The sequence below is a fragment of the Oryctolagus cuniculus genome, chromosome 6 (genome assembly GCF_964237555.1).
Source record: "Oryctolagus cuniculus chromosome 6, mOryCun1.1, whole genome shotgun sequence".
NCBI lineage: Eukaryota > Metazoa > Chordata > Mammalia > Lagomorpha > Leporidae > Oryctolagus > Oryctolagus cuniculus.
The window spans coordinates 167,023,949-167,125,061 of NC_091437.1; the positions used below are offsets into that span (position 1 = coordinate 167,023,949).

At 49.7% G+C, this 101,113-nt stretch overlaps 2 protein-coding genes across 7 annotated transcripts; one reads left to right on the forward strand and one right to left on the reverse strand.

Annotated features, from left to right (window-relative positions):
• Window positions 1–30,960: 30,960 nt before the first annotated feature.
• On the reverse strand, window positions 30,961–83,913 carry LOC100358411 (glycosyl-phosphatidylinositol-anchored molecule-like protein). Of its 3 annotated transcripts, none has more exons than XM_051831012.2 (4): window positions 83,806–83,913; window positions 43,269–43,477; window positions 42,556–42,663; window positions 30,961–31,412 (listed from the first exon to the last, which is right to left on the reverse strand). In XM_051831012.2, the coding sequence occupies exons 2-4, from the start codon at window positions 43,453–43,455 to the stop codon at window positions 31,072–31,074; spliced, it is 636 nt and encodes a 211-aa protein (XP_051686972.2). In that variant the 5' UTR covers window positions 43,456–43,477; window positions 83,806–83,913; the 3' UTR covers window positions 30,961–31,071. The 3 variants fall into 3 exon arrangements, with proteins under 3 accessions (XP_051686972.2, XP_069932004.1, XP_069932003.1); XM_070075903.1 differs by lacking the exon at window positions 83,806–83,913 and adding an exon at window positions 56,550–56,802; XM_070075902.1 differs by lacking the exon at window positions 83,806–83,913 and adding an exon at window positions 56,533–56,801.
• A 6,242-nt stretch (window positions 83,914–90,155) lies between these two features.
• On the forward strand, window positions 90,156–93,643 carry LY6K (lymphocyte antigen 6 family member K). Of its 4 annotated transcripts, none has more exons than XM_070075905.1 (4): window positions 90,156–90,405; window positions 91,267–91,362; window positions 91,845–91,952; window positions 93,265–93,643. In XM_070075905.1, the coding sequence occupies exons 2-4, from the start codon at window positions 91,287–91,289 to the stop codon at window positions 93,549–93,551; spliced, it is 471 nt and encodes a 156-aa protein (XP_069932006.1). In that variant the 5' UTR covers window positions 90,156–90,405; window positions 91,267–91,286; the 3' UTR covers window positions 93,552–93,643. The 4 variants fall into 4 exon arrangements, with proteins under 4 accessions (XP_069932006.1, XP_069932007.1, XP_069932005.1 ...); XM_070075906.1 differs by lacking the exon at window positions 90,156–90,405 and adding an exon at window positions 90,500–90,907; XM_070075904.1 differs by lacking the exon at window positions 90,156–90,405 and adding an exon at window positions 90,950–91,102.
• The last annotated feature ends 7,470 nt before the right edge of the window (window positions 93,644–101,113 follow it).

Consider the following 101,113-nt stretch of genomic DNA (forward strand, 5'->3'; position numbering starts at 1 on the left):
TCCCTATGCTCCAGTCATGAGTTTCCAAGGCTATGGAAGCCTTTTGAGTTCTCCGATTCTTATCTTGTTTAGACAAGGTCATAGTCAAAGTGGAGGTTCTTTCCTCCCTTCAGAGAAAGGTACCTCCTTCTTTGAAGACTTGTTCTTTCCACTGGGATCTCACTCGCAGAGATCTTTCATTTAGGTTTTTCTTTTTATCTTTTTTTTTTTTTTTTTTTTTTTTTGCCAGAGTGTCTTGGCTTTCCATGCCTGAAATACTCTCATGGGCTTTTCAGCTGGATCCGAATGCCTTTAGGGCTGATTCTGAGGCCAGAGTGCTGTTTAGGACATCCGCCATTCTATGAGTCTGCTGTGTATCTCGCTTCCCACGTTGGATCGCTCTCCCCTTTATTTATTCTATCGGTTAGTATTAGCAGACACTACTCTTGTTTATGTGATCCATTTGACTCTTAGTCCTTTCATTATGATCAGTTGTGAACAGAAATTGATCACTGGGACTAGTGAGATGGCATTGGTACATGCCACCTTGATGGGATTGAATTGGAATCCCCTGGTATGTTTTTAACTCTACCATTTGGGGCAAGTCAGCCTGAGCATGTCCCAAATTGTACATCTCCTCCCTCTCTTATTCCCACTTTTAAATTTAACAGGGATCACATTTCAGTTAAATTTCAACACTTAAGAATAACTGTGTATTAATTACAGAATTAAACCAGTAGTATTAAGTAGAACAGACAAAAAAATACTAAGAGGGATAACGTATTAAGTTGTTCGTTAACAGTCAGGGCTATGCTGATCAAGTCACTGTTTCTCATAGTGTCCATTTCACTTCAACAGGTTTTCTTTTGGTGCTCAGTTAGTTGTCACTGATCAGTGAGAACATATGATATTTGTCCCTTTGGGACTGGCTTAATTCCCTCAGCATGATGTTTTCCAGATTCCTCCATTTTGTTGCAAATGACTGGATTTCATTGTTTCTTACTGCAGTATAGTATTCTAAAGAGTACATATCCCATAATTTCTTTATCCAGTCTACTGTTGATGGGCGTTTAGGTTGGTTCCAGGTCTTAGCTATTGTAAATTGAGCTGCAATAAACATTAGGCTGCAGACCGCTTTTTTGTTTGCTAATTTAATTTCCTTTGGGTAAATTCCAAGGAGTGGGATGGCTGGGTTGTATGGTAGGGTTATCTTCAGGTTTCTGAGGAATCTCCAGACTGACTTCCATAGTGGCTTGACCAGTTTGCATTCCCACCAACAGTGGGTTAGTGTCCCTTTTTCCCCACATCCTCGCCAGCATCTGTTGTTGGTAGATTTCTGAATGTGAGCCATTCTAACGGGGGTGAGGTGAAACCTCACTGTGGTTTTGATTTGCATTTCCCTGATTGCTAGTGATCCTGAACATTTTTTCATGTGCCTGTTGGCCATTTGGATTTCCTCTTTTGAAAAATGTCTACTGAGGTCCTTGGCCCATCTCTTTTTTTTCTTTTTTTTTACTTTTATTTAATGAATATAAATTTCCAAAGTACGATTTATGGATTACAATGGCTTCCCCCACATACCGTCCCTCCCACCCACTACCCTCCCCTTTCCCACTCCCTCTCCCCTTCCATTCACATCAAGATTCATTTTTGATTATCTTAATATACAGAAGATCAGCTTAGTATACATTAAGTAAGGATTTCAACAGTTTGCTCCCACACAGAAACATAAAGTGAAAAACAATAGATGATTTTTTTAAATGATGATGAAATCAGATCAGACCTATTGTCATGTTTAATCCCAATGAGAGTCAAGTTGGGAGTTGATAATTTCTTTTTTTTTTTTACAGAGGATCAGTTTAGTATACATTAAGTAAAGATTTCAACAGTTTGCACCCCCATATTTGCAAACTATGCAACAGATAAAAGGGTTAATAACCAGAATCTACAAAGAGATCAAGAAACTCCACAAAAACAAAACCAACAACCCAATTAAGAGATGGGCCAAGGACCTCAATAGACATTTTTCAAAAGAGGAAATCCAAATGGCCAACAGGCACATGAAAAAATGTTCAAGGTCATTAGCAATCAGGGAAATGCAAATCAAAACCACAATGAGGTTTCACCTCACCCCCGTTAGAATGGCTCACATTCAGAAATCTACCAACAACAGATGCTGGCGAGGATGTGGGGGAAAAGGGACACTAACCCACTGTTGGTGGGAATGCAAACTGGTCAAGCCACTATGGAAGTCAGTCTGGAGATTCCTCAGAAACCTGAAGATAACCCTACCATACGACCCAGCCATCCCACTCCTTGGAATTTACCCAAAGGAATTTAAATTGGCAAACAAAAAAGCGGTCTGCAGCCTAATGTTTATTGCAGCTCAATTCACAATAGCTAAGACCTGGAACCAACCTAAATGCCCATCAACAGTAGACTGGATAAAGAAATTATGGGATATGTACTCTTTAGAATACTATACCGCAGTAAGAAACAATGAAATCCAGTCATTTGCAACAAAATGGAGGAATCTGGGACACATCATGCTGAGTGAAATAAGCCAATCCCAAAGGGACAAATACCATATGTTCTCCCTGATCGGTGACAACTGACTGAACACCAAAAAGGAAACCTCCTGAAGTGAAATGGACACTATGGGAAATGGTGACTTGATCAGCATAGCCCTGACTGTTAATGAACAACTTAATACATTATCCCTCTTAGTAGCTTTTTTGTCTGTTCTACTTAATATGACTGGTTTAATTCTGTAATTAATACACAGTTATTCTTAAGTGTTGAAATTTAACTGAAATGTGATCCCTGTTAAACGTAAGAGTGGGAATAAGAGAGGGAAGAGATGTATAATTTGGGACATGCTCAAGCTGACTTGCCCCAAATGGTAGAGTTAAAAACATACCAGGGGATTCCAATTCAATCCCATCAGGGTGGCATGTACCAATGCCATCTCACTATTCCAAGTGATCAATTTCAGTTCACAATTGATCATAATGAAAGGACTAAGAGTCAAAGGGAGCACATAAACAAGTCTAGTACCTGCTAACACTAACCGATGGAATAAATAAAGGGGAGAGTGATCCAACATGGGAAGTGAGATACTCAGCAGACTCATAGAATGGCAGATGTCCTAAATAGCACTCTGGCCTCAGAATCAGCCCTAAAGGCATTCGGATCTGGCTGAAAAGCCCATGAGAGTATTTCAGGCTTGGAAAGCCAAGACACTCTGGCAAAAGATCTCTGCGAGTGAGATCCCAGTGGAAAGAACAGGTCTTCAAAGAGGGAGGTGCCTTTCTCTGAAGGGAGGAGAGAACCTCCACTTTGACTATGACCTTGTCTAAACAAGATAAGAATCGGAGAACTCAGAGGGCTTCCATAGCCTTGGAAACTCATGACTGGAGCATAGGGAGACTACTGATGCCATAGACAGGAGTGTCAATTGGTAAAGTCAACAACAGGAGTCACTGTGCACTTACTCCTCATGTAGGATCTCTGTCCTTAATGTGCTGTGTATTGAGATTTAATGCTATAATGAGTACTCAAACAATATATTTCACTTTGTGTTTCTTGGCCCATCTCTTAAGTGGGTTGTTTGTTTAGTTTTTGTGGAGTTTCTTGATCTCTTTGTAGATTCTGGTTATTAACCCTTTATCTGTTGCATAGTTTGCAAATATTTTTTCCCATTCTGTCGGTTGTCTCTTCACTCTCCTGACTGTTTCTTTTGCAGTACAGAAACTTCTCAATTTGATGCAATCCCAATAGTTGATTTTGGCTTTGACTGCCTGTGCCTCCCGGGTCTTTTCCAGAAACTCTTTGCCTGTGCCAATATCTTGAAGGGTTTCTCCAATGTTCTCTAATAACTTGATGGTGTCAGATTGTAGATTTAGGTCTTTAATCCATGTTGAGTGGATTTTTGTGTAAGGTGTAAGGGATGGGTCTTGCTTCATGATTCTGCACGTGGAAATCGTTTTCCCAGCACCATTTATTGAGTAGATGGTCCTTGCTCCAGGAATTGGTTTTAGATTCTTGATCAAATATAAGTTGGCTGTACATGTTTGGGTTGATTTCTGGTGTTTCTATTCTGTTCCATTGGTCTATCCATCTGTTTCTGTACCAGTACCATGCTGTTTTGATTACAACTGCCCTGTAGTATGTCCTGAAATCTGGTATTGTGATGCCTCCGGCTTTGTTTTTGTTGTACAAGATTGCTTTAGCTATTCGAGGTCTCCTGTGCCTCCATATGGATTTCAGCATCATTTTTTCCAGATCTGAGAAGAATGTCTTTGGTATCTTGATTGGGATTGCATTGAACCTATAAATTGCTTTTGGGAGAATGGACATTTTGATGATGTTGATTCTTCCAATCAATGAGCATGGAAGATTTTTCCATTTTTTGGTATCCTCTTCTATTTCTGTCTTTAAGATTTTGTAATTCTCATCGTAGAGATCTTTAACATCCTTAGTTAAGTTTATTCCAAGGTATTTGATTGTTTTTGTAGCTATTGTGAATGGAATTGATCTTAGCAGTTCTTTCTCAGCCGTGGCATTGCTTGTGTATACAAAGGCTGTTGATTTTTGCGCATTGATTTTATATCCTGCCACTTTGCCAAACTCCTCTATGAGTTCCAATATTCTCTTAGTGGAGTTCTTTGGATCCTCTAAGTAAAGAATCATATCATCTGCAAAGAGGGATAGTTTGACTTCTTCCTTCTCAATTTGTATTCCTTTAATTTCTTTTTCTTGTCTGATGGCTCTGGCTAAAACTTCCAGAACTATGTTAAATAGCAATGGTGAGAGTGGGCATCCCTGTCTGGTGCCAGATCTCAGTGGAAATGCTTCCAACTTTTCCCCATTCAATAGGATTCTGGCCGTGGGTTTTTCATAAATTGCTTTGATTCTATTGAGGAATGTTCCTTCTATACCCAATTTGCTTAGAATTTTCATCATGAAAGGGTGTTGAATTTTATCGAATGCTTTCTCTGCATCAATTGAGATAATCATATGGTTTTTCTTTTGCAGTCTGTTAATGTGGTGAATCACATTGATTGATTTGCGGATGTTGAACCATCCCTGCATACCAGGGATAAATCCCACTTGGTCTGGGTGGATGATTTTTCTGATGTGTTGTTGCATTCTATTGGCAAGAATTTTATTGAGGATTTTTGCGTCTATGTTCATCAGGGATATTGGTCTGTAATTCTCTTTCAGTGCTGCATCTTTCTCTGGCTTAGGGATTAAGGTGATGCTGGCTTCTTAGAAAGAATTTGGGAGGATTCCATCTTTTTTGATTGTTCTGAATAGTTTGAGAAGGAATGGAATTAGTTCTTCTTTAAATGTCTGGTAGAATTCAGTAGTGAATCCATCTGGTCCTGGGCTTTTCTTTGTTGGGAGGGCCTTTATTACTGTTTCAATTTCTGTTTCAGTTATGGGTCTATTTAGGTTTTCTATGTCTTCATGGTTCAATTTAGGTAGATTGCATGTGTCCAGGAATCTATCCATTTCTGATAGATTTTCCTGTTTGCTGGCATACAAGTCCTTATAGTAATTTCTGATGATTCTTTTTATTTCCATGGTGTCTGTTGTTATGTTTCCTTTTTCATCTCTGATTTTATTGATTTGGGTCTTTTCTCTTCTTTTTTTTAGTTAGTTGGGCCAATGGGGTGTCAATTTTGTTTATTTTTTCAAAAAACCAGCTCTTTGCTTGGCTGATTTTTTTTGTAATTTTTTTTTGATTCAATCCTGTTAATTTCTTCTCTGATTTTAATTATTTCTCTTCTCCTACTAGATTTGGGTCTGGTTTACTGCAGTTTTTCTAGGTCCTTGAGATGCACTGAAAGCTCATTTATTTGGCACCTTTCCAATTTCTTGATGTAGGCACCTATTGCTATAAACTTGCCTCTCAATACTGCTTTTGCTGTATCCCATAAGTTCTGATATGTTGTGTTGTTATCCTCATTTATTTCCAGAAAGTTTTTGATTTCTCTTTTAATTTCTTGAATGACCCATTGTTCATTCAGGAGCATGTTGTTCAGTCTCCATGTGTTTGCATACTTTCTAGGGTTTCCTGAGTTGCTAATTTCCAGCTTCATTCTGCTGTGGTCTGAGAAGCTGCATGGTATGATTCTAATTCTTTTAAATTTGCTGAGACTTGCTTTATGGCCTAGTATATGATCAGTCCTAGAGAAGGTTCCATGCACTGCTGAGAAGAATGTAAAGTCTTTAGATGTAGGGTTGAAAGTTCTGTAGATATCTGTTAGATCCATTTGGGCAATAGTGTCGATTAAATCTGCTGTTTCCTTGTTGATCTTCTGTCCGGATGATCTATCTATTTCTGAGAGTAGAGTATTGAAGTCCCCCAGTACTATTGTATTGGAATCTAAGTCTCCCTTTAAGTTCCTTAACATATCTTTTAAATAGACTGGTGCCCTTTAGGTCCATATACATTTATAATAGTTACATCTTCCTGTTGAATTGAACCCTTAATCATTATATAGTGCCCCTCTTTGTCTCTCTTAACAGTTTTTGTATTAAAGTTTATTTTGTCTGATATTAATATGGCTACACCTACTTTTTTTGGTTTCTGTTGGCATGGAATATCTTTTTCCAACCTTTCACTTTCAGTCTGCTTGCATCTTTGTTAGAGAGATGTCTTTCTTGTAGGCAACAAATAGTTGGGTTTTGTTCCTTGAGCCAATCAGCCAATCGGTGTCTTTTAACTGAAGAGTTAAGTCCATTAACGTTTAATGTGACTATTGATACATAGTGACTTTGTCCTGACATTTTCCCAGAGATATTTTCTAGTATATGCTTTGAGCTTCCCATGCTCTTTTACTGGTAGGTGTTCTTCCTTTTCCTTCTTTCATATTGATGGCCGTGTTTCTGTGTTTCTGAGTGTAGCACATTTTTAAGTATCTTTTGCAGGGCCGGACGAGTGGTGGTAAACTCTTTCAATTTCTGTTTGCTATGAAAAGTCTTTATTTCACCTTCATTCACAAATGAGAGCTTAGCAGGATATAATATTCTGGGCTGGCAATTTTTCTCTCTTAGCACCTGTGCTATGTCTCGCCATTCCCTCCTAGCCTGTAGTGTTTCTGATGAGAAGTCTGCTGTGAGTCTAATTGGAGATCCTCTGAGAGTAATCTGACGTTTCTCTCTTGCACATTTTAGGATCTTTTCTTTATGTTTCATTGTAGTGAGTTTAATTACAACGCGTTGTGGTGAGGATCTCTTTTGGTCATGTTTACTAGGGGTTCTATGAGCTTCCTGTACTAGGATGTCTCTGTCCTTCTCCAAACCTGGAAAGTTCTCTGCTAGTATCTCACTAAAAAGGCCTTCTAATCCTTTCTCTCTCCATGCCTTCAGGAACTCCTAGAACTCGAATGTTGGTTTTTTCAATAGTATCCTGTAGATTCCCAACAATATTTTTTAGATTTCTAATTTCCTCTTCTTTTCTTTGGTTTGACTGTATGTTTTCCTGTGCTCTGTCTTCTAAGTCCGATATTCTCTCTTCTGTTTCACTGACTCTGTTTTTTGGACTTTCTAATGTGTTTGTCATTTGATCTATTGAGCTCTTCATTTCATTTTGATTTCTCTTCACTATCACACTTTCCTGTTCTACCAGTTTCTGCATTTCATTTTGATTCTTCCTTAAAATTTCATTTTCACAAGAGAGATTTTCAATCCTGTCCAATAAGGATTTCTGTAGTTCAAGGATTTGCTTTTTAAAACTTCTAAATGTTCTTATCATAAATTTTTTGAAATCCGTATCTTGCATTTCTTCTATCTCATCATCTTCATAATCTTGGCTTGGGGTGTTTTGTTTATTTGGAGGCGTCATAGTGTCATCGTTGATCTTGTTCCCTCAATTTCTGTGTTTGTTGCTTGGCATTGTTAATTCTTCTTCCCTCACTGTGAGTTTTTTTTTTTATACTATGTCTGTGTTAAGTGGACTGTTTGCTGTTGGAGGAGCCTTGGAGGCTTGAGATGGGTGTGGCCTGAGAGCTCTGCTTGGTTCTTCCGGGTTACGGGTGTGCAAAGGTGACACCCTCAGGTTATGCATGGTAAATCTCTCTCTTTTTATTTATTTATTTATTCTATTTTTTTTATTCAAGAGGTAAGTAATACCGCACAGCTGAGCAGAATTGATGGTATTTAGCTTCCGATCTCTGGCTTCTACCCAAAGAGTCTGTGCGGGCTCAGTTTCTCCTGTGGACTGCCACTGGGTTGCCTAGGCTACTGAACTGTAGCGCCTCAGTTCCTTAGCTCTACCCTTTTGTTATGTATATCCAGAGTGTGGCCTGCTCTTTGTCTCTTGCTCGCCTTTGCAAGGTTGGCGGAGAGAGGAACTTGTCTGTATCAGTACCCCCCCACCTTTTTTTTTCCTTCTCTCCTGTAGTCAGTCTGGTGAACTTTCCCACTCCCCTCTAGATTCTGACCGCTGTTTCCCTGCCAATGTCTCGGGTTACTGAGCTCACCTCCCCTTCCAGTGCCGATATGTGGACTTGGAGCCCTGGGCGTCCCTGCTCTCCCTGCTGGTCGTCTGTGTCACATCCACTCCCCTTCCAGCACTGGCGCACAGACCCTGCAGCTCCTGCGGCTCGGCTTCCGCGCGGTGGGCGACCTTGTTCTCCCAGTAGGTCCTCCGAGTCACAGCCACTAGATCCGGAAGAGTTTCCTCTGCAATTTTTTCCTGATCCTTTTTCTGAGGCTACCATAACTCCCTTTTATTAAACTAAATTTTCCTGGACTATTGATGCATGTCCTCACTATTCCACCATCTTGGCTCCGCCCCCACTGATACACTCTTATTAGTAGCAGCAGGATTGCCAGGCCCTTAGAGACAGCAGCCTCAATGATTTTAATAGCCTAAGTCCAATGGAATCTCTGTGGAAAATCCACAGCAGGGACTGAATGGAACACTGCATCTGCCCCCCTCACCCCCACAAGTCTACCATGTATAGAGAGATGGTTATATGGAAATCGATTCTTTTTATTTCTATGGTGTCAGTTGTTACATTGCCTTTTTCATCTCTGTTTCCCTTTAGATCCATTAACTGGTCTTTTAAATAGCCAGGCATCTTGTAATTGGGTGCATAGACATTTGTCATACTCATATCTTCCTGTTTTATTGATCCCTTAAACATTACATACTCTTTTGACTCTTTTAACAGTTATTGTGTTAAAACTGTTTTGTCTGGCATTAGGGTGGCTACATCTGCACTTTTTTTCTGTTTTCATGGAATATCTTTTTCCATTCTTTCACTTTCAGTCTACACATATCTTTGTTGGTGAGATGTGTTTCTTCTAGGCAGCAAATGGATAGATCTTGTTTTTTTAACCCACTTGCTCAGTCTGTATCTTTTAACTGGAGAGTTGAGGCCATTTACATTCAAGCTAATTATTGATAAGTAACTACTTGACTCTGACATTTTTCCATGAATATTTCTATTGTTTCCTTTAGGTTTCTTTTTGCACTTTTACTGGGGAATTTTTCTGTCTTTGGATTCTTTCATGATGGTGTGTCTCTGTGTGTAGCACATCCTTTAGCAACTCTTGTAAGGCTGGCAGCATGGTTACAAATACTTTCAATTTTTGTTTTCTTAAAGATTTATTTATTTATTTAAAAGTCAAAGTTACACAGAGAGAGGAGAAGCAGAGGGAGAGAGAGAGGAAAGATCTTTGATCCAATGGTTCACTCTCCAATTGGCCACAATAGCCAGAGCTGTGCCGATCTGAAGCCAGGAGCCAGGGGCTTCTTCTGGGTCTCCTATGTGGATGAATGGCTGAAGGATTTGGGTCATCTTCTACTGCTTTCCAAGGCCACAGCAGAGAGCTTGATGGGAAGTGCAGCAGCCAGGTCTCAAACCAGTGCCCATATGGTATGCCAGCGCTTCAGGCCAGGGCATTAACTAGCTATGCCATTGCGCCAACCCCTTAATTTCTGTTTTTTTTTTTTTTATGAAAGGTCTTTAATTCACCTTCATTCATAAATGAGAGCTTTTCAGGGTACAGTATTCTGGGTTGGAAATTTTTTTCTCTTAAGATTTGGGCTATATCTTGCCTGTAGAGCTTCTGATGAGAAATCAGCTGTGAATCTAATGGGAGATCCTCTGAAAGTAATCTGGTGTTTCTCTCAAGCACATATTAGAATCTTTTCTTTGTGCTTTACTGTAGAAAGTTTGGCTACAATGTTTCAAAGTGAAGACCTTTTCCAGTTATATCTGTTAGGAGTTCTATATGCTTCCTGTACTTGGACCTTCCTTTCTTCTTCCAAATTAGGGAAGTTTTCTGTAATTATTTCATTAAGTGGGCCTTCTAGTCCCTTTTGTTTTTCCATTCCTTCAGGCACTCCAAAGCTTGTATGTTGGGTCATTTGATAGTATCCCATGTATCTCCAAAACTATTTTAAAGTATTCTAATTTCTTATTTTTGATCTGACTGTAAAATTTCCAGAGATTTGTCTTCAGGCTCAGATATTCTTTCTTTTACCTAACCAACTCTGTTGTTAAGGCTTTCCACTGCATTTTTTTTTGATTATGAATTTTTCATTTTGATTTCTTTTAAAATCTCTATTTCATGGGAAAAATTGTCATTCATACCATATATGATACCATATATGGTTTTATTTAGCTTGAGCATTTGCTTCCAATTTGATTTTGAGTAATTCTAGGATTGATTTTTTGAATTCCTTTTCCCACATTTCCTCAATCTCTTCATCTTCACATTCTCATATTGAAATGTGGTTGTACTTCTTTGTGGAGGTCATAGTGTCTTCCTTATTCTTGTTCTTGAAGTTTTTCATTTATTTTCAGGCATTTGTAGAATGTTTTTATTTCCCTCTGATGCCTTTTTATCTTTGAACTATGCCTCTGTGGTTTAGTGTAATGTCTACACTCTTGATGAATACAAAGATGTGTTTGGTGGATATGGCCAGGGAGTTTTGGTCAGTGCTCCAGGATGGGGCGAGTATCTGGGATAACACACAAGATGGGTGTTTCCTCTGGTTAACTGTATGGAAAGGAATGGTCACGTCTGTTTTTCAGACCACTCCTTCTCCTCCAAGCTGAGGAGTGCCCAGGTGTTAGCCCCCAGTGTGTTCCACACTCAGCCACACCACTGTATGAATGGCACATATGATCAGCAGAGTCCTTCCTGTGAGCATGGGTCCCACTGCTGTGAGCTGCTCTGTGCAGCCGAGCAGCTCTGAGAGTATGCAGTGGCACTCTGCCCCGACCCAGCTACACCCTACTTCTTCTCACACAGTCAGTGTTTTCTCAGTCTCAGCACCCAGGACTCAGGCTCAAGGAGTTCAAGTGGAGCCATTCCATCCCACTAGACTGTCCTGGCTTCTGGGGGACTGAGGCACTCCCAGGGCCATGTTTGTGTCATGTTCGTGTGTGTTCCAGCCTGCTGGATAGAGTCCTGTCCTCCCAACCAGATTCAACACCAGTGGGAATGTGGGTTTTCTCTCTGGTAAGGTCTCAAGGTCACAGGTGTGCACAACACCTGCCGGCCACAGCCCTGCTCACTTGACCATTGTACTGGGCACACAGGAGGGTCCCATAGGTGGTGCTTCCTTTCTGTAGGGATAGCTCCCCTGCCCCTACTATTGCTTGGTGGGTGCAGCTGGTGTGGTGGAGTCTGCCTCCATCAGTTGCTCCTGCACTACTGTGGGTGCCCCCACCAACTTGGTGGAGGGTGACCCCAACAATTGCTGGGTATATGCACACAATCTGGGGTGGCCACTATGTGCCTAGGTCCAAAAATGGCGCCAGCCCTCCCACTGCTGGCTGCAAGTCACTGTTAGAGCAGGGAGGAGGGGAGAGAGAGATGTGCTGCCTGTTTCCCTCTTTTCCCTCCCTCTGGTTGAGCAGTCACCCTACTTTCATGAGGGACCCAGGCTGCATTCAAAAAGGCCATTCACAAGCTTTCCCTCCTGCTGCATGGGCCCATGGAGTCCAAACTCACCTGGTTTGTGGGTGGGCAACCCTTTCCCGGGCCCAAGCTGCTGAGTCTTCTGTTTCCTCCCCGTATCCTGCAGTGCCTCTGCACCTCCCACACAGGACCGGTCATGTCTGCTGCTCTCACAGGACCCCCCACTGCAGTTTCCCTGCAGCTTTGCCCTGAAACTGCACTTTCTCCACTTTCTATGTTAATTCTCCCCACATATATCAGAATGCCCTGTCGCTTTTGTGCCATCTTGGAACCCCTGTATTATTTTCCATGTAAACTTGTGTCTGCTGCTTGTCAAATTTCTTCAGAAACACAACTCTTACCAAAATAATGCTGACCCAGTATTCTGAGGTGATTCTGAGAGAATGTCAAATAGAAGAAAAAAAATGGAACATAAGAATGAACTCCAGATACACCTGTCCTGAGAGTCACTCTTCCCAAACCTCACTACACAAAGGTGGCTAAAAGGATTCTGACACTAACTCCTAGACATCAATCACTTCCCTCTAATAAGGGACCAGATCTGACCATCAACCAAAAGAGGACCAACCTGGCACCCTGGGACGATGGCAAAATAACTACAGATTCCTTGATCTAGAAATCACAGGAATGGAACAGCAATGATTTGGGATAAAGCTCTGTACCAAATGAGGAATGTTAAACTTGTTATAATTCAAAAGGAATCTCCTGTCAAGCGGTGACCAAGTGAATGAATGAATGAAACCATAGGTTGTAAATGAGGGGCCTTATGTATGTTTGTACCAATGCAGTTTGCAGAGGTAGAGCAAGCAACAGCACCAGAACCTGATGTAACGGGGCTGGAATATCAGCTGGGAATTGAAAGCCAGTCTGACAAATATGCTAATGGCTATAATGGAAAAAATAGAAAACATGAAGAACAGGTGGATAATGTATCCAGAGAAATGCAAATTCGAGAATGGATAAAAATAAGAGCTAGAGATCAGAAACATTGCACAGAAAGGCTGAACACATCTGACGGAGTCATCAGCACACTGGACCATCTTTCCGGGAGGAATATGTGAGGTACAGTAAGAGGCTGCGTTGTAGTATCCTCTGTTTATCTATCATGTTTGCAATGATAAATGCCATGATAGCAAGGACAGCGAGGGTTAGGACCCTCTTACTGGTAAAGGTGCTTGCACTGCCCTTAGAGCTCCACAGTGGTGTTTGAAAGTACACTGTCTGGTTGTGAATGCACACCACAAACCCCAGGGGGATCAGCAGAAAGTATTTAATAAGTATAACACAGATGTTAAGAGGGGAGAGAAATGGGAGTATATGAAATATCGAAGTAAAATCCTGAGTGGCAGGGATGGCACTGTGGTCTAATGTGTAAAACCACTGTCTGCACTGCCAGTATCTCATATCGGTACCAGTTTGAGCTCTGGCTGCTCCACTTCTGACCCAGCTCTCTGCTATAGTCTAGAAAAGGAGCAGAGGATGGCCCACATCCTTGGATCCCTATACCCATGTGGGAGACCTGGAAGAAGCTCCTGGCTCCTGATTGGCCCAGCTCCAGCTGTTTCGGCCATTTGGGAAGTGAATCAGCAGATGAAAGACCTCTCTCTCTCTGTCTCTCACCTCTGCCTCTCTGTAACTCTGCCTTTCAAATAAATAAATAAATAAATATTTTTTACAAAAATATAAGAGGCAGAAAGATGCAAAATCAAAATAGAAACCAAAATGAGAATGAATTGAAAACTGTAATGAATGTGGTAGGTATTAATCCAAACCATTTCAATTGTCACTAAAATATGAATCTTATACATATACCAATTAAAATAAATTGTCAGAAAAGATCACAGAACAAGACACATTGTGTGTTTCTACAAGAAGTCTGCTGTGGAATAATAGGCTAAGCCTCTCCTTTTGGCATTATCATCCCATATGGGCACTGGTTCATGTCCTGGCTGCTCCTCTTCAAATCCAGCTCTCTGCTTAAGGCTTGGGAAATCAGTGGAAATGGCCAAGTGCTTAGGCCCCTGCAGCCATGTGGGACACAGAGAAGAAGCTCCTGGCTCCTGGCTCCTGGCTCCTGGCTTTCATTTCGGAACTGCTCAGCTCCAGCCATTGCAGCCATTTGGGGAAGGAACCGGTGGATGGAAGACTTTTCTCTTTTCTCCCTTTCTGTAACTCTACCTCTGAAATACACAAGTAAAATCTTTTTTAAAAAAGGAAATCTACTTGAATGTAAAGGCACACCTAAATTATAAGTAAGTGGGTGGGGACATATATGCAATAACAGCTCTCACTTTAGAAGACCTGAGGTAGCCACACTAATCTTACACAGGGCGGGACAGAGAAAGTAAGATTCTTAGGGACAAAGAGGCCACCACATAGAGACTAAGCAAAAAGACAGAGAAATCCTTAAATGCATGTAGCAACCACATAGCATCAACAGAGAAACCTGATAAAACTGCATATGAAATCAGGCCAATTCACCACCATTGTTGCAGGTATCAATGCAGCCTTATCAGAATGGACACATCCACAAGGTAGAAAATCAGAAACGGTATAGCTAAATTAAATAGTCCATGAATGAAGTTTATAAACTTGACATCTATGGAGTACTTCACTCAACGACAGCAGAATAGACATTCCTCACAAGAACCAAAGAACTCATCCTGGGCCACAGACCCACATCATGAAATTTAAAATAATAGAAATCACACCATGTATGCTCTGAGGACACAGTGGAATCCAACTAGAGACAAAGAACAGAAAGATGGCTAGGAAGTCCAAAACACTAGAAGATAAAGACAAAACTTGTAAATAACATGTAAGTCAGGAGGAATTGAAAAATATTTTGAACTCCTGTAAATTAAAATAGCCTATTAAAAGTTTTGGGATGGAGCACAAGCAGTGCTTTGAGGGAAATTTATGGCATATGATGCATGTGTTAGAACAGAAGGAAGGGCTAAAGTCAGTAACCTAACCTTGCACAGTAGGAGAAGAGGGGATCAAGGGCAAATCAAGCTCAAAGTAGAAGAAAATACATGATACAAACTTGAGCAGAAATCAATGAAACTGAACATAGGAAATCAGTTGGGGAAATTTAAAAAGAAAACCATTTCTTGAAAGGCTTAATAAATTGATAAGGCTCTAACCAACCTTTCTAGAAGCAAAGAAGAAAACACAAATTATTTATATCTGAAAGGAGCTGAGGATGCATTTTTAGATCTCAGAGACATTAAGATTAAGATAAAGGAGCACCAGGAACAACGCTATGGCTACAACTTTGATAGACTAGATGAAATTGTGCAACCAGCCAAAATTTACACATGAAGAAAGCCACAATCTGAATAGGCTGATATCTGTTAAAGAAATTGGATCAATAATTAATAACCTAAAACAAATGCAGCAGGCCAATATGAGACAACTGGTGAATTCTACCAAACAGCTAAGGAAGGAAGTATATGCTCTCCAAAATGTCTTCCAGAAGACAAAGTAGAGAAAGTACTTCCTAAACAATTCAATGAGGCCAGTGTACACCCTTACCAAAACCAAGAAAGAAGTTAGAAGAAAAGAAAACCAAAGTTCATTATCTTTCATGGACAAAGATGCAAAAATCCTAAACAAAATAATAAACTGAATGCAATGATAAGTCAACAGAATGATACATCATGACCCAGTGGGATTCATCAAAGCTGAGAAAAGTTCAATATTTGAAAACCCATTCCTGTAATGCATAAAAGGCATTATAGATACAAAGAGCTATTGATAAAATTCAACACTCATGGATGATAAAACTCAGAAAATAAAAATTCAGGAATAACCTCATTAACTTGATGAAGAACATCTGTAAAACCCTAGGGCTGACACTACACTTAATAGTGAGAAATGGATTTTTTCCAGTTCAGAACAGAAACACAGGGAGGCCCCATCCCACACTGTGTTCAGCATCTTTTTGAAAAAATCCTAGCTTACACAGGAAGAAAAGAAAATGAAATGAAAAGTGTATAGATTTTGAGATTATCATGGGTGACATTATTTTCTATGTAGAAAATCTGAATGAGTAAACAATAAAAACCTTTGAAGATATTAGTCAGTTGTGCTAAGGCTTCAAATTTCAAGATGAATATACAAAAAGCATCTGCTCTTCTACATATTAGCAATGAAAATGGAATTTGAAAAAAAAACACATTACCATAGCATCAGTGTCCACAGAAGTGAAATGCCTAGCATGATCCTAACAAGATATGAGCAACCAGCACTGTGAGCAGTCTCAGCGGGAGACTCCACAAGCTTAAGGGTTCCTGGTTACCTGGTGAGAGACATTTATGGGGAATCTGAACTCACAGTGAAGACTGCACAGATCCTTTGTGTGGTCCTTGGGACAGAGCAGATGAATATTATACCCACTGGGGCTAGTGCTCAGGCTCTGGACTCCACTGAGGAGAGCTCAGCTTGTCGCTCCCCCTCTTCGTGGAGGAACGACACAGGACCCTGCGCTGTTCTTTTGTCTGCTCGGCCCTTCCCGGGTTTGCTGCTGGTTCTTCCCGGGTTGGCTGCTGTCCCTCCACCTCCGTGGAGGGGCGGGCCCCCCTGCCACTTTCCCCACTTCTGCGGGGGAGCAGCACACTGCCAGCCGGCTCTCTCGGGGGCTGCTCAGATGTTCCTCAGGTGTTCCCCTTGGATGTTCCTGGTGCGTAGTGTCTCTCTCTTTATAGTCCTCTTCCACCAATCCCAACTCTGCTACCCACACGCTGAGTACGCTGCTCTCCTCCAATCAGGAGCAGGATCAGCTCCTGCAGGTTATTGGTCGAACTGGAGGCAGCTGCATAGAAGCTGTTTACTCCTCTCCCAGCGCCATATTGTGGGAGAGCAGATGCATAGAATAAGTCTTAATTTCAGTAACTTAGTCTAGTCTGAGTTGCTCTCCACACAGCTGAGCATAATATACCTCCCTTCTGATAGAGAGAGAGAGAGAGAGAGAGAGAGAGAGAGATTTACCATGTCAAACCTGGGTGTGTCACCTTAGGGACACCCTTAACCCTGGAGAACTGAATAAAGCTCTCTGGCCACACCCATTACAAGCCTCTAGAGATTCACTGAAAGCAGACCGTCCACTTTATCATAGTACAATGTACTTTATCATAGTACAATGTACTTTATCATAGTACAATGATAAAAGCTGCCACAGCAAAAGCAGGAGAAAAGAAGAAAGAGGAGGAGGAGGAGAAGAAGGAGGAAGGAGAAGAAGGAGGAGGAGTAGGAGGAAGAAGAAGGAGGAAGAGGAAGAAGAAGGAGGAGGAGGAGAAGGTGGAGGAAAAAGAAGAAAGAAGGGGGAGGAGGAGAAGAAAAAGAAAAAACTAACAGTTATCTCTACAAATGCCGAACAACAAATGCACCAATCCAAGAAACAAGAATAAGGAAGACAACATGTCACCCCAAAAAGAACACAACACTTCAGTACTAGATTGTGAAGATGATGAGATATAAGAAATGCAAGAAATGGAACTCAAAAAAGATTACATAGAAGTAATGAAAAGCAAACACACAAACTCTGAAATCCATACAGCACATGCAAGAAAATTACTCCCATGAAATTGAGATCATAAAGAGGAATCAAAAGGAAATAAAGAATTCAATAGAACAAATAAAAATGCAGTGGAGAGCCTTAAAAACAGAATCAGTAAAGCAGAAGAGAGAATATTGGACTTAGAAGACAAAGCACAGGAAAGTATATGGTCAAAACAAAGACAACAAGAAGAAACTAGAAAACTAAAAAACACTGTTGGGAATCTACAGGATACAATAAAAAAACACAAGTTACAGGAGATTCTGAAGGCATGAAGATAGAGAAAGGATTATAACACCTTTTTGGTGAAATAATAACATAAAAAACTTTCCACCTTCGGAGAAAGGGACATCCAAGTACAGGAAGCATACATAACTCCCAATAGACATAACCGGAAAAGATCTTGCCACGAGACATTGTAATCAAACTCACCATAGTGAAACATAAAGAGAAGATTCTAAAATGTGCATGAGAGAAACACCAGATTACTTTCAGAGGATCTCCAATTAGGCTCACAGTGGACTTCTTATCAGAAACCCTACAGGTTTGGAGAGAATGGTGAGATATATCTTGCTAAGTCTTAAGAGAAAAAAAACTATCATCCTAGAATATTATACCCTACAGAGCTCTCATTTGTGAATGAAGGTGAAATAAAAACCTTCCAAAAACTGTTAATAGAGACAAAGAAGGACGCGATATAATGATTAAGGGATCAGTTCAACAGGAAGATATAACTACTATAAACATATACCTGATTACAGGGCACCTGGCTATTTAAAAGAAATGTTGAGGGATTTAAAGGGAGACTTAGACTCCAATACAATAGTATTGGAGGAATTCAATAGTCCACTTTCAGCAATGGACATATCTAACAGACAGAAAATCAACAAGGAAACAGCAGATTTAATCGACACTATAGACCAAATGGACCTAATAGATATCTACAGAACTTTTCATCCTACAGTTTCAGAACACACATTCTTATCAACAGTGCATGGAACTTTCTCTAGGATTGACCACATAGTAGACCATAAAGCAAGTCTCAGCAAATGCAAAATAAATAAATAAAAATCACACCATGCATCTTCTCAGACCACAATGGAATGAAGCTGGAAATCAACAACCCAGGAATCCCTAGAGCATATGCAAACACATGGAGACTGAACAACACGCTCCTGAAAAAACAGTGGGTTGTAGAAAAAATCAAAAAGTAATCAAAAACTTTCTGGAAACAAATGAAGATGACAAGACAACATATCAAAATTATAGGATACAGCCAAAGCAGTGTTAAGAGGAAAGTATACACCAAGAGGTGCGCACATCAAGAAATTGGAAAGGCACCAAATAAATGAGCTATCAATGTATCTCAAGGATCTAGAAAAACAAAAGCAAACAAAACACAAAACTAGTAGGATTTACCATTCACCTTAAACAAAAATCCACTCAACATGGATTAAAGACCTAAATCTATGACCCAACACCATCAACTTATTAACATTGGAGAAACCCTGCAAGATATAGGTACCGGCAAAGACTTCTTGGAAAAGACCCCAGAAGCACAGGCAGTCAAAGCCAAAATTAACATTTGGGATTGCATCAAATTGAGAAGTTTCTGTACTGCAAAAGAAACAGTCAGGAAAGTGAAGAGACAACCGACAGAATGGGAAAAAATATTTGCAAACTATGCAACAGATAAAGGGTTAATAACCAGAATCTACAAAGAGATCAAGAAACTCCACAAAAACTAAACAAACAACCCAATTAAGAGATGGGCCAAGGACCTCAATAGACATTTTTCAAAAGAGGAAATCCAAATGGCCAACAGGCACATGAAAAAATGTTCAGGATCACTAGCAATCAGGGAAATGCAAATCAAAACCACAGTGAGGTTTCACCTCACCCCCGTTAGAATGGCTCACATACAGAAATCAACTAACAAAAGGTGCTGGTGAGGATGTGGGGAAAAAGGGACATTAACCACTGTTGGTGGGAATGCAAACTGGTCAAGCCACTATGGAAGTCAGTCTGGAGATTCCTCAGAAACCTGAAGATAACCCTACCATTCAACCAAGCCTCCCACTCCTTGGAATTTACCCAAAGGAATTTAAATTGGCAAACAAAAAAGCTGTCTGCACCTTAATGTTTATTGCAGTTCAATTCATAATAGCTAAGACCTGGAATCAACCCAAATGCCCATCAACGGTAGACTGGATAAAGAAATTATGGGATATGTACTCTTTAGAATACTATACTGCAGTAAGAAACAATGAAATCCAGTCATTTGCAACAAAATGGAGGAATCTGGAAAACATCATGCTGAGGGAATTAAGCCAGTCCCAAAGGGACAAATATCATATGTTCTCACTGATCGGTGACAACTAACCGAGCACCAAAAAGGAAACCTGTTGAAGTGAAATGGACACTATGAGAAACAGTGACTTGATCAGCCCTTGTCCTGACTGTTGAAGAACAACTTAATACTTTATCCCTTTTAGTATTTTTTATTCTACTTAATACTATTGGTTGAACTCTGTAATTAACACACAATTATTCTTAGGTGTTTAAATTTAACTGAAAAGTGATCTCTGCTAAATATAAGAGTGGGAATAAGAGAGGGAGGAGATGTACAATTTGGGACATGCTCAGGCTGACTTGCCCCAAATGGTGGAGTTAGAAACATACCAGGGGATTCCAATTCAATCCCATCAAGGTGGCATGTACCAATGGCATCTCACTAGTCCAAGTGATCAATTTCAGTTCACAATTGATCATAATGATAGGTCTAAGAGTCAAAAGGATCACACAAACAAGACTAGTGCCTGCTAATACTAACTGGTAGAATAAAAAAGGGAGAGAATGATCCAACATGGGAAGTAGGATACACAGCAGACTCAGAATGGCAGATGTCCTAAACAGCACTCTGGCCTCAGAATCAGCCCTTAAGGCATTCGGGTCTGGCTGAAGAGCCCATGAGAGTATTTTAGGCATGGAAAGCCTAAAAAAAGAAAAACCCTAAATGAAAGATCTCTGTGAGTGAGATCTCAGTGGAAAGAATGGGCCATCAAAGAAGGAGGTACCTTTCTCTGAAGGGAGGAGAGAACTTCCACTTTGACTATGACCGATCGAAGTCGGTGAACTCAAAAGGCTTCCATAGCCTTGGCAACTCATGACTAGAGCCTAGGGAGATTACTGACATCATAAACAAGAGTGTCAATTCGTTAAGTCAACAATAGGAGTCACTGTGCACTTACTCCTCATGTAGGATCTCTGTCCTTAATGTGTTTTTCAATGTGAATTAATGCTATCACTAGTACTAAAACAGTATTTTACACTTTATGTTCTGTGTGGGTGCAAAATGATGAAATCTTTACTTAATATATACTAAACAGATCTTCTGTATATAAAGATAATTGAAAATGAATCTTTGTGTGAATGGAATGGAGAGGGAGCAGCAGATGGGAGGGTTGCAGGTGGGAGGGAAGTTATGGGGGGGAAAAGCCATTATAATCCATAAACTGTACTTTGGAAATTTATATTTACTAAATAAAAGTTAAAAAAAACTAGTAGGATAAAAGAAATAATTAAAATTAGAGAAGAAATCATTGATTGAATCAAAAATACAAAAGATCAGCAAGACGAAGAGATGGTTTTTTGAAAAAATAAGTAAATTGACTCACCACTGACCCAACTAATCAATAAAAGGAGAGAGAAGAAGAGAATCAATAATATTAGAGATGAAAAAGGTAATGTAACACCAGGCACCACAGAAATAAAAAGAATCATCAGAAATTACTACAGAGTTGTATGCCAAAAAACTGGGAAACCTAGAAGAAATGAATAGATTCCTGGACACTTACAACCTACATACACTGAGCCATGAAGACATAGAAAACCTAAGCAGACACATAACCAAGACAGAAACTGAATCAGTAATACTAAATACACTCCCAACAAAGCAAAGCCTAGGACCAGATGGATTCACTGCTGATCTGTCAGATATTTAAAGAAGAAGAACTAACTCCAATTCTACTCAAGTTATTCAAAGCAATTGAAAGAGAGGGAATCCTCCCAAATTCTTTCTATGAAGCCAGAATCACCTTAATTCCTAAACCTGAAAAAGATGCAACAGAGAAAGAGAATTACAGACCAGTTTCCCTGATGAACATAGACGCAAAAACCCTCAACAAAATTCTAACCAATGCAACAACACATCAGAAATATCATCCACCCAGACCAAGTGGGATTTATCCCTGGTATGCAGGGATGGTTCAATTAATGTGATACATCACATTAACAAACTGCTGAACAAAAACCATATGATTATCTCAATAGAAGCAGAGAAAACATTTGATAAAATACAACTCCCTTTCATGATGAAAATGCTAAACAAATTGGGTATAGCAGGAACATTCCCCAACACAGTCAAGGCAATTTATGACAAACCGACAGCCAGCATCACATTGAATGGGGAAAAGTTGTAAGCATTCCCACTGAGATCTGGTACCAGACAGGGATGCCCACTCTCACCATTGCTATTCAATATAGTCCTGGAAGTTGTAGCCTGAGCCATTAGGCAAGAAATCAAAGGGATACAATGGGAAATGAGGAAGTAAAACTATCCCTATTTGCAGATGACATGATTCTATATATAGGGGATCCAAAGAACTCCACTAAGAGACTATTGGAACTCAGAATTTGGTAAAGTAGCAGGATATAAAGTCAATACACAAAAATCAACAGCCTTTGTATACACAGACAATGCCACAGCTAATAAAGAACTTCTAAGATCAATCCCATTCAAAATAGCTACAAAAAATCAAATATCTTAGAATAATTTAACCAAGAATATCAAAGATCTCAATGATGAAAATTACAATACATTGAAGAAAGAAATAGAAGAAGATACCAAAAAAAAAGGAAAAATCTTCCATGTTCATGGATTGGAAGAATCAAAATTTCCATTCTTCTGAAAGCAATTTATAGATCCAATGTGATACCAATCAAAATTCTTTTCAGATCTAGAAAAAAGATGCTGAAATTCATATGGAGGCACAGGAGACCTTGAATAGCTAAAGCAATCTTATATAACAAAAACAAGGAGGCATCACAATCCTAGATTTCAAGACATACTACAAGGCAGTTATAATCAAAACAGCATGGTACTGGTACAAAAACAGATGAATAGATCAATGGATCAGAATAGAAACACCAGAAATCAATCCAAACATCTACAACCAACATATATTTGATCAAGTAGCTAAAACCAATTCCTGGAGCAAGGTCAATCTCCTTAACAAATGCTGCTGGGAAAACTGTATTTCTACATGCAGAAAAATGAAGCAAGATCCCTACCTTACACAAAAATCCATTCAACAAGGATTAAAGATCTAAGTCTATGACCCAACTTCATCAAATTATTAAAAAACATTGAAGAAACTCTGCAAGATATTGGCACAGGCAAAGACTTATTGGAAATGACACCAGAGGCACAGGCAGTCAAAGCCAAAATTAACAACTGGGATTATATCAAATTGAGAACTTTCTGTATGGTAAAAGAAACAGAAAAGTGAAGAGGCAACCAACAGAATGGGAGAAATTATTTGCAAATTATGCAACCAAGAAAGGATTAATAACCAGAATCTACAAAGAGATAAATAAACTCCACAAAAAAAAAACAAAATAAACAACCCAGTTTAAAGATGGTCAGAGGACTCAAGCAGACATTTTTCAAAAGAGGAAATCCAAATGGCCAACAAACACATGAAAAGGTGTTTAGGATTACTGGTCATCAGGGAAATGCAAATCAAAACCACAGTGAGGTTTCACCTCACCCCAGTTAGAATGGCTTTCATGCATAAATCAACAAACAATAAATGCTGGCAAGGATGTGGGGGAAAAGGGACACTAACCCACTGTTGGTGGGAATGGAAACTGGCAAAGCCACTATGGAAGACAGTTTGGAGATACCTCAGAAATTTGAATATAGCCCTACCATATGATCCAGCCATCCCACTCCTGGGAATTTACCCAAGGGAAATTAAATTGGCAAATAAAAAAGCTATCTGCACTCCATGTTTATTACAGCTCGATCCACAATAGCTAAGACTTGAAATCAACCTAAATGCCATCAACATAAGACTGGATAAAGAAATTATGGGATATGCACTCTATGGAATACTACACAGTAAAAAAGAAAGAAATCCGGTCATTTGGAGGAATCTGGAAAACATCATACTGAGTGAAATAAGCCCGTCCCGAAGGCACAAATATCCTATGTTCTCCCTGATCTGTGGCAACTAACTGAGCACCTAAAAGGAAACCTGCAGAAGTGAAACTGACACTATGAGAAGCAATGACTTGATAGCCCTTGTCCTGACTGTTGAGGAACAGCTTACTATTTTATACATTTTAGTATTTTCCTTTTCTACTTATTACCATTGTTTGAACTCTTTACTTAACACAGAATTATCCTCAGGTGTCTAAATCCAACTGAAGATTTATCCCTGTAAAAAATAAGAGTGGGAATAAGAGAGGGAGGAGATGTACAGTTTGTCACAAATTCCCACGGACTTACCCCTAAGGGTAAAGCTAAAAACTTGCCATGAGACTCCAAATCCCATTTAAGTTGACAGATACTAATTCCATCATACTAGTTAAAGTGATCATTTTAAATGCATAACTGATCATAAAGATAGGAATAAGTGCCAAAAGGATCACATAAATAAGACCAAGTGTCTGCTAATAACAATAGACAGAATTAAAAAGGACAGAAGGATCCAATATGAGAAGCAAGGCAACACAGCAGACTCATAGAATGACAAATGCCCTAAAGAGCACTCTGGCCACAGAATCAGCCCTTGAGGCATTCGGATCTCGCTAAAAAGCCCTTGAGAGCATTTCAGGCATGGAAAGCCAAGACACTGTGGCAAAAAATTATCTACATGAAGGATCTCTGTGAGTGAGACCCCAGTGGAAAGAAGGGACCATCAAAGAAGGAGGTACCTTTCTCTGAAGGGAGGAGAGAATTTACACTTTGCTTATGGCCCTGTCTAAATAATGTCGGAGTCTGTGGATTCAAAAGGCTTCCATAGCTCTGGCAACTCATGTCAAGAGCCTCGGGTGATCATTGATCTTAAATAAGAGTGTCAATTGTTAAATCAACAAGAGTCACTGTGCAGTTGTTCCCCATGTAGGACCTCTGTCCTTAATGAGTTATACTATGAGAATTAATGGTTAAACTTCTCTTCAAACAGTAATTTATACTTTGTGTGTCTGTGTGGATGCAAACTGTTAAAATACTTACTTTTAGTACAGAGTTGATCTTCTGTATATAAAGATAATTAAAAATGAATATTAATGAAGAATGGGGTGGGAAACGGAGTAGGAGGAGGGATGGGAGTGGAGGAGGGAGGGCGGTTATCAGGATAAGAACTGCTATAATCCAAAAGCTATGCCTATGAAATTTATAGTTATTAAATAAAAGCTTTTGAAAATACGAAATATTAGCAACCTATATGAGAAAAAATTAAAATTCTTTATCTGAGAGAGTTACACAGAGAGAGGAGAGGCAGAGAGACAGAGGTCTTCCATCTGCTGGTTCACTCTCCAATTCACTGCAAAGCTGGAGCTGCGACAGTTCGAAGCCAGGAGCCAGAAGCTTCTTCCAGGTCTCCCACACGGGTGCAGGGGCCCAAGGACTTGGGCATTTTCCACTGCTTTCCCAGGCCATAGCAGAGATTGGATCAGAAGTGTAGCAGCCAGGATTCAAACTGGCATCCATATAGGATGCCCACACTGCAGGCAGCAACCTTACCAACTAGGCAACAGTGCTGGCCCTCCAAAAATTTTATGAAAGAATCAAAGATATAATTAAATGGCGAGACATTCCATGGTCATGGATGGGGACACATTATTGCCCATATGTCAGTTCTTCCTAACCTGATGTAGTTTTGAAGACATCTCATTCAATGCTGCATACAAAGAATAGAATCTCACTCTGTCCTAAAAGCAATGATACCTCCACCCATGAAGATCTAGAGGACACTTAAATTCAGGTGAGGAAGGGAAAGAAGCCAGTCTACAAAGTCTACAGACTGCATGATTTCAATTCTAGAACATTCTGGAGAAGGTGAAAGTGTGTGAGAACTGGCTCCAGGTCTGTGTGAGGAATTAATCAGGACCCAGGGGAGATTTTAGCAGTGGAATGGTTCTCTGTGGTCCTACAGTGATGGACACTGGCCATGCAGCATTTGTCAAACCACAGAAGGGATGACCCCAAGAGGAAACCCTAGGTAAACCAAGGACATTGGTGATGATTACATGTCAATCTAGACTCATGACTGTCACAGATGTGCCACTGTCATGCAGGGTGTTGATAGTGGAGGGTTGAGTGGGACATGTGTGGGGCAGGAATACAGGGAAATTCTCTACTCTTTGCTCAGTTTTCAGCAAGCCAAAAATGTAGAAATCGTCTAGAAGTCAGCTTGCCCAACATGGGGGCTCACAGTGCCAGGACTCCTGGCTCCAGAACCTGGACTGGACTTGCACTTGAACCCCTTACAGGCTTGTATGTTCCATTAGTTAATAGCCCCCTGGACACAGACATCTTGTATAATTCCTGCAATGACCTTCCCAAGTCCTCGCATGTACACTGGTCAAGGAGTGCGCTGAATACTTGCTGAATGAATGAATGGCTACTGAGCAGTGAGTTCTCCCTCATCCTGTCTCACTTTAGAAACTCCTGTGTCTGGGCCTGGTGTTTTGTTCTTGCTGGGGATAAAGAAGCAGGTCTTAGCCTTTGAGAAGCTTTGTGAGAGGTTTTAGGAGAGGAAGGCAAAGAGCAGAGTGCAGTGTAACAGACAGTGATTAGACCAATGCCCAACACCTTGAAGATCCAGTCCACAACCAAAGTCACTTCCAGAAGCAGGAAATGGAGGAGGAAGTCACAGCACAGGTTATAACAGTAGTGGAGAAGAGGTCAGTGGAATGCCATGAATATTAATCCTGTTTTCCCTGTATTAATAGTTAAACATTTCCTTCATTCACAATTGAAGGATTTGAGATTTTTAAAGGGAGAATGACAAGGACAGTGATCATTTCTTAGATTTATCTTCATCAAAGTCCGTGAACTATAAATAAAGTCTATCAAAAGCCTGCAAGGTCCCCTCTCATCTCATGATAAGATAAGGGCTTCATCCATCTTCATCCTCTCCCCCATGGGGAGGAACTAGGGGCCCCAACCTCTGCCCTGCAGGTGGTCAGCCCCCTCTCTGGACCCCATGGCTGACCTTTCCCCCCATCCCTACAGCATCTTTGCAGATATGGGGTAGGACGCCCAATCAATTCTGTCTCCAGCTGAGCTTGGGAACCCACAGCCCTGATGACTTCATGAGTTTTCTGCTTGGATTCAGGGACAGTGTCTCCCATGACGTGATCAGTCCCCAAGTGCAGGATCACAGGTGACATAAAAGGACTGGGGCGGAACCAGGCTCGGGGAGCCTCAGGATGACATTCAGGGCAAGGACAGCTGTGTGGACGGCAGGGCCTTGGCTGTCTCTGCGAGACACCAGGACGCTGAGCACCAGGGCGGCTCTGTCTCCCAAGGCTGCGCTGCCCTTTGAAGCCATCCCCCAGTGTCCCAGCTCCCAGTGGATGAGGATGCTGCAGATCTGGAGAGAGAAGGGGTATGAGAACATCCACCTGGAGATGCATCGCACCTTCCAGGAGCTGGGGCCCATTTTCAGGTAAAGGCCTTGCTGGCCTCTGGACAGACGCTCCCCGATCATGTGCCCCAGCCCTGGCCAGGCACACAGCACCACCATTGCCCAGGGCAGCCTGTGCTGTGCGTCCTTAGGAAGGCAGGGAGCAGCATGGGGGAGCTGGGCAGTGTCCTCACTGATGGGGACGGGGGCTCTTCAGGAGGACCAAGCACACTATGGTCACAGCTGAGCAGGCAGAAGTCAGAGGCACGAAGGGTGGAGAGGTTTCTGGTGCACAGCAGGAGGGATGTCCTGTGGAAGCCGTGGGTCTATGGGGAGGAAGAGGTCCCACAGGGGGTGACCTGGAGAGGGCCCGGCCAGCCTCTGTGCTTTGCCCTGCAGGCATGACCTGGGGGGACGACAATTCGTGTCTGTGATGCTGCCGGAGGACGTGGAGAGGCTGCAGCAGGTGGAGAGCCGGCACCCCCAGCGTGTGCACCCAGAGCCCTGGGCGGCCTACAGACAGCATCGTGGACAGAAATGTGGCGTGTTCTTGCTGTGAGGGCCGAGTCGGGATGAGGAGGGGGTGGGAACCAAGGCCAGGACTTGGGGAGAAGGCAGAGCAGAGCTGACAGCAAGTGCACCTGCCTTGTGGTCTGTGTGTGTGGGTGGAGCCAGGCAGATCATCACACACCCAGAGCCATCCCATGGGGGACCCTCTGTCCTGTGGCTGTGGGAGTGGGGTGTGCTGGGGAAATGGCCAGGGCCCCTGCAGGTGAGAGAGGGGAACGATGACCACGTGGCTCCTGGAGCATCCTCTCTGTGTAGCAGGCATTTTCTCTGGCAGGTGGACGGCTCTCCCTCCTATAGGTCAGGAGCACCTGAAGGAAGGGAGTCATTGCCCCGGCCAGGCCGTGCCAGGACCAGTGCCCCCCAGAACTGCAGCCCTGCCCCAAGGTGCCCTTGTCTCCTAGACTTAACACAGTCCTCACATCGGTGGGTACGGTCCTGGGCTGAGAGAGATGGGGATGCACAGGTTGATGGGTCTTCTGGCTCAGAACTCACACACTCGGGGGGGGGGGGTCGCACTGCTGCTGTTTCTCACTTTGCAAAGGGCGGCACACCTGCTCAGGTAGGGAGAGAGATGGGGGACAGATGTGCTGCTGAGGTTTGCATTAGGACAGGCGTAGTTGCTGGTAGAGGGACATCTGACTGTGGACAGCTGCCCACACCACATCAGGAAGAGACTTCTGACTGTGAGATTTAGGGCCATGCCCCTTCCTGTGCCCTTGACTGAGGACTTCAGCCAAGGAGCTAAGATAAAACCTACAGTGCCTTTTAGGCTAAGCACCTTCTGAAAGTGCATCCACCTGTTAAGTCACATACGTGAGAAACTGGAGTCAAACCCTGTTGTGAAACATATAAGCATTCACAATTGGCCATGAGTGTACCTACAGAGGTCTTCCTTCTCGTCACCTGAGATTCTTGTCCTGCACTCATGGCCTTAATTCCTATTCCAGGAGACGTCCCTTCCTGACCTGGCATAGGCAGCTGTCTACAGTCAGATGTCCCTGTGGGGAACCGCAGGCTGGCCACCTGTGGGAACTTCCTCACTTTGCTGTTTGCATGGCCTGTTGTAACAACTTGTGCAGAACAAGTTAAGGAAGTGCTGGCTGCTGAACAAAACAAGTCAAGGAAGTGCTAACCACAGGATGTCCTGAAGACACACAAACAACCCCGATGGAGCAAGATGAACTGTCGACCTGAGGCACTATGTGCCCCTCAACTTGATTGGACTGTGCCTGCATGGACTGCGTGTGAACTGACTTGCCATTGGCTGGGAGCGTCCTGCTAGGGGAACCTTGGGTATATAAGGGGGATAGTATTGTGCAGGGAGGGCTTGGCCTCTTTTCTTTGGCCTTGCATCTGGATGAAAAAAGTTCCACTAGAACCGAGGAAGCAGCGATTGTGTCTTTACTACGCTGGACGCTCGCGGGCGAGCGTCTGGCAGTCCCGGTCAGGTCAGCCTGCAGAAGTTCCAGAGTCACGCTCTGCAGAGCAGCCTAGTGGGCCTGCTCTCCCTCGGCATTCAATCCAGATTTCTCACTTTCTCCTGCCATTTGGAGCATAGCTCTGCTAGAAATAGAATTCTTGATGGGTGGTTTGTCTTGTTTTGTTTTAAGCACTTTGAGTGTATCAGCACACTTCATTCTGGCTCCAAGAAGTTCTCCAGGAGAAATGTTCTGATTAATATGTTAGAGATTTAGTGAAGAACTGATTCTTCGCTGACTGGTAGGCCGATCATGTACACACCTGCCTTAAGAAATGAAGACCCACAGTGAAGCCAACTGATAGGAGGCTGCTAGTAGTCTGACAACACTGGGTTCTAGTTATCTTTGATTTACAGGTAGAATAACATGTTAAAATAATAAAAGGCACAGTCCAGCCAGCTTGTCCACCTGTGACAGTGCTTAGGACCATTATCAACCTGAGCACTGCGCACTGCAAAAGGTTCCATGCACAGCAGAGTTCTCTGCACCAGCATCACCTGAGCCCGTGTGTAACACGTGGCCCTACAGTCGACTACGGCTACGGGCTCACCGGGCCAGAAGAGCTCCTCGGTGGCTTTATAATCTGGACAACCACAGTGGTCTATGCCGACATCAACCAGAAAGTCATTCTGCCGTGCACAACTCTAAGCTTGGATGTTTCGCACACACACTGGGACTCTCTGGAGAAGCCTGTCTGATGCATCCACCACAGACAACCCCACCTTCACAGACGGAGACCTACAGGGGCTGCCAAGGCCTGGGGAGGGTGAACGGGCAGTCACTGTGTATTTGCTGCAGGGTTCTTCTGGGATCTGCACTGTTCTGGAATTAGACAGTGGTGATGGTTACGCATCCCTGTGGATGTCACCTCAATAATACACTCTAATATGATTACAATGGTGAACTTAAGATGTGTGAATTCTTCCCTGTTACTTTCACAAACAGGTTAACTGACTTACGAAGGAAGGAAGAGGAGGAGGTGAGCCCAGGGGGTCTGGAATTTTCTGTTCCCTCCACTTCATTCTCCTGGTACTGACCAGAGATGCGATGAGAGGGGCAGCAGCCCCAACTCTCCTTGCATTCAGGTCAGGTTGCAGATGGCTTCAGGGCCACCTCCAACCTCCCAAGGGGCCATTTCAGTGTACTTCAGTACATTCATGGTGTTGTGCATCCTCACCACTGTCTATCTGCAGAACAGTGTGGACCTCCAAAACAGACCCTCACCAGTCTCACAGGCTAACGTCTGGGGAAAGTCTATGGCCCATGTGAACTCAGGGGCCATGTGGAGACAACTCTGTGCCGGCACAGCCATCTGGCCCCTACAAGGGTGCAACATGCTGCGGCCCCTTCCATCTGGCCCTGGGGACCAGGGGTCCCCTCTGTGCCAGGCCTCTCCCTGACCCAACAACTGGAACCCATGGCCAGCACTGCAGGCGGGCTCGAGCCTACAGTCTGCACATGGCTGAGGCTGCTCTTCCAGCCGACAGGCAGACTTGCCCCTGGACATTTTCCCTGTGGACTACAACAATCTCTGTAAGCGGAAAAGCAAGAGGTTTTCACACAGCGAATCTTTAGGCCACCGTGTGTGAAGGAGAAAAAGCACTTTAAACACTCAAACTCCAAGGCAGTTCCTCGGTAGGTGGCACAGTACAGGAGACAAGAGCAGACATGGGCTGGGGCCAGATCCTGAGCATGTGCAAGCAAACTACGTTCATGACCATTTGTGTAAATAATTACTTTTAATTTCTCTCTTGAAATAAAGCAGACATGAGCCATCTGGGCCCAGCAGATCAGTCTCTGGCTCATAAGAGGGAAACGGAGAGTAAAATCGCTATGAGGGACAGGCAAGAAGGGTCGACCATCCCAGGAGAGGTTCTCGGGTCAGTAGATTGCTGACTACGATGGAGACCAGGCTCAGGAAGAGCTGCGAGGCCCCCAGTCGGACTGCACTCTCTGGGAGCGGCTCCTCAATGGGGGTTTCAGGTTCCATGTCCCGCTCCAGGTTCGTGGGGCCTCCTTCATTGCAATTAATGCCAGAACAGCATCGAAGAAAATAGAAACTATTTGTTATAAGTTTAAATCTTGGTGCTTCAGGAGGCTGTAAAGCTGTGTATACAAACGAGCAATTGTACGTACAGTTCTTGTAAATGAGCATTTCACGAGGATTCAAACCTGCAAAAGGTAACAGTGAAAATCACTCGTCTCACATTGTCTGTGCTGTCACAGCACACAGACCCTCATTCAACCGCAGTAGCTCATGCATGCATTCTACATTGCGAAACCTTACAAGATTGTCTGGAATCCTGATGAGAGAATAAATGTCCCAGTTCCCAGAGGCTCTGACGACTCCAAGAATGCCTTCTTCTGGAGCTGCTTCCTGCCTACCCTGTCATCTCTGTAACTACCTCAGCCCCTCCTACAATGGTGTATGGTTGCTTCTTCTGGAACTGCACAAACCAAATGTGCTGTCAGTTTGTGTCAGGGTAATTGGAGAGCTCCAGAAAGTCAATGGAGATCAGAAATCATGCTTTCCTCCTGTCCCAGAGACCATGCTGACATTACATTAACAGGACCTAATGTTGGCTTTCTGCAGTTGGCAAGACTCCTATAGAATAAGGGCCTTCCCAGGCCCTTCTGCCTGGTGTTCCTACCTCCTGGGCCAATACACAAATTCTCCTAAGCCCTTGCTGCAACCCTCCTCCCCAGCATGTACTCAAGGGACCATTTCAATGAGGGTTCCTCAACAAACATGATTACCTTCTTCCTGGCTTGCCTAATGACCTCAGCCAACTAATGTTACCTGACAACAGCTCCAACTGAGACTTTCCTTGAGAAACAATACTTCTCTGTGTAGCCTACACAGTGTGGAATACAAATGCTTGATTCCAAAACCTACCCTAAGTGATGTACTCCAGTAGTTGTGGGCCTTGCCTCCTGGACAGCACTGAATGGAACTAAGCAGCAGTCCCCCACTTCCCTTCCTTTTTCATGGGATTTTTTGGCAGTTCCTTCAGCTCAGAGCACACGGCCCTGTGGTCTGCATGTGGAACCAGGCTCAGAGCATGTCAGCCATTGAGCTCCTAGTTCTGTCTCTCCACTCACACCATTCTCAACTACAAGGCCAAGGAAAAGAAGCATCTGCACCCAAATGAAGCCTTCTGAACTTTCATAGAACTGAGTGCCATGAAAACACTAGGCATGGGTTTCTAGATTTTGAAACTTTTCATTCCACTTTTCCACAAACCCTTTGGAGTGTCCTCCCATATTAGCCGCCTGGTTGTGAACTTTATACAGATAAAATCACACATGAGTTTTTGTGGATGGCTTCTTTTCTCTACTTTGTGTTTCTGAAATCCCTAAGGTCTCCTGTTGTGGGGAGCAACTCGGACTATACTGTTACTGGAATTAAGACTTATTCTATGCATCTGCTCTCCCACAATATGGCGCTGGGAGAGAAGAAAACAGCTTCTACACAGCTGCCTCCAGTTCAGCCAATAAGCTGTAGGACTTGCTCCTGATTGGAGGAGAGCAGCGTACTCAGCGTGTGGGCAGCCGAGTTAGGATTGGCGGAGGAGGACTATAAAGGAGGAGAGAGACGGCATGCACCAGGAACATCTAAGGGGAACATCTAAGGGGAACACCTGTGCAGCCCCCGAGAGAGCCGGCCGGCGGTGTGCCGCTCCCCTGCGGAAGTGGGGAATGTGGCCAGGGGGAACTGCCCTTCCACGGAGGTGGAAGGGACAGTGGCCAACCCGGGAAGAACCAGCAGCAAACCCGGGGAGGGCCGAGCAGACAAAAGAACAGCGCAGGGTCCTGTGTCGTTCCCCCACGAAGAGGGGGAGCGACGTAATGGTGCCGTGACTCGGATATGAAGCCTAGGCAGGGCTTGGTGTCGTTCCTCCACGAAGAGGGGGAGCGACATCCTGTTGTACATTGTTCATCCTCACAACTGTAAATGATTCCTTTGGTGAACATACCAAAACTGATTGCTGACTGGCATTTAGATTGTTTCTGGAATTTAGATTGCTGCAGGTTTCTGAGCCTGTCTACAGATTCCAGAGGATCATACACACTTCAGAACATTAACACCGGTTTAATGGGTTTGGGGTACACTGTCACCCCTTCCAGGGTTTTCAGTTTGTGGGTTTCAGTTGCATTTCCATTACAAAGAATTACCCTGAACATTAGGTCCTTCCCACGTCCCACCTCCCACATCAGATATCATTCACTGCAAATTCTCCTTTAACAATTTGTTCATATTTCTTTTTGATAAACTGAAAAAATTTATTTTCATTTTATATGAAAGACAGAGAGATGTGTACAGAGAGACAGATAGGTGGACAGAGTTAATCCATGCCCTATTTCACGCCCCAAAGACCCTGAACAGCCAGACCTGGGCCAGCAGCCAGATCAATGCCAGGAACCAGGAACTCAATTCAAGTCTTCATATGGGTGCCAGGGGCACCTTACTTGGGCCATCACTGGCTCCTTCCCAGGGTGCACATTAGCAGGAAGCTGGGCAAGAAGCAGTGCAGTCAGAATTCAAATCGAGTCTACTGATATGCAATGTGGTATCCCAGATGGCAACTTAACAGGTGCTCCAAACTCCTGCCTCATTTGTTCAGATGCATCTGCTTTCTTTCTGAAGGGTGTATAAGGAAAAGTTCACTAAATGTTTTAAATATGAATCCAGAAAATGTATATTTTAATGCATCCCCCTCATCTGCAGTTTGTACTATTTTATCAGTATCTTCTTAGAAGTTGTGAAACTGGATGTAATCCAATTAATCAATTTTTTTCTTAAGTGACTATCTCTATTTTGACAAGGTTTTTTTTTTAACTTTTATTTAATGAATATAAATTTCCAAAGTACAGCTTATGGATTACAATGGATTCTCCCCCCATAACGTCCCTCCCACCCGCAACCCTCCCCTCTCCCACTCCCTCTCCCCTGCCATTCACATCAAGATTCATTTTCGATTCTCTTTATATACAGAAGATCAGTTTAGCATACATTAAGTAAAGATTTCAACAGTTTGCTCCCACACAGAAACATAAAGTGAAAAATAATAGATGATTTTTTAAATGATGATGAAATCAGATCAGACCTATTGTCATGTTTAATCCCAGTGAGAGTCAAGTTGGGAATTGATAATTTCTTTTTTTTTTTTACAGAAGATCAGTTTAGTATACATTAAGTAAAGCTTTCAACAGTTTGCACCCACATAGAAACACAAGGTGAAATATACTGTTTGAGTACTCGTTATAGCATTAAGTCTCAATGTACAGCACATTAAGGACAGAGATCCTAATGAGGAGTAAGTGCACAGTGACTCCTGTTGTTGACTTTACCAATTGACACTCTTGTTTATGGCCTCAGTAATCTCCCCATGCTCCAGTCATGAGTTTCCAAGGCTATGGAAGCTCCTTGAGTTCTCCGACTCTTATCTTGTTTAGACAAGGTCATAGTCAAAGTGGAGGTTCTTTCCTCCCTTCAGAGAAAGGTACCTCCTTATTTGAAGACCTGTTCTTTCCACTGGGATCTCACTCGCAGAGATCTTTCATTTAGGTGTTTGTTTGTTTGTTTGTTTGCCGGAGTGTCTTGGCTTTCCATGCCTGAAATACTCTCATGGGCTTTTCAGCCAGATCCGAATGCCTTTAGGGCTGATTCTGAGGCCAGAGTGCTGTTTAGGACATCCGCCATTCTATGAGTCTGTTGAGTATCTCGCTTCCCATGTTGGATCGCTCTCCCCTTTATTTATTCTATCGGTTAGTATCAGCAGGTACTAGACTTGTTTATGTGCTCCCTTTGACTCTTAGTCCTTTCATTATGATCAATTGTGAACAGAAATTGATCACTGGGACTAGTGAGATGGCATTGGTACATGCCACCTTGATGGGATTGAATTGGAATCCCCTGGTATGTTTCTAACTCTACCATTTGGGGCAAGTCAGCCTGAGCATGTCCCAAATTGTACATCTCCTCCCTCTCTTATTCCCACTCTTAAATTTAACAGGGATCACATTTCAGTTAAATTTCAACACTTAAGAATAACTGTGTATTAATTACAGAATTAAACCAGTCATATTAAGTAGAGCAGACAAAAAAACTACTAAGAGGGATAATGTATTAAGTTGTTCATTAACAGTCAGGACTATGCTGATCAAGTCACCATTTCACATAGTGTCCATTTCACTTCAACAGGTTTCCTTTTTGGTGTTCAGTCAGTTGTCACCAATCAGGGAGAACATATGGTATTTGTCCCTTTGGGACTGGCTTATTTCACTCAGCATGATGTGTTCCAGATTCCTCCATTTTGTTGCAAATGACTGGATTTCGTTGTTTTTGACTGCGGTATAGTATTCTAAAGAGTACATATCCCATAATTTCTTTATCCAGTCTACCGTTGATGGGCATTTAGGTTGGTTCCAGGTCTTGGCTATTGTGAATTGTGCTGCAATAAACATTAGGGTGCAGACCGCTTTTTTGTTTGCCAATTTAAATTCCTTTGGGTAAATCCCAAGGAGTGGGATGTATTTTGACAAGGATTTTAACAGTCTTAATTATCCAGAAGGCACAGATATTCTTTGGTTTTTTTTTCCCTACACTGACATCTAAAAGCACCTGAAATATTTCCTTCTGTGGAGGGCAAATATTGGGTATAAACATCTGATATCTCCACGACAACTTAGTGCAAACAGCAGCTTTCCCCAGTGCCCTGTGGGGACAGTGTGGTCCAGTGGGTGAACAGGTGTGATCTTTTCTTGAATTTTCCTTCCTCTTGTAGTGTCCTGTTTTTTACTCTTGAAACCTACACCATGGTCTTCATTACTAAAATTATTTTAAGTATCCTTCAGAGTTCACAGCATTAAGTCCTCTAGCATTTTAGTTCCTCCCGAAGCTTGGCTGGTGCTTCCTAGCCCTTTGTATTTCCACAAAATTTGGAATCAGCTTGTCAACACCCATACATGTACATATGCCCCTCCCCCCAACACACAGGAGTCGTCTAAAAATCTGATTGGCATTTTACAATTCACAGATTAATTTGAGAAGAGAAGAGAAATGCCTTTACCATTTTTGGGGTATTGATCAGCTCTGCAAAGGCAGTTCCTGATGAAGAAAAGATGCTTATTCTGCCTCATGGTTTTAGAGATTCACAGCCCAAGATCAATTGGATCCACAATGTGCGTCTCTGGCAATGGCATGCTTGCTGGTAATGTCCTGAGGTGGTGTCGCACAGCATGTGGCAGGAGTATAGGGCATGGAACTGTCTACCTCATGTGGTGTCTTACAAAGCCCCAGGAAGCTGACACGGGCTCCAACCGAGCCAACAAATCAAATCCAGTCACTCCCAAAAGGCCTCTAAGCACTATGTTTGGATTAAGGTTCCATCTACTATATGTTAACATCAGACTTTAGAGGCCAAGCCTGTAGCACATGGGTTTTCAGGGTTTTCTGGTTTGATATCCAAACCAGAGCATTTTGCCATGGCCATCAAAGCTTCAAGTCCATCCCATGGTGCAAAATGCATTCATCCCATCCTCAAAGTCTCATTCATCTCCTGTCACAGCACTGCTCAAAAGTCCAAGTCCAAAGTCTCATCTGACACCCAAAGCTAAATGCCTCAGCCTTGAGCCTGTACAGCTCCAAGATGCATCCCAGATACAGAGGCAAAAAAGACAAACAGCTGCCATGATTCACCATGGGGTGAACCGTGGGGTAAGCTGCCATGCATTTACCCCTTTCATTTTAACTGATGTTTTAGTTTCAGGGCTGGAATCCTCCACAAATCTGGTTAGATTTCTTTCTAGATATTGATTTATGGTGCTTTAATGTTTTGGGCCAGCGCCGTGGCTCACTAGGCTAATCCTCCGCCTAGCAGCGCCGGCACACCGGGTTCTAGTCCCGGTTGGGGCGCCGGATTCTGTCCCGGTTGCCCCTCTTCCAGGCCAGCTCTCTGCTGTGGCCAGGGAGTGCAGTGGAGGATGGCCCAGGTGCTTGGGCCCTGTACCCCATGGGAGACCAGGAAAAGCACCTGGCTCCTGGCTCCTGCCATCGGATCAGCGCGGTGCGCCGGCCGCAGCGTGCCGGCCACGGCGGCCATTGGAGGGTGAACCAACGGCAAAGGAAGACCTTTCTCTCTGTCTCTCTCACTGTCCACTCTGCCTGTCAAAAAATTTTTAAAAAAAATTAAAAATGTTAATGTTTTATACATCTTTTAAATCTGTTTATTGCTGTATAGAAAGATTTTTTTAAATTGAGCTTTGAATCTTTTTCTGGTATCTAGAGCCCATGGTCAAGTTACTTTGTATTTGAAAATTTTTTCTCTTTCAAATCCTCACATATTTTAATTCTGCCTGTTGGCTGCCTGAACTGAAACTGCCAGTTCCCCTGGGGATCATGGTGGTGATGGTGGAGTCTTATCACATCCTTCACCTCAAGGACACAGACTCTGCAATACGCTAATTTAATCGCCATTTCCGTAAGATACAATTTTCTTTTTGCTCCCACTTTCCACAGGCTTTTTTTTTTTACTTTGGAATTTTATCAAAAAGGTTCTATATCAATGATCCTGTCTATATGATCTTTGTCCTATTTTGTAAATGTGGCAAATTAATTGAGTTCTGTGACTTGAATCCATAAGGTGGTGGTAATGATCGTGTAAAATGGGTTTTTGATTTTAGAGGAGTCTTATGTTTTTAGAAAAGGCACAACGATGGCATGAGGAGTTTCTACAGAGCTCAGAGCCAGGCCCCGTGGTCTTCCTTGCTTGGAGTAGCACACTTGTCACACTGGTGAGTACGGATCAATTCTCAAGTGACTCTACTCCACATGTGACTGAGAGTCCATCCTTTTCTCTGTTTTTATCCTGTCCCAAGATCCATTCCCGATTTCTGTCCCCGCCTCACCCCCACCCAGGGCTCCGCACAGCACTGGAGTACTCTCATGTGTATCCAGGACTTTACAAGTTACTCTTTTCTTCCTGTGTTTCCGGGTGTATTCACAAGAGCAGAGGGGCTACACATTGTGTTTTGTGCAATGCTTTTGCTGACTTTCAAAGTTAAGGTTAAGCTGTCACCATAAACTTGTTATGAAGTCGTTCTACCTTGTTGGTTACCTGCAAGGGAACATGAAACACTGCTGTTATTGCCCCCACAATTTTGGTGAGTTTGCCAGTGAAGCATTCTGAGCCAAGAAACATCATGGTGGAAAGATTTTCCATAAAGGCTCCATCTCACTCACAAGACAGGGTAGTGTTAAAATTCCATTGTGCATCAGATCTGGTGGTGTTTTTCCCGTTTTTGTTCATTTCATCAAGAATATCCAACTCACCTCAGGAGGGCTCCTCACAGCACCCTCTTAGTTTCGATATAGGTTCTGATGATGTACCGCCTTCACTTAGGACACCGGAAAATTGAATTTTACTTATGTTTATTTTCCAAGGTTATACCGATACCCATGAACCTTTCTGAAGAAGTAACTCTCGGCTTTGTTGAATTTATATATGCTTGCCCCCCATCTCATGGATTTCAGCAATCCTTTATATGTGCCTCACTCCTCTGGGTAGATTGCCCTTCTTTTCCTAGCTTCTTGATAGAAGTGCTGGGATCTCCTCCTATTGCTCTTTTCTGCTGCATCCTGTAATGTTGTGCATTTCGCTTGACACACTCCTTTAAGCTGCTCTCTACTTGGCTGCGTGCTGGCCTCCTAATCACTCAGATGTTTATGTTTCCTCTTCTCTGTGTGACTTCACATTTGTGTAAATGGCCATTCAGAAATTCTCTGCCTGATTTCCAAGCACTGGAAGCAATCTGCATTCCTGAGGTTTTCTACCTTAATTCCCTGCAATAAGAAGGGCTAGCTAAAACAGCTTCAGTCACATGATTTGCTAACATATGTATTATGGCACATCATGAGTTTTGTGAATGAGTCATGCATCCTTATAAGACTGTAAGAATGTACTTGGTGATTTCTGGCTTGGTGTTATGTTTGACTGGACTATTCCATTTGTTCATGGTGGGGTTCAAATGTCTACAATAGGGTCTGGCAACAGGAAGCTGTGAGACACACCTGGTCAGCCAACTGATTCTGTAAACAAACATTTAATGGAACATAGCAACAACCTGCTGCTTCTTACTAGGACTGCACCCACCGGTCATCAAAGCAGATGCAGGCAAGTTTACACAGCTCAAATGAACAACAAAGCCAAGAAAACCATTTTCTATCTGGTCCTTCATGGAAAATGCTGAGCCCCGGTCTATACCCAGCATGTTTTATCTCCTTCCTAGACTATCTAGAAGCCATGAAAAGAGCTGTGTTACAGACAAGATTGTAACTGTGGCTTTGCCTGCGTTGCCTTATGTTTCCTTTTCTGCATTTGTTTTCATTCTACATTGTTTGGTATATATCCATTAGATCAGGATATCTTACCGCTGGACATCCTGAAGGATATCATTCCTTCAGGTCCATACAGTATTGCCCTTCAAAGAGTAAAGCCCTTGCCTTAATACTGGTTTTGCCCGCATGTGTGGGTAAGTTTCCTTTGCACAGTGGTTAAATGTGACATTTTCATTATTTTGTTCCCAAACATAGTGTGTTCTTTGAAAAGCTCATATACTGTGAACACAGTGCATTAGTTTTGTTACTCTGAAAGTCCTACCCTGCTCATTATATCTGCTTTAATGTTAATACAGTCAATGATGCATTTCATCTTCATGTCTACTTGCTTAAGTGTTTTAAAAGAATTCTGTATTCATGGAGAGTTGTGTGTCCATTAATGAGTTATTTGTCTGGTAACACCTTGCTGAAGTCTGATAGAAATCACAATGAGGCTGTTAAGACTGGCGACAGTCAGACGTCTCAACAGTCTGACCACTGGATTCATGTGTTCCTGCATGCACACACTAATCTCTTCCCCCCCAACTGCCTTGTCCCGGATCGCCCACAAAACGAAGCTGCTGTCCACGACTATATATGCATCAAGTTACTAGAAGAACGTAAGCGATGCTACCTTTGGAGCCTTTCCACTCAGCAGCAGCCCTGGCCATCGGTCAGGCTGGGGTGAAGTCCATCCTTCGTTCCTTGCTAAGTGCAGCAGGTCCTTGTCTCCAGATGACGCTGAGTGAACACGCATGGGCTTGTTTCCGTGTAGCCTGGGGCTTTCAGTCCTCTGGAGAAAACACCCATGCAGCCAGGCTTGGGGCCGTGTGGCGGACGCTTCTGTAGAAAGGGAAGAGGCCGCACTGCCACGTGCAGTGACGCCATCACGTTCCACTCCCCCAGCAGGGACGCACGGTCTGGTTTCCGGGCACCCTCCCCAGCATTCGTATCACACTGGCATGAATTTCATCTTGGTCCCTCCGACGAGAGGCAGCCATGTGCCTTAACGTGCACCCTCCTAACAGCCAACGATGCTGAAAATCTGTTCCCGTGCCCACGGCCATTCGTGTCCTCACGTCAATGACACGTCTCTTCCTGTCCTTGCCCTGCCTCCTAGTCAGACTGGCTGCGTTGATGCTGCATTCTGACTGCTGTGTGGGTACAGGACGTTCATTCATTCCTGGATACGTGGTGTGCAGCTACTCTCTCCGACTCTGCGGCCTGTCTCTGTGTCCTTGTAACAGGGTCATTCACGGCAAAAAATTAAAAGAAAACACAGACTTCCAATTGGCTGAGGTCCAGCTTCACCACTTGTGCCTTTTGAGGACCACACTTCAGGGTCAGCTCCACGCGGCTTGCTGAGCACCAGAAGGATACGCGTTTCTCTTCCGTCTGGCTGTCAGAAAGCTGCTCAGTATGACTTCTGCATGTCACCCACAACGCATTCTGAGTGCTTTTGTGCAAGGTCTGAGGTCATCGCCCCTCCTGCTGCGGAAGAGCAAGGGCAGTCCGTCCTCCAAGGCCGAGTCTGTGTCTGTCCGTCATCTGCCCCTGAACTGCGTTCTGCTGTGTCCTGCAGGTCTGTGTGTCTCCCTGCCACAGATTCTCCCTGCTGTTGGCTGTGAGCACAGCGCTGCCTCGGATGCTCAGAGAGTTTGCCCTGCAGATTTCCCACTCAAGGCTCTGCAGGGCCTCTCGACGCTCCTGAAGCAGAAAACGTCCCGGCACTCCGGCACGGACAAACCTCCACAGAGGACGCCCAGACGTTCTTTGCCCCAGTGCATGTCAGAATTCACCAATGCAGAAGACGAAACTGTTAAATACAACCCTCACCACGTCCACGTGTGGGAGGAGCAGAGAAGGGGAAGTGGTGGGTGGGAGGCTGAGGGTCTGAGGGAGAGTCCAGAGCCAGATCCACCTGAAGCTGAGGACGCTGGGAAGTCCCAGCCTGCAGGGAAATCTCAGAGCCTTGCCCTCCGTCCTAACAAAGAGCCCACACAGAGCGTCTCATGTGGATGCTGCAACTGCTCCCTTATAGGCTGGCGGCTTCGCAACTGCTGGGGCCCTAGGAACTGCTGGCAGCTGGAAGGACCAGAGGTGGAGGTGATGGGGTGGACAGGAAGGATGCTCGTGAGAGGTCAGGCTAAGGTCCTGGGAGTCCATCTCTAAATTAAGCCACCTTGACCTTCCTGAGTCAGAGGCCCACCTCACAGCCACCTTGCAACCTCACTGAGTTCCTCCTCTTGGTCTGCTAGACCCCAGAGCCAGTCAGGGACAGAGAGCCTGAGAGAAAGCAGTCCCAGCCTGACTCATGAGCCGTCATCCCAAAATGGCAACACCAAACCCTTCAAAGACCCTGAGCAGGGCCCACGGTGGGCACACAGACCAGCAAAGCCAGACTCTGGGTCTTGGCCTTAGCCACAGATCCGCAGGTGCTCACGAGCCAACAGCAGTTCCTACAATGAAGAGGGGCTGGCACAGTGATTTTCTCTGCCCCACCCTGAGCCTTGCTGCCTGGGTGTGGTGACCATGGCACTGAGGGTCCAGGTGCATCCCCGCCTGCCACTGCTCAGGGAGACCCTCCCCAGGTGTCCCAAAATGGAATGGGCAGTGAGCTGTGGCACTGGCTGTCTACACATGACCAAGACAGACAAGGAAAGAGGCTGTGAGGCCCAGCAATGCTCCTTTCCCATGGAGAGGGGGCAGCTGTGTAGCCAGCCAGGTCTACCCACCTGGCACAGTACCTGTCCTTAATTAAAGACAGAGCCCACTGCCCCAGCAGGAAGCTGATCCTGCTACCTGGGAACACGCTCTCAGGATGGGAAGACAGCAGGGGCACAGGGCACAGACACACAAACAGCCTGGCCCAACCTCCTAAACTGCTGAGCCCACACAACTCATCCACAAAGTTTGAGGACATAAAGAGGTACTTACGCAAAGACACTGTCATGCAGCGCCTGATGTCATAGGGACAGGTTCTTAAGTTGGCACAATTGAAGTTATTTATGGACTCACAATCATAACACTTCATATAATAGGTCCCTGTGTAATGAGAAAGCAGACATCAGACTTCTCCTTGTGCCTTTGCCACCCACTACCAGCCCATTCTGCCTCCTCTCACAACAGGCTCTGACTCTTCCTCCAGGGCCTCCCCAGCCTGCAAGACCCGCACGGGCAGTCTGACTCTGTCCCACACCAGCTTCCCTGAGCAAAGACAGGCAGGCCCAGGAGCTCCCCTGCTCCCAGAGCCAGCCCTGGAGGAGTGCCCTAGGCAGCCATGTGTGACAGTGCCTTACCCTTCCAGTGAGAACACCTCCAGGAAGGCAGGAAACTGCCACAGTGCAGAGTCCTCTGGCTGTCACTGGACAAGCCACTGCTGCCTGTCGCTCATGGGAAAGTGCCACTCCCACACTGCCCCTCAAGTCCTGGTCTGCTGCATCTTGGGGAAAGCACCTCTCTCTCATGACCACCCTCTCCTAGCCAAGCACAATGTCCCACAATGACCTTGCACTCCCACCCCACCCCACCCCACAGCCCATCACATGGACAGCGCAGAGCCCAGTGGGCTTAGATAATTCAAATTCCAGGCCACCTATCCAAAGATCCGTTCAAGTCCCGGATATTCTCATCTCTCACAACATACTTACAACGCTGTTCACTGGAAACATTAACATTGCTCTCCACCCATGGTTCCCTGGAGGTAGTGACGCTGCTATCCACCCATGGTTCCCTGGAGGTAGTGATGTTAGTTTCCACCCACAGTTCCCTGGAGGTAGTGACGTTGCTCTCCACCAGGGGGAACATCATGGTGAGAAGTAAGGCCAGGGGCAACATGGTTTCCTGCAGGAACTTGAACCTGGAGGTGAAGAGAGCAAGCACCAGGTTGGTGCTGGGGTCGGAGCTTCCCTGTGTCCCTGAGACAGGAGAGGGTGGACCTCAAGAGCAGCAGCAGTCCAGCTGCAGGCTTTACAGCTGCTGTCTAGGGAAGGCCTATGGACCCAGGACATGGAAGGGTCAGGATGAGGCCACTGCCACTCCACAGAACAGTGATTCAAGCAAGCCACACTTTACTCAAAGGTGCTTGTTAGCAAACGAGTGCATTAGAAAATCATCTTGAGACTATTAAAGAGAAAGAGGAAGAGACAGCAAAATTACCTTTTTAAAAGATGAAAACCAATATTAAATTGCAAATGTGTGAGAGGCAAGCACAGGTGACTGTGATGTGAATGGTTTCCATGACATCATACTGCTGACTCCAAATTGTTGCTTTTTCCACAGGAACCAATTCCCCAACACTCTGGACACCAACTCAGTGCCCAGTGAGCTCATTTTCACTCTCCCCAGACAGGGCCCAGACACCACAGGTTAAGGGCCTGGCCCCAAGTACTGCTAGCACTTCAGATGCCACTCTCAAGTCCACACTTCCTATACTTCTGACAGGTGTAAACCAGAGGTTCTCATGACTGCCCCCTTCTCCATGTTTAGCTGGAATGGTCCCAGAATGGGGAAAAAGAGTTTGTTTTTGATTGCCATCTTATTATAAAGGATACAACTCAAGAAGGTGCAAATGGAGGAGACAGAGTAAAGTAGGAGGTGGGGAACAAACAGCCTCCACGCCCTCTGCAGGCACCACACTCTCAAATCTCCATGAGTTTAAAGCAACTGAGAAGCCATATAGGGCACACTGTTATGGGTTTGTATGGAACCTTCACGACTTAGGTAAGGTTGATTAAATCACTGGGTGCTCATGATGAATTCCACCTCTGCCACTCTTCCTCCCTGGAATCTGGGTGGGTGAAACTGAAAGATCCAGCCCTCTAATTCCACCATGGCCTTCCTTGGTCCAGCCAACATCTTTAAGCCATGTAGGAGCCACAACCAGCAGACATCTCATTAGCATACAAGTGACAATCATCACTTCTGAGTTTCCAGCATTCTTACAAGCTCTCTTAAAATCAAGCAGTTTGATTCGCATTTCCCTGACAGCTAGTGATCTTGAAAATTTTTTCATGTATCTGTTGGCCATTTGGATATCCTCTTTTGAAAAATGTCTGCTTAAGTCCTTGGCCCATCTTTTAACTGGATTGTTTTGTTGTTGTGGAGTTTTTGATCTCTTTGTAGATTCTGCTTATTAATCCTTTACGAACTGCACAGTTTGCAAATAATTTCTCCCATTCTGTCAGTTCCCTCTTCACTTCCCTGAGTGTTTCTTTCACAGTACAGACACTCCTCAATTTGATCTAATCCCATTTATTAATTTTGGCTTTGACTGCCTATGCCTCTGGGGTCTTTTCCAAGAACTCGTTGCCTGTGCCAGTGTCTTGCAGGGCTTCCCCAATTTTCTCCAGTAATTTTATGGTGTTGTGTCACAGATTAGATTTTAATCCATGTTCAGTGGGTTTTTGTGTAAGGTGTAAGATAGGGGTCTTGCTTCATATTTCTGCATGTGGAAATCCAGTTTTTCTAGCACCATTTGTTGAAGAGACTGTTCTTGCTCCAGGGATTGGTTTAAGCTCCTTGGTCAAATATAAGTTGGTTTTAGATGTTTGGATTAATTTCTGGTGTTTCTATTCTGTTCCATTGGTCTATCCATCTATTTTTGTACCGGTAACATGTTGTTTTAATTATAACTGCCTTGCAGTGTGTCTTGAAATCTGGTATTATGATGCCTCCGGCTTTGTTTTTGTTGTACAAGATTGCTTTAGCTATTTGAGATCTCCTGTGCCTCCATGTGAACTTCAGCATCATTTTTTCTAGATCTGAAAAGAATGTCTTTGATATTTTGATTGGTATTGCACTGAATCTGTAAATTGCTTTTGGAAGAATCGATATTTTGATAAATATTGATTCTTCCAATCCATGAACATGGAAGACTTTTCCATTTTTTAATATCTCCTATTTCTTTCTTTAATGTTTTCAACTCTCATCATAGGGATATTCACATCCTTGGTTAAATTTATTACAAGGTATTTTATTTTTTTGGTAGCTATTGTGAATGAGATTGATCTTAGAACCTGAACCACTGCCTTTACATTATCTGTATACAAAGGCTGTTGATTTTTGTGTATTGATTTTATATCCTGCTACTTTACCAAACTCTTCCATGAGTTCCAATAGTCTCTTAGTGGAGTTTTTTGGATCCCCTATATATAGAATCATGTCATCTGCAAATAGGCATAGTTTGATTTCCTCCTTCCCAATTTGTATCCCTTTGATTTCTTTTTCTTGCCTAATGTCTCTGGATAAAATTTCCAGGACTACATTAAGTAGCAATGGTGCGAGTGGGCATCCCTCTCTGGTACCAGATCTCAGTGGGAATGCTTCCAATTTTTCCCCATTCAATATGATGCTGTCGGTTTGTCACAAATTGCTTTGATTGTGTTGAGGAATGTTTCTTCTATGCCCAATTTGTTTAGAGTTTTCATCATGAAAGGGTGTTGTATTTTTTAAATGCTTTCTCTGCATCTATTGAGATAATAATTTTGTTTTTGTTCTACAGTTTGTCAATGTGATGTGCTCATTGATTGATCTGCGAATGCTGAACCATCCCCGCACACCAGGGATAAACCCCATATGGTCTGGGTAGATGATCTTCCTGATGTGTTGCTAGATTCAATTGACTATTATTTTGTTGAGGATTTTTGTATCTATGTTCTTCAGGGAAATTGCCTGTATTTTCTTTGTTGCATCTTTTCCAGGTTTAGGAATTAAGGTGATTTTAGCTTCACGGAAGAATTTGGGAGGATTTCTTCTTTTTCCATTGTTTTGAATAGCTTGAGAAGAATTGGAGTTAGTTCTTTAAATGTCTGATAGAATTCAGCAGTCAAGCCATCTGGTCCTAGGCTTTTCTTTGCTGGGAGGGTCTTTATTACTGATTTCAGTTTCTGTCTTGGTTATGTGTCTGTTTAAGGTCTTCATGACTCAATAAGGTAGGTTTTTTGTGTCCAGTAATCTATCCATTTCTTCTGGGTCTTCCAGTTTTTTGGCATAGAGCTCTTGTAGTAATTTCTGATGATTCTTTTTATTTCTGTGGTTTCTGTTGTTACATTTCCTTTTTTCTCTAATTTTATTATTTGAGTCATCGCTCTCCTTTTTTTGGTTAGTTGGGCCAATGGTGTGTCAATTTGGATTATATTTTCAAAAAACCAGCTCACCCCAGTTAGAATGGTTTTCATACAGAAATCAACGAACAACAAATGCTGGCAAGAATGTGGGGGAAAATGTACCCTAATCCACTGTTGGTGGGAATGTAAAACAGTAAAGCCTCAATGGAAGACAGTATGGAGATACCTCAAAAATCCAAATATAGACCTAGCATATGCCCCAGCATCCCACTCCTGAGAATTTACCTAAGGGAAATGAAATCAGTAAACAAAAAGAGTTATCTGCACTTCCATGTTTATTGCAGTTCAATTCACAGTAGCTAGGACTTGGAATCAACCTAAATGGCTGTCAATTGAAGACTGGATAAAGAAACTATGGGCTACTACACAGCAGTAAAAAAAAATAAATAAATAAAAATTGAGATTCAGTCATTTGCAACAAAATGGATGAATCTGTAAAACATCATATTTAGTGAAATAAGCCAAATAAGGGATAAATACCATATGTTCTCCCTGATCTGTGAGAACTAATAGAGCACCTAAAACAAAATCTGTAGAAGTGAAATTGAACTTCAAGAAGTGATGACTTGGGGGCCAGCGCCGTGGTGCAGTGGGCTAAAGCCCTATCCTGAAGCGCTGGCATCCCATATAGGTGCCGGTTCTAGTCCCGGCTGCTCCTTTTCTGATCCAGCTCTCTGCTGTGGCCTGGGATAGCAGTGGAAGATGGCCCAAGTCCTTGGGCCCCTGGACCTGCATGGGAGACCTAGAGGAAGCACTTGTCTCCTGGCTTTGGAACGGCACAATTCTGGCCATTGCAGCCATCTGGGGAGTGAACCAGTTGATGGAAGACCTCTTTCTGTCTCTACCTCTCTGTAACTCTGTCTTTCAAATAAATAAATTTTTTTAAAAAAAAAGAAGAAGCAAATGGATGTTCTAGAAAAAAAGCAGAATCTGACTAATTTAACTGCAGCGAAGACTCCAGTTCAGATGCCCATGTCCCACATCCAAGAGCACAGGTTTGCTTCCCAGCGTGGGTTCCGGACTCCTCTTCCTGCCAGTATACATCCTGAAAGGCAATGATGATGGCCCAAGGAGTTGGGTCCCTGCCACCGATTTGGGAGACCTCACTTGAATTCCTTCCAGTGTGGCCCAGTCTCAGCTTTCATGGGTCTTTGGGAAGCAAACTGAATGCCCTCCCCCTGCCCCCTTATGTTAGGTAGGAAGTCAGAAATGAGCTTATGTGTGTGTGACAAGGGCCTAAGGAACTGACATCTACAGCGGTCCAGCATCCACATCTCAAAGTCATCCTGATCACCTTCCAGGTGCAGTCCAGTATCTGCACTTCAAAGTCCCGCCCGGATCCTGATGACCTTCCAGGGAGTCCTGACCCTTCTACCTGGCCTGATAAACATCCTTCCTCTAAGGCAGGGCAATGCCAGCCAGGCTTCCCCTGTCTGATAACTTCAGTGGAAAAACTCAGAAAGGAATATTTTGCATTTACACCCAACAAGTCCTTTGTTCCAGAGGAGAAGAAGGAGTGGGGGAGGGAAAAGGCAGGAAGGCAAGACCCATCCCCTTAAAAACCCCAGCCTAAATGTGAACTGCGCACTCTCTCTCAGGTCCTGTCTGGAGAGGTGCCCACCCGTTCTTACGGATGTCCCTACCCTAATAAACCTTGCTATTTTGCTTTCCACTACTCTCTGTCTCATGCCTGAGCTCTCTCTTGGGCGAAGACAAGGACCCTTTGCTTCTCCGGTAACAATTATACCCACCTCTCCCTCTCTCTTCTTTCCCTTTCTTCCTCCCTTCCTCTCCACTTAAAGAGAATAAAAAGCAGACTAGCAAAAGATGAAATCACAAAACACAAGGACAATTTCTGGGGTAAATGTCTAGGTAACAAGGGTCCTAGAACAAGGGAAGGAACAGAGTTGGGAAGGAGATGCATAGATGAGAATGAAACAGCTGTTAGGACCTGCTAGGCCACAGGGACACAAATTGTTTATTCCAAGACCTTGGTAGAATGGGACACAAATAGTTCATTTCAAAGCTGACAATTTCACTGCCTGGACTCATCTCAACTAGTTTTCTGACAGCAAAACGGTTTATGCCTCTGACAGTTCTTCTACACACAGAACTCTAAACTTACTCTTTGACCTTGAGCCTTCCAATTGGATCCCTGGAACTCTCCAATGAGAGGACTCGTAACTTAGTTCATTTAAATCGTGTCACATACATGTGGGGTTCTTAGATCAGAATTCAGAAATTAGCCTATGTGTGTGAGCGGGGCCTGTGGAAGACAAAGCATCTGCAGAAGCTCACTTGGAAGCAGTGATTTTACATTTCACTCATACCTGGACCCTGATAACTTTGCAGATGGTCTCAGCCCTCCCCCCAAGGAAAGCACTCCAGGAGAGTCCTCTCTCCTCAGCACCAGATGAGTATCTGCCCTGGTAACACTGAGCAATAAAACCATCTCATCCCTCCTCCAAGGTAGGCACCCTAGGGGCGGCTCCTCTGCCGGGTGGGCTCTCCTGTCTGACAGCAATGAGTAGTGAAACCTTGGGAGGAATTCCACCTAATTCACACTCAGCACACCCTCTGTTCTGGGGAGGGGAGAGGAGAAATGATGCTGGACTCCTTTCCCTTATAAGCCCCAGTCTGCATACAGACTGCACTCTCAGCTCTTAGCTCTCTGCTGAGCTGCCTGCCTGGCCTGCCCAGTATATTCTCTCCATTTAACCAGGTGACCTTGCTAGCCCTATCTGAGTAACCAGACACACTCCCTCTCAGATTCTGCTCCATCCATTGTCAGATGCCCTACCCCAATAAATCTTGCTACCCTGCTTAGCACTTCTCTATCTCACATCTTTTTTGCATGAAGACAAGAACCTACCCCATCCATCTCTGCTCACAGGGTTATAAAATGATGCAAAGTTCTGATGTCCTATGTGGCAGTGTTATGTAGGAAGCTAGAAATTAGCCTATGTGTGTGTGAGAGGGGCCTGAGGAAAACAGCACCACAGAAGCCCACCTTGGAAGGAGCCCAGTAATCACACTGCAAAATCCTGCCCAGACCCTGGTAACTTTCCAGGTGGTCTCAGCCCTTCGGCCAATAGAGCTCCCCAGGAAAATTCTCTCTTCTCAGCACCACATGGGTCACCTGGCCTGACGACACGCAGCAATAAAAACCATCACACCCTTCCTCCCAGGCAGGCATCCTAGTGGAGGCTCCTCTGCCCAGCACCACGTGGGCTCCAGGCTGACAGCACTGGGTAGTAAAACCTGGGGAGGAATTTTAACTGTACTCAGCAAACCCTTTTGGTGGGAAGAACTGAGCCTATCCCCTTAAAAATCCCAACCTGAACAAAGACTGTGGCTCAGCACTCAACTGTCTGCTGAGCTGCCTGCCTGTCCTGCCCAGCATATTCTCTCCATTTAACCATGTGGCCTTGCTGCCCCCGGTCTGAGTGACTGACTGGGCACTCTCTCTCTCGGATTCTGTCCCATCCATTCTGATAGATTCCCTAACCCATTAAACCTTGCTACCTTGCTTACCACTGTTCTCTATCTCATGCCTGAATCCTTTCTTGCTGGAAGACAAAACCCCACACACTCACCTCTGCTAGCAATAAAAAAGGACACAACTGTCACAGGTGAAATGAAGGCAGAGGAGAGATTATTACCTCAGTTCGTTGTCTAACACTGAAGAAGAAATTTCCTAACAGACAAGGCAAAGAGAAAAGCAGGATGCATTTAAACATAGGATTTATTTGAGTCAGAGACCTCTAGCCAGAGGGGCCTGGAAGGGGGCTCCAAGAGAGGCAAAATTCAAAGGGGGCTAGTGGTAGTGGGGTTTTTAAGAACAATTTTGGGGAAGAAAAAAACTTGGCAACCAGCTTGACATTCAGTTAGTTACAAGGCAAGAACAAAACCCATCAAAAGACCTGATCTGTAATCTCACTTTGTGGAGGGGTAGGATAGGTAACTTGTTTTTACAGTAAACCACAAGCTCATCCTCATGGTAAAACTAGAAATTCCTAAGAAATGGAGCAGGCATTTTTGACCTGCTAAAAGTAACTTTTGGGGAAAGCAAGCATTTCCTCCAGGACCACTGCCTATTAACCCGTCTGACTCCTTGTAACAAGCCTCATCCATTTTAGCTCACTGCCTGAAAGTAGGTAAAACTCCATTTTACACCTTCCTTACCCCTGCCTTCTTCCAAGAGACCAGCTCAGCCCCAAGCCCTGTCCTGTGCCCCACACCACCGCCTGCACTCTTTTCCAGGTTTGAAAGCCCAGGAAATCTTGAAAAACCTGTATGGAAAAACTCACCTCCACCTACTGCCCCCAACCCCTGACCCTTAGCCCACCCTAAGATTTATAAGGCCCAGCCCCCTGGAGGACTGGGCCCTCTGCCACCTGCTCAGTCTGTGCGCGTGCTGGCAGCTGGTCACTCACCTCTTGAGTAAGTCTGTTCTGGCTGTGAGTTCATATTCTGTTTCCTCCCTGTTCTGCAACCCCTTGCTTATGTTAGGTGGGAAGTCAGCTATGAGCTTATGTGTGTGTGACATAAAGGCCTAAAGAGAAGACATCTATGTCCAGCATATGCATCTGCATCTCAAAGTCATCCCGATAACGTTTCAGGGACAGCCCAGTTCCCATCCTGCCCTGCCCCTTCTACCTGATGACCTGCCAGGTGGGGGTCCCCGCCCCTTCTGCCTGACAACCTTCCACAGTCTCCCAGATGCAGCCCAGTATCTGCATCTCAAACACCCTGCTCCGGATCCCCATTCTCCAGGGGGTCCTGCTCACCCTTCCTCTGAACCCAGGACAGAGCCAGCTAGGCTTCCTCCTGTCTGATACCTTCAGGGGAAAACTTAAATAGGAGATTCATAGTATTTACATCCATAAAATTCTTTGTTTCAGGAGGAGATGTGAAAAGACAAAGACCCATCTCCTTAAAAACCCCGGCCTCAACTGGACTGCGCGCTCAGCCCTCTGCCTCTCTGCCTCTCTGCTGAGCCGCCCACCTGGCCTGCCCAGGTGTACTCTCTCCACTCAACCATGTAACCTGGCTTCCCCCTTCCCAGTCCGAGCAACTGAGCACTCTCTCTCAGGTCCTGTCTGGAGAGGTGCCCATCCGTTCTTACGGATGGCCCTGCCCTAATAAACCTTGCTATTTTACCTCCCACTACTCTCTGTCTCATGCCTGAATTCTTTCTTGCACGAAGACAAGAACCCTGCCATTCACTGGTAACACTTACACTATGCACGGGGTTAATGGGAGCAGTTACAGTGTGGGCCCATCCTCCATGGCTGTTTACTAGACACAACCCATGCTCTGTGGTGCTGGTGTGTGAAGCCAGGGGTAATGAGGACATCAGCTATCTCCCTCATCCCCAGCTTCTGCCTGTGGGGTGGGGGAGTGGGGGGTTGTGTGTGTGTGGGGGGGGTGGCTGCCCTCCCTCACCACATTTCCATCCCTTCTCGCAACTGTGCCCCACCCTCTCCAGGCAGCTATGACTAGCTGAAAGAAAAACAAAGAAGTGCAAAGGGACACTTTTTTCTGCTCAAGTTGTTAGGAAGTCAGAACTTTAGCCTCTGTGTGTGTGAGAAGGGCTTGAAGCCCAGCACCTACTGGGAAGCCCCAGAAGCCCAGCGTCTCCCACTTCAGAGTCCTGCCCAGACCCTGATGACCTCCCAGGTGCTCCCAGCCCTCCCCCCAAGGACAGCTCCCAGGAGAATTCTCTCCTCAGGACCAAAGGGGCTACCTGACCTGATAACAAGGGGGGCAATAAAACCTTCTCAGAGGCCCTAAGGGAAGCCCCCCTATTCTGCCCAGGCCAGCAATTCCTGGGCAGAGGAATTTGCTGGGGAGGAATTTGCTAATTTTCCCCCAACAAACCCTTCCGCCAGGACTCTCTGTCCTTTGTCCTGGAGGTGGGTAAACAGACTCCCTTAAAAACCTAGGGAGTCCAAACAGACTTTGCGCTCAGCCCTCTGCTCTCTGCTGAGCCCCCGCCTGGCCTGCCCAGGTGTGTTCTCTCCACTCAACCATGTACCCTCGCTCTCCCCAGTCCCAGTGACCGAGCGCTCTCTCTCTCTCTCCATCCCTTCCGTTCTGATGGATGATCTGTCCCCAATAAACCCTCATCACCCTGCTCTCTGTCTCACACCTGCATTCTTTCTTGTGTGAAGACAAGAACATCACAGCTTCCCCAGTGACACTTCCCCAGTAACTGGACTGGGACTTCATCTTTTGCACATGACCCTCGATAACCTATCTCTGCTGGTTCCTCTAACCACAAATATTCACCAAGAAAGATCCATCCCCCAACACCTGTCCTAGCCAGCTTAGGAATGGCCGGGGTGGACACAGGGTAGGACAACTTGCTGTCTCTCTCTCCTACTGATATGGGACAGGATAGGCAGGGAGCCAGGTGAGGACCACAGAGCTGAAAGTCACAAGCCACTCCCCTCTGCCCAGTGTGCCCTCCTACTTGTCAATCATAATGCCCCCTTTCCCAGGATGCATCTCCACCATAAGGCACTTGGGTGGGAGTTGGGAGAGATGCCAGGCATTTTGAGATCTCCATGGACTTTTACAGAGGGATCACACAACTCCCAGGTAGCTTTGTGCCCACAGAGTGACCCCCAACCTCACACAAGAGGCCAGCAGCTGAGGAGAGAGCTCTCGTCCACCAGAGAACACTACTGGAGGAGGTGCTGGGTGCTCTCTCCCTCTGCTTCCCCTCCTGCACCCCTGGTCTCCTGCCGGCCCTCTGCACCCTGACAGGGATCTCCGTGAGCAGCTCGCGCTCACCTGTGTTTACCGTCTCACTTTTCAAACCAACTTGTTCTCTCGGGCATCTTCTATGTGCCCGTGCGTAGAAGGCTTCTCTAGGGGAGAGGCAAGCGCCTAGAACACAAGGTCCACACCCACCCCGCGGCTACCAGCCCTGTCCCGAGGCAGGCGAACAGCCAGACGGGACCTCAGGTCTGTACAGGCCTCAAGCCAAGTCGACTCCTGGGCAGCAGTGACCGTCCAACACCGTGGGGCTTGCCCTGCTGTCAGCAGACAGGGGTCTCTGCTCATTGCTACAGCAGGACGGCTCTTATATTGTAACCCCTCAGACCTCCCCTGGACGCTGCACTCTTCCACAGCAGATGTCCGGTTCCTGGAGCGAGTGGTTTCAAAACCCCCCTGGCTGAGCTGGGCTTGAACCCCCTCTCTTTAAAACAGCCAGGGGTGGGGAAGAAGGACCTGGAGGGAGCCACCCGCCGGGACGCGCGGCCAGCACACGGCCTGAGCGCAGGTTCAGGCGCGAGGACGGAGCGGCCGCTGCTGGGTCGCGGGCGGCGACACGGACGTCAGGGCCACGGGCAGGCCGCGCGCCCGCCCTCAGGCGGCCTCTGCTGGCCACAGGGCCCCAGACAGCGAGCTGGGCGCGTTCGGAGACAGCAGAGCCGCGGGCCCACGCACTGCGGCTGCGCCCCGGGGCCCGGGAGCCCTGGACCTCAAGGCCCATTCCGGACGCTGGTGTCACTCGGGACCGACGCCGAGAAAACGTCACTTTGTCACCAGCGGCACCCCCGCCCCCGTAATTCCACGGGAGAACAGAGGGTGCGGGCAGGACGAGGGGTGGGGGGCTCCGGGGACCCCGGGGAAGGGGGCTCACGAGGGGAGGGAAGACCTCCGGGGACCCTGGGAGGGGCTCAGGGGAGGAGATGGAGGAGGATGAAGGGCTCCGGGGACCCCGGGTGAAGGGGCCAAGGAGAGGAGGTGGAGGAGGATGAAGGGCTCCAGGGACCCCGGGTGAAGGGGCCCAGGGGAGGAGGCGGAGGAGGGGGAGGGCTGTGGGGACCCCGGGGAAGGGGGCTCACGGGGGGAGGGGGGGGGCTCTGGGAACCCCGCGGAAGGGGGCTCACGGGGGGAAGGGAAGGGCTCCGGGGACCCTGGGGAGGGGGCTCTTGGAGGGGGAGGAAGGGCTCTGGGGACCCCGGGGGGTGCTTGGGGGGAGCGCGAAGGGCTCCAGGGACCCCGGGTGAAGGGGCCAAGGGGAGGAGGCGGAGGAGGGGGAAGGATTCCGGGGACCCCGGGGCAGGGGGCTCACGGGGGGGAGGGGAAGGGCTCCGGGGACTCCAGGTGAAGGGGCCCAGGGGAGGAGGGGAGGGCTCTGGGGACCCCAGGGAGGGGGCTCAGGGGAGGAGGGCGAGGGCTCTGGGGACCCCGGGGAAGGGGGCTCACGGGGGAGGGGGAGGGGGAGGGGGAGGGCTCCCGGGACCCTGGGGAGGGGGCTCAGGGGAGGAGAGTGGTGTCTGGGGACCCCGGGGGGGGGCTCAGTGGATGAGGGGGGGTCCGGGGACCCCGGCGGGGCTCAGGGGAGGAGGGCTCTGGGGACCCCGGGGGAGGGGGTTCAGGGGAAGAGGGGGAGGGCTCTGGGGTCCCCGGGTGAAGGGGCTCGGGGGAGGGGGAAGGCTCTGGTTACCCGGGGGGAGCTCAGGGGGGAGGAGGAAGGCTCTGGGGACCCTGGGGGGGCTCAGGGGAGAAGGGGGAGGGCTCTGGGGACCCCGGGTGAAGGGGCTCCGGGGTGGGGGAGGAGGAAGGCTCTGGGGATACCGCGGGAGGGGCTCAGGGGAGGAGTGGGAGGGCTCTGGGGACCCCGGGTGAAGGGGGGTAGGGAAAGGACTCTGGGGACCCTGGGGAGGGGGCTCAGAGGAGGAGAGGGGCGTCTGGGGACCCCGGGAGGGGCTCAGGGGAGGAGGATGAAGGGCTCCGGGGACCCCGGGTGAAGGGGCCCAGGGGAGGAGGCGGAGGAGGGGGAGGGCTCTGGGGACCCCGGGTGAAGGGGGCTCACGGGGGGAGGGGGAGGGCTCCGGGGACCCCGCGGAAGGGGGCTCACGGGGGGAAGGGGAGGGCTCTGGGGACCCGGGGGGGCTCACGGGGGGAAGGGAAGGGCTCCGGGGATCCTGGGGAGGGCTCAGGGGAGGAGGGGGAGGGCTCCGGGGACCCCGGGGTGGGGGCTCGGGGGGGTGGAGGGGGAGGGCTCCGGGGACCCCGGGGAGGGCTCAGGGGAGGAGGGGGAGGGCTCCGGGGACCCCGGGTGAACGAGCCAAGGGGAGGAGGTGGAGGAGGATGAAGGGCTCTGGGGACCCCGGGTGAAGGGGCCCAGGGGAGGAGGCGGAGGAGGGGGAGGGCTCCGGGGACCCCGGGTGAAGGGGCTCTGGGGAGGAGGATGAAGGGCTCTGGGGACCCCGGGGTGGGGGCTCACGGGGGGAGGGGGGGCTCTGGGGACCCTGCGGAAGGGGGCTCACGGGGGGAAGGGGAGGGCTCCGGGGACCCTGGGGGGGCCTCAGGGGAGGAGGGGGAGGGCTCTGGGGACCCCGAGTGAAGGGGCTCAGGGGAGGAGGTGGAGGAGGATGAAGGGCTCTGGGGACCCCGGGGGGGCTCGGGGGGGAGGGGGAGGGCTCCGGGGACCCCGGGGGCAGGGTCTCCCGCGGAAGGCTGGCTCCGGGATGTGAGGCGGGGGTCCAGGTCAGCCACAGCTACTGGCCCCCGGCGCCCCCGAATCGGGCCCTGCACAGACCCACCAGGCCCTGGGACACTGCAGCCACCTCCGCTGTCCGCGTGTCCGCCCCAGCGCCTGCAGCCACTGGGCCTCAAACGCCAGCCTCACCCGCCTTTCTGGAACCTTCTTCCACGGCCGCCACGTCGCCTCTCACTTGCGGGACGCTGCGCCCGACCCCGACCCCGACCCCACACGCCTTTCGCCAGGTTCCTTCAGGGACACTGAGCCAAAAATACCAGCCTGAAAAGCGCGCTCACCTCGGCCACTCACGCCTCAGGAGGCCCGGAAGGTTCTAGAAGCCTCAGGGCAGGCGGGGCCGGCCTCTTCTCCGGGGTGTCCCAGGAGCCCCGCCCACGGGACTGCCCCTGGCCGGCTAGGGCGCAGGCTGGTGGGGACCCACGTCACTCAGGTGTTGCCCCGCCCCTGCGCGGGCAGACGGAAGCTGATTCGCTCTCTGCCCGGCAGTCCAGCCCCTTCCCGCCGCACAGCCGCGGAGAAGGCCGGGCGGCTGCGTGCCCTGTGGGCGGTCGCTGGGCGGTGGCCCTGCCTGGGCTCCGGCCTTCGCTCTGGGCCCCGCGCCCTGAGCCGCCCTGGCCTGGGGACTCGGGCTTGGCCCGGAAGTTCCCGGGGACTCCCGCCGCCCCACCCGGAGCCTGGCCGCGCGCCCCCGCCCCCCTCCCGTGTCCGCAGGAGTCCCCGGTGTGGTCAGGCCGCTGCAGCCAGTGCCCAGACCCGCAGGTGTGGGAGTGACCACGCTCCGCGGCTTTGCTTCCCGCGGGGCTTGGTGCCTGCGATCTGTCCAGGGCCTGGCAGAGGTGACACGCAACGGTGGCCCTGCCACTGGCGGTTCCGGAAGGAACCGGATGCAGCCGGCCACGCCCGGCTAGAAGGGGCCCCAAGACAAGGCCACTTGCCGCGGCGCACTTGAATCTCTGCGTGGCCCTTCCGTGGGGCCCTTAGTGTTAGTGGAGATGGATGGGGTAGGTTCTCGTCTTCACCCAAGAAAGAATTCAGACGTGCGACAGGAACCGTGCTGAGCAAGGCAGCAGGGTTAATGGGGCCGGGCGGCCGTCACCCCGGGTGGACAGGACCCGAGAGCAGGCGCCGGTCACTCAGACTGGGGACAGGGAGGGCACATGCTTGAATGCAGAGAGTGCACCTGGCAGGGCGGGCGGCTCAGCAGAGAGCTGAGTGCGCAGTGTGCATTCAGGCGGGCTAAGGGAAGCCTTCCAGCTCTGCCCGCCATGTCTCCTCCCCCGCAGGACAGGGTTTGCTGGTGTGAATTAGGGAAGTTTCCTCCCAGGGTTTCACTGCTCAGAGCTGTCAGCCTGGGGAGCCCCCGTGGTGCCGGGCAGTGAGGCTCCCCAGGGCACCTGCCTTGGAGGAAGAATGTGAAAGTTGTATTGCTCAAGGGGCCGGCACTGCGGTGTAGCAGGGAAAGCCGCTGCCTGCAGGACCGGCATCGCATATAGGCACCAGTTCGAGTCCCAGCTGCTCCACTTCCGATCCAGCTCTGCTGTGGCCTGGGAAGGCAGTGGAAGATGGCCCAAGTGCTTGGGCCCCTGCACATGCGTGGGAGACCGGGAAGACGCTCCTGGCTCCTGGCTTTGGATCAGCCCAGCTCTGGCTGTTGCAGCCATCTGGGGAGTGACCCAGCAGACGGAAGACCCTTCTCCTGCCTCTGCCTTTCCAATAAATACATAAATCTTTTTTTTGAATGAGGTTTTACTGCTCAGTGTTACCAGGCCAGGGAACCCATGAGGAGCGAGTGCTCTCCTCCGGAGGAGGGCTGAGACCGCCTGGAAGGTTACCAGGGTCTGGGCGGGACTGAAGGGCAAGATCCTGGGCTGCCTCCAGGGTGAGCTTCTGCGATGCTGGGTTCCCCTGCTTTCCTGAGGTCCCTCTCATGCACACATGGGGCTAACTCCTAACGTCCTGCCTCACGATCCCTGCTCAAGAGAAGGTACCCATAATCTTACGGGGACACAACGGATGGAGGTCCATCTTCTGTGGTTTCTTCAGCACTGACAAAGGGGCACGGTGCTCATTATGGGTGTGCTTCTCTTGCTCTCTGCCCATGGTGTTTGAGGGTGGCCTCGCAAAGATGGCCCAGCCCTGTGCAGAGGACTGATCGTTCTGCCTGACGGGGCAGGCTGGGTGGGTTGTATTCTGTTAGAGGCAAACCAAGGGCGCTACAACACAGTCGTCTAAAGAGACGCAGGACAAGTGCAAAAGCCACGTCCCCGAGGAGGCTCACTGGCCAGGATTCCAAGAGCAGTGGCCAGGCCAGGTTTTCCAGCCTTGTTTAGCCTGGACCTGGAGTTGTCTGGCCTTGTCCAGGAAAGTAGGAACATGATTTGTACGCATCTACTTTGACCCACAGACATTTCTGGAGCAGACACGCTCCCGGGCAGCAGTGAGCAGGTCCAGGGCCTGGCTTTTTGTGAAGGACGGAGTGTAGCAGTCCCGTTCCGGGGGCCTGGTCGTGGCAGCTTTTCAGTGGATGGAAGCTGTGTTTTGTTTCCCAAAGGAAGGGGCTATGCTCTGGCTCCCTGTGGATAGCCTGATTCGGGAACTTCGCTATTTCCCTGTATCTAGGAATCTGTAACCTGGTAGGGAACGCCGGGGCTGGGTTCAGAACGAGGAACTTGCTGACGGCCTGTCTCCTCTCGGGCTGCTCCTCTCTCCCAGGGGGTGAGGAAAAGGGCTAAATAGTAATGTGCTGGCAGACTAGCTATGATAAGCCCCCCCCCTTAACTCATTTAAAGTCAAATAGAACTGACAGGAGGGTGGGCTTTAAGACCTGGCCAGGTATGTGTGAGGCCCAGACCTACCCACGGGGTACTGGAAGAGACATCAGAAGGCACCCATTGGCTCCCGTTACGTGGCTGGACTAGGAGCACTGGTCTGAGCAGGAGGCCGGTACAGAGTTGGCAGCTGTCTCGATGGAATCTTGTGGTTTTCCCTGCAGTGTCACTGACTGTGGGCCAGCCCCTCAGTAGCTGGGCAAGCTGAAGGGCTTCTTAGCTTGAGGCCAACAGGGTCTGCTGTTCTGACCCAGGAGCCCTTCAGCCCCAGGGTGGTCAGGTTCCAGTGGCCTGGCTCTCGGCAGAGCTGACGGGACTCTTCAGAAGCCTGTTCCTGTCACGACACCTGCTTGCCCAATGCCCTGCTCCTCATATCAAAAACAGGTACCATTTGGAGGTGGACTGGCCTTGCTGGGATCCTTGATGGCAGATCACCGTGTACAGCAGCCATTGACGGGCCTGCGCCTACCCTTACGTCGCTTCTTCTGCCTAGCTTGCTCCTCGTTCTCCCAGTCTATAATAAAGTAGACCATGGAGGGAGCCTCTATGATGTCATTCAAGGGGGTGCTCAGTCCCATCCCGAATAGTTGAAGATTTCCCTTAATATCGTCAGGGTGAGCTAGAAAGCTGTGGTCACGGGCAAACTCAACACTTAGTATTTCCCTGTGAGTTAAGACAGTGCCCATGAGGAGAACTAGGACCTTTCATGCCGGATCGAATATGGTGACCTGTCTATATACTTTGAGGTCATCAGTGAAACTTCCCATCTCCCCCTCCGTTTTTTTTTTTTTATTTGACAGAGTTAGAGAGAGAGACAGAGAGAAAGGTCTTCCTTCCGTTGGTTCAGCCCTCAAATAGCCACTACGGCTGGAGCTACGCCGATCTGAAGCCAGGAGCCAGGTGTTTCCTCCTGGTCTCTCATGCGGGTGCAGGGGCCCAAGCACTTGGGCCATCTTCCACTGCCCTCCCGGGCCTCAGCAGAGAGCTGGACTGGAAGAGAAGCAACTGGGACTAGAACCCGGCGCCCATATGGGATGCCAGTGCCGCAGCCGGAGGATTAACCAAGTGAGCCACAGTGCCGGCCCCACCCCTCCGTTTGTTTTAAAAGGGGAGTTCTGTCCACTTACGACGCACACAGAAAAATCAGGCTAGCTGTCACATTATTTCATAGTTTAATCTCTCACTTTCTGGCTATGCTACTTGCCAGGAATTATTACAAAAAAGGTCAGCCATCCCTTTTATAGGATCTAGGGGTCAAAGCGTACATCACAGTGGAGAGTCTTGCAGAACAGTCAGCTTCCCTTCTGGAGCAGAAAAGAGAAATGAGGCGGCGAATACGGTCTTTCTGGTTGCTTAGGCTGACTTCCTGGGCTTTCAGATTTAACTGGCATTTAACAAGTGCTTACTGCGTCGCCTACTTGGAGAAGTTGTGGCAGACGTCTCTGCCACCCTTAGGCTTCCAGACTTTTACCATGTAGCCAGTGGGTTATGGGCCTGGGTTGCCGGGTTTAACTAGTGTTACCATGTAACCCATAAGTTTATACTAGAACTTACCACGTAACTCAAAAGTGAGTTTTTGCATTTATGTAGTAAGTTCTTGGGCTTCCAGGTTTTCACACTGGACACTAGAGCTCCTTGGGCTCCTGGAACCCAGGTCTCTAGATCTGCACGTAACCATCTCCCATCGTCTCCAGGTCTCTTTTGGAACACTTCCTCTGTTTTGTCTGGACCCCACTTGATCCACATTTTGAGCTGGCAACGCCTGGCTATTCAGTGTTAGCTGACTGAGACTGCGTCAGTCCCCCTTTGAAGAATCTGGCCTGTGAGCCAGAGACTGGGGCAGCTGGGAAAAAGAAACATGCTCATAACTGAAGTTTGGCATCATTGACATCGTGGCTGCACTGCTCATATAATCCAAACAGCCTAATGGGTTATTATCTCTACAAGACGAGAGATATATCCTCTGACGGTTCCAGGGGCCCCTCTGGAAATACCAAAGTCCAAAGAATTCAGAACCTTGATTTTCAGAAAGTCTGTTAAAGGTGCCAAGAGAACTTAAAGTCTCTGGGCAAAATGGAATTTCTAAACACTGTGAACTAATATGCATCTGTTTAGAGTGATCTTACCAATTGTAGATCCGATTTTAAGACTATTTATAGATAGTTACTAAGATATTATATACATTTTTCAAAAACCTCATTGCTGTAACAGATCAGGCTTCAATCTTAGGTCAGTGTAACTTTGGGATGAACACTCAACTGTAGAAAATTCTGGAAACTCTTTTAAAATCATAATCGATTTTATCACACAGAAACTTCTTCCAAGATGTTTTCCTCTCAAACAGTGTATGACTCGCTCACACATTTTGCAGCTTTTCAAGCCTTTAGGTACTTTCAGGCCATCTTGACTCGTCAAGCTTGGACAAGTTCTGAAAATACACGGTAACAAACCCAGTCTCCCTTGTCGGTTTTCACACTTGATCTTAGCCAAAGGCGGAGAGGCAATTCTTGACAGCATTTAAGATTCTACAAGTACATACATCCATGTTTTTATGTACCTTTACCCAAGTTTTACTTAGCAATGATGCCTGGATGACTGAAGAGACTGAGATACTGATAAATACCATGCCATTATCTGAATTACTTTAGGGCCAAAATTACATTTCCATGTTTTTAAAATAACTCACAAGGATAATAACACCTCCAAAACAGCAAACACAGGTGCTAGGCTATTGTTAACAACTTTGAAAATACCTTCATCCCTTATAATTACCTTTTTAAGATTTACTTATTTATTTGAAAGTTAGAGTTACACAAAGAGAGGAGGAGAGGCAGAATACACAGAGAGAGAGGTCTTCCATCCACTGGTTCGTTTCCAGTTGGCCACAATGGACAGAGCTGCGCCGATCTGAAGCCAGGAGCCAGCAGCTTCATCCTGGTCTCCCATGTGGGTGTAGGGGCCCAAGGACTTGGGACATCTTCCACTGCTTTCCCAGGCCACAGCAGAGAGCTGGACTCGAAGAGGAGCAGCCAGGACAGGAACCAACACCCATATGGGATCCGGCATTGCAGGCGGCAGCTTTACCCAGTATGCCACACTGCCAGCCCCGTGAATATCTTTATTATTAAAAAAAAAAAAAAAACAAGTTTAAAGCGTCTCATCAGATACACATAACCGACTGAACTGAAGGCTGTTTGGATTAACATTTTCTGAACAATCTGTATTTGCTCGCTTTGGTGTAAGAATACACAAGCTTGCAGAATTTACCCCCATTTTTATAAAACAACTCTGTATGGAAAACAGTGACATGAAGACAACATAAACTGGGTGTCTTTTTATAACCTTAAAATGCAATGCATTTAACCTGAGCATTTTAACCAAAGCTGTGGACCAGATCTGATCAGAGTTAAGGTAATCACTCAAGCATCACAAAGAGGCAGATATCACAGATCAATCAGGACTCCGTACTGGCTACAGAAAAGCACGAAGCCTTCAGGACGCGGGAAACTCTCATGACCCAAGCCAGCCAGGATCGCAGAGGAAGAAGAGCCGTTGACCATCAGCGCCTGAGCCCCTGGCTGGGACGGTGACGTCATGACCCAGGAGGCAGTCAGGAGCGGAAGGAAAAGTCCGGCAGCCGCAGAGAAGGGAGAGAGCATCCCGGTGGATATTTTGGTTCTGCTTTTGCTCCAGGTGGGCGAATGGCTCTTGGGCCTCTGGCTGTGCCCGGCACGTTTGTTTGGGTCAGCGTCCGTCTGCCGGGAGCTGTGAGTCCTGGTGGAGGGCACGTCCCCTTCAGCACTGGTTCCTGGTGCTTTTTGCCACACTCAGCAGCACCAGGAGAGCTCAGGACCCCTCCAGGTGGTGTTTGGGCCTGGGTGTGGGATCACACAGTCACTCACATTGTCCCTCCAGGCCTGTGGCCCAGCAGGTCATGCAGCCACCTGCAGTGCCAGCATCGCTTATGGGCACTGGTTCGAGTCCCAGATGCTCCGCTGCCCATCCGCCTCCCTGCGTCTGCGCCTGGGAAAGCAGTGGAAGATGTTCCAAGTCCCTGGGCCCCTGCCACCATTGTGGGAAACTCAGAAGACGCTCCAGGCTCTTGTCCTCAGCCTGGCCCAGTCTCGGCCACTGTGGCCATTTGGGGAGTGAACCAGTGGGTGCAAGATCCCTCTCTGTCTCTGCTTCTCCGTAGCTTTGACTTTCAAACATGTTTGAAAAAAGAAAAGACGTTAACCTGACTTTCAGTAAGTCTGATGTTGTGGCACGCAATCTGGAAGACGAGGTGCAGACAAGTGTGTGCCAGGGCGTCTGTGGCCCTCACAGGCCCCCTCTCCCAGCCCCTCCTCTCCTCTGATGCGGGGTGGCTGCGGGGCCGAGCTGAGTCCCTGGGGGCCTTCACTGAGGATCCCGAGTCTGCACGCTTGGCCTCAGCACGGCCACAGGAGGTGGACCAGTCCAGGGGCCCTGGCTGGGCTTGGTTTCCCGTCTGCCTTTGCCCTCGGCTGCCTGTCGATGCGGATACTCGGGGGGCGGGGGGGATTTGCCGGCATCTTCCTGGGCACTCGGAGGGGACGGTGTTCAGACGTCTGCTGTGCCTCAGGCGTCTGCTGTGGGTCACTGCTGCCCCGAGCAGGCCAGGGCTCTGTGTGTGGGGTGAGTGCAGGCTCGCCTGGGGGGACAGACTGACCTGGCCAGCTGGGAGGCCCCAGATGTGAGAGCTGACTGGCCTCCGTCTTGAGCTTCTGAGATGAGCTGGTACCAGATCATCTGCTTCCTGAACCGGAAAACCTTCCACTGCGACACCTGAGTCCCTTCCCTTGAGGGAGCTGGGCTTAGGACGGAGATGGGGCAGGACATGGTCGCCCCTCCCTCGGACTCAGCCTCCTGCTACCCAGTCGGCCTGTGATCCTGAGCTGCAGCTCTGAGATCGCAGTGGCCATAAGCCCCAGGGACGCCAGTCCTGCCCACCCAGGACCTGAGCACAGCTGCTCTGTCATCGGCATCGCGGCGGCCACCATCATTACCCTTTCGTCCTGAGTGCTCAGTGGGTGGGGCCATGTGGGAACTTGGGCGGCAGCTGCCGGAAGTGCCGGCTTGCCTTCTCACCCCTGCCATTCCGTGACGCGTGTCCCTGTGTCACAGTGCAGCGAGTCCATCCCCATTCACGCCCTGGAGGCCTGCCATCGTGCACCTCTGGAAGCCCTTGTTCACTGCAAAGTCACACTGCCCCGTCGACACCTGCATCCTAGGGCAGGAAGGACTCAGAGGCATTGTGGACATCGACGCTGGTCCCGCCTGAGGAGACCAGACGGAAGCTGGACGGCTGGGCTCACTCGGAACCAGGCAGCACACCGCCCAGGGAGTCAAGCAGAATCACCACCACCAGCACCACCACGACAAGTCCCACAGGCGCCGCGGCAAAGCGCAGGGTGTGTCGGTGTCACACGGCAAGTCCCACAGCACCGCGGCAAAGCGAAGGGTGTGTCGGTGTCACACGGCAAGTCCCACAGCACCGCGGCAAAGCGCAGGGTGTGTCGGTGTCACACGGCAAGTCCCACAGCACCGCGGCAAAGCGCAGGGTGTGTCGGTGTCTTACACGTACACGGCAGGAAGCAGATCTACGGAAGAACATGTTCCTCCAGAAACAGACCTGCACCGGCAGTTGAGGAAATCCCTTAAAAGGAATTCCAACTGACGACCTCAGGGTGATATGCAAGAAAGTAAGAGAGGCCATCGGATGCAAGCAATTCATGATCTGAATGAGAGCTCCAATGGAAACAGAAGCCATTTTTAAAAAGAACAGCCAAGGCCAAGTGGAAATACTCGAGCTGAAGACAGAAGTCGGGGAGATAAGAGAGACCCTTGAGAGCTGAGTCGCAGCCCAGATCAAAGGAGAAGGAACTCCTCTTGAGACCAGCTAGTCAGACGGAAGGGGAAGATGAGATTGAAGAGGGAAGAAATGCTCCGAGGCCTATGGGGGTCATAGGTGAGCAGTGCTGCAGGTCAGGGTTCTTGAAGGAGAGGAGTAGATCAAAGGCCCTGGGGACCGCTGACAACTTCCCATCTTCAAAAGGTACACAGGGGCCGGCACGGTGGCACAGCTGGGAAAGCCACCGCCTGCAGTGCTGGCATCCCATGTGGGCACCGGTTTATTTATTTATTTATTTCAAAGTCAGAGTTACACAGAGAGCAAGAGAGGCAGAGAATGAGAGAGAGAGAGAGAGGTCTTCCATCCACTGGTTCTGAAGTAGCACCTTGACAGTAGGGACTCCATTTTGGAGCACTTGAGACTGCATTTTGGGAAAGTAACCCCCCCCCACCGTGAGACTCTGGTCTGAAACTATGATCTCAAATAGTCAGACAATAGCAGTGCACTACCTCACCCTTGACAGAGCACAGAAAACCCCTAGCATGACTGCTCAAGCTTGAAAGTAGAAAGGCTGCACCTGGGTTAATGATAAAGATGAGATTGTCTACGTCTTACATATAATTTGGATTAATGTCAAGGTCATAAATGATAATTATATGATTGTAACTGGTATTGTGAAGATTATGATGGATATTAATTTCACCTAGGTCTTAGGTTATGTTGACCCCAGTAACTATGTACTCTCTTTTGGATCTTAGCAACCGTGTATAGCGACCGTGCATTCCCCCCTCCGGATTTTGCGGTTTTTGCCTTTATAAACCCTATGCTGTAGTTCCTCGGGGCTGCTCTGTTCTGGTTTGATCAGAGAGCCCCAGCATGCTGGAAAATTTTTTTAAAAACCCTTTGCAATTTGCATGAGAGAAGTCTTTAGGAGACGTTCCTCGGGCGGTGGGCATTCTCGACCTTAACAGTTCCTTCCCCAATTGGCTGCAATGGCCGGAGCTGCGCTGATCTGAAGCCAGGAGCTCCTTTGGGTCTCCTACATGGGTGTTGTGGCCCAAGGACTTGAACCGTATTCTACTGCTTTCCCAGGTGCGTTAGCAGGGAGCTGGATTGGAAGTGGAGCAGTCGGGACTCGGACCGGTGCCCATATGGGATGAAGGCATTACAGGCAGTGGCTTTACCCAATATGCCTCAGCACCAGATCCTCAATAAATAAATCTTTAGAAAATAAGGAGACTCATTGACATTCAGACACAGAAAGCTATAGGGTTTTCAAATAGCCTCAATCATAATAAACCTTTTTAAAAAATGTTTTTGTCAGTGTTTTTTTTAAAGATTTATTATTTATTTATTTGAAAGGCAGAGTTCACAGAGGGAGAGATAGAGACAGAGACAGAGATACACAGAGACAAAGATCTTCCATCTGCTGGTTCACTCCCCAAATGGCCTCCATAGCCAGAGCCGGGCTGGTCCAAAGCCAGGAGCCAGGAGCTTCTTCAGGGTCTCCCACGTATGTGGCATGGGCCCAAGGTCTTTGGCCATCCTCCACTGCCCTCCTTGGTACATTCGTAGGGAGCTGGATCAGAAGTGGACAGCTGGGATTCAACCGGTGCCCATATGGCATGTCGGTATCGCTGGCGGCGACTTTATCTGCTATGCCACAATGCCTGCCCCCTACAAAAGACCTTTTCCAAAGCATATGCAATTCAAACTGCCTAAAATCAAAGAGCAACATAGAATTGTAAAGATAGAAAAATGAGTCGTCACAATGTAAGGGAATTCTCATTAGACTCACAACAGATTTCTCATCAGAAAACTTACAGACCAGCAGAAAATGGGGTGATATGTTTTTTAAAGACTGAGGGAATTCATCACCACTACACCGCCTACGGGGGTTCCCCGTGCAGAAATAACCGGGCAGCAGCTGCCATCGGGAACACAGAGCTCCCTGGTGAAGCAAACATGCAAACGAGAGAGAGAGGGAAGGATGGCCTGTGTCGCCCTGAGCACCAGCACCCCAGAGATGGGTCACAGAGGGGCGGGAAGGGTCAAAGAACACACAGCTCTGTGGGGAAACAACCCAGTTAGATGTTCGAATCTGCTAGAAATGACCTTCAGGGAGAAAGCACTCCAGTCCCTAAACCAGACACCACGTGCCCCACAGAAGATCCCAGGGCAGCCCGCTGCAGGACACGCGCACTCGGGGACCGGCTGTGAGGGCCTAGGAGAAGGTGTTCTACGACCATCCGAACCAAAGGTGAGCAGGAGGAGCTGTCATCACACAAGAAGCAAACAGCAGGCCAGAACCTGTAAAAATATACAAACAAGGTGACTGCATGCTGACGCAAGGATCAAGCCAAGAAGAGCAGACGCCGATCGTCGACGCGAGGGCACCCCACACCGGACCACCCCGCCACAGAACGCAAGTGTCAGGCCCAGCAGAAGGAACAGATCCGCTAAAGTATCACTCAGCCACGAGATCACTCAGACACAGGTGAGCGAGTGCTCACGGGAACGGAAAAGTCTCCTCTCGAGCAGACAGAGCTGACGGAACTTCACAGGTCACTCAGCCCGACGGCTACAGAGGACACAGTCCGCAGCACACCAGCCACGCTCTGGGGGGGCCGCAGGCCAGGCCCCAATCAAGTCTCAGCACATTCTAGAAGGTAAAATCAACTCACGTCCCTCAGACCACAACAGGAAAACCAGATGTCGACAACAAGAATGTCCAGATGCACAGAAATTGAACAGCCGTTCTCAGCCAGTAATGGGTCGGTGACCAAATTAGAAAGGAAATTAAACAGGTTTTTTGAACTCAATAAAAACATACGACATATCAAATACATGTCAAAACCATATCCAAATTTAAATTTGCTAGAGTCTTATTCATTTGTATAAAGAGACAAGTTTATAGAAATAATTTATAAAAATCTCAAATAAATGACCTAACAGTGCAACTCAAAGACTCAGATCAGAAGAGTAATGCAAGCCACGCATTCTGCTAGTGGAAAGAATGAGAGAATCATAGGAGAAATAAAATTGAATTAAAACCCACAAAATATCGGTGAATTGAAAAATGAGTCAACTCTCCAATGATAAACAAATCAGAAACCTTTAGTTAGGCCATCAAAAAAACCCTATGACGTAAAATTGGAGATGAAACAGGACACTTTACAGGCGACAGCACAGCAATGCACGTGATCCGGAGGAAGTGGAGAGCACCGTGCCCATACGGATCAGAACGCCTACAGGAAGTGAGTACGTGTCTGGGCTCCTTCAGTATACCAAGAGTGCATCGAGAGGCCACAGAAAATCTGAACAGATCAGCAGTGCGGAACGGGGGCCGGCGCTGCGGTGCAGCTGGTTCAGCCACTGCCTGCAGTGCCTGCATCTCACGGTTTGAGTCCTGGCTGCTCCACTTCACATCCAGCTGCCTGCTAATGCACCTGGGAAAGCAGCAGCAGATGACCAAGGGCCTGGGCCCCTGCACCCACGTGGGAGACCCGGATGGAGCTCCAGGCTTCGGATTGGCACAGGTCCGGCCGTTGCAGCCATCTGGGGAGTCAAACAATGGATGGAAGACCTCTCTGTATCTACCTCTCTCTGTTAACTCTTTCAAATAAATAAAATAAATCTTAAAAAGAAACTTGAATTATATCTTGCCATTCTCTCCTAGCCCATAGGATTTCTATTGAGAAGTCTGATGTTAGTCTAATTGGATATCCTCTGAGAGTAATCTGGCATTCTATTGTGCACTGACGAGGCCAAGGCAATTTCAGATGGCTGACAAGGTCACAGCAGAAGGTCTGTCTCAGCAAGGCGTGACAAGGACAGCTGCGGTCTTCTTGGTGGCTTTAGGTTTGATGGGAACTACACTCTGCATAAGCAATCCGGAGCTTCCTGGTGGTCCTACTAATGATTGCTGTATTCCTAATTTTAAGGAAGAATGCTTAGTCCCATAACCTGCATAATGTCCATTGCTTTGTAGAGTTTTAATCAAGCAGAATGTTAGTGTAGGAGAAAGTGTTAATGCCTTATGCAAGGTTGAGCTGTTTGTGGAAAAGAATTAAAAGGCAACAGGCTCTCTGGTATATACTTCCCACTAGAATATAGATAAATTTTAATAAATCTTTAATTCAATATATGCTACAAATACTGCAATGGTTAGGATGTCAAAACTGTAGAATAGATCTAAGTAAACCTTTAAGTAAGTGCAATAAAGAAATTAAAGAATTACAGAAAAAACTGCAAAGAGGGGATACATTTTAAAAAGGGTCTGCTTTGAACTTTGGGCTTCTAGTAAAGATTAGATTAGGAAGATACTATTCTAGCTTTGTGTAGCCAATTTCTGCATAGCTGGACAGCACTCGAGGCCTTGGTTGTGTGGGCAGCCTGTTGTCTCACACCTGTCTGTGATTGTTACCCATGCTCTGAATATGCCCTTCAAAATCAAAGGAATTGTAGTTAGAAAAAATGGACAACAGGCTTTTCATTGTAAGAAGAAAGAATCATTATGTGGCTTATGATATAAAAATAAAGTCTGGTGCTGGAGGGCCAGAGCCCTGCCGTCAGCCTTGCTGTGAGCGTCTCTCATGTCTTCGAGTGCCGACACCTCTCACACCTTGGGGTCCCTGGACTGGCTGGAGCTGGTCTCCAGCAGTGCACGTTTTAGAGTCTTGTCTTTCTGTCTTACTGTGGAGAGTCTGATTATAATGCGTCGTGGTGAAGATCTTTTCTGGTCATGTCTGTTAGGAATTCTATGTGCATTCTGTACTTGGAAGTCCCTTTCTTTTTCCAAATTAGGGAAAGTTTCTGTTATTATCTCACTGAAAAGGCTTTCTGATCGTTTCTCTCTTTCCACGCCTTCAGGAACTCCTAGTACCTGCATGTTGGGTCGATTGATAGTATCCTGTAGATTCCCAACAGTGTTTTTTAAAAAGATTTATTTATTTATTTTAAAGTCAGAGAAACACAGATAGACAAAGATGCAGAGTGAGAAAGAGAGGTCTTCCATTCACTGGTTCATTCCCCAGTTGGCTACAATGGGTAGATCTGTGTCAATTCGAAGCCAGGTGTCAGGAGTGTCCTCCAGGTCTCCCACACTGGTGCAGGGGCCCAAGGACTCAGGCCATCCTCTACTGCTTTCCCAGGCCATAGGAGAGAGCTGGATAGGAAGTGGAGCAGCCAGGACTTGAACTGGTGCCCATATGGGATGCTGGCACTGCAGGTGGTGGCTTTACCTCCTCTGCCACAGTGCTGGCCCTACCAAAAGTGTTTTTTAATTTTCTAATATCTTCTTCTTGTGTTGGGTCTGACTGTGTAATTTCTTGTGCTTTGTCTTCTAAGTTGGATATTCTTTCTTCTGCTTCACCAATTCTGTTGTTAAGCTTTCCATCACATTTTTAATTTGTTCTATTGAATTCTTCATTTCTAAGATTTCATTTTGATTTCTCTTTAAGATCTCAATTTCGTGGGAGAAATTTCTTCCATATCATTTATAGGTTCCATTAGTTTGTGTATTTGTTTCTGATTACTTCTAAGTAATTGATGACCAATTTTTTGAATTCCATTTCTGTCATTTCTTCAATTTCATTATCTTCACAATTTACTATACTATTGAAATGTTGTGTTCTTTTAGAGGGCATAGTGTTGTTTTCCTTATTCTTGTTTCTGGAACTGGTGTGTTTGCTACTCAGCATCTGTGGAGATACTTGTTGGTTTCCTGTTTTTTCACTTTGGTGGCTTTCGTCTTTGGACCATGTTTCAGTGGAGTAGTGGAGTCTGATTTCATGTAATACCTAGAGGCACGTGGTGGGTGTGGCCAAGAAGCTCTGCTCAGTGCTCCAGGGTGAGTGTTTGTCTGAGGTGACACACCCAGGTTTGGTTAAGTCTTTTTTTTTTAACCAAAGGGGAGGTTTATTCTACTCAGCTGACCTCCTCTCCCCAAAGCAGACCAGTGGCTGGGTGCTATCCCCAGTGGATACATTATTCATCCACTTTGCCACAAAGACCAAAGGATCTGTGCAGTCTTCAGTGTAGGCTCAGGCGCTCCAGCAATGTCCCTTGCCAGGTAACCAGGGAGCCTCCCACCGTGACTGCCCAACATCCAGCTACACCTGAGTCCTCCCATGCAGCCTCAGGTTTCCACGGTCAGGCACACCTGCCTCCCCGTCACAAGCACCCAGCCCCAGTTGTTCTCCCCACACGACTCAGGAGTCTCTGCTGGCTGGCTGCTGGGTGCAGAAACAAGTGGCCCAGCCGTTACACATGCCCCAAATGGCATCTGCTCTCGGCTTGTTACAGGATGCAGTCGCAGGGTGATTGAGGAGAGAGGAAGGTGCCCCTCTTTGTTTTCTCTCTTCCAGTTTGGCAGCTATAGTATCGCTGATGGGATTCCAAGCTGGAATCCCTCCAGGCTCTTCCTGCAGCTTCTTCCAGTGGCTTGGGCTGCTGCAGCCTGCTCTCACCTGACTCCAATGCTGGTGCCACGGCTCTCCACTGCTGTGGTCCTGAGTTGCGGGTGTCCTTGCCCTCCACATGGGTCCTCTGTGTCCCTCCAATTTGTGTAAAGTTTCCTCTGCCTTCTTCCTAATACTTCCTGAGACTGCACTCCTTCCACTTTTAAAAAACTATCTTCTAGGCTAGAGCAACAAGCTCCCTCCATGTTCCAGCACCTTAACCCGCCTACCCCAAACTCATTCTATAAGGCCTGCATTGCCTAAATTACTAAGCCATAAAAAGATATAACAGAGAAAGAGAACTATAGACCAAAATCTCTAATGAACATAGATGCAAAAATGCTCAGTGAAATACTAGCCAATCAAATCCAACAACATATCAGAAAGATCATTCACTTGGACTAACTTGTATTTATCCCCGGTTTGTAGGGATGGTTCTGTTGTGCCCAGATCGTTAGATCCCCACAGAGACCCCCAGAGAGTCGATCACACCGAACTGCAAAAGCAAGGTTTACTTGGGAGTACCAGCCGCGGCAGGGACCCCATCCAACCAACTGGTGCAGCGGAGGAAGGAGTGAGGCCCCGGTCTTTGGGAGAGTTTTTAAAGGAAAAAAGGGCTACATCAGCAGGAAAAAAGAGTTAAGTAGTGGGGGCTTACAGCACGGAAGCTCTGGGTGCAGGGAGTTACTTTGTTCAGCAATCTCCACTGTGTTGTCCTTGGTCTACCGAGCTGGCTGTCCCTGGCAAGCTCTGACATCTCCAGAATGCCTGAATGTCGGCTTTTACAAGGACTCAGGTCTGCTATGGGAAACGGAGGCTGCTTTTTTATTGTTTTAAAATGGAGTCACTTTGGCTCTTCAGTTCAACATCTGAAAATCTGTGGTTAATCAACAATAAATATAATTAACTGTGGGGAGCAAACCGGACTAGACTGAGTTACTGGAATTAAGACTTATTCTATGCATCTGCTCTCCCACAATATGGCACTGGGAGAGAAGTAAACAGCTTCCACACAGCTGCCTCCAGTTCAGCTAATAAACTGTAGGACTTGCTCCTGATTGGAGGAGAGCAGCGTACTCGGCGTGTGGGCAGCCGAGTTAGGATTGGCGGAGGAGGACTATAAAGGAGGAGAGAGACGGCATGCACCAGGAACATCTATGAGGAACATCTATGGGGAACATCTAAGGGAACCCGTGCAGCCCCCGAGAGAACCGGCCGGCGGTGTGCCGCTCCCCTGCGGAAGTGGGGAATATGGCCAGGGGGAACTGCCCTTCCACGGAGGTGGAAGGGATAGTAGCCAACCCGGGAAGAACCAGCAGCAAACCCGGGGAGGGCCGAGCAGACGAAAGAACAGCGCAGGGTCCTGTGTCGTTCCTCCACGAAGAGGGGGAGCAACATAATGGTGCCGTGACTCGGATAGGAAACCTAGGACGGATAGGAAACTTAGGAGGGAAGAAACGGGAAGAAATGGGAAAATACCGGAGAGAGAGACTAGCAAAGAGCCTAGGTGCCGGAAGAAGCTATTGAAAGCCTAGGCATAGACTCGGATACGGACTGTGGGAAAGAAGTTAGGATTTAAAGTGAAAGCAAGAAGAAACTTAGACTCAGATACGGACTGCAGGTTGAAAGCGAAAGTGAAAGCTAGAACAAACAGATTTGGATACGGACTGTGGGGAGAAGCCAGGAGAAATGAGGGAGGAATATTGTTGGAAGAAAACTTAAGGAAACATACCGGGTAGAGAAAAATGTTAGGGAGGATGAAGCCGCGAGTGCAGGCCGAGGCGGAGACGTAAGCCACCTTGGAATTCTTCAAGTCACCCCGGGGAGCAAGAGGTGAAGATCTGGAACCAGAAGCAGAGACGTGGGCCGCCAGGTTGGAATTCGCCAGGTTAGTCCGGGGAACTTGGACTGAATGCCAGTGGTGGTGGAAACATTCGCGGAAGCCGCCGCGTGCAGAGAGAGCACGGGGCGTGAATAGATAGGGAACGCGGGGCTGGCGCGAGGCCGTGGTGCGGGCGCGAAGTGCGTGGAGACCGCGGAGCGTGCGCGCGAAGCCGAGCCGCGCAGAGCCGGGAGCCCGCCGGCGGGGCGAGGCGCTGGGAAGCCGCGCAGAGCCGTGAAGCTGCCGCGGGGCGAGGTGCCGAGAAGCAGCCTCGGGCGGGCGCCGGGAAACCGCGGGGATAAGAGAAACAGAAGTTTAGAAGTAAAATGAGAGAAATAGGAATGCTGGAAGATAGAAGTAAAATAGGAGAAATAGGAATGCCCGGAGATAGAGAAACAGAAAAACAAGGCCTCCCCACAACACAGCAATGAGAGAGCTTGGATTCGGTCTGCCTGATTAGTAAGGCGGTAAGCACCAGCAGGCAGCTGGACCAGAGTATGAGCTGCAGGTCACCGAAGATAGGCACGAACCAACACTAATAAGTCTCCCCCACAATACGGCAATGAGAAGGCTTGGATTCGGTTTGCCTGATTGTTAGGGCTTGTAAGCCCCTGCAGGCAGAGCAGAGCATGCGCTGCAGGGCACCGAACACAGGCACGCATCAGCGCCTAAAAACCTCCTCACAACATGGCGAAGAGAGGACCCGGATTCGGTTTGCCTGATTGATAGGACTTGTAAGAACCTGTGGCAACTCTAGCAAGTAGAGCAGAGTGTGTGCCGCGGGACACCGAAGACAGGCGCGTATCAACGCCAAAAATAAAAAGAAAGGGGGATCTGTGGGGAGCAAACCGGACTAGACTGAGTTACTGGAATTAAGACTTATTCTATGCATCTGCTCTCCCACAATATGGCGCTGGGAGAGAAGTAAACAGCTTCCACACAGCTGCCTCCAGTTCAGCTAATAAACTGTAGGACTTGCTCCTGATTGGAGGAGAGCAGCGTACTCGGCGTGTGGGCAGCCGAGTTAGGATTGGCGGAGGAGGACTATAAAGGAGGAGAGAGACGGCATGCACCAGGAACATCTATGAGGAACATCTATGGGGAACATCTAAGGGAACCCGTGCAGCCCCCGAGAGAACCGGCCGGCGGTGTGCCGCTCCCCTGCGGAAGTGGGGAATGTGGCCAGGGGGAACTGCCCTTCCACGGAGGTGGAAGGGATAGTAGCCAACCCGGGAAGAACCAGCAGCAAACCCGGGGAGGGCCGAGCAGACGAAAGAACAGCGCAGGGTCCTGTGTCGTTCCTCCACGAAGAGGGGGAGCAACATAATGGTGCCGTGACTCGGATAGGAAACCTAGGCAGGGTTCAGTGTCGTTCCTCCATGAAGACGGGGAGCGACAATTAACCACATTAGGAAACTCAAGACCAAAAACCTTATGATTATTTCAATAGATGCAGAGAAAGCATTTGACAAAATTCAGCACCATTTAATGATGAAAGCCTTAAGTAAATTGGGTATAGAAAGAACATTCCTCAGGCCGGCGCCGCGGCTCACTAGGCTAATCCTCCGCCTAGCGGCACCGTCACACCAGGTTCTAGTCCCGGTCGTGGTGCCGGATTCTGTCCCGGTTGCCCCTCTTCCAGGCCAGCCCTCTGCTGTGGCCAGGGAGTGCAGTGGAGGATGGCCCAGGTGCTTGGGCCCTGCACCCCATGGGAGACCAGGAAAAGCACCTGGCTCCTGGCTCCTGCCATCGGATCAGCACGGTGCGCTGGCCACAGCGCGCCGACCGCAGCGGCCATTGGAGGGTGAACCAACGGCAAAGGAAGACCTTTCTCTCTGTCTCTCTCTCTCACTGTCCACTCTGCCTGTCAAAAAAAATAAATAAATAAATAATAAAAAAATAAAAAAAATAAAAAAAAAAGAAAGAACATTCCTCAACATAATCAAAGGAATTTATACCAAGCCTACAGCCAGGGTCATACTGAATAGGAAAAAATTGGACTGATAACGGGCTAGCGTATACATCACAGAAATTTAATTCCTTCCTGAAATCCTGGAACATACAGTCTGCCACAGGTATCCCACACAACCCACAGGGATAGGCAATCATTGAAAGAACTCATAGGACAATGAAAAATCTCTTACAAAGACAGAAAAACAATCATATGTCCCCAGACTCACAGCTTGCTGTGACTGAGGTCCTTTTCACTATCAGTTTTCTTACTTTTGATTCCCAAGGGATCAGCCCAGCTTATAAACATTGAGGACCCTTTCCATCCCAGCCCCCAGTCCCTATGGTTAGGTGGAAAGACCCCCTGACAGGAGCATGGAAGGGACGACACCCTCTGCTAACCAAGGGTCGAGGATATGCTTGTGTCTTTCTAGAGAATGCAGGACGGCCCATTTGGATACCAGCCAGAAATATCAAGCCTGCAGACAGTCAACCAGAACCAGCCGAACAAGACTGAGACTCCAACTTGTTAGCGGACGCACCTGCCCTATCATCCTACCCTGAGAAACTGTCCATAGCCACATCCATTACTGTTTTATACCCCACTAGCTCTGGTCAGCCACTCAAACAGCCCACAGCCTGTGTGCAGTCATGCCATTCCTGATTACCACTGTTCCTCATTCCTACCGCTATCTGAGCAAGCACTCTTGTGGTCTCCCATTTTGAGCGCTGGTTAGTCAATGATGATAAGATCCCCTGGGGGACAACCTAAGACAGGCACAGCTGCATATGAAGACCACATGGAAACATGGTCAACAATGGTGTGGCCAAGAATCATGCCTCTCATTGCTCAAAAATAAATGAAAAGGGGGAAATGTGGTGGAATGAGGTCATGCCAAGATGGTTGCTGGCAAGTGAGCGTCAGTTACTCAGGAATGGCTTTGAAACCCACCTGGCAACGGAGCCTGCCTGGCAACAGGCTGTGATTGGATGGCTTTGGAAACCACATGGCAATGGAGCCTGCCTGGCAACAGGCTATGATTGGACGGCTTCAGATACTGCCTGGTAACAGGCTGTGATTGGTTAGGGCATAAACTGCCCCTTGACCAGATTGCCTGTCTTGGCTATTTAAGCTGCTGTACCAACTGAAATAAATGAGTCTTTGGGCTGCTCGCCTCTGGCCCGCTTTCACCGGACTCCCGGGGTCTATGTAGTGAATCTGTGCCTCTTCCCCCACCACACTCCTCCTCTCAAAATGAATCCACAGCAGCATATGGCTATTCCTGGGAGGCCAAGGTAGCTGTCCTGAGCGTCAGAGCATAGGAAAACAGATATGGATTTAATCAGACATAGATGCAGCCTATGTGAGAGATCATGTGTGCACTTCATGTCATGGAGTGTCTTCGACACTGGGCACGGGAAACATGGCTCCTGGACATGAGAGAAGCTGTGAAACCAGCCAAAGGGATCGACTCCAACACGTCACACAAAGCCGAGAGAGAGTGACATTATCCGCAGTTTTACGACAAAATTTTCCACAGTGAGGTCAAACACCAATTCAGACCTGAGGAGAGAAAGAACTTACAGCAGCTGACTCAGAGGTAGATGGAGACAATAGCTCATCACATGGAAATTTTAAAACTGGGAAAGCTGCAGTGCGGAAGTGTGGATCTGAGGGAGCAGATTCCAGAAGGAGAAACCACATATCTTACCAACTGGACGAAGGGCAGATACACAGGTGAAGAAAACCCTGATTCTCTAAACACAGAGAATTCAATTCTGGTTGTCTATATGAGTATGAATGCTAACTTCTCAGAAAACACTACAGATAATTGCTTCCACCACATCTCACTGATCACACACACGTTGTCTTGAATTCTTTTTCAGATAATTCTCTTCTGACTTTGCATACTGATTTTACATATCGCAGTGTTGTTGAAGTACCTTACTGAATGTTTTTGCTGTGTCTTAGGGGTTTTTACATATAAGATCACCGCAAACAGTGACAATCCAAATGCTTCTTTTCCAATGTGGATGACATCTGTTTCTTTCTTCTGCCCAACTGCCCTGCCCAGGGCTCCCAGTACTCTGTTGAATAAAAGTGTGGAGTGTGGGCATTCCCGTCGTGTTCCCAATCTGAGGGAAAATGCTCTCCGCTTTCTCCCCCTCAATGAGGTGTGAGCCGTCAGCTTCCTTGCCTGTCTCGCCTGGTCTGGATGGTTTCTGCTGGGAGGGTAGTGTCAGGTGAAAACAGAGCACATTCCAGTGCTCTCTCTTCTGCTGCTTTGAGAATACTCTGTCTTCACCTTTTACAGTTTGATTTTAATCTACCTTTGATTCCAGTGATTCTGGGTGGTGAACTCAGGCCTGCCAAGGTGTGGGCATGCATACCCTTTATGTTTTGGGAGTTTCTGTTGTCAGTCTATCCCCCTGGAGATCTAAAATCCCTCTCATCAATGCTCCTGTTTAATGCTGTTTAATGCTGTTTAATGCTGTCCCAACCTTCTCATGTGCTTTATTTATTCCCATTACTTTACATCTTTTGGTCCTCCAATTCTGTATCTGTGTATAGCCTCTTCTTAAGCTCAGTAGTTCTTTGTTCTCTTTGAATTATTCTTCTGTTGTGGTCTTCTATATTATCTTTAACTTCATTTATTGTATCTGAGTCAGTGGGTGGTCTCACTGCAGTGGGAAATGCACAGTCACACACAGCGACACAATCCCACAAGGGCAGACCAGTCACGGACACAGCTCGAGATGCAGCCAGCACACAGCCAAGCCCGCCTGGTGGAGCAGCAGCTAGTCCAGCACTGCTCATCTCCTAGGAAGCTTTGCTGAAACAGGACAGAAAGCACAGTCCAGCCAGCTTGTCCACCTGTGACAGTGCTTAGGACCATTATCAACCTGAGCACTGCGCACTGCAAAAGGTTCCATGCACAGCAGAGTTCTCTGCACCAGCATCACCTGAGCCCGTGTGTAACACGTGGCCCTACAGTCGACTACGGCTACGGGCTCACCGGGCCAGAAGAGCTCCTCGGTGGCTTTATAATCTGGACAACCACAGTGGTCTATGCCGACATCGACCAGAAAGTCATTCTGCCGTGCACAACTCTAAGCTTGGATGTTTCGCACACACACTGGGACTCTCTGGAGAAGCCTGTCTGATGCATCCACCACAGACAACCCCACCTTCACAGACGGAGACCTACAGGGGCTGCCAAGGCCTGGGGAGGGTGAACGGGCAGTCACTGTGTATTTGCTACAGGGTTCTTCTGGGATCTCCACTGTTCTGGAATTAGACAGTGGTGATGGTTACGCATCCCTGTGGATGTCACCTCAATAATACACTCTAATATGATTACAATGGTGAACTTAAGATGTGTGAATTCTTCCCTGTTACTTTCACAAACAGGTTAACTGACTTACGAAGGAAGGAAGAGGAGGAGGTGAGCCCAGGGGGTCTGGAATTTTCTGTTCCCTCCACTTCATTCTCCTGGTACTGACCAGAGATGCGATGAGAGGGGCAGCAGCCCCAACTCTCCTTGCATTCAGGTCAGGTTGCAGATGGCTTCAGGGCCACCTCCAACCTCCCAAGGGGCCATTTCAGTGTACTTCAGTACATTCATGGTGTTGTGCATCCTCACCACTGTCTATCTGCAGAACAGTGTGGACCTCCAAAACAGACCCTCACCAGTCTCACAGGCTAATGTCTGGGGAAAGTCTATGGCCCATGTGAACTCAGGGGCCATGTGGAGACAACTCTGTGCCGGCACAGCCATCTGGCCCCTACAAGGGTGCAACATGCTGCGGCCCCTTCCATCTGGCCCTGGGGACCAGGGTCTCTCCCTGACCCAACAACTGGAACCCATGGCCAGCACTGCAGGCGGGCTCGAGCCTACAGTCTGCACATGGCTGAGGCTGCTCTTCCAGCCAACAGGCAGACTTGCCCCTGGACATTTTCCCTGTGGACTACAACAATCTCTGTAAGCGGAAAAGCAAGAGGTTTTCACACAGCGAATCTTTAGGCCACCGTGTGTGAAGGAGAAAAAGCACTTTAAACACTCAAACTCCAAGGCAGTTCCTCGGTAGGTGGCACAGTACAGGAGACAAGAGCAGACATGGGCTGGGGCCAGATCCTGAGCATGTGCAAGCAAACTACGTTCATGACCATTTGTGTAAATAATTACTTTTAATTTCTCTCTTGAAATAAAGCAGACATGAGCCATCTGGGCCCAGCAGATCAGTCTCTGGCTCATAAGAGGGAAACGGAGAGTAAAATCGCTATGAGGGATAGGCAAGAAGGGTCGACCATCCCAGGAGAGGTTCTCGGGTCAGTAGATTGCTGACTACGATGGAGACCAGGCTCAGGAAGAGCTGCGAGGCCCCCAGTCGGACTGCACTCTCTGGGAGCGGCTCCTCAATGGCAGTATCGGGCATTATGTCCCGCTCCAGGTTCGTGGGGCCTCCTTCATTGCAGAATATAGTACCGCAGCAGCGAACAAAATAATAAGCATTCGTGATAAATTTAATTCTTGGTAGTGGAGCAGGCTGATGAACAGAATACACAAATGAGCAGTTGAATGTACAGTTCTTGTAAATAAGCATTTCACGAGAGTTCAGTCCTACAAAAAATAACAATGAAAATCACTGACATCTGCATTTACTGCTTTAATGGTCGCAGCACACACTCCCACCCCACCTCCCATTCAACCGCAAGTAGCTCATGCATGCATTCTTCACTGCCAAATCATACAAGATTGCCTGGAATCCTGACCACGGGGGAACGTCCCCGTTCCTAGGTCCTGAAGACTCCAAGAACCCCACCTTCTGGAGATGCTTCTCTCTCCACACTGCCTCTACGTCTGCCTCAGGCCCTCCTGCAATGGGGTATGGTCATCTCCCCCACAGCTACACAAATGAAATGTGCTGTCCATTTCTGTCATGATGATTGCAGAACTCTAGAAGGTAAATGGAGGCCAGAAATCATGCTGTACTCAACGCTCAGAGACCCTGCAGATGTTTAACAGGAGTGCCCAAATTAACAGGACCTAATACTTTAAAAATTTTAAAAAAATTTAGTTGAAAGAGTTACAGAGAGGGAGAGAAAGAGAGATCTCCCTTCTGCTGGTTCACTCCTCAGATGGCCACAAAGGACAGCTCTGGGTCACGTCGAAGCCAGCAGCAGGAGCTACATCAGGTCACCGATGTGGATGGAAGGGCCCAAACACATGGTCTATCCTCCACTACTTTACCCAGGCTTCTGAAGGGAGCTGAATCAGAAGTGGAGCAGCCAGGAAACAAACCCAGGATGATAAGGGATGCTGGCATCACAGGCCGCAGCCTAACCTGCCGAGACAACGCCTGCCCCTAATGCTGATTTCTGCAGTTGGCGAGACTCTTCCAGGAGGAGGCGGCATCCTGAGGTGCTGCAGCACATCATGAGGCAGGAGCACAGGGCATGCAACTGTGTACCTCCATGTGGTGTCTTACAAAGCCCCAGGAAGCTGACACGGGGCTCCAACCTAGCCAACAATCAAATCAGACACCTCCAAAGGGCCTGACTCTAAGCATCATGTTTGGACTAAGGTTCCACCTGTTATATGTTAACATCAGACTTTAGGGACCAAGATGTGGTGTGTGTTCAGGGAACATCCAACACCCAAAGTAATACTTACATCACAGTATTCTGTCCCTGGCCGTCAAAACTTCATGTCCATCCTACAGTGCAAAATGCATTCATCCTATCCTCAAAGTCGCAATCACTTCATGTCACAGCATTGCTCAAAGTCCAAGTCCAAAGTCTCACCTGACACCCAAAGATAAATGCGGCAGCCGTGAGCCTGCACAGCTCCACGCTGCATCCCAGAGAGAGAGGCAAGAAAGGCACAGGTACACAGCTGCCATGATTCACAACCACGGGGTAAGCTGCCATGCATTTACTACTTTTACTTCAACAGGTGCTTTGCAGTTTCAGGACTGGAATCCTGCACACATCTGGTTAGATTTTTTGTAGGTAAAACTCTGGTAATACCTTGCAGAAGTCCGGGAGCTGCAACAATTACAGGGCTGATCTGGCGACAGTCAGACGTCTCAACAGTCTGACCACTGGATTCATGTGTTCCTGCATGCACACACTAATCTCTTCCCCCCCAACTGCCTTGTCCCGGATCGCCCACAAAACGAAGCTGCTGTCCACGACTATATATGCATCAAGTTACTAGAAGAACGTAAGCGATGCTACCTTTGGAGCCTTTCCACTCAGCAGCAGCCCTGGCCATCGGTCAGGCTGGGGTGAAGTCCATCCTTCGTTCCTTGCTAAGTGCAGCAGGTCCTTGTCTCCAGATGACGCTGAGTGAACACGCATGGGCTTGTTTCCGTGTAGCCTGGGGCTTTCAGTCCTCTGGAGAAAACACCCATGCAGCCAGGCTTGGGGCCGTGTGGCGGACGCTTCTGTAGAAAGGGAAGAGGCCGCACTGCCACGTGCAGTGACGCCATCACGTTCCACTCCCCCAGCAGGGACGCACGGTCTGGTTTCCGGGCACCCTCCCCAGCATTCGTATCACACTGGCATGAATTTCATCTTGGTCCCTCCGACGAGAGGCAGCCATGTGCCTTAACGTGCACCCTCCTAACAGCCAACGATGCTGAAAATCTGTTCCCGTGCCCACGGCCATTCGTGTCCTCACGTCAATGACACGTCTCTTCCTGTCCTTGCCCTGCCTCCTAGTCAGACTGGCTACGTTGATGCTGCATTCTGACTGCTGTGTGGGTACAGGACGTTCATTCATTCCTGGATACGTGGTGTGCAGCTACTCTCTCCGACTCTGCGGCCTGTCTCTGTGTCCTTGTAACAGGGTCATTCACGGCAAAAAATTAAAAGAAAACACAGACTTCCAATTGGCTGAGGTCCAGCTTCACCACTTGTGCCTTTTGAGGACCACACTTCAGGGTCAGCTCCACGCGGCTTGCTGAGCACCAGAAGGATACGCGTTTCTCTTCCGTCTGGCTGTCAGAAAGCTGCTCAGTATGACTTCTGCATGTCACCCACAACGCATTCTGAGTGCTTCTGTGCAAGGTCTGAGGTCATCGCCCCTTCTGCTGCGGAAGAGCAAGGGCAGTCCGTCCTCCAAGGCCGAGTCTGTGTCTGTCCGTCATCTGCCCCTGAACTGCGCTCTGCTGTGTCCTGCAGGTCTGTGTGTCTCCCTGCCACAGATTCTCCCTGCTGTTGGCTGTGAGCACAGCGCTGCCTCGGATGCTCAGAGAGTTTGCCCTGCAGATTTCCCACTCAAGGCTCTGCAGGGCCTCTCAACGCTCCTGAAGCAGAAAACGTCCCGGCACTCCGGCACGGACAAACCTCCACAGAGGACGCCCAGACGTTCTTTGCCCCAGTGCATGTCAGAATTCACCAATGCAGAAGACGAAACTGTTAAATACAACCCTCACCACTTCCACGTGTGGGAGGAGCAGAGAAGGGGAAGTGGTGGGTGGGAGGCTGAGGGTCTGAGGGAGAGTCCAGAGCCAGATCCACCTGAAGCTGAGGACGCTGGGAAGTCCCAGCCTGCAGGGAAATCTCAGAGCCTTGCCCTCCGTCCTAACAAAGAGCCCACACAGAGCGTCTCATGTGGATGCTGCAACTGCTCCCTTATAGGCTGGCGGCTTCGCAACTGCTGGGGCCCTAGGAACTGCTGGCAGCTGGAAGGACCAGAGGTGGAGGTGATGGGGTGGACAGGAAGGATGCTCGTGAGAGGTCAGGCTAAGGTCCTGGGAGCCCATCGCTAAATTAAGCCACCTTGACCTTCCTGAGTCAGAGGCCCATCTCACAGCCACCTTGCAACCTCACTGAGTTCCTCTTGGTCTACTAGACCCCAGAGCCAGTCAGGGACAGAGAGCCTGAGAGAAAGCAGTCCCAGCCTGACTCATGAGCCGTCATCCCAAAATGGGAACACCAAACCCTTCAAAGACCCTGAGCAGGGCCCACGGTGGGCACACAGACCAGCAAAGCCAGACTCTGGGTCTTGGCCTTAGCCACAGATCCGCAGGTGCTCACGAGCCAACAGCAGTTCCTACAATGAAGAGGGGCTGGCACAGTGATTTTCTCTGCCCCACCCTGAGCCTTGCTGCCTGGGTGTGGTGACCATGGCACTGAGGGTCCAGGTGCATCCCCGCCTGCCACTGCTCAGGGAGACCCTCCCCAGGTGTCCCAAAATGGAATGGGCAGTGAGCTGTGGCACTGGCTGTCTACACATGACCAAGACAGACAAGGAAAGAGGCTGTGAGGCCCAGCAATGCTCCTTTCCCATGGAGAGGGGGCAGCTGTGTAGCCAGCCAGGTCTACCCACCTGGCACAGTACCTGTCCTTAATTAAAGACAGAGCCCACTGCCCCAGCAGGAAGCTGATCCTGCTACCTGGGAACACGCTCTCAGGATGGGAAGACAGCAGGGGCACAGGGCACAGACACACAAACAGCCTGGCCCAACCTCCTAAACTGCTGAGCCCACACAACTCATCCACAAAATTTGAGGACATAAAGAGGTACTTACGCATGGACACTGTCAGGCAGCGCCTAATGTGATCGGGGCAGGTTGTTCGTCCTACACAATTAAAGTTGTTTATTTCCAGACAGTTAAAGCATTTCATATCATTTCTCCCTGTGTAATGAGAAAGCAGACATCAGACTTCTCCTTGTGCCTTTGCCACCCACTACCAGCCCATTCTGCCTCCTCTCACAACAGGCTCTGACTCTTCCTCCAGGGCCTCCCCAGCCTGCAAGACCCGCACGGGCAGTCTGACTCTGTCCCACACCAGCTTCCCTGAGCAAAGACAGGCAGGCCCAGGAGCTCCCCTGCTCCCAGAGCCAGCCCTGGAGGAGTGCCCTAGGCGGCCATGTGTGACAGTGCCTTACCCTTCCAGTGAGAACACCTCCAGGAAGGCAGGAAACTGCCACAGTGCAGAGTCCTCTGGCTGTCACTGGACAAGCCACTGCTGCCTGTCGCTCATGGGAAAGTGCCACTCCCACACTGCCCCTCAAGTCCTGGTCAGCTGCATCTTGGGGAAAGCACCTCTCTCTCATGACCACCCTCTCCTAGCCAAGCACAATGTCCCACAATGACCTTGCACTCCCACCCCACCCCACAGCCCATTACATGGACAGTGCAGAGCCCAGTGGGCTTAGATAATTCAAATTCCAGGCCACCTATCCAAAGATCCCGTTCAATTCCAGGGAATTCTCATCCCCATCACCACAGATGGAAAGACACTTACAAAACCGTTCAATGGCATTACTGCCATTGCTCTCCAGCCCTGGTTCCCTGGAGGTAGTGACGCTGCTATCCACCCATGGTTCCCTGGAGGTAGTGATATTAGTTTCCACCCACAGTTCCCTGGAGGTAGTGACGTTGCTCTCCACCAGGGGGAACATCATGGTGAGAAGTAAGGCCAGGGGCAACATGGTTTCCTGCAGGAACTTGAACCTGGAGGTGAAGAGAGCAAGCACCAGGTTGGTGCTGGGGTCGGAGCTTCCCTGTGTCCCTGAGACAGGAGAGGGTGGACCTCAAGAGCAGCAGCAGTCCAGCTGCAGGCTTTACAGCTGCTGTCTAGGGAAGGCCTATGGACCCAGGACATGGAAGGGTCAGGATGAGGCCACTGCCACTCCACAGAACAGTGATTCAAGCAAGCCACACTTTACTCAAAGGTGCTTGTTAGCAAACGAGTGCATTAGAAAATCATCTTGAGACTATTAAAGAGAAAGAGGAAGAGACAGCAAAATTACCTTTTTAAAAGATGAAAACCAATATTAAATTGCAAATGTGTGAGAGGCAAGCACAGGTGACTGTGATGTGAACTCTTTCCATGGCATCATACTGCTAACACATAATGTGTGGCTGTTTCCCACAGGAACTGAAGTAGGCAGGCATACAGATTAAAATTTATTAGGTTTGTGAGCTGGAAGGCCATGCCTTCACCACGCCCTGTGATCTCATACCCCTACCGGCCACAACTGAGTGCCCACCAGTCAATCAGGTTAATTAGTCATTCCCCTCTGAAAGTGGATTAAAAGCCTGCGACAAGGTGCGTCCGGCCTTTTTTGCCCTTTTTCCTTGCCCTGGCCTCTTGCCAGCTGGGGGCCTCCTGGTCTGGATGCTCCTCCACATGGCTGGTCCCTGGTACTTGACGTGCTCCCAGATTTACCTCTCTCCTAAAGTAAAGCCCTCACTCACCCATGCATCTTTCGCACTGAATAAAAGCTTAAAATGTACCATGCTGCCTCCTTTATTTATGCCGGTATTCAGAATTCTTCTCTAAATGTTAGGCAAGAACCCACTTGGGCTTGTTAATATTGGGTGTTTATTAATAAGCATATGGGGATATCGTATGTCACTCCAAATTGCAATAACATATGTGGCACCCCAGATGGGATTTCTGGGGAACTTTAAGGGGCCACATTTCGTATACGTTTTACGGGGCCAAATTCCGATATCATATGGTGACCATGAAGAGACTTATAATATGTGGAATTTTTAAGAGATTGTACAACGTAGGTGGACTTCTTGTGGCTTCTGACCCTATCTCTCTGCCGGCACCCTTTCCCTCCTCCATCTGGGTTGATGTTTTTCCCTGCGCACCCAGCCGCGGGAACATGGGGCTCCAAAGCACCTGCCCTGGTAGGGATGCATGCGCGGACTCCGCAGGGGAAGGGCGCGTCACTTTCTCCGGCCCTGGTGCTGGCTGCGAGGCAGGGATAGGATGGCCAAACCTGAGGTACAAAGTGGCCCCCAGCTCAGTGCTAGATCGGGGCACTGCGGGTGCCTCCATGTGGCCTGCCAGTTTGTCTGCTGGAGGGCGACTCGCAGGGAGCTGCACCTGCGGCTGCCTGTGGATTGAGCTAGCCCTGCCCTGCATGAGTGCTTAGGAGCCCAGTGTGAGCGTGAGCGGCACAGAGACCCTGTGAAGTTTATGGCACACTGCCCAAGGCTGTTTGTGTCTGCTCAGCTCACAGCACCTCCACTTGTGGCTCATGCTAGTCCTGCCCTGCATGATTCCCCATAAAAGACTCTCAAAGCTACTGCTGTTCCCCGCTAACCTTGAAGTCCAGAAGGCCACAGAGGCCCAAAACCTGTTAGAGACTGCCTCCTTCAGGCTCACAGCTCATCCCAATTCACTTGTCCCACAACATACCTATACTTCCTGTCACAAATCCAGACGGCTACATCACCTAGAGCACGACCTCTGAGGTATTAATGCCACCACCCATCCCACAACCCAGTCGTGCCGACCCCAACGCTCTCCCCTCCCAGATGCCCCTACAGCTTCCTGTGTTCTGTCCTGGACCTAAAGGAAGTCTTCCTCACAACACCTCTCAACCCATCTCCCCACTCTTGGCCTTTAGCTGGGCTGACCTCAGACCAATCTCCACTTTCTGTCCCTCTAACCCACTGCATCAAGAGGGATTTGGACTCCCCCTCGCTAATCTCACTGGGTGTTCTGGCAGGAACAAACCACCTAGCGCAGCAACTGTCTCAACTCCAAGGTCAGGTGGACTCGCTGGCAGCCATGGTCCCTCAAACCGCTGTGCTCTAGAGCTCCTCGCCCTGAGAGAGAAGGCTTTGCCTCTTTGGAGTGAACAGTGCTGTTTTTACTCCAGGAAGTCGGGTGTGGCAAGAAAAGGAATCAAAGACATAAAAAATGCACTAATGAACTCTGTTCCCAAAACCAGACCACCTCGTTCTGGCCCCCATGCAGCACAGGCAATGTCTCCAATATCTCCAAGTGCTTTCGTTCCACCGTGGGTAGCGAATGTATTTTAGCACGCGTGACTGCTGTATCCTGAGGCATCATGGGGAACACACAAGACTGCTCCTGAACCAGTCTGCAGCAGTGCACAGATGCCCTGCCCCACACCAATGACCCTCACCAGCAGGAAGCAGCCCACGGGAGACCAGGCCCCATTTCCCTACCTACATTCAGGGTGAGGACTGAGGGAGGAAGGCCTTCCATGTGCTCTGACCTGTGGCCTGTGTGACTGAGGAAGCGACTCAGCCCCCAGCCCTGAGAGTCTTCTTCCCAAGACCTCTTCCACACAGCTTAAACTGACCGCCCGCACCCCTGGCCTTTCTCCTCACCCAGCTCAACTTCCCTGGACTGTGGGCCTCAGGAAAAAACCACCTCCCACAAGCCAGCTCAGCAGCACCCTCCCAGCATAGCCCTAAGCTGGCAGATGCTCCATAAACCCAGCCCCAAGCTCAGTTCTCCCTCTGCCAGGCGTTCGCCCTGTGTCCGAGCCAGCACTCAGCCACCTCTCCAGGTGTATTCCCTTGAATCCACTGGCGATGGCTGTGAGCCCGCACCCTGTGTCCCCTCTGCCCCACTCTCCTGTGCGTACAGAGTTGAGTGTGCAGCTCTTGCCTGGTCTGTCAGGCGTCTCTCAGTTCAGCTCTCGGTCCTTGGTGGGGAAGCCCGCCTGGCTCTCAGGTGTAATGGGGTCTTGCTTACCACAGGCTGCTGGCAGGGCAGCTCCATCAGACCCCTCCCGCTCTGTTCTGATGGCTGTGCCACCCGGTAAACCCTGCCACCAGACCATTGCTCTGTCTCCTACCGCAAAATCTTTCTTGCGTGAGGACGAGAACCTCTATTCCAGCCATGTCCTGTAAATGACAATGATTGTGAGAACAGCAAACAGAGGACCCAATACTAATGCTTTCAGAAAAGAAAAGCTATTACCAGAGATACAGAAGGTGTGAAAACAGTAGTGGGCGTCCTAGACTAGAAAAACCAAGTGGGAGTAACTTGCGTGCATTGACTCCACCCGTGTCCCACATCAAGTGCGTGGAGTCCATGCCGGGCTCCAGGTCCACAGCCCCCTTCCTGCTAACCTGCGTTCTGAACGACAATGGTGACGGCCCAGGTCCGCAGGCGCTGCCGCCCAGGGCAGCCAGCGGAATTCCTGAGGGAAGCCTGCCGGTCACCACCCGCAGAACAGAGACAGACAGGGAACTGGGAGGAAGCCGCAGACCACAGCGCTGGATCCTCACACGCGGGCTGCTGGGTTCACAGGGGAGGGAGAGAAACCCTCAGTGGGAGCAGCGGGACCGGCTGACCGGGAGGACACACCCAGGACGGACCCAGCCTGACAGAGCAGCAGTGGTGGGGAAGGAGCAGGGGTGGGGAAGAAGGACCTGGAGGGAGCCACCAGCCGGGACGCGCGGCCAGCACACGGCCTGAGCGCAGGTTCAGGCGCGAGGACGGAGCGGCCGCTGCTGGGTCGCGGGCGGCGACACGGACGTCAGGGCCACGGGCAGGCCGCGCGCCCGCCCTCAGGCGGCCTCTGCTGGCCACAGGGCCCCAGACAGCGAGCTGGGCGCGTTCGGAGACAGCAGAGCCGCGGGCCCACGCACTGCGGCTGCGCCCCGGGGCCCGGGAGCCCTGGACCTCAAGGCCCATTCCGGACGCTGGTGTCACTCGGGACCGACGCCGAGAAAACGTCACTTTGTCACCAGCGGCACCCCCGCCCCCGTAATTCCACGGGAGAACAGAGGGTGCGGGCAGGACGAGGGGTGGGGGGCTCACGAGGGGAGGGGAAGAGCTCCAGGGACCCTGGGAGGGGCTCAGGGGAGGAGGGGGAGGGCTCCGGGGACCCCGGGTGAAGGGGCTCAGGGGAGGAGGATGAAGGGCTCTGGGGACCCCGGGGTGGGGGCTCGGGGGGGGTGGAGGGGGAGGGCTCCGGGGACCCCGGGTGAACGAGCCAAGGGGAGGAGGTGGAGGAGGATGAAGGGCTCTGGGGACCCCGGGTGAAGGGGCCCAGGGGAGGAGGCGGAGGAGGGGGAGGGCTCCGGGGACCCCGGGTGAAGGGGCTCTGGGGAGGAGGATGAAGGGCTCTGGGGACCCCGGGGTGGGGGCTCACGGGGGGAGGGGGGGCTCTGGGGACCCTGCGGAAGGGGGCTCACGGGGGGAAGGGGAGGGCTCCGGGGACCCTGGGGGGGCCTCAGGGGAGGAGGGGGAGGGCTCTGGGGACCCCGAGTGAAGGGGCTCAGGGGAGGAGGTGGAGGAGGATGAAGGGCTCTGGGGACCCCGGGGGGGCTCGGGGGGGAGGGGGAGGGCTCCGGGGACCCCGGGGGCAGGGTCTCCCGCGGAAGGCTGGCTCCGGGATGTGAGGCGGGGGTCCAGGTCAGCCACAGCTACTGGCCCCCGGCGCCCCCGAATCGGGCCCTGCACAGACCCACCAGGCCCTGGGACACAGCAGCCACCTCCGCTGTCCGCGTGTCCGCCCCAGCGCCTGCAGCCACTGGGCCTCAAACGCCAGCCTCACCCGCCTTTCTGGAACCTTCTTCCACGGCCGCCACGTCGCCTCTCACTTGGGGACGCTGCGCCCGACCCCGACCCCGACCCCACACGCCTTTCGCCAGGTTCCTTCAGAGACACTGAGCCAAAAATACCAACCTGAAAAGCGCGCTCACCTCGGCCACTCACGCCTCAGGAGGCCCGGAAGGTTCTAGAAGCCTCAGGGCAGGCGGGGCAGGCCTCTTCTCCGGGGTGTCCCAGGAGCCCCGCCCACGGGACTGCCCCTGGCCGGCTAGGGCGCAGGCTGGTGGGGACCCACGTCACTCAGGTGTTGCCCCGCCCCTGCGCGGGCAGACGGAAGCTGATTCGCTCTCTGCCCGGCAGTCCAGCCCCTTCCCGCCGCACAGCCGCGGAGAAGGCCGGGCGGCTGCGTGCCCTGTGGGCGGTCGCTGGGCGGTGGCCCTGCCTGGGCTCCGGCCTTCGCTCTGGGCCCCGCGCCCTGAGCCGCCCTGGCCTGGGGACTCGGGCTTGGCCCGGAAGTTCCCGGGGACTCCCGCCGCCCCACCCGGAGCCTAGCCGCGCGCCCCCGCCCCCCTCCCGTGTCCGCAGGAGTCCCCGGTGTGGTCAGGCCGCTGCAGCCAGTGCCCAGACCCGCAGGTGTGGGAGTGACCACGCTCCGCGGCTTTGCTTCCCGCGGGGCTTGGTGCCTGCGATCTGTCCAGGGCCTGGCAGAGGTGACACGCAACGGTGGCCCTGCCACTGGCGGTTCCGGAAGGAACCGGATGCAGCCGGCCACGCCCGGCTAGAAGGGGCCCCAAGACAAGGCCACTTGCCGCGGCGCACTTGAATCTCTGCGTGGCCCTTCCGTGGGTTCCTTGTTCTGTTGGACGTTTTGGCTCAGCAGCGGCGGGCGGCCGCGTGCAGCCCGCTGCTGAAGGGATTGGGGTCCAGGTCTTCCCGCCGTTTCGCTGGGCGGGAGTCAGGACACACTCCTCCCAGGGGGTGCCCTCGGTGCAGGCAGACTGGGAGCCCAGCGGCTTCCTAGGCGACAGGGCCTGCGGGGAGACCCCGGGGCTCGCACAGCGCTCGCAGGCAGCGTTCCACAGGGTCGGCGAGGCCAGCAATGTCCAGAGTCCCCACGCAAGGGCCCGCACGCGGGGCCCAGGCCAAACTGCCCGCAGACTGCGGGGCTCCAGGGCGCACCATTTATTTAACCTTTGACCTTCGGCGGGCACACACCACCCAACAGACAAGCCCCCAGATGGCGGTCTCGGGGCGGGGTCCGGAGGCTCAAGGTGGGGGCTCCTCTGCCCGCTTGGGCCCTCGGACCTGGCGCCCCACACAGGGCCGGAGAAGTCCACGGCGGGGGTGAGCGCCCAGCTCCACAGCCTGTGCACAGGCCCCATCCGTTCCCCCTCCCACTGTCCCCCGCCTGTGGAGCGCAGGTGGGGGGGGGGGGGAGTGGGAGCTGGACGCCTGGGCGCAGGCGCGTGGAACCTTCTAGAAAGACGCCGTAGGCTCCATTAGGGTGGGGAGAGCAGCGCCCAGGCTACCGCAGAGGAGGTGCTTGGGGCGTGCGGGGCGTGGGCCGAGCCGGGAGGGGGCCCTGTGGAGGACCCCTGCCTGCGCGGGCTTCCCGGGACAGCGGGGCCGGGCTGCTATGGGCCTAGGGGGCGACGGGCAGGGGCAGGGTCCAGGCCCGCGCCGACCCCTCCGCCCCTCGGCAGGTCCTGGCACCGCAGACACGATGTTCCTGCTGGCTTTGCTGCTGGCCCTGGGCCTGCCCCAGGCGCGGCCCGCAGACAACAGGACGGAGAGGCAGGGTGAGTCCAGAGCCCGGGGACGGGGCGGGCACAGTGCAGGTGCCCAGTCGGGGCCCCGAGCGGCCTGGACCCGACCCCGGCCGGGCTCCCCGCAGCTTGGCCTTCCTGGGAGGGCGCTGTGTCTTGGCCAGGCGGCCTCTGGGGGCCCTGTGACCAGAGGGGAGTGGCGGGCTGCCCAGCGCCCTGTCCAGAGCCGGCCAGGCAGAGGGCTGCTGTTGGCGCCGGCTCTGGGCGTGGACATGGCCATGGCCAGGGAGCCGGGAGGTAGGACACGCGGGAGCTGGCGCCCACAGCCCCCGGGGTCAGCGGCCTGACAGTGGTGACTCTGTGGCGCCCCGTGAGGTGGGAGGTGGCTGGGTGCAGGCGTCTGTGTGGCTGCGGGGGACAGCGCCCTGGTCTTGTACCGACCGGGAAGGCAGCGGGGGCTCTGGGACGGGCGGGGACCCGTTGCATCCTGTGCCTGAGTGTGTGTCTGTCCGCAGACCCTGGTCTCTTGCGCTGTCACGTTTGCGAGAAGGAGAACGACTTTTCGTGCCAGAATGCGCAGGACTGCGCCCAGCGGGACACGTACTGCGCGCTGGCTGCCATCAGTAAGTGCGCGTGCGCAGGGCGTGGGCACGACTCTCTGCGGCTGGGCAGAGGCGCCCGGCCAGTGGCTGCTTGCGTTGGAAGAGCAGGGTTCTGAGAGGCCCGAGTGCAGGCCAGCATCTTGGAGCCCAGGGTCAGAGCAGGGCGCAGGGTCCCAGGGAGGCTGGGCTGCGGGGGGCAAGAGACCCTGTGTTCCTGGAGTTAGGAAAGAACGTGTAGGGAACAGAGAGGACACAGGAGGCGACTCAGCGACCCAGCGAGAAGCAGCAAATTGACAGAGGTGGGTGACCGGCTGCCCACATGCGCACACACCCAGCGCTGGCAGAGGCCCAGTCCTGGGGCTGGGTCTCACATACTTAGGGTGGGCCGAGAGGCCAGAGTGGGTTTGCAGCTCCCAGCTTTGGAACCTGGAAAAGAATGGAGGGGGTCGGGTGGGACCAACTCTGGCCTGAGACTCAGGTGGGGACTTGAAAGGGTGCTGCAGGGGTAGGGGCTAAATTCCCAGGTTTCAAAAGATGCAGGGGTTAGGGGTAAATTCTGATTCCATGTGCTGTCGGGCACGGAGCTGGAACGGCCGAGGCTTCTGTCTTGGTTCCATCGGTAATCACATGTCCAGCAGGAACCGGGGCCAGCCAGCCCTGGGAGCAGCCGCGGGCACCCGGGGGTGTGGGCCGCAGAAGGGAGCCGGGGAGCAAGTGCGTTGAGCAGCGTGGACACCAGCGCTCGGCCCCTGACCTCCCTGCGGCGCGTCCCGCTGGGGGAGGTCCCCCACCTTCTCCCCCACAGCGGGGTTCCCAGTCTGTCAGTGCACCCGTCCCGGCAGCCTTCTGTGTTCTGGAAGCTCGGCAAAGCCCCAAGGTGACGGCCAGGCCTCCGGGGTCCACGTGTGTGACGCCCTCTATCAGAGGAGGAGCTGGGGTGCTCAGCCCAGCACTGTCCGAGCGCAGCGCAGTGCAGCCTCCTGAGACCCAGCCCCACGCCCTGGGCAGGGCCCAGACTGTGGCCAGGAGTCCCTCGGCCCCGTGTGTCTGGGGGTCACAGAGGCCGTAGTGGGCCCAGGGTTCTCGGGGCCTGGGTGCAGGCAGCCTTTGGTTTCCCAGCAGAGACCTCAGATGCAGGCGCCTGTGCTGCCGGCCCTGCCAGCCCCTCTGCACCCGGCTCCCTCTCCCGAGGCAGCTCTGCACACGGAGCCCTGCCTGCTGCCTGGGGAGGGCCTGGAGGGCGGAGCAGTGAGGGACCTGGACGGGAGGGGACGGGGTGGGGGGAGGGCAGAGCCCTGGAGTCACTTGGTTTCTCTCTCTGTCTCTCTGTTAGAAATATTCCCACGTTTCTACTATGTTTCCAAGCAGTGCACCCCGTACTGCCCGCTGATTATCATACCCGCGGATTCTCCAGGCAGGTCGTTTGTGATTTTAAAGCCCCTGCCCTTCGTGTACATAAAGTGCTGTAAACATCCCTTGTGCAACGACAACGTGCCCAATGTCAACGAGACGGCGTTCCGGGAATACCCGGGGAGAGCAGGCGGGAGGCCACGCGGCCGTGCCGTGCTTTCCTTCCTCCCGGCGCTGGCCTTGGCCTCCGATGGCCTCAGGCTGCTGTGAGTGTGGGACGTGCCCAGGGCGGCCAGCTCTGGAGCGCCAGCTCACTGCGCACGGTCGCAACGTGTTGCATTAAACTTGCTTTGTGTTGGTCACCTCTTGGTCTGACTTCGAGGGCCCCCAGGACGGGTGGGTGGGAGCATTGGGCACAGGCCCGGGAGCGAGTCCACGTCTGCTGGTGGTCACTCTGTCGACAAGGCCTTGTCCTGGGAGCCGAGCTCCACGCCCGCTCCTCCCCCCCCAACACTTTGCCTCTGAGTATTGGTGGGGAGGGGCCTGTGAGGAGGAGGTGCCCAGGGCTGCTGCCCTTTCCGCTGTTCTGGGGGAGAGACAGACTCGAGGCTATGGCAGCCTAGAGGAAAGATCTCTTCAGGTGGAGCTCCTGGGACAGCGTGCTGGGCACCCCTCCCCGTGGGGGAGGCACCACCCCCGCCTCTCTCAGCACTTCCTGCCAGAGCCCCCGGAGCAGAGAAGGCGTTCCCCGGAGTGAGTCTGGACTTGGCCACCGCACAGGCGCGGGTTCACGATTCCCCTGCTTGGGCTCCGCCAGCGTCTGGAAGTTGGGCCCGGGAGACAGCAGCAAGGTCAGTGTCTTCCGTCTCCCAGAGGACTCCGCTCTCCAAAGTCAGCCGGGAAGCCAGACGCAAAGTTCTGCACAAACCGGGGCCTGTGTCTGCACAAAACCGCGGACCTTCCTCTCCTGTGCCCCCGCCCTGCCCAGCCTCCACCTGGTCTGCCTGCTGAGCAAGGAAGCTTCAGGAACCTTCCAGAAAGCATTTCTGTGGCAGTTCCAGTCGTGCACGCGGGCAGTACTGGCCAGGATCAGTGTCCCCGGTGCTCCAGCGAGCACATTCCTGGCCCAGCCCAGGCCCCCTGTACACAGCCTGCCCCGCGACAGCCACGCCCAGGACCTTTCAGCCCAGCCGCTGCCAGTCCACATCCCCGGGCCAGTGAGAGTGGACGCTCTGCCACAACGAGCAGAGACTGCATGGCCAGCTCACGTGGCAGCCCCTTCCGCAGTGGCTGTCATCTGTGGGGCAGCGACGGGAAGCCGAGCGTGGGGACGGCGGGGTCCTGGGTCATGTGAGGGGCACTCTGACGTCTGCGGGAGGGCCCAGGTTCCTGTGGGCCATGAAGTTCGTAGGAATGAAGCATGTGCTGTCCCCTGGGGGACACTTCCTGGAAGTCCCTGTGGAAGGAAGGAGCTGGGGTGGCGTTTAGAACAACTCCAGGCTCGGCACGACAGCTCTGTCATGAAAATGAGCCCTGGAGGCCTCGCGGAGCAAACGGGAAGGCAGGTCAAGAGCAAGGGCCAGACCGGAAGGAGCTGGCACCACCGGCCGAGTGGGGCAGAACCTGGGCGACGCCTCCTCCCAGCAGCCTGGAGAGCCGGAGGCAGGGGTCCACAGCACCTCAGGGGCGGGAAGGGCCAGGAAGTGGAGGGAATCTGTTTCCTGCTGTTTTCTCTGTGGAGCAGAAAACAGGAGTCTGTTCAGAGAGCAAGCGGCCCGGTGAGGCTGCGGGGTGAGGGGGGCTGTGGTCCCCAAAGACAGGAAGAGGAGAGGTGGTGGGGACGGGACACGGGGGACCCCAGCAGTGTGTTGGTCACGGCTGAGACCTGCAGGAGCTGTGGGTGGAGTTCCTTGGGCGCAGTCCTTGTACGGGAGCGAGAACAGCCGGTGGCTGAAGCCCCCTCCCTGGGAGTGAGCTGAGCCACAGGGCCCCGTGGCCCACAGAGATTTGCAGATGTCCTTGGGAAAGCAGTTGGCCATGAGTTGTGGAAATCTGAGTGCAGAGCGAAGGAAGTGACAGCAGGGGGCTGGAGCCCTCCTCAGAGAACGGCTCCCAGGGCGGGGACATATGAGCTTAACAGTCATTATCAAGTCCAAGTGATGACAGTGAACCACATTGTGGTCAATGAACAATGACCAAGTACAGTTCACTCCAGGAATGCAAGAATGGCTCAACCTTAGAACCAGATGATGGGCCAGGCTGTGGCGTAGCAGGTGAAGCTGCTGCCTGCACTGCCAGCATCCCATGAGGCCACCGGTTCGAGTCCCAGCTGCTCCACTTCCGATCCAACTCTGCTGTGTCCTGGGAAAGCAGAGGAAGATGGCCCAAGTCCTTGGGCCCCTGCACCCAATGGGAGACCTGGGAGAAGCTCCTGGCTCCTGACTCCTGGCTTCGGATCGGCGCAGCTCTAGGAGTTGAGGCCTTCTGAGGAGTGAACCAGTAGTTGGAAGATTCTCATTCTGTCTCTTGTTCTCGCTCTCTCTCCTGCCTTGGCCTCTGCCTCTGCCTCTCTGTAAATCTGCCTTTCAAAGAAAGAAAATCTTAAAAAAAAAAAAAAAAAACAAAACAAAACAAAAAAACTAGCACTCTGTAGCGAGAGAATAAAGCGGAGAGCCTCGTGAGACCCACAGCGCCGTGAGGGATGTTGCAAAGTCCTAGATAATGAGGATAGGCGGCCATTCGCGAAAGCTGAAGCCAGCACCGTTCTCTTGACGTCACTTTTTTCTTGGAAGTAGCTTGTAGACGTCTCCTCCCATTCTGTCGGCTGCCTTGCCGCTCAGCGGCCACTTTCTTCATCGGGATGTGTACACTGTGCTGTGCAGACCTCAGGTCCTTATAATCCCGTTTGTCTACTTTTGCTTCTGTTGCCTTTGCTTTGAGGTCTTATGCAAAAGAGCCATTGCCCCCACCGGTGTCGTGGAGTGATTCCCCTGTCTGTTTTCTGGGAATCCCATGGTTTCAGGTCTTACATCCTGAGTTGATGTTTGTGGACACTGTGGGAGGTAGGGCTGTGATCTCCATTCCACACGGGTATCCACGTTTGCTGGCATGGTGTGTTAGAAAGCCTCTCCTCTCTGCTCGGCACCCTCATGGACACTCAGTAGGCTGTGAGTGGGTTAGCTCCTGAATGCTCCATTCTGTCCACTGATGGGTGGGTCAGGTTCTCCGTCAGTCCCACACTGTTTTAACCACTGTGTCTTGAAAATAGGCATGGGATGCCTCCAGCTTTCTTCCGTTTTATTGGCTCAGGACCACTTGCTCTGTTCTGGATGTTTCATGATTCTCTGTGCTTGTAGGATTTCCTAGTTCTGTGAAGAGTGGCATTGGTATTTTGATGGGGTCTTATTGAATCCACAGATTGCTATAGGTAATACGGATGTTTTAGCAAAATCAGTTCGTTCTTCCAACCAATGTTCGTGGAATATTGTTCCATTTTTTGTGTCCTCTGAAGTTTATCCCGTCATATTTTCATTGTGGGTGTCTAAACTCATTCTGATGTTTCTGTGGTTACTGTAAATGGAATTGCATCCTTGAGTCCCCTGGGAGCAAGGCCAGGGGTGGTGTACAGAACTCCTGTCTTTGGTATATTGGCTGTGTATTCCGTGACTGTTCTAGTTGACTTACCAGTTGTAACAGTTTTTGGTGGCGGGGTTAGGGCATTCCATGTGCAAAGCCACAGCACCTGGGGACACTGTTGTGACTTCCCCCGTCCCTCCTCTGTGCTTCGCTTTCTCTCCATTCCCTAACAGCTCTTGCCGACACTTCCAGTACTAGGCTGAACCACCCTGGTGAAAGTGGGCGTCCTGTCTTGTTCCAAATCTGAGGCCAATGCTTTCTGCTTTCCCCCATTCACTAAGAAATTGGCAGTTTATTTGCCATATTCTGCGTTTGTAATTTTGAGATGTTTCTTGTATATATAATGCATTAAGATTTTTGTTTTGGGGCCAACACCATGGCATCGTGGCCTTAGTGTCTGCCTGTGGCACTGCACCCCTTATGGATGCCGGTTCAAGTCTTGGCTGCTCCTCTCCTGATCCAGCTCCCTGCTGATGGCGTGGGAGGGCCATGGAGGATTACCCACATGCTTGGGCCGCTGCACCCACGTGGGAGACCTGGAAGAAGTTCCTGAGTCCTGGCTTTGGATCGGCTCAGCTCTGGCCGTTGTGACCCTTGGAGGGGTGAACCAGTAAATAGCAGATCTTTCTCTCTGTCCCTCTCCCTCTGTAACTCTACCTCTTAAGTAAATGAACATAATTTTTAGAAATTTGTTTTATCATGAAGTGATCTTGAATCTTACCAAATGCTTTCTGAGCACTTCTGTGGTTTTTTAATTTTCATTGTGCTGGTGAAGCGTACGACATTTACTGATTCGTGGATGTTGAACACACTTTCCTCCTGAGGCAGATGCCGCACGGCCGTGCTGTGTGATCTTGTTGAGGTAGTGCTGCGTTTGGTTTCCAGTCATTTGTTGAGGATCTTTGCATCAGTACTCCTGGAGAATATCGATCCCTAGTTTTCCTTTTCCTTGTTTATTTGTGCTGTGTTCTCAGGGAAACCTTGCAGAACTCCATCCTTTTTGATTTCTTGGAGTAGTTTGAGAAGCATTAGAGTTAGTTCCCCTTTCAGTTTTGTAAAATGTGGTTGTAAAGCCACCCGGGTCTGGACTCGTCTCTGCTGGGGACTCAGTGGCTGCGTTCGCCTCGCTACTTGTTATCCCGCTATTCAGATCTCCCATGTCCTCTGGACTTAACCTTGGCTGTTGCAGGTGGATTCATTTCTGAGAGGAGGAGCGTGGTGGGGGCAAGAGGCACGGAGTCACCACACAGACCTGGGAGTCGGGGGGGGGGGGGCGGGAAGCAGGCCTGAAGCGAGCAGCCCGAAGACTCGTTTATTTCAGTTGCTACAGCAGCTTATATAGCCAAGGCAGCCAGTCTGGTCAAGGGGCGGTCTATGCCCTAACCAATCACAGCCTGTTGCCAGGCAGTTTCCCTTAAAGCCATCCAATCACAGCCTGTTGCCAGGCAGTTTCAGTTGTCAGCAGCCATCTTGGCATGACCTTCTCACCTTCTCATTCCACCACACTTGGCGAGCTGCATGTATCAGGAAGTCATGGTTCCTGTGGAACTGTCCGGAGCAGTTTCTTACAATGCTTTGGATTTCTGTGACGTCAGCTGTGAGATCTCCTCTTACTCCTCTCCTTTAACTTACCTCTCACTTTAGTATTCCAGGCTGTTCCCTTTTCTCTTTCTTGATCCTGTGAGGCTTTATCTGTGTCGTTAATCTTTCTAAAAAACAGCTGCTTGTTTTATTGATTTTTTGTTTGTTTTTTTTTTATAAATATTTATTTGAAAGAGTTACACAAAGAGAGGAGAGGCAGAGAGAGAGAGAGAGAGAGAGGTCTTCTATCTGCTGGTTCACTCCCCAATTCACCTCAACCGCTGGAGCTGGGCTGACCTGAAGCCAGGAGCCAGGAGCTTCTTCCGGGTCTCAACGCGCGGGTGCAGGGGCCCAAGCACTTGGGCCATCCTCTACTGCTTTCTCAGGCCACAGCAGAGAGCTGGATCGGAAGTGGAGCAGCTGGGTCTCAAACCAACGCCCATATGGGTTGCCAGCATTTCAGGCCAGGGCGTTAACCCGCTGCGCCACAGCACCGGCCCCGTTTGTTTTTTTAACTCCGTCTATTTTTGTTCTGATCCTTCTCCTTGCTTCCTGCTACTTTTGGGTTTGGTTTACCCTTGCTTTTCTACGTCCCTGAGATGCCTCATGGGATTGTTTGAAGTCTTTGTTTTCACAATCACTTCAGTCGCTGGGTCCCATTTTCCGGAAGTCGATGGAGTTTCCTCGAGGTGATTGACATCTTTGCCCAGGAGCCTGCAGCGCTCGGTTGCTCACCTCAGCTTGCGCACGAGGCGCAGCGACGGCTTCCCGGAGGGCCTCGCCGCCTGCAGGTGCGCCAGCCACTGTGCCCTCCAGGCCTGGATGCTGGTCCTCCCAGGTGGCCACTCCTCTGCCTGCTCTGCTGTGATGTCACCACTGGAAGGCACCCTGGAATCGGGTTTGCATCAAGCCTGAAGTTGGGTGTCTTGCTGCTGCTTCAACACAAAGGGTGTTGCCGGTGGGGATTCGGCAAGGGCCTCCACGAGGTATCGCATCCCTGCGAGCCTCCGCTGGGGCCAGCTCTGGCCAGGGCACCTCAGCAGTCAGCAGTCTGCCTCCCCATGTGCGGACTCGGCGTGTAGCTCCCTCTGCCCTCCCAAGTGGGCAATGCTGCTGGCCATATTGTGTTGCCAGGGTTGGGGTAGGGATGGAGTGGACGGTTGTGTGGCCACCAGTGTCACTGCACTGGGTCACACCGGAGCCCAGCATACCATGCAAGCACACAGCCAGGATCCTGGCCACACTGCTGCAGTGGTGTGCTCAGCCCAAGAGCACCAGGTGCTGCCACGCGGGATGCCAGTCCATCCACCTGGGGCCTCGGGCTCTGTGTGGGCGCTGACCTTGGGACAGGGGCCAGTGTTGGTCTTCAGTGAGCCAGCACCGAATTCCAAGGAGAATGCCTGTGCTCGGCCCCCGGCCACTCCCCCAGGGTGGGGCATCTTCCGCTGCACAGAGCCTCTGAGTGCCAGAGTGGTGGCAGCAGCAAGCCCTGGGCGCAGCGCCAGAGGCCCCATCGGCAGGCCTGGCCTGGGAGCAGGGGTGAGGACTCTGCCTGGCCAGGGTTTCCCTGCGGAGGACCTCGCTTGGTCTGCTCCAGCTTGGGACTGCGCCTACTTCTCCCCCCCCCCCCAGCAAGTGGTGTCTCCCCTGCGCTGCTCGGGGGACATGGGGGCATGCCGTTCCTCAGGGTGGCGCTCCAGCCAGGCAGTGTGGCCTCAGCTCTCATGTGAGCAGCTGTCCAGCTGGCTTTGCTGCGAGAGGAAAGCCCCTGTAGGGCCACACTCGGACCGTCTTGCCCCACCCCCATTTTGCTTCCGAATCTGCTGTGAGGAAGAGAGTCTCTCGAGGTTGGCAGGCTCTCCAGGGCGACCCTGCCCATCCGCGGCCAGCTCGTGTTCTCATGGGCTTTTTCCTCCAGAGCCCAAGTCCCACACACCTGCTGGGGACCACGCTGGTGGCTTCCAGGGGCCGGGCCAGGCCCACCGCTGAGGAGTCTTGTGTTTGCTCTCAGGAGGTGTTCAAGCCGAGTCCTCACAGGTCTGAGTCAGACACACGCGGAGCTCAGAGAACACAGCTCGAACTGGAGATGAAGCCCCAGGACGGAGCAGGACGTTAACCGACACGTGCAGAATCAGAGAAGTCCAGAAAGGACTGAGGTCCTGGGAGGCAGGTATCTGTTCTGTAGAAACCAAAGTCTTCGAACCATGTGGGAACTTAGCCTAAACGAGGCGGCTTTGCTCACAGCCCTGGAGTCCCCGGAGTGACACAGGCATCCCTGTCTCAGCTTCCGTGAGCAGGGGCTCAGCCAGGGGAGTGCTCCCCAGGACAGAAACAGGTGGACCCGGCTCCTGGAGTTTGCAGCTCTCTGCAAAGGGGACGCTGCCGACATGTCACGGTGAGGTGTGTGCAGAGGATTCTCCTCTGGGCTGGCTGGGAACAGCCACGCATGGCGAAAGGGACACATGTGCCACTGTCAGCAGTGAGTGTACTCTGGAGGTCGGGAGGAGCCCATGAGAGAATCGCTCATAAGTGTGGTGCCCCTGCATGGGGGGCAGCTGTGGCGTGCACTCCTGTGCCCAGGCGGTGGGCGGCACGGCCCCTCCACCACGGCCTCT

What these genes read in the sequence shown, in the direction of transcription:
- LOC100358411 (XM_051831012.2), bottom strand. Translation starts at nt 43,455, where the DNA reads ATGTTGCCCCTGGCCTTACTTCTCACCATGATGTTCCCCCTGGTGGAG. An exon ending in TGTTTCCAGTGAACAGCGTT is followed by an intron (nt 42,664 to 43,268) that starts GTAAGTATGTTG and finishes CTCATTACACAG; the next exon opens with GGACCTATTATATGAAGTGT. An exon ending in CTGCATGACAGTGTCTTTGC is followed by an intron (nt 31,413 to 42,555) that starts GTAAGTACCTCT and finishes TACCTTTTGCAG; the next exon opens with GTTTGAATCCTCGTGAAATG.
- LY6K (XM_051831019.2), top strand. Translation starts at nt 91,200, where the DNA reads ATGGGCCTAGGGGGCGACGGGCAGGGGCAGGGTCCAGGCCCGCGCCGA. An exon ending in CAACAGGACGGAGAGGCAGG is followed by an intron (nt 91,363 to 91,844) that starts GTGAGTCCAGAG and finishes GTCTGTCCGCAG; the next exon opens with ACCCTGGTCTCTTGCGCTGT. An exon ending in CTGCGCGCTGGCTGCCATCA is followed by an intron (nt 91,953 to 93,264) that starts GTAAGTGCGCGT and finishes TCTCTCTGTTAG; the next exon opens with AAATATTCCCACGTTTCTAC.